At 38.4% G+C, this 144,179-nt stretch overlaps 9 protein-coding genes and 1 long non-coding RNA gene across 15 annotated transcripts in view; 4 read left to right on the top strand and 6 right to left on the bottom strand.

The window, feature by feature from the left end:
- The window catches only part of LOC133526847 (DENN domain-containing protein Crag), a 55,370-nt gene extending 27,453 nt beyond the window's left edge, over window positions 1-27,917 (top strand). Inside the window, exons 1-25 of one of the 5 annotated variants that reach the window (XM_061863656.1) lie at window positions 319-583; window positions 1,313-1,424; window positions 3,050-3,138; window positions 3,482-3,646; window positions 5,403-5,622; window positions 6,267-8,223; window positions 8,508-8,694; window positions 9,419-9,585; window positions 10,721-10,836; window positions 10,941-11,051; window positions 11,565-11,696; window positions 12,755-12,858; window positions 13,724-13,838; window positions 14,452-14,563; window positions 15,319-15,504; window positions 17,047-17,133; window positions 18,878-18,955; window positions 19,682-19,905; window positions 20,342-20,466; window positions 20,866-21,045; window positions 21,303-21,393; window positions 21,697-21,870; window positions 22,648-22,798; window positions 24,215-24,331; window positions 24,759-27,917. In XM_061863656.1, coding sequence (XP_061719640.1) covers window positions 446-583; window positions 1,313-1,424; window positions 3,050-3,138; window positions 3,482-3,646; window positions 5,403-5,622; window positions 6,267-8,223; window positions 8,508-8,694; window positions 9,419-9,585; window positions 10,721-10,836; window positions 10,941-11,051; window positions 11,565-11,696; window positions 12,755-12,858; window positions 13,724-13,838; window positions 14,452-14,563; window positions 15,319-15,504; window positions 17,047-17,133; window positions 18,878-18,955; window positions 19,682-19,905; window positions 20,342-20,466; window positions 20,866-21,045; window positions 21,303-21,393; window positions 21,697-21,870; window positions 22,648-22,798; window positions 24,215-24,331; window positions 24,759-24,948 — 5,328 coding nt within the window. In that variant the 5' untranslated portion in view covers window positions 319-445 and the 3' untranslated portion in view covers window positions 24,949-27,917. Of the gene's footprint in view, window positions 1-318; window positions 584-1,312; window positions 1,425-3,049; window positions 3,139-3,481; window positions 3,647-5,402; window positions 5,623-6,266; window positions 8,224-8,507; window positions 8,695-9,418; window positions 9,586-10,720; window positions 10,837-10,940; window positions 11,052-11,564; window positions 11,697-12,754; window positions 12,859-13,723; window positions 13,839-14,451; window positions 14,564-15,318; window positions 15,505-17,046; window positions 17,134-18,877; window positions 18,956-19,681; window positions 19,906-20,341; window positions 20,467-20,865; window positions 21,046-21,302; window positions 21,394-21,696; window positions 21,871-22,647; window positions 22,799-24,214; window positions 24,332-24,758 lie in introns of those variants that run through there. The other 4 variants (XM_061863658.1, XM_061863657.1, XM_061863660.1 and 1 more) reach the window with 4 other exon arrangements.
- Window positions 27,904-32,100, bottom strand: LOC133526852 (neugrin). 2 transcript variants are annotated; one of them, XM_061863672.1, is made up of 4 exons: window positions 32,039-32,100; window positions 31,729-31,947; window positions 31,111-31,329; window positions 27,904-28,631 (listed from the first exon to the last, which is right to left on the bottom strand). In XM_061863672.1, exons 2-4 carry the CDS (start codon window positions 31,924-31,926, stop codon window positions 27,945-27,947), a joined length of 1,104 nt encoding a protein of 367 aa, XP_061719656.1. In that variant the 5' UTR covers window positions 31,927-31,947; window positions 32,039-32,100; the 3' UTR covers window positions 27,904-27,944. The 2 variants fall into 2 exon arrangements, with proteins under 2 accessions (XP_061719656.1, XP_061719657.1); XM_061863673.1 differs by having other exon boundaries at window positions 31,729-32,085.
- A 14,865-nt stretch (window positions 32,101-46,965) lies between these two features.
- LOC133527006 (alpha-tocopherol transfer protein-like) lies at window positions 46,966-77,612 on the top strand. The gene is made up of 7 exons (XM_061863892.1): window positions 46,966-47,105; window positions 68,484-68,572; window positions 72,554-72,713; window positions 74,268-74,523; window positions 74,922-75,032; window positions 75,457-75,593; window positions 76,220-77,612. The coding sequence occupies exons 2-7, from the start codon at window positions 68,485-68,487 to the stop codon at window positions 76,344-76,346; spliced, it is 879 nt and encodes a 292-aa protein (XP_061719876.1). The 5' UTR covers window positions 46,966-47,105; window position 68,484; the 3' UTR covers window positions 76,347-77,612.
- Window positions 77,602-109,513, bottom strand: LOC133527008 (alpha-tocopherol transfer protein-like). The gene is made up of 7 exons (XM_061863893.1): window positions 109,355-109,513; window positions 107,160-107,247; window positions 104,091-104,250; window positions 87,355-87,601; window positions 85,586-85,696; window positions 83,055-83,188; window positions 77,602-81,786 (listed from the first exon to the last, which is right to left on the bottom strand). The coding sequence occupies exons 2-7, from the start codon at window positions 107,245-107,247 to the stop codon at window positions 81,681-81,683; spliced, it is 846 nt and encodes a 281-aa protein (XP_061719877.1). The 5' UTR covers window positions 109,355-109,513; the 3' UTR covers window positions 77,602-81,680.
- On the top strand, window positions 91,496-95,938 carry LOC133527005 (uncharacterized). Its single transcript, XM_061863891.1, has 2 exons — window positions 91,496-92,630; window positions 95,708-95,938. The coding sequence occupies exons 1-2, from the start codon at window positions 91,710-91,712 to the stop codon at window positions 95,726-95,728; spliced, it is 942 nt and encodes a 313-aa protein (XP_061719875.1). The 5' UTR covers window positions 91,496-91,709; the 3' UTR covers window positions 95,729-95,938.
- Window positions 109,514-114,508: 4,995 nt separating the features above from the next.
- LOC133527168 (cytochrome P450 4V2-like) lies at window positions 114,509-119,023 on the bottom strand. The gene is made up of 6 exons (XM_061864060.1): window positions 119,006-119,023; window positions 118,615-118,856; window positions 117,822-117,982; window positions 116,209-116,388; window positions 116,103-116,173; window positions 114,509-115,670 (listed from the first exon to the last, which is right to left on the bottom strand). The coding sequence occupies exons 1-6, from the start codon at window positions 119,021-119,023 to the stop codon at window positions 115,425-115,427; spliced, it is 918 nt and encodes a 305-aa protein (XP_061720044.1). The 3' UTR covers window positions 114,509-115,424.
- Window positions 119,024-119,211: 188 nt separating this feature from the next.
- On the bottom strand, window positions 119,212-121,332 carry LOC133527167 (cytochrome P450 4C1-like). Its single transcript, XM_061864059.1, has 3 exons — window positions 121,142-121,332; window positions 120,255-120,454; window positions 119,212-119,301 (listed from the first exon to the last, which is right to left on the bottom strand). The coding sequence occupies exons 1-3, from the start codon at window positions 121,296-121,298 to the stop codon at window positions 119,212-119,214; spliced, it is 447 nt and encodes a 148-aa protein (XP_061720043.1). The 5' UTR covers window positions 121,299-121,332.
- A 32-nt stretch (window positions 121,333-121,364) lies between these two features.
- LOC133527174 (uncharacterized) lies at window positions 121,365-122,753 on the bottom strand. Its single transcript, XM_061864065.1, has 3 exons — window positions 122,390-122,753; window positions 121,641-121,730; window positions 121,365-121,556 (listed from the first exon to the last, which is right to left on the bottom strand). Exons 1-3 carry the CDS (start codon window positions 122,544-122,546, stop codon window positions 121,417-121,419), a joined length of 387 nt encoding a protein of 128 aa, XP_061720049.1. The 5' UTR covers window positions 122,547-122,753; the 3' UTR covers window positions 121,365-121,416.
- Window positions 122,754-130,531: 7,778 nt separating this feature from the next.
- Window positions 130,532-136,756, bottom strand: LOC133526853 (large ribosomal subunit protein uL22). Its single transcript, XM_061863675.1, has 5 exons — window positions 136,699-136,756; window positions 136,411-136,498; window positions 136,058-136,330; window positions 132,260-132,346; window positions 130,532-130,675 (listed from the first exon to the last, which is right to left on the bottom strand). The coding sequence occupies exons 2-5, from the start codon at window positions 136,489-136,491 to the stop codon at window positions 130,553-130,555; spliced, it is 564 nt and encodes a 187-aa protein (XP_061719659.1). The 5' UTR covers window positions 136,492-136,498; window positions 136,699-136,756; the 3' UTR covers window positions 130,532-130,552.
- Window positions 136,757-137,124: 368 nt separating this feature from the next.
- Window positions 137,125-138,295, top strand: LOC133526856 (uncharacterized). Its single transcript, XR_009800783.1, has 2 exons — window positions 137,125-137,257; window positions 137,338-138,295. It is a non-coding gene; the product is annotated as an uncharacterized LOC133526856 (long non-coding RNA).
- The last annotated feature ends 5,884 nt before the right edge of the window (window positions 138,296-144,179 follow it).

Genomic DNA, 144,179 nt, shown 5'->3' with positions numbered 1-144,179 from the left:
GGTCGTTTATAGAAGTCAGGGACCCCTACCAGACAACGAAAACTATCATCAGAATGTCGATATACTATGTCATGAATTAGTCCAAAGAATTAGTATGTATTAAAACGCTCTGATATTTAATAATGAATAGAATCAAGCGTTACTTTGCGAAATCCATACTAATTAAAACAAAAATATTGCTTTGATCCGCGAAAAGATAACGTGAACAGTATCAGTTTCGGTTGTCGAACGTCAGACAGTCAACACCTCCTGTGGATGCCTCGTAGAGAGGTGAAACACGTGTCGAGTTTTGTACTTTTATTTGCGTATTTATTTTTGCGGTCGGAACATTAATTGTATGTAAAAATACGCAAGTAAGTATAACGGGTTGGCACTGATTGACTAGCACGTTATCTTCGCGGATTAGCAAAGTAATATTTTTATAATTGCTCTGATATTGACTTCAATGTGGTTACTTACAGGTTTAGCAGAAGTATTACACGCGCCGTTGCCATATTTGATCGGCGTTGACTCGAGATTTTTTGATCTCTACGAACCTCCGCCCGACGTGACGTGTGTCGATTTAGATACTAATAATATTACAGTGAGTACTTGTCTCATAATAATTCCCACCGTTACTTGTCCAGGTAGTATCCCCTTTTCGTTTATAACATCTGATATTTTAACACATTCACTGCCGGGAACCCACCTGGTGGGCGCTCGTGAACTTTGTTCAGATGTCGGACAACCCGCTGGGCGGGTTGTTTTGTACGCAGCTATAGACCACCGGTTTCTGGGGTAGTGCGCCGTTTTTTGTCTGGGAGTGAATGTGTTAAGGAAATTCAGCATAACACATCATACACTCGAGAGTTATAAATTGGGTCCCTTTGTATAGGATGTACTAAAGTACCTTTCGAGTGTAGTAATCCTATAGGTATTAACAACTGTGACGTTTTCAAGCAAAAGGTCGCTTACCATAAGGGCGAATTTTGCTGCATCTTTATACGAATAACCTGTCAGAGCGTCCTTATGGCAAGCGACGATGTAGTACCTTTTGCTTGAATACGATACAATTAATTACCTGGGAGTAATGTTTTGTTTCTTCGTGTAATAAATGATTTAGCTCTAAACCGCTTTTAACCTTTTGAACACCACGCCTATCATACGCGCATATCGTGAACCTTGTCGGTATGCATGAAGGTTGATATTGGGCTGTCGCCGCGCGCGTCATATGACGTCTTTGGCGGTCAAAAATCAAATTTGTGGATTATAATGGGTTACTGTCATGTACTTCGTATTCAGATTTTTTTACGTATTATTTCCTTTTTTTTAGATATGTGATTCGCAGCGCCACATATCAATCAAACTTTTACCCAGACGACAAGCGAAAGCTTTACGGCAAACGTTAGAAGTATTATACAGCAATATACGACCGGGTATGTTGGGTAAGATAGGATTTTCATTCATTCCCATTTTTAACAGTTTTAACCATTTCACCGCCATTCGTCATGTACCGTCAGTAAAACTTTTAGCACCTCTGCATACATATGTATTTGTATGCAGTGGTGCTAAGCCAATTGTTTTGCTAACTGTACATATAATTACACTATATAAGATGCGTAAGCCGTGCAAACTATGGTAATTGTATTATTGAGAGCTGAATTAGATTTGATATACTAGAAAAATGTTAATAATAGAAAATTCTTAACGCCGTACAGTTGTCAAATATGCGACTACGATGTATTTTACTACTACACCGATATAGTCGATACAAGATAGACAATATTAATCTTAAGACGAAGAGAGACAATATTAATCTTAAGACGAAGAGAGACAATATTAATCTTAAGACGAAGATAGACAATATTAATCTTAAGACGAAGATAGACAACATTAATCTTAAGACGAAGAGAGACAATATTAATCTTAAGACGAAGAGAGACAATATTCATCTTAAGACGAAGAGAGACAATATTAATCTTAAGACGAAGATAGACAATATTAATCTTAAGACGAAGATAGACAATATTAATATTAAGACGAAGAGAGACAATATTAATCTTAAGACGAAGAGAGACAATATTAATCTTAAGACGAAGATAGACAATATTAATCTTAAGACGAAGAGAGACAATATTAATCTTAAGACGAAGAGAGACAATATTAATCTTAAGACGAAGATAGACAATATTAATCTTAAGACGAAGATAGACAATATTAATCTTAAGACGAAGATAGACAATATTAATCTTAAGACGAAGATAGACAATATTAATCTTAAGACGAAGAGAGACAATATTAATCTTAAGACGAAGATAGACAATATTAATCTTAAGAAGTATACCACATGATCTTCCCCACAAAAAGAGAAAATGTTTTTCCACTTCTAAATATTTTCCATTCTCCATGATTTTTTTAAATGTTATTGACACAATGTAAAACTAGGTTTATAGGATTTCTTTTTTTTTCAAAATTTTCAAAACAATTTTCTTTTCCAAAAAAAGCGAAACCTATAAACATAGAATATATTGTGCTGAAGAGATCGACATGAATATTAAAGTGATTTTTTAAGAGTTAGCGGAAACAGTTTTCTCCCGAAATGGAATTTCATAGGTAAATTACCGTTATTTCGTTAGATTCAAAACTATTCTTCGCTCTTAAGCGCCAATTTACTTACCCCCTTATTCATAAACGTCTACTAAAGTTGACAAGCCGCTAATCGTTTGTCCCTTTCCGACGTATTGGTATGATGGAAAGGGACAAACGATTATTAGCGGCTTGTTGACTTTAGTAGACGTTTATGAATAAGGGGGTTAGAGTTTAATATGTGACTGTCCTCAACGTTGCTTCGAAACTAATAAGTTTCTCGTAACATTTGTGACGTTATCTATGAAAAGGGACCTTATTGTCCATGGCGCTTCCGCCGTTATAAACGATGCTCCGATACAAATACAACGCTGCGCGACGCAGTGCGGCGTAAGCGCCATGGTCAATAAGGTCCCTTTTCATAGATAATGCCACATTTGTCATAGTGGACGTTGAAAAATATATGTTTATTTTCACTTTCTAGCGTCACCTGTCCACCACTCCGGAAACAGTAAATACAACGGTGAACCCACAACGAGTTTAGACAGAGACTTCCAAAGAAGAAAGAAGGAGGTATTTAGAAGGTTTTATGCATATTTAATGGTTACCATGTTCTACAAATTGTTACTTTAGCAGCTACTGTCAAGTTATCTGAACATCTTAAAATACTTAGCGACCATTATATACTTTGTAATTTTGATGGTTGTAAGAGGGACCAAAAAGTTTCTTCAAGGTTTATTTTTATTTATTTTTAGCTTAATATCGTGCGCTTAAGTCACAATCAATCAATAATTCACATTGAATCATTCATTCAATATTGTTTTATTGTTAGCTTAATTTTATACTTGCGGTTCAAATGCATCATCAGCCAATCTGTCCCACTGTTTATTTCCACTAAAACTCGTTTAATTTTCAGTACGCCCTAGAACTGGAGATCCAAGAGGCGTTCCTCCGTTTTATGGCGGTGACGCTGCAGGGGTATCGCGCGTACCTCATACCCATCACGAAGGCGCCCACTGTTGGGACCACGGACCCTCATGCCCTATTCCATATGGATGCCTTCATACGGTCACGAGACAAGGTAAATCTAACCTCTCAGATTTCAGATTCGTAAATTTATGTTCGCCGGATAATGAAAAGCTCTGGTATGACTCGCAAAGCGAAATTTCGTCTTGATGGCGCGGTTATACGAGGCGCAGTAGAGTTGTAGGTACGTGTAGGAGGGCTTTGGGTAAGTCTTTCTCATATGCCTTCTAGCATCCAAGTCTTCTAGACGTGTTCGTGTTGGTCCACTTTTTTCCATGGCGGTGACACCCACGGACCTTCATGTCTTGTTTTATATGGGCGCCTTCATACGGTCACGGGACAAATAAATCTAACCTCTCTCATATAGGTGCCTTTACGGCGCCATGATCATTGTTATTCTTCGGATACTGAAAAGCTCTGGTATGACTCGCAAAGCGACATTTGTCTCGAAGGCGCGTTTATACGAGGCGCAGTGGAATTGTAGCTATTGTAGTAACTTTAGGTGTAGGAGGGCTTAGGGCGAGTCTTTCCGATATGCCGTCTTCTAAACGTGTTCGTGTTAGTCGACTTTTTCAATGGCGGTGACGCTGCAAGGTTACAGCGCATATCTCATACCCATCACGAAGGCGCCCACTGTTGGGACCATGGACCTTCATGCCTTGTTTCATATGCACGTCTTCATACGGTCTTGGGACAAGGTACTTAAATCAAACCTCTCACTCATTTAGGTGAATTTTAGGCGTCATTATCATTCTCTATACATTCTCCGACGATAGCGACTGTTATTCTCCGGAAAATGAAAAGTTCTGTTATGACTCGCAAAGCGAAATTTCGTCTCGAAGGCGCGGTTATACGAGGTATAACGGTAGTAGGAGGGCTTGCTTTAAGCAAGTCTTTCTAATACGTCGTCCAGCGTCCAGGTCTTTGCTGGTGTTCGTATAAGTCATAATATCCAATACGAAGGTACCCACTGCTGGGACCACAGACCCTCATGCCTTGTTTCGTATGGACGCCTTCATACGGTCACGAGACAAAGTAAACCTAACCTCTTATCCTGATGACACTTTTTGGAGTATGTTGTGGCTATAATCAAGTATACTACAGAGATGACAACGTAATGGCGGCAGGAGTACCGCGCGGAGGTACCTCATATTCATCACGAAGGCGCCCATTATCACCACCACGTTGGGACCGCGGACCCTCGGATAGTTACAAAAACGAGATTAACTGTACTTAGTAACTCAAAGCCAAAGACTGATTTCTTTGGCACAGTATCAATTTAGTTCTAGAACTCTATACTAGATGGTTTTGCGGGTATTTTAAAACGCGCTATCAGTGCGTCATTGTAGTTTGTACAAGTAGAACTTGGTTCAATATGCCTAATTCAAGAATGTAAACTCGCCTGGTCCTCTTATAATGTATGATTTTTTGATGTATTCTTACAAATTCCATTAAGAATGCTGGCTCGTAAATGGGTCATTCTACAGCAATCTTATTCCCCTGGCTATACCTATTCGCAAATTTCGAGAAGATTCCGTTCAGCAGTTATGGTTGTAGATGGAACTTGGCACGGGTTACACAGTTACCAAAAATGCGGTGCTCATAAAGCGGCATCTCCTAGGAATTTGTGAATATAGGTATGGCCAGGGGAATGAAATTTGTGTAGTATGACTAAATCTTGTACATTATGTTGTGCCTGTAGTGAGGAAATCAATCAATTTCTTCTATTCATTCATTCATTTTTTTTATAAACAGTAAAAAAAAAAATTACACCCACGTTATATCAATGATCCATTTTTTTTACATTCCAGACTCAACAACGCTTCTTCACACTAATGATGCGAACACAGATGTTCACGCGTTTCATCGAAGAACGTTCGTTCGTATGCGACGTGGACCAAGGGCTGCCGTTCTTCGACGAGTGCATCGAACGCGTCGCGTGCGGCGACAGCGGCTCGCTGCTGGGCACCGACACCAGCAACGCGTCCGAGCGGACCGTGTTCGTGCTGCCGCCGAACCCGTTAGAAGACGGTAACTATTTACAAATGTACACGCGTTTCATTGAAGAACGTGGAATAAGGGATGCTGTTGTTCGACGAGTTCATAGAACGTGTTGCGTGCGGCGACTGTAAAACTCGGTGGTATTTAGAAGAAATATTCGAGTTTGTGCAATGTGATTGACTGAGACGTAGTGAAAAGAGCTGTGCTATGTGTTAGCAAGAGTTGTAAGCGTCTATAGGTCACGATAATCGCGTATAACATTGCCAAGATCAGCAATCAGAATCACACGCTAATATTATTACGAGCGCGACAATAGTTGCTTAGTCACACTCGTTAGGCACATCCTGATTAACCGAGGATTTGCTTCGTGTGATTTCCTCGCAAAGCCGCTCGCTCAGTCAGTACGCGGCTGTTTGTGTGCGACGTGCAGCAAGGGCTGCCGTTCTTCGGCGAGTGTATATAAAGGGCCGCGTGCGGCGACTGCTGCCAGCTTCTGGTCGCCGACGCGAGCAACGCGTCCGGACTGACTGTGTTTGTACTGCCCCCTATTTTCGTATGTTGGGCAGGCACAGCGGTTTTTTTGCAGCTGCTAAAATTTGACTACAAGTCATAAATGTTTATGAGTAAGAAATCGAATGGGACCCAAATTCTTATAATATGTGACTTGTTCTCAGGCGAAACCTACACTTACTCCAAATTCGAGTTGGACCCGGTGCTGCTAGCAAAATGTGTGACGGGTCGAGCTCGGCACGGCGGGCTGCAGACGCTGTCGGCGGCGACGCGCTCGGCGCTCGCGTCGGCCGAGTCGCTCGGCGACGCCTCGCCCATGGCGCGCCGCACCAAGCAGGAGATCGCCGCGGCGCAGAGGTCAGCCCCTGTGTACTGTAGTGTAGGAGTGAGCCACCTGCAGACGCTGTCGGCGGCGACGCGCTCGGCGCTCGCGTCGGCCGAGTCGCTCGGCGACGCCTCGCCCATGGCGCGCCGCACCAAGCAGGAGATCGCCGCGGCGCAGAGGTCAGCCCCTGTGTACTGTAGTGTAGGAGTGAGCCACCTGCAGACGCTGTCGGCGGCGACGCGCTCGGCGCTCGCGTCGGCCGAGTCGCTCGGCGACGCCTCGCCCATGGCGCGCCGCACCAAGCAGGAGATCGCCGCGGCGCAGAGGTCAGCCCCTGTGTACTGTAGTGTAGGAGTGAGCCACCTGCAGACGCTGTCGGCGGCGACGCGCTCGGCGCTCGCGTCGGCCGAGTCGCTCGGCGACGCCTCGCCCATGGCGCGCCGCACCAAGCAGGAGATCGCCGCGGCGCAGAGGTCAGCCCCTGTGTACTGTAGTGTAGGAGTGAGCCACCTGCAGACGCTGTCGGCGGCGACGCGCTCGGCGCTCGCGTCGGCCGAGTCGCTCGGCGACGCCTCGCCCATGGCGCGCCGCACCAAGCAGGAGATCGCCGCGGCGCAGAGGTCAGCCCCTGTGTACTGTAGTGTAGGAGTGAGCCACCTGCAGACGCTGTCGGCGGCGACGCGCTCGGCGCTCGCGTCGGCCGAGTCGCTCGGCGACGCCTCGCCCATGGCGCGCCGCACCAAGCAGGAGATCGCCGCGGCGCAGAGGTCAGCCCCTGTGTACTGTAGTGTAGGAGTGAGCCACCTGCAGACGCTGTCGGCGGCGACGCGCTCGGCGCTCGCGTCGGCCGAGTCGCTCGGCGACGCCTCGCCCATGGCGCGCCGCACCAAGCAGGAGATCGCCGCGGCGCAGAGGTCAGCCCCTGTGTACTGTAGTGTAGGAGTGAGCCACCTGCAGACGCTGTCGGCGGCGACGCGCTCGGCGCTCGCGTCGGCCGAGTCGCTCGGCGACGCCTCGCCCATGGCGCGCCGCACCAAGCAGGAGATCGCCGCGGCGCAGAGGTCAGCCCCTGTGTACTGTAGTGTAGGAGTGAGCCACCTGCAGACGCTGTCGGCGGCGACGCGCTCGGCGCTCGCGTCGGCCGAGTCGCTCGGCGACGCCTCGCCCATGGCGCGCCGCACCAAGCAGGAGATCGCCGCGGCGCAGAGGTCAGCCCCTGTGTACTGTAGTGTAGGAGTGAGCCACCTGCAGACGCTGTCGGCGGCGACGCGCTCGGCGCTCGCGTCGGCCGAGTCGCTCGGCGACGCCTCGCCCATGGCGCGCCGCACCAAGCAGGAGATCGCCGCGGCGCAGAGGTCAGCCCCTGTGTACTGTAGTGTAGGAGTGAGCCACCTGCAGACGCTGTCGGCGGCGACGCGCTCGGCGCTCGCGTCGGCCGAGTCGCTCGGCGACGCCTCGCCCATGGCGCGCCGCACCAAGCAGGAGATCGCCGCGGCGCAGAGGTCAGCCCCTGTGTACTGTAGTGTAGGAGTGAGCCACCTGCAGACGCTGTCGGCGGCGACGCGCTCGGCGCTCGCGTCGGCCGAGTCGCTCGGCGACGCCTCGCCCATGGCGCGCCGCACCAAGCAGGAGATCGCCGCGGCGCAGAGGTCAGCCCCTGTGTACTGTAGTGTAGGAGTGAGCCACCTGCAGACGCTGTCGGCGGCGACGCGCTCGGCGCTCGCGTCGGCCGAGTCGCTCGGCGACGCCTCGCCCATGGCGCGCCGCACCAAGCAGGAGATCGCCGCGGCGCAGAGGTCAGCCCCTGTGTACTCTACAACAATAGAGACTAAGCACATAGTTCACGTTGTGACATTATGAATCATTTTCTCCCTCCTGAATGCATGCCACGTTTTCTTTTTCCTACAGGAATAGTACTCTGATCATTCCTAATTTGAGACTTGCAAACTAATTGACATACCACTAACCATAATTAATGTTGGCATTGTATACTTAGTTAAAGTTAATATGACTACAGTTTGATAACAAAACAAAAAGACATAATGTTAACTTGTAAGGTAACCTTATCCATATTCCCCAGATTGGCGCGCAAAGCCAGCTTGTCGCCCGAAGCGTGGGCGAAGTGTCTACTCGGCGCGTGCTATTCGCTTTATTTCCTGTCGCTGCCGAGCCGAATGATGCTGCTCCGAGGCAAAGAGCAAGCCACTCTTACTGCGGCTTACGAATTGCTGGAGAAGGCCACAAAGCTGCGAGTTCCTTGTGACGAGGTAAGGACAAATGGTTCTTCGTAAATTCTTGATTACCGTTAATACACAATATACTTACCCTTTTTAGGGTTCCGTAGTCAACTAGGAACCCTTATAATTTCGCTATGTCCGTCTGTCGGTCTGTCTGTCTGTCCGAGGCTGTGCTCCGTGGTCGTTAGTGCTAGTAAGCTGAAATTTAGCATGGATATATTAATCAATAAAGCCGACAAAGTCGTAGAATAAAATATAAAACTTTTATTTTTTTGTGTACCTCCCCTACACGTAAAGTGGGGGTGAATTTTTTTTTTGCTTCAACCCTACAGTGTGGGATATCGTTTGAAAGGTCTTTTAAAACTAATAGGGGTCTTCAACAAACTTTTTTTGATAAAGTGAATATATTCGGATATAATCGCTCTGAAAGAAAAAAAATGTGCCCCCCCCCCTCTAACTTTTGAACCATATGTCAGAAAAATATGAAAAAAATCGTAGAAGTAGAGCTTAAGAAAGACATTAAATGAAAACTATAGCGGACATGATCAGCTGTTTTTGAGTTATCGCAAAAAGTTTCCCCTTCATAGTAAAAAGACGTATTATCCACAGTTCATCCCTTGGCTAATAATCTACTATACTTTAAGCTCGAGTTTAGCTTATTTTGACGGAAGAGTAACTACGGAACCCTACTCTGAGCATGGCCCGATATGCTCTTGGCCGATTTATTGTTTATGCCTTTACATTTTGTCGCCAGGTATGCTACCGCGTGATGATGCAGCTGTGCGGCATCCACTCCCTGCCGGTGCTGGCGGTGCGCCTTCTGTTCCTCATGAAGCGCGCCGGGCTGCAGCCCAACGCGCTCACCTACGGCTACTACAACCGCTGCGTGCTCGAGGCGCCGTGGCCGCACGACATGCCCAGGTATCGACATTCGTTTAACCTACGGAAGGTAGAGGCAAGGAACAGAAACTCCTTAGGCAGAATTGTTGCAAGTGTCCAATAGTTCCAAATCTCTCCAGAGTAGCGCTAGAGTAGCTGAGAACCTAGGCGTTATTGACGGAGTGAATTGCGCTGTCTATGATTAGATTATTTTCTCAAGTATTCTAGGTATTGTAGCGCCACCTATTTATGGTTTTTTGTCGGACACTTTTTGGTATATATAGATAGATAGATAGAAATAATACTCTTTATTGGCACACCTCAGTAAAAATATACAAGAAAAATAAACAATTTATTAAATTTAGAGGCAGACAACAGGCGATCTTATCGCTAAAAAGCGATCTCTTCCAGACAACCTTTGGGTAGCGGAAATAGAGAAGTTAATCGAAAAAGTAGGTGTTGCTAAACCATTAACCGTTAGATTTTGTTCCTTCCATAGTTTAACCCTTTTGACACAAACAAACTTCTGTTGCCCTCTACCATTACGGCCCGGCCACGACTTCGCGCGGCGGCGGCAGCGGCGAGCGGCGACCATAAGTGGGAACGAAAGGTCGGATCGCTGTGTCTCGCTCCAACCTATGCTCGCCGCTGCCGCCGCCGCGCGATGTCGTGGCCGCGGCGTTAGGGTCCAGGGTGCGGTGTTCATAGTTCAGATCCTTTTCAGCAAGCCATGCCAGTCATGTCAACCTGGCAATGACTCCATGTTTTTACGGTACTTTTGTTTGCGAGTGACTTCCACTTCACCACTTTAGGTAGTCTAGTAGTATTCCTTTGTACGAGCGATGAGAAAAATTGGTCTCATGTAATGGGGTTTTCATAGAGGTGTATTTAATATATTGTAATTCACAGTATTTCATTGCTATATTCATTATATATGTATTTATATAAAATGACTAGTAAAATATGCAATCTACAAACTAACCTATATTGTTTACTCTATGCACGTTCATACAAAAACACACAAAGGTGATATATTATTGACCGATACTGTACGTAAATCATAGTAGCAACTATCAAGCATTATTTTGCCAGTTTGTATCTATATTTATGCAAGACGTGGGGACTAACCAGTTCGCAAGTAGTCTGTAATTTAATGCAAGTTTTTATTACATGACAGTGGTTCTCAACTGCTGTGGAACAAGCTTCGCATAGCGGTGATGGGCGCGGCTCTGTTCCGAAAAGCAGGCGCGCAGCGGGCCAGTCGCGCCGCCGGCTCGGGACTCTCGGCTGGAAGTAAGTTACTTACGCTTCTATCGATAAAAAAAAACATAACAAAATTATACTGTCATTCGAAGTTTAAAATGTGTGGACTGGCCTTACCACCATACTGTTTTCAGGTGTAGGCACGCTGCCGCGAGTGGTATCCGCGGCGGGCATGGACGGCGACTTGAGCGGGCTCGCCTTAGCCGCGTGTGAACCCGCACACAGCCGGACTAGTCTCGACGAAGGTACACGTAACGTAGCTTACAGTGATTGCACATGTATGGTTTTCGTGTGTCGATACAGACGCCGGCCGTCATATGGCGCTCGGCGTTAGTTTAGGACGTACACCCTCGGAGCGTTCGTTCCGCGGCCGTTAGGTGGGCATACTGGCCCCTATTTCACAACGCAATTTACACCTGATACTGATTTTGCTGTATTTAAGGATAGTAGTATTAATTGCTGGACAAGCAATGTACAGCAAATCGTCATTGTCAGGCTCACAATTACGAAATGGGAGCTAGCTATACTCTGTATCTTTAGGTATTTGAATAAAAGTAAACAAAATCGACCCTCAAATGGCTCCTTAAACCAGTTGAGGGTAGACGAAAACATTACATGATAAAATAACGTAGGTTAAAGTCAGGTCACTCCGTGACAGACTTACTTTTTTACTCCAACTAGGTAGACCGTTTAAACGCACTATTTCTTTCAAATATTTTGGTAATAAATTGAATACTAATGTACTTGTATGTCGACAGCGAATGCGCGTGAAAAGGAAGCTGCGTCTTCAGCCTTCGAGGCGCTGGTGCGGCGCGGCACCATCGTGCAGCCGCAGCCCGCCCGCCCGCACAGGCACGCGCTGTCCACCGCCGCCGGAATACTCATATCAGGTGATTCATCTCTAAGTACTATGTTGGTTTTTGCTCCAGCGACCATCGGTTCTACGAGCTTTGTCCCGTCCACTGCTTCTTTGATATGGTAACTCTTTGTTTTAATTTTAAGAGGAAAAGGGACCGCTGGTTCATAAAAACGTAGGACCAGTTTCGTCTCTGGATATGAGCGTTATTCAGCGTGTATTTTTAGCAAAGGGTAGTTAGTTTAGGCTTTAATTAACACACTTTCATAGGTTTTATAAAAAAAGCGGCCAAGTGCGAGTCGGACTCGCCCATGAAGGGTTCCGTACCATTTATGACGTATTAAAAAAAAATGCTTACTAGATCTCGTTTAAAACTATTTTCGGTGGAAGTTTGCATGGTAATGTACATCATATATATTTTTTTAGTTTTATCATTCTGTTATTTTTGAAGTTACAGGGGGGGGGGACACATTTTACCACTTTGGAAGTGACTCCCGCGCAAACTATTCAGTTTAGAAAAAAATGATATTAGAAACCTCAATATCATTTTTGAAGACCTATCCACACGCACACGTATGGGTTTGATGAAAAAAAAAAAATGGAGTTTCAGTTCTAAGTATGGGGAACCCCGAAAATGGATTGTTTTTTCTTTCTATTTTTGTGTGAAAATATTAATGCGGTTCACAGAATACATCTACTTACCAAGTTTCATTAGTATAGTTCTTATAGTTTCGGAAAAAAGTGGCTGTGACACGGACGGACAGACAAACATGACGAATCCATAAGGGTTCCCTTTTTTGCCATTTGGCTACGGAACCCTAAAAACAGACTACTTTTATTTTGTGTGATGGATTCGAACCCGGGACCATCGGCTTCATCGGTCACTATCCACTAGGCCAGACTGGTCGGTTTTAATTTCATTGAACTGAATTAGGGCCGTGAGCAAGGAGGATAATGTTACGTCAATGCGTTATGGTGAATAGCAATATGTATTTGTAAATTGTGTACTCTAACAATTAAGTATATAATTTTTTTGAAAAAGTTGCTTTTTTTTGGTTGTAGAGAACTCATTCAGTATTGTATATTTTCTAGGTTTACCTTCAAATCCAGATTTGTGCGAAGCGGCGCGGCCGAGAAGTAATTCATTAGGAAATGAAGATACAATGAGTAATGTTACGATAACTGAGAAAAGACAGGTAATTAACATGATCAAGCCATGACTTAACCGGCATAGACATGATTCACTAGTTAAGATTTTAGTTTTTGACATGACATGTATTAACATAACCACCGACTGAGGCAGAGTTTTATGTCACCCCAATTTTGTGGGTAATTTACTTCGTTTCATGGAAAAGTGGGATTATAAGGAATACCCGGGTAAGATCGGATGGAGGGTAAGATCGTATGATAGTAAATCATAGCATTTAAAATCATCATAGTTATTTTACATCACTAGCAATACAATGTGTGACGCCATTTCACCCCGCCCCTCTTGCCACACTGTAGTAACCGCTCAGTCATGTGTTATGAATATTTAAAAAAAAAAAAGGTAATTTTTAATTGAAAAGACCAGATTTGGTCAACGATCGCAACTTATTCTTCTTGTTTTAGAGCTGGTATTAGCTATTAGTCCAATATTACTCCAAGGTTTTTCGGTTTGGTGTCTTGAAAAAAAATGTAAGTCGGCTTTGAGCGCAGATTTCTCCTAAACTATTTTATTAAGGGGCATTCAGTGAATTTACAATAAAAGCTTGTGTTCTTCTTTATCATTTGCATTAAACATTCGGAGGTAGAAGTTAGTTAGAAATAAGTAAAAGATTTTTTGTGACGTCCGACTTGCCGCAAAAAATACTATCGGTGACCTATCTGGCATTATACACGTTGTCACGTTTAGGCTTTGTCTGAGATTTTGGAGGAATATAACACATACAAAATAGTGGGTACTTTATGTACAGTCAGCCAAGAAAGTGGTTTACCACTTTTCGACTCTATTACTTGACAAATAGAGTCGAAAAGTGGTAAACTACTTTTTTGGTTGACTATACTTATTGTTTATTTCAGACAATACACGTGAGCCCGGATAGTCCGTCGGACCTGCGGATATTGACGAGGTCTGAGAGCTTCGCCGGGGACGCTCAAATTGTACAGAACTTGCAAAGGCTATCGTTCTCTAGCAGTAAGTCTTTGTAGTTACTATCGACATCTAGAATAATAGTCTTCTTAGTATTGTAAATTGTCATAATTCTGGTGTAAGCCCGTGAATGTAAATAATATGAAAAGTAAGTAAGTAAAGCATGCGACTCCAGCGTGCAAATTTCTAAAATTATAACTTGTGTTAAAATGTTTGGGGATATGTGACGCCTCTTCTGGGAAATCATGTTTGCGTTTACTTGTACATGGGCTTGCGTAGTTTTTGTGTCATGTGGTGTGATAAAGAGACCATTTTCGGGAATAACCCGTCTAACTTTTAAACCTTAAACCCAAACATTTTTTTTAAATCATGAAACTATAACTTAATAAACACAATTCAATTAGCAGATGAGCGCAATTATTAATATTAACTGACCTGTATGTGTTTGTACGCGGCTGCCAGAATAGGCCCTGGGCCTGGGCTGTTTTTACTGGAAAAACTGATAAGCAACCTAACTAATGTATATTGTGTCTCCTTCAAGGAAGAGTTCAGGGATATTAGCGTGAGTCGTTAAGTTCTGTTTATGAACAGTCCAACGACCTTAAATCCTCAGTGCGAGAAAATAATGTGAAAAAGTAGTATTCATTTTAATTTAAAGGTACATCGAATGTAAAGTCTCGGTGTTCACGAACACTGAGTTTTCCCGAGGAGCCTGAAAAAGAAGACGCGGCGGCCGAGCCGTCTGAGGAACCCGAAGGGTCTCCACTAAAGTAAGTACCAAAGATAAGTTAATTCATAAAGAGTTATTATTCAATGACGCTATTCATTATGTTAGTAGTCTACCTTTGTTTTGAACTGATTTAGTTGATTAATCTGGCTGCTGTAGTACTAGCAAACTTGCAATAAAACGTTATAAACATTTTTAGCATGTGTATTATATTTTTAACAGATTCTTAGGGCCACTTGCACCAATCACTAATCGGGGTGTACCGGTAACAATGGTCACTCCAGGTTTAACCGGTTAACTCCGGGTTAGTGGGATGGTGCAAGTGGGTTTTAGTAACGCTATTTTCTCACTAGATCCATTTTGGATCTATAGACTGGATCTGGAATGAAGGAACGAAACCCTGTGCGATCTACGAATTACATAAAACTGGTCTACGTATTTATATTTTTTGCCTTGCCACGATCGACTGGACTAATAGTCGCGATCGACCTGTTGGCCACCCCTGCTATATTGGGTTAGCAAAGAGAATCAATTCAATTCTAAATTTATAACTTTAAGGTGATTTATTGGCTAGCAAATTTACACCCATTGAAAAGTTATATGGTACACTCTCTCAAAAACATCACTAGATAGCACGAAAATGTATCATAACGACATTTTCGTGCTATCTAGTGATGTTTTTGAGAAGTTGAAGTTTCTCGGGGTCCAGTACAAATTTAGAATTTTACTTTATTACGTCTGTGCGGCGCGTGAATTGACATCCGTAGGAGTCAAGGTTAATCGTCACGTACATGGCAGACTGTCCCCCCGCACGCCGGTGCTGGCCGACGACCCGCTGGGCGCGCTGCGCGGCCCCGCGCCGGAGTCCCCGCCCCCGCCGCCGCGCCGCGACCCCGCCCCGCCGCGCCGCGAGTACTCCGTCAGCCCCAAGCTGTTCCACCGCCGGACCAACTCCTTCCAGGACGACGCGCCGAACGACCACGGGTACACAGCTTCCTTTTACGCTTGACGCCTGAGCACCTGGGTATTTACTTTCGTGGAAATGTAAAATTTGTGTATGTGTGAAATATAAAAAAAGTGTTATTAATGGTGGAAGTAGTGTGTAGTGTAGTGTAAAAAAAGTCATGTTTAGAATTTGATAGTTGAACTAAATGACGACGCACGGTTCTGTCTGTACATTGTGCGATGGCTCTAGTTGTCAAACGTTAGCGATTGATAATTCAGTTACCACAAAATATGACCTGAGAACATAACTAAGGCCCAGTAGGCCCGGGCCTAGGGCGGCAAGACATTAGTGGCGACATTCTATATGATTGATGCTGAGACAGGGGCGGCTAGGAGTTACTACAGGGCCTGGGACCTAGGGCGGCCAACATTGCAAATCCGCCACTGCCTGAGAAGCGCCAACTGCTTTACCTGTCAAACTCAGGAAACCATTTTTTACTCACTCCTACAGTCAAAACGAGACAGACTTTTATTTGTATTTATATAAATAAAAAACTATTTTAAATAACTATCAGACTCATGTTTATGGTATAACTGTAGCCTATGCAGATAAGCTATAATGTTCTAACTTTTATTGTCGGTCCATCTAGCCGCCACGTTCTAACAACACGTCAATGCGAGACTGACGAATGACACGATACACAATAAGAGCCATAAATTTCATCAATGACTAACGGTTATTGGGATTTTCATTGTCATTATTAATCTGATTAAGCACAATTGCCCGTTTAGTACAAGTCTCATCACTAGCATTTCACGAAGCGATAATGTTTACATAGCTTAGCGCTTAGCACTCTTAGCAGCTGTTGCCTTCTTGAGAACTCTAAATATTTCGACTTATACCACTTTTAGACCCGCCTAAGGAACCTATAAGTCTAATCGAACACAGAAGATTCTGTTACGATCCAGGCTCTATACTCTGTATATTTAGGTATTTAAATAATAGTAAACAAATCTACCCTCAAACGAAAACATTACATGATCATATAATGTAGGATAAACTCAGGTAGGATAAACATTTTGTATTTGGTTGGTTAACCAATAAATGTTATGTTTATGGAAGGTAGAGGCAAGGAACAAAATCTCCATATACCAAAAAGTGTCCGACAAAAAACCATAAATAGGTGGCGCTACAATACCTAGAATACTTGAGAAAAAATCTAATCATTGACAGCGCACTTCACTACGTCAATAACGCCTAGCTTCTTAGCTACTCTAGCGCTACTCTGGAGAGATTTGGAACTATTATTTCTAGCTGACAGCTGGACACTTTCACAACAATTCTGCCTAAGGAGTTTCTGTTCCTTGCCTTTACCTTCCATAGTTATATTATAAGTACCCGAAAATTTACAAATTGTTTGTTTACTTTTATTTAAATACCTACAGATACATAGTATATGTATTGGAAGCCTTGGTCAGATGTTAGTACTAAACGGGGAACCATTGTCGCATCGCCCATCAGTAGCGCTAGTGCTGTCCTCCCCCCGAGCACGATAACCTCGATAGTTTCCTGTTCGGCAGGAAACTACACAGGAGCGAGACCGTTCCTGCCGGCACTGTGTCTTCCAGCCTCGCCAGTCTTGGAAACACGCTCAAGATCAGCTTCGGGTGAGAATGTTGTTTTTGATGTTTTATCTAATATTACAGACCTTGAGAAAAAAGTGAAATGACTAGTTCTTAGGCCGCGTACGGTACGCACTTACAGATGAAACCACACGTTGAATCCTACCAAATAGATTTTAGTGGACGAAGGGGTAAAAACAAATATCCCTCAGTATATTTAACTCAAAAATCTAAATGTAGACAACAGTCCATTTAGCATTACTAAATCTATTTATAAAGATGTTGAACCAAAAACTGACAGTTTTATTTTTTGATACTAAGAACTAGGCACATAACCCATAAATGGCCATTATTTAGAATGTTCATAGTTTTCTCAGCTATACACGGTGTAACATGAGGAAACCGAAAGACACACATAACATATACACACTAAAATTTCATATAAACTTTTCTGGATTTCGCCTAGTTTCAGAGTTTCAGAGCGACTAACTAAAAAGACATCTTATTGTAACTTAGTGGAAAACACCTTTTTGATGGTGATGAATGCCATTATGGGGCGTAGTCCTAATATCCTTATTGATAGATGTCAAAAGTGACTAGTAACCATTGTAAAAACTAGGTTTTACCAAAAAATGTAAAAAAGCATTTTCAGTGCCAGTTTTACCATAACATTTACTTTTAATGGAAAAATAAAATAAAAAAATTCTGGCTAAATTTACTTAATCTCATATAACATTTTTTCCTTCTTTTGGTCTCAGAAGTGCTTGGTTAAAATCTTTCGAGATCCTCGTGTTACAGCGTGTATAATATGGCAATTAGACACTAATTGTGTTTTAATCAATGATTTAATTTTTTGTTTTATTGTTGTAACACTATTTTGCAAGCATGTTTGTTTACTGTGTTTAGATGTGAATTTGTTACAACAAAATATAAAGCATATTTCCAATAACTTCAAACCGTCTATGTATAAGGGTGTTGCACACCACATTGGTTTTATAATGGCAGAGACTACATTAAGAGGCTGAGATGGAAAATTTTAACTTCGACGAAATGAGCAACATCCTATATAATCACTATATGCAATTTCAAACACATGTTTGACGACCGGTTTGGCCTAGTGGGTAGTGACCCTGCCTACGAAGCTGATGGTCCCGGGTTCAAATCCTGGTAAGGGCATTTATTCGTGTGATGAGCATGGATATTTGTTCCTGAGTCATGGGTGTTTTCTATGTATTTAAGTATTTATAAATATTTATATATTATATATATCGTTGTCTAAGTACCCTCAATACAAGCCTTATTGAGCTTACTGTGGGACTTAGTCAATTTGTGTAGTAATGTCCTATAATATTTATTTATTATATTTACATGTGTATTATCAAAGATAGATTGATTAAGGTGTAGGTGTAAAATCTTAAGGGAATTTCGTGCTTCGAATTTAACTCTGATTGTCAAAAGTTGACGTTTGGCAATTCAGTGATCGCAAAGCATATGTCGCAGTACAGCGCCACCTGTTTTGGATGTCAAACTAAGGGGCACGTTTTTTTCTTAGACTTTACCTCTCTATTACATCAATTATCTTTGGTATTATCAAGTTCTGTCGATTAAAATACACATTTTTCGATTGTGTCTCCGTTTAAATGGACTTCTTTCTTCCACTTGTATAAAAACTGACCTAACATGAAATAGTAACAATTTAAACATTGATATTTATTGGGAGTATGGTTTTCCGCTTGCTAAGCGTTATGTTTTAGTTGGTGCACTGTTTGCTAGTTGTTTTGTTTCTTAGACGCTATTCACCCGGCCGGTTGTCTTTACGCAAAGAGAACATGAACATCGGAAAGGCGATTGTCGAAAACTACTTCAGGTAAGGAGCTCATTGTTTGTGCCATTACACATATGTGTCGTTTCCAAGCAAGTATTGTCGCTTGCCATAAGGATGCTTTGACAGGTCAAGATACAAGCAAATCTCGTCCTTATGGTAAGCGACAAAGTGGGATCTTTGACTAGACTTCGACACATATAAAGCATGTTAATGTTAGCAAAATAGTTCATAAATAATGACACGACACTGGTCTAAAGTGGAGTTCAACTTTTTACTTTAATTTCTTCGTAATTTTGCACTTTTTGTGGACAACCATGATTTTATCAACAGTTTACATACGTAAATCTTTTATTTATATCAATTAGTCAATTACTAGTTAAAATATATGTTAATTATTAATATTTCAATGTAAACAACCATTGTTCAACTTTTCGGTTATACGTCAAATGCTAAATCTGTCATATTTGTTTACATTATTTGCCATTTCTATTGAACTCCACTTTAAGTACTTTCTAATTAAAAATATGTCCTAATGATAACTGAAAATGCTTCGGTTGTGTTCTTCTTTCAAACAGAAAGTTGGATCTGGTGGTAGGAATGTAATATATGAATAACTAGATTATTAGAATCAGTAGGTTTCTAATCACGCAAAATAAAGAAAGAGAGATATTGCGTTCTTTACAAATTTTTGATTTCCGCGGGATACAATCTGCAATTCTTCACTTACGTATTTTACCACAGGTTTTCTAACCGATTAAACATTTTCAGTCCCACAAGCATAGCGGGCAAGAAGTCCAACGAGCTCCTACAAAGCGGGCTCTCCAGCCTCAAGTCCGCCGCTACGAGCATGGCCAAGAAGTTCGACGAGATGAAAGAAGTTATATCCGCGAACTCGACGCCTGTGAAGGGGGCTATCGGAAACGCTACCAGCGCGTTAACGAGTTTCATGGAGGACGATTCTACGGATGGCTCGTCGGAAATTAATCCGGATGGTAATTTTATAGTTTATCCAAAAGTTAGGTGACAAGAAATTTAGCATTTTCACCTATATTTTAAATGTCCCCAATTCTACTTGAAGTAAATTATGCGTGATATACATGCGAGCAGTTAGTAAGCCATTATTTACGCGTTTACCAAATCTGACCTGCACCTGAAGCTTTCACTTAGAAATATTTAAGAGTCATTTCATCTGAAATGAAATGGCGGCTTTCGGATGATAGAAGCCCCTGGCCTCCGTTGGCTTGTTAGGTGTACGACATTCGGACCGGGACAAGTAGCGTACTGGAAGAGTGCCTGATATGATAATGAGGATGAAGAGTCATTTGGAATCTACCAAATGGAGTATATCGTCAAATATTAACACAAAATAGTTATTCCATCCGAGCCTCGTGGTATTTTGTCTTAATTTACATCCGAATTTCCTTCCAGAATGGACAGGCGGCATGCATTTCAGAAGAGCGTCGAGCGACGCTGAGCTAGCGTGTACCATGGAGCGCGGTTCATTAGCCACCCTGCTGTCGCATTTACCGGACAACCTGTATCCACAACAAGCGGTAAGTGTGAAATGAATTTGAATGAAACTTGATCGTACCGTGGTTCTGGTTAAATGTAGCTTTCCTTGTGTGCGTTTGAGGCACGATTAGGTAGACTGCCTAAGGATTTGGCTTGCAAAGTGGTATCTATGACTTCTGCGGTGCTGCGTCTGTGTGCCCAGTTTAAGCTGTATGGATGTACAGTTAGGGCATAAGACAGATTCCCATGCATAAAAACTAATTAATTCCTAAGGGCATCCGCTAGCTGGCGCGGTTGCACAAAGCGGATGAGTTGCACTAGCGCGGACGCGTGCGACGGATTTTACCTACGTGCGCCCGCTTCGTGCATCCGCGCCTGCTAGGGGACGTCCTAACTTCTGGGTAGTTCTTTTAGCATGAATAATGAACTGTTGTTCACAGGAGAACCTAAAGTCATCGCCTACAGTGTCAGCCCACATGTCCTCCTGCTCGCAATGCCACCAGTGCTACGCGCTGCTGTACGACGAGGACATCATGGCGGGCTGGGCGGCCGACGACTCCAACCTCAACACGCGCTGCACCGCCTGCGGCCGCCACTCCGTGCCGCTGCTGTCCGTGCAGGTGCCACACGAGCGTACACGCGAAGGAATATAGGCCATTATCAGATCATTTTAAAAGCAGTTTAATTTTTGCCATATTTTAATGTTTCATATGTATGTGATGGTCTGAAATCGTAAGATAAAACCTAGGTTGTGTCGTACATAAAATATAGTTCTCGAAATAAATGCAAAAATCTCAAACCGCACGGAAATCAATTCACCATCCCATTAAAACTCACATTCATAACGTACTTATATCAAATGTATATTCTTTTGCAGATAATGCGCGAGGGTCAGACGCAAACCGAAACTGTCAGCGTGCCTTATTTAAATCCATTGGTGCTAAGGAAAGAATTCGAATCAATATTAGGTAAGTGAAAGTGGAATTATAAATGTAGGCGTAATTATTAGTGTCAGCATACTATAATTAATATAATTATGTTACGGTTTATGAAACAAAGATGTAATAAAAAGGGTTTCATTATCTCAATAGGCTAGTGCACTATTAATCAGATATTAAAACCTTTGTTCGGATTAGATTAGAACTTGACTTTTATGCCTGCTACCGCTAAATGCAAGCCGGGTCATAGGATCTTAGTTTTAAGACCCTGTCCTAACTGAAAATCTCGCAAAGAAAAACCCGTCACCGGCTTAAACCTTACTTGTTAAACAGGTAGAGAAGGCGACTCGTGTCTCCTGGAGAAAGAGTTCGTGGAATCGCACCCGATCGTGTACTGGAACCTGGTGTGGTACCTAGAGCGCGCCAACATCGAGAGTCATCTACCGGACCTGCTGAGCGCCGACTATCCTGCCATGTACCAGGGCGATGTTCCTGATGAGAACAGCGGTGAGTTCTTTTTAAACAGGTAGAGAAGGCGAGTCGTGTTTTCTGGAGAAGTTCGTGGAGTCCCACCCGATCTTGTACTGGGGGTGTGGTACCTGGAGCACGCCAACATCGAAAGCCATCTACCGGACCTGCTGAGCGCCAACTACCCTGCCATGTACCAAGGCGATGTTCCTGATGAGAACAGCGGTGAGTTCTTTTTAAACAGGTAGAGAAGGCGAGTCGTGTTTTCTGGAGAAGTTCGTGGAGTCCCACCCGATCTTGTACTGGGGGTGTGGTACCTGGAGCACGCCAACATCGAAAGCCATCTACCGGACCTGCTGAGCGCCAACTACCCTGCCATGTACCAAGGCGATGTTCCTGATGAGAACAGCGGTGAGTTCTTTTTAAACAGGTAGAGAAGGCGAGTCGTGTTTTCTGGAGAAGTTCGTGGAGTCGCACCCGATCTTGTACTGGGGTGTGGTACCTGGAGCACGGCAACATCGAGAGCCATCTACTAGACCTGCTGAGTGCTAACTAACTGGCCATGTACCAGGACGATGTTCCTGATGAAAACAACGGTGAGTGGGGCGTTGTGAGGCTGTGCGATCGAAGTGAATTCAGCGATTGTGTGCGTTAGATGATCTGCCACCATGTGGCCTTAGATTTTATACTGGAACTTATAGTCCATTCCAAACTTGTTTGTTTTAAAATTTGAATGACTGTTAATTGGGAGAGTTGAATCTATGTAGCTAAGTGTATCAAATTACCGCTCAAGCTAATATAATTTTTGTCGTACAGGGTGCCAAGTAGTATGCAGCTGGGACTTGGTGCGGCTGCACGGCGAGGCGGGCACGGCGCTGTACCGCGCGTGGCGCCTGAAGCGCGCCCAGCAGCAGCGCTCGCGCGCGCTGCAGGCCCTGCTGCTCACCGACACCGCGCAGGCCAACGCGTGAGTACGGGGCTCTACATGCAGCCGGGACTACAGGAGCGCGCCCAGCAGCAGCGCTCGCGCGCGCTGCAGGCCCTGCTGCTCACCGACACCGCGCAGGCCAACGCGTGAGTACGGGGCTCTACATGCAGCCGGGACTACAGGAGCGCGCCCAGCAGCAGCGCTCGCGCGCGCTGCAGGCCCTGCTGCTCACCGACACCGCGCAGGCCAACGCGTGAGTACGGGGCTCTACATGCAGCCGGGACTACAGGAGCGCGCCCAGCAGCAGCGCTCGCGCGCGCTGCAGGCCCTGCTGCTCACCGACACCGCGCAGGCCAACGCGTGAGTACGGGGCTCTACATGCAGCCGGGACTACAGGAGCGCGCCCAGCAGCAGCGCTCGCGCGCGCTGCAGGCCCTGCTGCTCACCGACACCGCGCAGGCCAACGCGTGAGTACGGGGCTCTACATGCAGCCGGGACTACAGGAGCGCGCCCAGCAGCAGCGCTCGCGCGCGCTGCAGGCCCTGCTGCTCACCGACACCGCGCAGGCCAACGCGTGAGTACGGGGCTCTACATGCAGCCGGGACTACAGGAGCGCGCCCAGCAGCAGCGCTCGCGCGCGCTGCAGGCCCTGCTGCTCACCGACACCGCGCAGGCCAACGCGTGAGTACGGGGCTCTACATGCAGCCGGGACTACAGGAGCGCGCCCAGCAGCAGCGCTCGCGCGCGCTGCAGGCCCTGCTGCTCACCGACACCGCGCAGGCCAACGCGTGAGTACGGGGCTCTACATGCAGCCGGGACTACAGGAGCGCGCCCCAGCAGCAGCGCTCGCGCGCGCTGCAGGCCCTGCTGCTCACCGACACCGCGCAGGCCAACGCGTGAGTACGGGGCTCTACATGCAGCCGGGACTACAGGAGCGCGCCCAGCAGCAGCGCTCGCGCGCGCTGCAGGCCCTGCTGCTCACCGACACCGCGCAGGCCAACGCGTGAGTACGGGGCTCTACATGCAGCCGGGACTACAGGAGCGCGCCCAGCAGCAGCGCTCGCGCGCGCTGCAGGCCCTGCTGCTCACCGACACCGCGCAGGCCAACGCGTGAGTACGGGGCTCTACATGCAGCCGGGACTACAGGAGCGCGCCCAGCAGCAGCGCTCGCGCGCGCTGCAGGCCCTGCTGCTCACCGACACCGCGCAGGCCAACGCGTGAGTACGGGGCTCTACATGCAGCCGGGACTACAGGAGCGCGCCCAGCAGCAGCGCTCGCGCGCGCTGCAGGCCCTGCTGCTCACCGACACCGACAACAAGAGTACCTTATCACCGTGATAATAATGTGATAGTACTTTCATGTTGTTTGTCACTGTGACAAGGTACTCTAGTGGGTCACAAGTTAATTTTTTTGACTGTACATTGTATCAAGCTAAACAAAAATGTATTCGAACAGAGTGGTGTTGGCGGTTCTGGACGGGTTGCTGAGCAACGACTTGGTGGACGCGCTACGGCGGCTCGCTGCGTGGCGGGAGAACACCGCTGGCAACAAGCGATACCATTCATTTTTCAGGTAATGCAACTGCATCATATTTTTCATTCATTTCAGTGGTGTATTTTATAGTGAGGCTGTTAGTAACTTTGTGTTGGGAGTGCTTATGTCCACAAGTAGAGATAACACCGTGAGATAATTCCTTTACCGTACCTTGAGGGATCAATATACGGGTCACAATATACAACTTTTACTATAGATCCAACCTTGAAAACGCAAAAACTGCTTTATTCTTTCAGTATTTAAACTGGTTCAGTATGATCAACATATTTCATTCGTCAGAGTATGGTCAGACATAACAAAATCAGCCTACATAGTCCGTTGCTTGGGAAAATCAATTATGGCAGTCTGAAATTTACATATCGAAGCGTCGGACAAATATAGTTCAAATATAGGTGATAATAAGAACAGCCTGATAGTGTAAATTCTTAAATTGTTCTACCCACAGAGACATACTATTCCTCGCGATGGCCGCCCTCGGCGAGAACAACATCGACCTGATCGCGTTCCAGCGCGAATATTCGCGCGCGATCACACAGCTCGGCGGCGCGCTGCGCCCGCACGACTACCCGCCCGCGCCCACCGCCGTCTGCTGCCGGCACTACTTCCGGCGCCTGCGCCTCGCGCACGAGGACTGACCCAGGGCGCTGCGCGGCCGAGCCGAGCGAGGCCGGTTATAAACATGAGTCTGCTTACCGACAAAAATTCATTGATAGTAAACTCATAACAGGGGTCGTAAAACTTCTCATTCACACTAGCATGGTCATAGCAGAGTGAAAGAGACAATATGTGACTCTTATAGATGTGTAAAGTATTTGTGTTTGACAGCTAATATATATGGCGCTGTACGGCTCCATGAGTAAGTCTGATTGGCAAAAAATTACGTTTAAGAATTCAGTTGCCGCAAAACCTATTTTTCGACAGTCAACAGTACTATTCGCTTAACACCTTTGCATATTTATTTATTTGATTGCTCTGCAGCTGACCGTACGTAGGCGACGGCCTTACAGCGCCATCTGTGCTGTCATACTCCAGGTCACATGATCAAAATCAATGAATCTTTGCATTAGTCAACGTCAAAAATATGCATGCGCTCGCCTTATTATATATATAAACAAAGGTGTAATCATATTCTTGACGAAAGCTCCTCGTGTACGTCGACATCGAATAAGAGAGGTTGGTAAAACACGACATCCGTCCTTTTGTCTACTTTATTTGTATGAGGATGTTTCAGTGTTGAAGTTTGTCGTGTATTTTAATATAAAAATTACTTCAACTACATGTGATGTGTAAAGAAAATGGCAATACGTTTCAAGTTTGACGAAATAATGTAAGATAAGACAATAAGTCCTGTTTGTATGCACCTAAATGTATGAGGTGTTGTGACCAGATCTTAAAAATTGGTCATTAATGAAATGATCCGTTAGGCGCATCGTGGGAAATTCAGAACTAACTTAACCATATCATGAAAATATCACTTCTAAAATAGCATTTCATTAAATGATCAAAATCTATGATCTGGACACGACAGGTGGTATGACGATGATAGTTTGTAACATCTTCAGAATACTATTTAAAATTAAATATGACGACCGCGACATGTTATTAGTGCGCGCGATACATGTGGACATAATCCTGCTTCATATACCTAGTTTATGGGCATACTCATACTTTTTCCTATCAAAAAAGGCGCATCAATACAACGAATTTACAAACCAAGAATATAATTGCTGACATCTTAAATAAAAAAATAAAAACGTATTTCATATATCATACATGAGGAAATTGAGAATTCAATTAAAATGCATCTGAGCTATCTTCACCTTGTGTTTATATAAAGCAATTAAATATAGTTACCGTGAGAGATGTTTTCAAAGCAACTTTAAATCACTCAATTATCTTCCCTTCTACCCCGCTGCAGCTCCAGAGTAAAATGTTCATAACCACATCACGCAATCATCTTAATATTTGTTAATGTTAGAAATGTGGGTGCTACGGACAAGGTGATTTGGATAGCCATACTGAAATAAAATTGTACATATTTCAATTGTATATATTAATAAAACTTCGCATTCTTGATTGCTGACGACTGTATTAGTCATGAATTGAAGCGGATCAGTCAATATTTAATGATATTGGACAAAATATTTCTTAATGATAGGAGTATTGTTTCTTAAAAGGAACTCACTTGATTTTGTCTGCGCTTTTTATATATGTATAGTTCAAGTAGATATTTAGCTTTTGAGTGATTTCACTAAACAGTTAAATTCGTAAACGAATGGTACGTATTATTATATTCTAGTCGCATTATTTGTCACCAACTAGAAAGTTTTGGATGTTATCTTCAACCTTTTGGGCACCAGTGGCGGATCGTTCAAAGAACTCGATTCCCACCGGCTTGTCTAATTTCAGCCCGTTGAGTACTTTCACGATCGGTTCATGGAGAAAAGGAAAGCAAAATTAGCTCCGGGTTCCCTATGAATATTTGTGACGCGCCGCCACTGGTGGGCACTGTCGTTTTGTATGCATTGTTTTAATACACAGTGAATTAGAACTAGAGAATCTATTGTAATAATTTTGTAGGTAAAGAGCGTTTTCATATGACGTTCTCTCTCGCCTTAGTCGTTGGATAGTGTGACCTAGTGAAAACGTGCCCTAATAAACTTGCGTAAATACGTAATGCCATCTCACTGGGCATGACACTAATAAACATTAAGTTATTATACTATTTCTGCACGATTTGTATGTATTTTTTACAAATAATGCGACTGCCAAAATTCGAAAGTATTCATGAAGGTGTCAATATAGGTATACTAAACTTAACACTTTAAAGAAACTGCTTTTGACCGATGTATAATAAACTGAAATATCTATCTGTTAAACATATAACATACCGTAGGCCTATAATAATCATTTGGCCTACAACAAACTGGATATCTGATGTAACTGATAATGTCATTAAAAACTCTTTTTATTTTACCATATATATATATTTCTCACTGGCATTAAGTTTTTGTACTCAATACTCAATGATACTAATACACGAAGAGTAAATACATATACAATATTTTTACGGATATAATCCAGTGTTTAAAGGTTTTTCGTTGACAAATTTTATTCTTTAGGAACGTTTAAATCATGACTTGTTTTGATGTTGTAGATTTTAAAAGTCGTGAGGCAATTTTATGGCAATATTATAGTTTATAATATAACAGTTAAGTATGTTGCCAAGTGTGGAAATGGATGTATATTTTGGCATGTTGTGGAAAACTGTATATTCTATGGTCTTTCTTGGACTCGGTTTAAGCTTATATTTATTTGCCTCGAGTGATCATTTTGAGCCATATTTTATGTTCCAATCAATGTTGTACAATCATCATATAGTCATTCAAATATATTTTTACATTTAAATATGCTGTAATATTGTTTAGTCTGATCAAAGGTTTTGTAATTACAATCTTGTAGAAGTTTGTAAAAGACATGCAATTACACTATGTTAGTTGCAACATAAAAGTATTGGTGAAAAAGTAGTTATTTTATTTTGATTGAGGAGTATAATGAAAACATATAATTTTTATATAAAAATATATAAATAAGGCTTCACAAACATTGTTTTATTTTATATTTCAGAATATCAATTAGACATGCCCAAGACTCGGTATAGGAATTTCCCATCAGCATCATAATAACAATCATCCACTTTATAAGTAGCACCTTTTTTGTAAGCCTTCTTAGGAATCCTAATTCTTTCTGGATATTCCATAACGGATGTTTTTTCTTCACTTTGTTCATTAAATACTGATACTTCTTTTGGTTTTTCTTCTGCCAAATCAATTTCTTTACTTAATTCTGTAGCTGATATTTCAGTTTGAGTGGAATTTACTGCACTGAGCATTATTTGGTCTGGGAGGTCAATGGCTTTGCCACTGTCTAATCTTTTTTTAATTTTGGTTGTCATTTCTTCTAATGTTACCCTTTGGTTACCTTTTACTACTTTATTTTTACTCTTAGTGTCATTAGATGCATGTATGGCAACTTCTGTAGAATCACTTTCTTCAATATTATTGTTATTTGATTTTTCAGCACATCTCTGTACTATCTTTTCAAATTCGCCCATTTTTTCTACCATTACATCAGGTTTCACTGATTTGGCTTTCAGTGGAGGTATAGTTCTTTCGGAAAATTTGAGAAAGTGTTGGCGTAAATCTTGTGGTATGTCTAAAGTGTTTTCTTTAAGCTCCCTCCAGTTTCTCATAGCAGATGCGTCGTGGCGAGCTATGCGGGCTTCAGTTGCTGGCTTCCAAGGGTATTTCAATAATTTCTAAAAAACAAAATTGAATTACTTGAATAATTTCATTATAGTCCGTTTTTTTGGCATTAGAAAGAAGGTAAGTGGTTTTGATGTGTCTTTTTATTGAAAAACACTTGAAAAATAAGTCAAGGCAAATATGTAACAATTATTATAAATCATACATGGTCTTTTACATTTTCTGCTTTCATGAGTAATAATTACTGATAAAAAAAAAGTTTTTCAATAAAAAGACATGTCAAGTCATGCTTAAAAAAACAATCTATAATGTTTTTATTTGTCATTCCTTTTTAGTCATTCGATTTTGAACCATACTACTTATTGTAGACATTTGTTTTTGTGTTAAGTATGATGGCAAGTATATTGCCGCTATAGACTTTGGAGGGTAAGACCGAGCTAATTCTCCATGCCATTTTCCAAAGCAAAGTAGAGAAATGTTATATGTTTAACATCAAATATCTAAGAAACTATGTACATCAAAATTAATTTACAAAAACAATGAAATCCTTTCGGCCGTAGGTTGTCAGCAGGGAGACCCTCTCGGACCAGCAGTATTTAGTTTGGCTATAAATTCGATAATACACAATCTAAATTCAAAATTAAACGTGTGGTACCTCGATGATGGGACAATAGGTGGAGATTCGCAAACCGTCTTAGCAGATCTAGTCAATATTAAAAATCAGTTCCGGGATATTGGCCTTGAATTAAATTTTAATAAATGTGAACTATACATGTCAGAGAAGATGGACCCGCTCACCGTGACGCAAACCATCCAAAACTTCAATAACGTCGCCCCGAATATCAAAATTACCCCCAAAGACAGTCTGCATCTGCTGGGATCGCCTATCTTTGACGAAGCCATCCCACCTCTAATCAATAAGTCAATTACAAAATTCAAAAATAATTCGGACCGCCTATCAAAAATTAATAGTCACTGTGCTTTATTTATTTTAAAATTTTGTTTGGTTCTTCCAAAATTTACCTATCTGCTGCGATGTTGTCCCATTTGGAAATTCCCCAATATAATGAACTCTACAGACTCCATTATAAAATGCCAAATTGAGACCGTTCTTAACGTTCATTTTAGCGACCAGGCTTGGACCCAGGCCTGTTTACCGGTAAGGTTTGGCGGCTTGGGAACTCGAAATATTTCAGGTGTCGCTTTGCCGGCATTCCTATCCTCTATCCATAGCACGTCCGATCTCGCAGGTAAAATCCTGAAAGCCCCTACGGCTACAAACTGCGAGATCGCGTGTTTGGATGGGGCCATGAATGCTTGGCTGGCTGGACCGAGCCCAAGCTTGCCATCCAGACCCAAACAACAGAGGGCATGGGACACAATAGCCTCCGTTGCCACCCTGAACTCTCTCGTGGACACATCGTCAGGCAAAGACCTCGCGAGGCTCCTAGCCGTGTCCAAACCGGAATCAGGTCACTGGCTTCACGCCTATCCCTCGCCCAACACGGGTACTTTAATTGACCCAGTTACCCTACGTATAGCCGTCGGTCTCCGCCTTGGAATCGAGGTATGCACAGACCACGCCTGTGCTTCTTGTGGGGCCCAAGTGGACCGGCTTGGCCACCACGGCCTTTCCTGCTTCTCGGGCGCCGGCCGCCTGTCTCGCCACGCCTCCCTCAACGACATCCTTAGAAGGGCTCTCGTCAGTGCCAACGTCCCCGCAGCTCTGGAGCCCCAGATCGTGCGGGACGATGGCAAGCGCCCGGACGGGATGTCGTTGATCCCCTGGAGAATGGGCCGCGCGCTGGTGTGGGATGCTACCTGCGCCGATACGTTGGCAGCATCCTACATTCAAGCGACCAGCAGAAATGCCGGGGCAGCGGCTGACGCCCGAGAGCGGTTTAAGGCCTACAAATACAGCTGTCTCGGCGCCAACTACGAGTTCGTAGCATTTGGCGTCGAGACACTTGGGCCGTGGGGTAGGGGAGCGCGTGGGCTCCTTAAGGAGCTTGGGAAGCGGTTGAGGGAGGCAACAGGGGAATCTCGCGCCGGCAGCTTTCTCGCGCAGAGGATTGCTATCGCAATACAGCGCGGGAACGCTGCCTGCGTGATGGGCACCTTGCCGAGGGGCCTAGGTTTAGAAGGTAGTTTTTAGGGGTTTTTTTTTAGTTAGGTTTAGTTTTAGTTGTGTTATCATAATTTTATATTTATAATATATTGTTTCCTTGTATGTACATCATATCATAGTCAAAGTGGGGGTGAAAACCCCCATACTTTGTTTTGTCATAATTGGTCCAGAGTAAGCTTAAAATGGTTCTAATTATATTTTTGAACTCTTTCTCAAACATTGTCGGCCATAGACAAAAAATACATTTATCATATAAAGCTATATTTATGATACGGGCAGACAAGTAACAGAAATGACTAAATATTGAACCCTGTCATTTTGAAATGAAATTTAGAGTCATTGTTATAGGGTGGTAATTTTTGCCTTTTAAAATTAAAGTTTGCCCATTAAAGGGTTAAACATACCTTAACAACAGCAGCAGTGACTGGAAAGCTCTCTGCAATACGCTCCGGTGTCCATTCATCAGGCTGCTCGTTCACTAAATGGCGAATCTGCTCCTTTTCACTCCAAGTCAACAAATTGGGCATGTTCTCCTTGAAGTATTTATCTATGGCGATTCTGCGCCGTAACTCATGCTTGCCTGCCAAGCTCTCGGATAGATGTGCATTGTAAGTTTCATCCATCTGGGTAGAAAGAGCATAAAAAATATTAAAGTAATTTTAATTCATGTCTTATGTTACAAGAAAATTAAAGAGATCGTAACTTGAGTTGAGTTTCAAAATAAAGACTTGTAAAACTTTCAGTTGCCTTTCACATTCTCTCAAAGGTTAGCAGGAAGAGATCCCTAAAGATAAGTTCACCTTAATATTTGTTTCCTTTGTTTTGAGTTTTTTTGTTAAAACTTGCTCATGTGCAAGTGACATACATACATAACCTACAAAACTAATGAACACAGTTTCATTCATGTAAATAGTACAAAGCTTTTCAATGTTTAAGACAAAAATTAAATCAAAACGCAAACTGCCCAAGCTTCACTTGCAAAAAAAATATTTATTATCAAGAGTTTCATAATAAATACGTACATTATAGAATTCACTTTCAGATTGATCGAGAAATTCTTCCGGGTTTCCTGTGATTGCGACTCCTTCCTCGCGGAGCGCTGTTACTCGTCTGTCCATTCCAGGATTTGGTCCAGGAATTTCCAGCCTTCGATTCCGTAATGTTCTTACAATAATTTTATCGCATGCACAGTAGACTCGTCGTAGATTTATAGCAAACATTTTGACATTAAAGCACTGTAACTATTTAAAACAGTTATAGTATATAGTTATTGTTGTGTGTTTTTAATTATTCACAAGACTATTGAAACTTCATAAAAGCTGAAGAACTCACAAGTGAACTGATCAACTCAACTGACTCATATGATAATGCGTGAAAGAAAGAAAAAGCATGATACAAAATGTACAGGATTGATACAAAGAGCATATAATCACTACGTTTTAAGAGACGGGACTTCCATACTAGCGAGTGGAATCCCTTTGTTTCGCAAATCATTACCAAAATGTACGACAAAGAACTGTCAAAGAACCATAGTACCAACATAAGCAATTTAAATAGTGTAGTACGCTACACGCTTGCGTTTCTTATCGATATCGATAAAATGGGGAGGGTTGAAATATAAACTCTTGTCTACAAATTTTGTACTCGAAATCAAGTTAGGATCGAGTCCACATTTAAGTTGTATGTTGTATAGTGGATAGTTCTAGGAGTGGACTAATACGTGGTCAAGCTTAATGTGGACTCGATTTTTTTTTAGAACACCTTTTTGTTCTTCACCACTAGGAAGGATCAAAGTAGCACTTTTTTTCCCTACTAGGAGGGATCACTTACTTTCCTCTTTTTGCATACTTCTTAGGTTAAATTATTTAATTTAATTACCATTAATTAAATTTATTTATTTATTTATTTGTACCATAATAATTTCCTCATAGGTGATGTGAAAATCAGTATGTAAATTTATCACGTGGTAGCAAAAATATTTCCACCTTAAGGTGGTATTCCACCTATCCAATTTCTTGGTCCAATGTCATTGCGTCTCACTCTGTCATTAATCAAAATGTGAGACGCAATACATAGGCGTTAACACTTGAATCCCTCACTACGCTAGGATTCTATTTTAGAATACCTCATTACACTCAGAATGTAATTATAAAATCCTTCACTATTTTTTTTCTTTATTTTTTTTTATTAAAAGCACTATTTTCAAAATGATCTGCAGATACATGTTTCAATAAATGTAACTTTTCTATGGGAAGATGTATGAGGTCTTCGTTCCCAACAAATTTAACCCACTGCCTGCATCTGAAAACATACAGCCTTGGTTATGTACAGTTTATATTCCAAGTGTTTGCTAATGAGATGATCAACTGATTATTTAGCCCTAAGCTAATATGCATCTATAAATCATGTTTTTTTGGCATCCAATTATCAACAACCCTTTATCAATGCTCTAACTTTTTATGTATTTATATGTCTGTTAATCATAAGAACCGGTCATGGTCCTACTAGGCAGTAACCCTGCCTATGAAGCCGATGGTCCCAGGTTCAAATCCTGGTACGGGCATTTATTTATGTGATGGCCATGCATATTTGTTCCTGAGTCATGTGTGTTTTCTATGTATTTATATGTATATATCGTTGTCTAAGTACCCACAGCACATGTCTTATTGAGCTTCCTATGGGATTAAGTCAATTTGTGTAATAATGCCGTATAATATTTTTTATTAATAACAAAAAGAGAGATTAATTTACTTACATTTCAGATTAATATATTAAATAATTACTAGATTAAAAAAATATGTTAAATAATGACCATTAATGCAGAGATGATAGATATTTTTCCACTGAAAATCTTCGACGAATTAATTTAGTGTCATATTGCATGCAAGTTCTCAGGAAATTTCACATATTTTATTTAATTACTTACATTGATATACAAATAAACATACAATTATCGATAGTTTGAGTACATCCCTAGTTCACAACTAAAAATAATATAAAATATCAAATTTTCGATGTGTTTAAAGCCTGCTGCACCAAAATAAGGTCAAAAGTATCTAAAGCAATACGTACCGGTCTTTATCCAAGGGAAATTTCGCCATAAAATCCCTTTTTCGTGATTTTCTCGAGTGGCTCGCTTGCCACATATTTCACACTTAGTAAACCGTTTTCTCGGTGGCATTGTAACAAACTCGTTCTTTACTCCGATCACGGTTCACTATTTTCGATATTTTCACTAAATAATAAAGAAATTGCATGAAATACCCGAACAAAACATTGAAGCCTTCATAACAAACAAAACAATTAGGCTGACAGTTGACTTGATGTAAACTTGACAGAATAAATAGCACTGACGTTTTATTTTTCTTCGTTGGCAAAGATTTGCGAAACAAGTTCCATACAAAACTTATTTTGTTCCTAGTTGCGTCAGCCTGGATTGATACTGGCACTGACAGATGACCTGACATTGATTTTTTTGCTTATTAATTTTATGGTCTGGATACAAAATATTTAAGCCACGATATTCAATAGTGGCAAACAAAGAATACAATACTCACTAGCAGGTGGCAGCTGATTCAGTTGCGAAAATTTGATAGAAAATCAAATCAAATTTCGCTTGCACACTACTCTAGTAGCTAGTGCAAAATACGGCTATATGTTAAAGATTGTGTAATCTATGCCGTACATTAGGGGTAAAAAGATTTTGTATCTGTGGTTTCCTCTTTGTCGCTGCCCTCAGCCCAATGCGGTTGTAAGATTGTGTCGTCCCATTTATTTTAATTATTTTATGTTTTACTCAGCCTTTATAACTTTTACAAACCTCTTTTAATGTAATGTTTTCGATCATATAAAACTAGATATAGTTGTGTGTTAATTTACTACGATTAATACAGACTCATATCATAACTTGGTGTTGCTCATTCGTAATCTCGGTTAGTCCCTCGTCTGCTTCCCGTGTGCTCCTTATATTCCGAACAGGTTCAGGGCCTAGGCACAAAAGCTGCAGAAAAGCTAAAAGGCGTTGAGATATTCCCAGATTACCCGAGTTACGACAATGGCGCAACCAGGGACGAGCACATGCAACATAACCTCAATGTCCACCTTAGAGAAACTGAAAGGCTTGGACAATTGGATCAATTGGAAATTCGCTGTGAAGATGGTGCTTACTCTTGATGGTTTATGGGGCTGCGTCGATGGCACAGACACGGACACTACCAAAGATGGACGGGCTTTAGCAAAAATTTGCCTGTCATGTGAGCCACACCTTTACCAAATCGTGCGGAATGCGACGACCGCTAGGGATGCGTGGAAGTCATTATCCGATACTTTCGAAGACAAAGGACTGTACAGGCGAGTACTTTTATTACGCAAATTACATAGAGTAGAATACGGTCACTTTGCGGGCATGTCGGATTACATCGAAGGTGTCCTTAAGCTCGTCACGCAGCTAGCCGATATCGGGAAGGTTATCGACGATGCAGAGACAGCTGAAATCCTGCTGTCGGGCTTGCCAGAAGAATTCAACATACTAGTGTCCAGCCTTGAAGCGGCTAACCTCAGCGGCACCTTATCAAGTGAGGTGGTCCGGACTAGACTACTTCAAGAAGATCACAGACGAAGCCAAAGTAACACTACAGACAACCTAGCCTTCATGGCTAACAGGAAGAAGAAAAGCAACAATAACTTATGTACTTACTGTCAGAAAAAGGGCCACTCCACAAGCCGCTGTTTTAAGAAGAAACGAGAAGAAGCAAGGAAAACTGGACAGGAACACACCATGTTTGCTTCTGCATACTCGGCAACACATTCTAATGAATATGTGCTCGACAGTGGAGCGTCCAGTCACATGGCTGGTGACTTGTCTCTTCTTCATGAAACTAAAAGCAAGAAATGTGTGATCACAGTAGCCAATGGACAGCAACTTAATAGTGAAGTTATTGGTAAGACTTTTATATCACCTGAATTGACTCTAAATAATGTGCTATATGTGCCTAATTTAGCGAAAAATTTAATGTCTGTCAGTGAAATTACAAAAAATGGTTATGTTGTAGTGTTTTCTAATAATTATTGCAATATCTATAGCTCTTGTCAAATCACAGGCAATAAGGTTTTAACTATTAATAAACAAGATGGGCTCTATAAGTTGAAAGTGGATGAGCAAACTCGACCTGACCTCCAATTAGGCAACTCTATGTCCCTGCATGGGCAAGGATCCATGAGTGCCAATGCTGCTGACGCTGTGCCTTACTCTATTATGCATAAGCGTCTTGGTCATTTGAACAAGCAAGGTATGTCGGTATTAGGTGGAGGGAATAAGTGTAGTGTCGTATTTCAGGCTGAAGACGGCATTCCTGCACAGTGCATCGCCTGCCTTACCGGGAAGATGTGTGAAACATCGTTTCCGCGGTCAAGTGCGGGGCGTGCTGCTAACCTTCTGGACCTGGTGCATAGTGACATTGCCGGACCGGTTCATGTACCCAGCTGGGGCGGAGCTCGGTATTTGCTGACATTCACCGACGACAAGTCAAGACGCACCTTTGGCTATCTACTGAAGAACAAGTCTGAGGTGAGTTCTCATTTTGTTAATTTTAAAACCTTAGTAGAAAATCAAACTGGATTGCGTATTAAAGTATTACGTACTGACCAGGGTACTGAATATTGCAATAAAACTTTGTCCGATTACCTTAAAAAGGCAGGAATAATTCACCAAACTACTTGTCCTTATTCTCCTTCTCAAAATGGTGTCAGTGAGAGAGCAAATCGTACGATTTTTGAAAAAGCTCGAGCTATGTTACAGGATTCTCAGTTACCTGATCGCTACTGGGGCGAGGCTGTTATGACGGCCATTTATTTAAAAAATAGGTCGCCTACCAGTGCATTATCGGGTGGAATTCCTGAATGCGAATGGACCGGATCTGATAAGTTAGATCTTAGTCATTTACGTGTTTTTGGCTGTGTAGCATACTCTCATGTGCCTAATCAAAAGAGACGCAAGCTGGATGCTAAGGCAAAACAGCATATTTTTGTAGGATATGGCGAAACGTGTAAGGGATATCGCTTAATAGATCCAGTTAACCCTAGAAGGGTTATTTATTCTAGAAGTGTTGTGTTCCTTGAGGACAAATTTATAGGAAACAATCTATTACATGCAAATGCTGAGGCGAAAAGAGCAAATTTTATTATTTTTGATAATTTAATAAATGATAATTTAAAAAATGATAATAGAGGGAATAATACTTGCTGCAATAATATTTTAAACAATAACTGTGATATTAGTGTAGGTAATAATGATTGTGATAATAATCTTAACCCTCTAAACAGCCATGAGGATCATGTAAATTATAATTCACCTAATCGGGACTCTATAACTGTTTCAGAGAAGGCGGCAAGCACACCAGTGCAATCACCCCTGTCTGAGCTGTATCGCACAACTGAAGACGCCACTGAGGATAGCGGCGAGGCTGTGGTGCTGTCTAGCCCTGTCACCTCACCACTGCAACCCTCTGCATCTTCAGATTACGAGCCAATGTTGGCGGAAGTAGAAGAGTCTGCTGTTCCAACCAACTTTAGGCCAGTGCGGAGTACGCGAGGTATATTTCCTGAAAGGTATAATGATTTCCATATTGATTCTCTGATGGCTACAGCAAGTTCATCGCAAGAGCCACTTACTTTCCACGACGCCATGAATTCACCTGAAAAAGACGAGTGGTATGGTGCCATGGAGGTTGAGTTGGGCTCGATGGTCAAAAATAATGTGTGGGAGTTGGTAGATCGTCCAAAGAATGTTAATATTGTGAAGAACAAATGGGTTTTTAAGAAAAAATACGACTCCACAGGTAATTTAAATAGGTATAAAGCAAGACTTGTTGCATGTGGGTATAGTCAAAAAGAAGGAATAGATTACTCGGATACTTATTCGCCTGTGGTTAGGCATTCCACCCTAAGAATTTTATTTGCAATTGCAAATCAGTTGGATCTGTGCATGGACCATATTGACGTCACCACAGCTTTTCTAAATGGTGAGTTAACTGAAAAAATCTACATGGAGCAGCCAACTGGTTTCCAATCTAATAATAATAAAGTATGTTTGCTTAAAAAATGTATATATGGCTTGAAACAAGCAAGCCGGATGTGGAACATTAAAATACACACATTGCTTGCTAAAAACGGATTCTTGCAAAGTAAATGCGAACCATGTGTGTATGTTAAGAAAAATGAGACTGAGTACATAATTATAGCCTTATTTGTAGATGATTTTTATGTTTTTCACAATAATTGTATCGAGACAGTTACATCATTGCTAAAACAGCACTTTGAAATACGCCATCTTGGTACTTTAAAAAATTGTTTAGGCATGAATGTTACTAAGTACAATAATGTAACTGTTCTAGATCAGCATGATTATATTAAGAGGCTGCTTGAGCGCTACAACATGTCTGAGTGTAAACCAGTGTCAACTCCATTACCTGTAAATTATAAATTAGAAAAGTCCAACAAGCATTTAGATGACAATGTTTATCAGTATAGGCAACTACTAGGCTCGCTTATGTTTTTGTCCGTTTGTACTCGCCCAGACATTTCATACGCGTGTAGCCAGTTGAGTCAATTCAGTACATGTTTTGATGAAAGCCATTGGCGGACTGCAAAGCGGGTATTAAGGTACTTAGCCGGTACTATCAATTATGGCCTTTATTTCGAAAAAGATAAGAACTTTGAAATAAACGCTTTTGCGGACGCTGATTGGGCTAATGACATAACTGACCGCAAGTCGTATACTGGTTTTGTAGTTAAACTTGGTAATTGTGTCATCAACTGGGAAGCCAGAAAACAGCGATGTGTCGCTCTTTCTAGTACAGAAAGTGAGTTTCTTTGTATTTCTGATGTTTGCAAGGACATATGTTTTATTAAGAATTTCTTGTCGGAAATTATTGATAAACAATTTAATGTCAATGTATTCAATGACAATCAAAGTGCACAGAAATTGTTGTTAGTCAAGGAGTATTCCCATAGAAAAACTAAACATATAGACTTGCGGTACCATTTTGTTAAAGATTTGATACATGAAGGGAATATTAGTGTTAAATACTTGTGTACTGATGAAATGATAGCCGATGTGCTTACAAAACCATTGTGTGTGCAAAAGCATCTAAAATTTGTAAAAGGTTTGAAACTAAAATGCATAACTGAAAACTCGCATCCATAGCTGTTGTTACTTGTTATGTTTTAGAGTCACAGTACTAGTTAGATTTCATGTTGTTCAGTATACTTGTTCAATATTCTATCATGTTGTAAGATTATCCAATGTACAGCATAAGGAGGCGTGTTAAAGATTGTGTAATCTATGCCGTACATTAGGGGTAAAAAGATTTTGTATCTGTGGTTTCCTCTTTGTCGCTGCCCTCAGCCCAATGCGGTTGTAAGATTGTGTCGTCCCATTTATTTTAATTATTTTATGTTTTACTCAGCCTTTATAACTTTTACAAACCTCTTTTAATGTAATGTTTTCGATCATATAAAACTAGATATAGTTGTGTGTTAATTTACTACGATTAATACAGACTCATATCATAACTTGGTGTTGCTCATTCGTAATCTCGGTTAGTCCCTCGTCTGCTTCCCGTGTGCTCCTTATATTCCGAACACTATAACCGAGAAAATCGAAGTTCGTTAATTGCGGGCATTTTTCTCTGTCACTCTAATTACGTCTTAGTGAGAGTAAAAGAGGAAGATACCCCGCAATTTGCGAATTTCGGTTTTTGCGTTAGGCCTCTAGGGCTATAACCGCGAAAATCGAAGTTCGACAATTGCGGGCATTTTTCTCTGTCACTCTAATTACATGTTAGTGAGAGTAAAAGAGAAAAATCCCCGCAATTCGCGAATTTCGGTTTTCGCAGTAGCCCCCAGGTTACAACCTCTTCGTTCGTTCGTCTATTCCACAGCTTATTCTCTATTCGCAATCGCTCTTAGGCATTTGGGATAGGTATAGACTGATAACGAAATTTCAATTTTATCCAGGTGCATGATGCATCGTGTATTGGATCATACACGTGTTTATACACGCCTATACGCGCGAACAATAGGTATGTTTAAATTACACGCACAAGGTACTAGCGTGTGTTTGTACGTAAATAAGTTCCTACCACGATAAATTAAATTTCTTTATCTGCCTCGCTAGCGTCCGAATAAGCAAAAGCAATAGAGAGAAAGATTAATTCAATTCAATTCAAATATACTTTATTCATGTAGGCCTAGCAACAAGCACTTATGAATAGTAAGACAGTATTACATATAATTATCTTAATCTAATTATCAGAGCAATTTATTGATGTTGTAAATATTATTCCATATATAATACTAATGAATATAATTCATAGATCAAATTTAATACTAAAACTTTCACAAAATACAGTCATACAAAAAAAAATGTATAAAAAATACTAGTCTAGATTGTTTCTAGAATAAATTCTAAATGTCAAACAAATATAATAAAAACAACAAAGGAAATACATGCATTGGAATATACATTTCATCATCATTATTCAAATATAATAAATAATTAATCATTTCGAATCACAATTAATCCCACGTTGTTTTATCATTCATGTAGTCTTGTGTGGTATAATAAGCTTTAGAAATAAGTTTACGCTTTAAATAAGTTTACGCTTTAATGTTATGTTTTTCGATACTTCAATAGTGGTGGTAGGCCGTCTGTAACCGTCGTGCGGGCTAATTGCGCAAGCAGCTGTAACGAAGTAGTCTGCGCGTCGTCGTTGTTTACATAATTATACGATGCATATTCTTTAAGGAGGCAGCATTTGCAGCAGCAAATTAGTTTACGCAGGGCGGACAAATTGCAAATTAAACTCAAAGTAAAATCTTATTGCAAAATACCTACTAGGCAACTTTAGCAAGGGAACTTTTTTTTTAAATTGTTTTGAAGTTTGATAACATTGCAAATCATGACAAAACCCAAGCCAGAATAAATTTAAATTGCAAATTATGGCTTATAAGTTTTAAAGATATTTTAGAAGACTGCCTAATGATTAAACCGGTCGGTCCAGTAAGTGTATAATACAAATGTATTCTAATCTTAAAAATTGGCAATATATATCTCATAGATGGTAGGATCCTATAGATGTGTTATACGCATGCACCCGTGAGGGACAGAACATACGCAATGCGAGTAAATAAAAAACACGTTTTAACATTTCTGACAACATAACAAACCAAAAACTACCTATGTAATTTGGTCGTGTTATTTGTTGCCCATGTGGTTTATGGACCATACAAAAATTTACGGTGAGGAATGAAAATAAATGAGACTGTGACAAGGACAAACAATAATAGCGCTTTCTCTGCTACTAATACCGAAAGATACATAAGACTAAGACTATCCCGTTCGCATCTCATGCTTGATGCAGCATGTGCTATACTAGATTCATGTTTATATGGACTAGACAAGATTAGTAAGACCACTGCTATAATTATAATTGGTACATACAGGACGTTTATTTAGTCACCTTTAGATTAAATAAACATCCTGTATTCATTCAGTAAATACAAACGAGTAAAATAATAATTTTATTAATTATGTGGGGCCCGAAACAAGAATAGGTACTTAAAAGATAAACGGTTCACTACAGGTTCTTACTAAAATATTTTATCAAAACAACTTCATACCAATCTAACCACTTGTGTAATAACTAGGTACTAATTGCTTTAAAATCTATTTATCGTTTAATTTTTTGCATAACTATGTTGTATTGTAAATAATGGGTAAGGAAAGGTAGCGAATAGGTACTTTTCTAATTACCTATAATCAAAAATACATTTATTGAGTAAGATGTGTATAAATCTAAGACAATTAATTTCGTGCTTTGAATTTGACAGGTGAAGGAGATGGCGCTATACAGCTCCTTACATATTTTTTAACTCTGATTGTCAAAAGTTGACGTTTGACGATAGGGAATATTACGCAGAGTTTTGCGTAACATTCCGCGCAGAGGGGCGCCTCTACCACAATCCATCACAATCTGAGGGTCTACCCCGAAACAAGAAAATCGAAATTTCGTTATCTAAATTCTCTATCACTCTTGCATGTTCGAGTGATAAAGAGACTAACGGAAATTTCGATTTTCGCGTTTCCTGGTAGGCCCTTTGTAAAAAAACCGTTATGGAAGGTGGAGGTAAGGAATGGAATCTCCATGTACCAAAAAGTGTCATCAAAAAACCTTAAATAGGTGGCGCTACATTACCTAAATACTTGAAAAAAAAAAACAAATAATAAGACAGCGCACTTCACTCTGTTAGCAACGCCTAGGTTCTTAGCTACTCTAGCGCTAGTCTGGAGAGATTTGGAATTATTATTTATTGTTGACAGCTGGACACTTTTGCAACAGTTCTACTATGGAGTGTGGAATAAAAGGAGAAACATCTGTCCATCAAAAAACATTAAATAGGCGGCGCCACAATACACCGAAATAAAATGTCATAGACCTAGTATTTATATAGATGTGCTATACGCGTGCGCCCGAGAGGGACAGAACATACGCAATGCGACAAAATTAAAAACACATTTTAACATTCCTGACAACATACCCAAAACAACCTACGTAATTTGGTCGGGTTATTCGTTGCCCCTCCCCATTTCATCTCTATATTATTATACCTCTATGGTTCATGTAATCCATGAGCCTACCTAGCGCCACCGGAGATATTAGGAACTATTATTTAAACCTGAAAGCTGGTCACTTTTGTAATAGTTCTACCTGGTTCTACCATAAGAGATTTTCCTCCTTTTAATTCCACACTTCATAAGTTCTACCATAAGAGATTTCACTCCTTTTAATTCCACACACCATACATAGAGGTACAATAACATAGATGGTAGGATCAACTAGATGTGCTATATGCGTGCGCCCGTGACGGACAGAACATACGCAATGCGCCAAATTAAAAATACTGTGGAGCGTAGACTAGTAGTAGGGTTGCTGAAGAAAGAAGCCCGCCGATAACACGCGGGACGCTCGAAGACTGGAAACTGGAACGCGCTGGCTGAAGACTGGAAACCTTTACCGCATACCGCCAAGAACCATTACCGGGTACTGTTTGGGAGATTAAAAACACATACTTTGATTGTAAAAAGAACACTGGGTAGTGTTGAGGTATTACCTCTTACTGTGATGTCAAGTGATGGAAGTGGAATTGATGGTTGATGGAATGAATGCGGCCCGACCTAGGACTGGATGTCGTTCGATACCCCCCGTCAGGGGGGTATGAGAGGCCGCTTCCGCCTTTCGGCTGCGGCGGCTGTCGCGGGTCGCTCCCTACCGACCGGTGAGGAGGTCAGTTGGCCGTCATTTGGGGGACGGTGTGTGTAGCTGGTGTGGTCCAGCTCTTCGCTACCGATCGTTATCCAACCCTACGACCCCTAGCCTGGTGATACCGTTTGAGCGGGGCCAGACATTTTATTTTATTTCGGAGCGATTATTTTCGGTAGAAAAACTACCTAGGGTAACGGCACCAGTCATGGGACATTTAAGAGCAAAGGACCATGGGCAGAAATGTCCCCACCCACCAACAGAAACAAAACATGTCTCATTCAATAGATCTTGGCAATCTGATGATTTGTTACTATGACGAGGATCGCCCTATGTATGGGGTTTTCTTGGAAAACTGTATTTTGTTTTTATATATTTTTCACTCATTTCATTGAAAGTTGCAGGCAGAAGGTTATAGCAATAATGTTCCTACTATACATACATATATTTAGGCCAGACATCTTCGATTTTCCATAACAGAGCGAACAAAAAAAAACCGCCTAATGAAAAAAAAAAACCGCCAAATGCAAATGAATGTCAAACCTAACTTTTATTCCAAATAGTACCCGAACGACATCTATTTCTGAATTTTCCTTATCAGAGTATCATTATTAGGCATACTGATTTTATTCTGCCAGCAGAACTCTTAAGTAATGTAATATTAGATGAATTTTGAGTTAACAATGTGATAAGTGATAATATGTCTAATATGTAAAGTAGTATTAGATATTGTAGATATAAATAACCGGCCAAGAGCATGTCGGGCCACGCTCAGTGTAGGGTTCCGTAGTTACTCTTCCGTCACAATAAGCTAAACTGGAGCTTAAAGTGTAGTAAATGGTACCTTTCACCCGAGTTAAACAAATAGGCAAATTTGCATAATCAGTACCTAATTAAAGTAAGTCTTTTTACTATGAAGGGAAAACTTTTTGCGATAACTCAAAAACAGCTAAACTGATCATGTCCGCTATAGTTTTCATTTAATGTCTTTCTTAAGCTCTACTTCCACGATTTTTTTCATATTTTTGGGACCTATGGTTCAAAAGTTAGAGGGGGGGGGGACACATTTTTTTTTCTTTCGGAGCGATTATCTCCGAATATATTCACTTTATCAAGAAATGTTTCTTGAAAACCCCTATTAGTTTTGAAAGACCTTTCCAACGATACCCCACACTCTAGGGTTGAAGCGAAAAAAAAAATCACCCCCACTTTACGTGTAGGGGAGGTACCCTAAAAAAAATTAAATTTTTAGATTTTATTGTACGACTTTGTCGGCTTTATTGATTTATATATCCATGCCAAATTTCAGCTTTTTAGCACTAACGACCACGGAGCAAAGCCTCGGACAGACAGACAGACAGACAGACAGACAGACGGACATGGCGAAACTATAAGGGTTCCGTTTTATGCCATTTGGCTACGGAACCCTAAAAATATACAGCTCTAAGCGAATTTTTGTTTTTCTTTTTTTAAGACACATAGTTTGTTTATTATTGCCAGTAACATAATGTTTCTATAACCCTGCCTGCAACTTTCAATGAAATGAGCGAAAAATATATAAAAAGAAAAACAGTTTTCCAAGAAAACCCCATGCATATTTAGGGCGATCCTCGTCATAGTAACAAGTCATCCGGTTGCCAAGACCTATTGAATGAGACATGTTTCGTTTCTGTTGGTGTGTGGGGACAGTGCCCATACAAATTTGCCCATGGTCCTTTGTAGCATTTGTGAAATTTACCTGATACATAATAAAAATTCTACTCCTTAGCGTGTTAAGTTGAATGTCCTATCGGCAGTGGCGTAGCGTGCCTTGGCGGGGCCCCGTATAAAAATTTGTTTGGGGGCCCTTAGGAAGGGTAAAGATTTCTCACAAAAACGCACGTTGGGGGCCCCCGTGGCCCGGGGGCCCCGTATAATTGATACGGCAGATACGGCGGTAGCTACGCCCCTGCCTATCGGTCTTTTCGGCGTATTGTACAAAAGATACTGCAAATCGTTTCCACATAATCAACAAATTAAAACTATGTTTTCTATCTCCAGTCATGGACCACAAAGCTCCAGTGATGGAACCCCGGTAATGGAAAGGAACCAGTGATGGGTTCCCTGTCATGGGATATGAATACATGACCCTAGCGATCTGAAATATTAGAATGAGAATAGGGAACATCGATATTAATTTAAAATAAATGTATTTAATTCAACAATTCAATATATTAGGGCTCCTTTAGACTATGAGAGAAATCGAATACGAGATTCATTCATTACATTGTGGTATTTGATCGGTCGGCAGAATTCAATATACTATATCCTCAATCTTCCGCAATGTAGCTAAAATCGCATACGGGTTTGCGCGCCGTTTAAACAAGACCTTAAGGTACCGTTCGTATTTAAACTGCACCAGCATTACTGCAGCAGCATTGCAGCGTGACATTGCTGCCTCAGAAATGCGGCCAGCAGTAATGTCGCGTTGCAGTAATGCTGCTGACTATCATACCATACTGCCACAAACGTGAAATTTTAAAATAATTAGTTGACAATGTTAGTTAACTACATTATATTAATGTATTCTTAAACAAAATTACGGCATGGCAAGCATCATTGTATAAGATTGTCCAATCATAGGAGGTATGCAGTTTTACAGCTGCTATAATGGGATTGGGCAAAATATAATTTATTTATATATTTCTGGATTAACGACGTAATGTGTTGTATACCTAATCTCATGGTAAATGCAATCAACAAAACTCATTCTAATTTACACGAAGTATATAAATATTATTATCATTTAAAATACGTACTCACCTCTGTTAGCGGAGTTGTTAAGAATTCTTACTGATTATTTTTTCAGTCCCACGACTTTTGGCGTGGCGTTGGCGCCAATTTCTTAAGAAAAAAACAAATTTAATGAAACATCAACCACTGACATAAATGTAATACCTCAATGATACCAACACGTTCTTCAAGAAAGACTGGGCGTTTTTGCTGATTTTCCATTGAATAAAAGTTTCATATGCCGCCAATTATTTTTCATCCGATTTTGATGGTAAAAGGATATCTTTCTGTGGTTTTTGCCTCTATTAGTATTACTGGCAGCGTCAAATTTATGTGTTTGCATTTTCGTCAATATATAAACTAAAAACATGCAAAACTATTCCAATTTTATAACAAATACGGAAAATGGCTGGCGACTTATTTTTTTACGCACGATTCTAATGCGCGCGCAAGGCAAAGGCGCGAACGAAATCGACAAACAGCCAAATAAAAAAAATGTAAAAAAGCTAATATTTTCGTATTTCTATTCGACGGATGGAGATCAAAACGATAAAATGTTATGTTTATTCATTAATGCAATTTACGAGATAATTTGATCTATAAATTATGTTGGGTGCAATAAAACCTCTTTGAACTAACATTTGAAACTTAAGCCAAATTAAGAAGGGTCCGTTACCTTCTTAACTCAGTCGGATAATATAAAGAAAAAGCACGAGTGTTATAATATACTGAAAAAGCACGCGTGTTTAATATCTAGGATTATGAGCCAAAAATCGGTGGAATAAAAACTTCGTTTTGAGCAGGTGTGTTGGAAACATATGTACAGTAAATATGGTGCTACTTTACCGCACTAGTGCGAAAATGAGCATATTACGTTACTACGTCGAACATTTAAAGGGTCATATGTACTGTAAACTCGTGTCGATTTAAAACACTCCCTTCGGTCGTGTTTTAATTTATCGCCACTCGTTTCGAATTTCCTATTTTTCGCACTTGTATCGTAATGTACTATTAAATCTCAGCTCCCGTATCCTCCTAAGTATATAAGTAAAAATGTAATACATAAACTAGTTTTAGCCCCAAAACTAGCATCCGTCTTATAGAAAATCACCTCCGCAACTCCTTTTACGACCGCCTAAAATTAAGTCGTAGACTTATAGTTATTTTGTCCAGTTAACTCGTTGGTCGCATTAGATATACGCGCCGAGCCTGCGCGCGATCAGTGCGACGCGACAGACCGGCGCAGACGCGCGTACCTTTACCATTAAAATAGTAGTTTAGTGAGTGCGATCGAGTTTAATTGAAAAGTAAGTATTGTTTTGGTATCTCATGGTGTTGAAAATAAGCAGCTATAGGTATATTCCCCAAATACTATATTGTTATAGGCACATAGTGCGTGGAAAATTGTAATTTGGGTATACAAGTTTTAATTTATTTCAAAATTACTTGTTGTGTTTCTATCAACAATAGAAACACTTAATAATAAATATTCATCAGTTTTGAGTTAGCAATATGTCACCAAAATAGACAATTCTACAGCTAGGTACTTAAGCTATATATAACCAGAAGTTTCTACTTTTCAATCGCCTAGTTTGGATAAACTTACATATACTATACATAAGTAAACATCAGCCAACAGGCTTGTTACGATACCGTTAATAAATTGTTGTGAAAGGTTTGTTTTACTAAACATAAATATAATCAGTAAATTTTATAGAGCGTAGCTTACTCGTAGATTATTATCAACATTGGTAATATAGGTAGTCAAACCAAGTTGGCAGCGGTTTAAATAGCCCAGAGGGTGCAGGTGTTATTTGAAACGTTAAACTTCTATGAAATTAAGACGTTTACTTGACACTGGCACCGTCTGGGCTACACTCTAAGCCGGGGGACTCGAAGTCAAAAGGCATTTCATAGCTATTATGTTTTATTATCAAGATTTTGGGTGCGTAACGAGTTCATACGGGGCAGTTTTAAGGTTGCGCCTATCACTGACAAAATGTCAGAGTTTCGCCTTAGATGGTATGACCATGTAATGAGGCGCAGTGAAGACCATGTGGCACAAATCGCTCTAAACTTACCAGAACACAAGCGGGGTAGCGGCCGCCCGCCATTAACCTGGTGGTCCAACATCGAGAGAGACCTTAAGAAAGCCCAATTTCCAAAACCGACAATCCGGGACCGACAGGCCTGGCGCAGAAGTATGAGGAGACCCGACCCCAGATAACGGGAGCAGGGACGGACAAAGAAGAAGAAGATTTTTCATTTGTTTTTTGAAAAAGGATACCCTTGATATATTGGGGTCACTTGCACGTTCCAAAGTTAGCCAACTCACGCATAGTTAACCGTTTAAACTCGGAGTTAACACAACATTTTAACCCTGTATAAACAGTTTACTCCGAAGTGAATTAAGCTAACCCTGGAACGCGCAAGCGCTTAATCTAAGAAATGGTATCGATGCAGGTTATCGATTTATTAACAAAAATGCAAAGGAATTTCATGTACCTACTTCTAATTATAACGTCATTTGCAGCGTTAAAGTACAAAAACGGAGTGCTGGCTCTTTTAGTAGTTTTAATGTTCCATTTTATTGAACTTGAAAGAAAAGAACTCTTAAATAAACATGAAATGGGCTACTATACTCAGATATTTTGGGAGACGAAGTATCATACTGGGAAGGTATGCTAAGCGACAAGCTTAGAATTAGAACCGACCAATTGTTAGGCCCCTCGGTGACCTGACTAATCCAAATAAGGCCTAGTTTACCCTCTGGGTTGGAAGGTCGGATGGCAGACGCTTTCGTAAAAACTAGCGCCTTTGCCAATTCTTGGGATAAGTTGCCAAGTGGATCCCGGGCAACCATGCGCCGTGGCAAAATGCAGGGACAACGGGATGAAAACGAAGACGACAACTGTTAGCACCCTGAGTCTACAACTTTGATAAACATAACTTTTGGCACATCTGTTTTTAAGCAAGACAGAATGTAAATTAGTTGATTGTGTCTTAGTGTTTTTAAGTTTGCCAAACAAACGGCACCCAAAGATGCATGGCCACTGACTCATAATAAGATTTAACAGTTTTTGACTTGCATGTTGGGAAATAACTGGAAGGAAAGAGGCCACGGACGCTGGGCAGAGTTTTGCAAGGAATTTTACGAGCCGTTTCGAAATTTTGGATCTTTTGACATGTGTTTTTTATATTGCTAAAAACCCATACAAAAAGGCAAACAAAGATGAACAAGTTAACTTCTATTTAATTATCAGGCCAATTTGAGTTTTAGTTATTAGATCTCATTCCAATATGATACTGATCTGATAGGATATCATGATGGTGATAGTGTCAATAGTGACGGTTTTGGTTGAAGGTTGACATAATGCGAGATTCACCAGGTCCTCTAAAGGAGAGAGGAACCATCTCATATTGGAATGATGTTAAAATTGTCAAATCCATAAGATCAGTATTACATTATATTGTTAGAGTTGGCCTGTATGTTATATTAAAACTCTTTACTCCTTCGCCAAGTAATTTCTTTAATGTTTGAATAAATACTTCGTCAAACAAACTACGATCGTTTTCTTTTCTCATCGGAATTCTCTTTTTAATTATTATGAGTTCATTATACAACAATCTAGGGAACTATAATACATTCGCCCAATCATGACACTTCACCAAGGGCATAAGTCAAAACAAAACAATACATAGGTAGAATAAAAGACTTCAACGAGCGCTTGGCTAATGATATCACAAGAATAAATAATAGTACGATCGTACAGAAAAGAAACTTCCTACAAAACCGAAGTTTCAGAGCGGTTCAGGGACGAACAATGCTGCCACTTTCTAATGTATGATACTATGCCTATCGGCTATTTAATTCAAGTCATTATCTTATGTGTGGTTGTGCACGCAAAGGGACGTCAAGTTGTGCCAACCCTAATAATTGCTCGGAGCAATGCTGAGCCGAACGGTTTAACCGGTTAACCACGGGTTAGTGGGATTGTGCAAGTGGCCAATCTGTTCGTGGTTTTTTTATATATTATTACTATAGTTTTTTTTGTAATTCGACATTAAGATACATCTCTAAGTAATAATAAATAATACTTTAGTTTGAATTAATATTTTCAGTCAGTTGTATTTTATAATTGTTGATGTATTTTTTTGCTTTTATGTACTTAAATTTCATATTGACGTGTAAAAGTGCCTATTTGCTGAATAAATGTTTAAGTTTGAAGTTTGACAACGTGATTCTTGACCTTTCGCTGGCAAACATTGGTTTTATAAAATTTAAATTGAAGGTAAAAATGAAAAATTTCCCCGCTTCAGGGAAGATCCGAACTCACGACCTTTTGGAACACCGCTTCGCTCGCAGACGTATGTGTTTGGTACAAAATTAATTTGAACATTAGTTGCGTTGGACAGTCAGAATTGGATACGTATAGCTAATACAATCTATTATGTATAAGTACTTTAGGGCCAATTACATCCATACTTCCCGATATCGGGCCCGAAGTCAATCCCGATATTGGGCCTGATAATCCTTTTCCGATTCACGGAATATCAGCACATCGTTAACAAAATGGTTCACATGCACAAAAAAAACAAACATTGTAAAAAAAAAATCTTGCTCGGGCCCGACGTTGGGCCCGTCGGGCCTGACATCACATCAAGCCTGATACGGCCCTTAAGGCTCAAAAGCCCTACACATCGTTTCGATGGGACATTATTTAAGTAAGAGCAGTGAGCTATCAGATGAATCGACACATGAAAATGATACTAATATTCGATCCCTCAAAGCAGCTTAATAGAAAAATAATTAATTACACGACCTGTCTACCATTGCCCGTACGATATATTGATATGGCTCAGTATCAGAAGTTGTCAAGTGTCAAGGCAAATGAGAAATGAAGCAACCGCGCTGCGGTGGTGTGGTACAGATACGCTGCGTATGTCGGCGCGATTAGAGCTGTGATCCTTGTGCCAATTAACTAGAGTTCTAATAATTATACATATTTATACTGGATGGCTTTTTAATATTTACTTATAACTTTTTTCATTTCTCATGCTCTGAAAGTATGTCGTTGTTGGTCTAAAAAATGTGCAGAAAATAATACGTTTCAACATTAGAGCATTTTACTTTTCTAGTACTTTTTTTTAAATTTATAATACGATAAACAATTAAAATTCGATATTAAATGGATTTGTTGTACAATTTCTATTCTGAAATTAAACTCCCCATTCCATAAATCACGATACTATTACTTAAATTGTTAATTGAACCCTTAAGAAATACTATAAATACTACTACTATGTTATACTTAGTCATGTTTTTTTTTTAAATACACATGTATTTTACATTCCTCGAAATGAAAATTAGAGTGTTTAACTCGGGTGAAAGGTACAATTTCATCCCTTACATTTATACAATCTACTATTGTTTCGACAACAAACTGTTCTGCGAAATATCAAAGCTAAAATTTATGTATTGTGTATGTTTGAAAATAAAAAAATAACCTGCATTATTTTACGATGTTAATATATTTATAGTTCATACCTTTAGAAAATATCAACTTCAGACCAGTTAAAAAGTGAGAAACATGCAATTTTTTTTCGTGATTTCGGGATTTGGTCTATAGTAAAAGTTGCTGAGTATAGTTATTCAGATCGTAAAATATTGCAGCAAAATATCCTTTATGTAATAAGCTTGAACATTCAAATAAATATTCTGCAAGTAGGTCTGATAGCTCTTTTACAAGTCAATACAACATTATAGTAACAACATATAGTGACATGAAAAATACATACCAATATTTATAAATATAACAACCAATTACCTGGCTAATACTAATACTTAAGATTTGTGAAATGATGAGCGATAAAAACTATCCTATGTCCAGCGTGACGAGGTAACAGAACAGGGTGTATTCGCATTTGTCCCTGCCGAACACAGATGGGAATAACTTTTTTCATATGAATCATTCCCATTTGTCCGTCTCATATATGGCGGTCATGTGGGGCGGTGACAAATAGCAATACACCGGTAACAAACAGATGGACAGACAGATAGAGTTACTTTCGAATTGATAAAATCCATAGATGGTAGGATCCGATAGATGTGCTATACGCGTGCGCCCGTGAGGTATAGAACATACGCAAAGCGACAAAATTAAACACGCGTTTTAACATTCCTGACAACATACCAAACACAACCTACGTAATTTGGTTGGGTTATTTGTTGCCCACTATGGTGCAACTAACTATGGTTGGTTTATGAACCATACAAAAATTTACGGTGGGGGATAAAACAAAATGAGACTGTGACTAGGACGAACAATAAACGCGCTTTCTCTGCCACTTCTACTGAAAGTTTCATAAGTGCATCTCGTTCGGTCATCTGGCCCCTCCCCCATTTCTATATTATTGTAACTCTAAGATAAAATCAGTATAGATTCCATGACAACCGGTAGGTAGCAGGTACCATAAAGGTACTAAGTTCAGGTATTTTTAATAACAAGACACAGCGATATAAATAAATACGCTGACGTAAATGGGATTTTGACGTGCAATTAACTTCGATGAAAATGACAAGATCCAGTTCTTTATGAATGTTTACTAATATGTTTATATTAGTTCCCAGAAATCGTGTTCTGAGATACCTATAGGTAGATATAGAATCAATAGGCAGGTATATAAGAAGGAAATTACCCGATCGAGTTTGCGGTCTGATTAATTGGTACCTACTATGATATTATTGCACCTGACTACCTCGACATACAAATCCGTAATTTGCGATTTAATTTTACTCAATTTCTATGGACATGGAGGCTGAAGTTGCTTCAATCTTCAAACCCTGCAGGGTTTAAAAACAATAAAGCAACCTACTGTTGGTGTTCTTAGATGGTATCCTGAGACCACCGAATATTAGTTGAATGTAGATTTACTTAGGTACTGATTATAAGTATACATATGTCCCTAAAGATTTTCTAATAAAGGTACGTGTGGTCTCTGCGAAATATTTTTTATTGACATTAAATTTAAAGCCTATTTACAGCGCAAACTGTATTACATATGTCTGACATTGAAGAAAGGTTCCCCTGGTCCGTGGAAAAAATGCTTTGATAGAAAATCTTAACTATTAGACGACGCATACAAATCCAACGAAACTTTAGTAATGAAATATAATTTACACTTCCTTTGCGTGATTTTAGCAGAAAACATTTCATATTTCATACACTATTTGCAGTTTACTAAGCCACATTGTCTAACTATACTTAATATTACTATTCGCGGAGCCATACAATGCCCGCTAATGAAATGTATGGTCACGGCGGCGGCCATTATTGCCGATATGTGAGTTGGGTACCGGACGTCGCATTTGTCTCGGAAAATAACTGGCTGAACAGACGGGCAGTAAAAACCCATCTACTGACGAGAACTTTAGGTTAAGTACCTACTTAAAGTTTATTTACGCAAAACACTTTCCTTTTTTATGCACGACAAACGTAAATGGGATTGTTTGGTCTGGGTGACGACGTGTCTACATATAGTCGGAATCTACTGTTATTATATAATTACTTAGAACCTTTGGTAGGGTATATTTTTTCAGTGTGTACAAATATGTAATTTTTATGTTTTAGTAGACTTGTTAAAATTGCTGTGATTATGTGTGCATTAAACTTTTTTTGGGGCCGTTGCAGAAATAGTACCTACCTACCAGTTAATTTTATTCTTCCGAGGTAGTTAACGGGTTAAATATTACACGGATAATTGGTTAAATTCAATTCCTCATGGATAATATCAATATAACTCTAATATTATTATATCTTATTAGTGTGTTTTAAATAGCCATTACCTATGTATAACCCTCTTATTTATTTATTTAAACTTTATTGCACAAAAAGAACTTAAGGTAAAGAAGGCAAACTTAATGTCATGAGGCACATTCTCTACCAGTCAACCTTAAGGCAATGCAAAAATTGGTGCATTTGAAAACCAAAAGAAAACATCACAAAATATCAAATAATACTTAAATAAGACCTCTCTCTCTTGTATTTCATAATAGTATTTTATGCATCAGTTGTATAAGAAGGGTCAAAAAAGGCGAGTGGCGTGAGTTATAATGTGAGCCGGAGCCGAAGGCGTAGGCGAACATTGTAAAGGAATACGCCACGAGAATTTATATTTTTCCTACGAGTCAACAAAAATAAATCTTAATTTAGGTAAACAAATTACAGCAAAAGTATATAGCCAAGACGCGCGAGCATACCTTGTTACGCGCCCGGCCCGCCCCGGGCCGCGGCTGGCCGGTCGGCGACACCTCCTCGTAACTCATGAGGCCCTGGTACTCGCTACTTGCTAAATTAATTTTTTGGACAGTTTTTTCTCAATTTTGGCCACCGTAGCCTACGGAGACTAACAAGCAACGCTAAGCGGTCTTCGTAGTCTATGGGTGATGCTATATTACGGGTGTCACATGCGTGTTTCTGACTTATGACGTAATTATTTTTACTATGCAACCAAATGAATATTTTGTAAGTTGGCATCAATGCACTTAGTTTAAAACTGTATTCGTTTTGGTTTTGTTAGGTTGGTAGCCATTAATCGCAGTAACATTATAGCTTATAAAAGCACAAGAGCTTTTATGAGGAATAGACAATATAGACTTTTCTTGAAATCTTTTATGTATGTTCTTATATTCGTGTTAATGAATGCATAAATGACAGATAACAGTAGAGGAGTAGGAAAAAACGTTAAAAGACTTTTATATCATAAAATAGAATAAGGATATTTTTTAAAGGACACTTAGTCACGCACACAGGAAGAAGGAAGATTAACATCAAGAGGCGGTTAAATACAGTGCACGGTCATTATTACTCTGACCTAGTCACAAATCCATACATTAATTGTAATAGACTCTAAAACAAATCCATACATTAATTGTAGTAGACTCTAAAACAAAACCATACCTTAACTGTAGTAGACTCTAAAACAAATCCACACATTAATTGTAGTAGACTCTAAAAGAAATCCATACATTAACTGTAGTAGACTCTAAAACAAGTGTGGAAGTACATAAACGTCATATTTTAATAGAAAACCACACTTTGTCTAACGGTGGTATTCTACTTGTCCAATATCTTGGTCGAATGTGCATTGCGCCTCACACTCTCAATAAGCAAAATGTGAAACGCAAACACACATTGGACGAAGATATAGGACAGATGGAATACCACTCCCTTAGCAAACGCCATGCATCTACCAAAATCTAAGAAACGTGTGGATTTTACTTTTAACGGGCATTCTAAGAATATAAATCTGCACTTGTAATAATTTCCTTACGCACATTGACTAAATATTTAATTCATTTATATTTAAATGTATACAATTGCATTTAATTTAACATCAGTTCGCGATTAGAATGAGATTGAACACATCGTGAACATGAATAGACATTAACAATTATAGAAAATGCAAATAAATTAAATCACTTATATCTGTGTTCTCTAATTACATTATTTAAGTAAAATATAAATACATATTATAGGTAATTTAAGATTAGAAATATAACCAAAAATTAATCACTTATAAGTCTCAGCTGTCTCCATAAGAGTCAGAGGTACAAGACGACACATTAAAACTTTTGAGTGCGAAGATGGTGCAGGAATCATATACTGAAAGTCCCCCAAGACCTTCTCTTCTACTACCTCTGATGTGATGTGATCACTACTGAAGGCAGCAGCTTTTTATAAACTCTACCATCTCCATGTTTATGTATATTGTATCTTACGTTATATAATAAAGGTTTTTATAATCACTCACAATGTAGAACTGTCTATTGGTAGGTACAAACAAAATAAATCAAATCAAATCAAAAAAATATTATATTTGGCAAGATACAGTCAGACCAAGCTAAGTTGGCAACGATTTTGATAGTCCAGCCTGTGCAAGTGTTTAGTAAACGACATATTTTCATAGAAATTTAACGGTTATGATAATACTTGCACTGTCTCAAAACCGCTGCCAACTTATCTCGGTCTGACTTTATTACTAATTAAATAAATAAATATTATAGGACATTATTACACAAATTGACTAAGTCCCACAGTAAGCTCAATAAGGCTTGTGTTGAGGGTACTTAGACAACGATATATATAATATATAAATATTTATACCTAAATACTTAAATACATAGAAAACACCCATGACTCAGGAACAAAAATCCATGCTCATCACACGAATAAATGCCCTTACCAGGATTTGAACCCGGGACCAGACCCACCAGAACCGGTCGTCAAAAATAAAATAAATTGACTATTGAATATTAGGTATTATCTTAAAGAAAATGTCATGGATATTAAATCTATAAGTACTGTTGAGCTAGCGGTACTTTCGAATCCCATTCTCATCTCGGTCGAATAATACTCGTATCGTGGACGGTCATAGTGTATTGAGGACGGTGGACGTTCTCGGTAATTTAACAATGTACAATTCTGTTCACTGAGTAGAAGTTGATAACACGAAATATAAAATTGAACAAATTTTTTATCTTAAAATAACAAACAAACAAACAAACAATAATTTATTTGCAGAAAAAGGGTAAAGATTACATGTGTTAGTGTAAAAGAAATACGTTTCACCTTTTCCAACTGTTTTAAACAGTATGCAAATACAGAGGGTATTCATTAGAATTTAAATACTCAGGATAACATTAGAGTAACATAACATCAGTAAAAAAAAAAAGAGGCAGTAATATAGAGAGTAAGAATCAGTTGGAATCAGAATACAATTAGAAGACAGTAAATAGTTTAAGAAATTGTTGTAATATCATCACTCCGTATGGTTCATAAAATCATTTACATTATAAAAACAGCGATCAGTGAGCCAATATCTCAGATTTTTAGTAAATTCCTTGCCATCAAGTGCTTTTATTTGTACTGGTAATTTATTGTATATTACAATACTCGCATTGTAAGCGTTCCTTCTGTAAATGTCAGTCATGCAGCGCGGTTGATTTAGAATATTTTTGTATTGTGGTCTAGGGTTACTTGAACAATATATATCAGAACGTTTAACATAGTATTTTGGAAACCTTTTAACAAAATTACAAATTTTTTGAATGTAAATACATGCTAAAGGTAAGATATTGAGCTTTTTAAACAATGGTCTACAGCTACTGCCCATTTTAGCGTTACATATTGCACGAACACATTTTTTTTTGTAATTTGAATGCTCTTTCCACATCCACAGAGTTACCCCATAGGATGACACCATAGTTGAGAATAGATGAGACGTAACCGTGGTAAGCTGTAAGGGCCGCTTCATAGGACACAGATTGACGTAGTTTTCTTAGGGCGAAAATGAAACGGTCTAGTTTTTTACACACTGAACTAATATGTTCTCTCCAGTTTAGTGAGGAGTCAATATTTAAAATTTAAATAGAATAACATAAGATTCAAATTTCTAAAATTTTATATTTCGAGTTATCAACTTCTTCCCGCCGTGTACGGAATTAGATACATTATACTCTATACTATTTCTTTTATACTATGAAGCTCTGCCAATAGGTATTAGTATGGAATGCTCATTTGCTTCTTGCATAGAAAATGTATGGCACGTATTGTCAGAGATGTGAAAAATAGTTTATAAAAAGTATTTAAATACAAAATACAAATACTTCCTTGATATACTATTTCAAATGCAAAATACAAAATAGTTTTCAAATTTGTATTTAAAATACTAAATACAAAATAGGTATTTTCAAAATGCTTTTTTAAAATACAAATACTTTGCGATAAAAGGTACTCTTAAATAGTGAATACCTAGTCTGAATTAAAAAGTTAGTATTGCTCGGAATTTAGAAGTTGGAAAGGTTTTCTTTATTCTTTAAAAATAGTGTGTATATCAGTCCTCTAGAGTGCAAATTTTGTGTCTCCTCATGTTTACCGGTTGAATGGAGTTTTAAGTGATGGTTTTTAACGGTCAATTATTAAAAGCATTAATTTAGATTTGTAATGTTTTACAGCTATTATATCTCTCGTTGGTTGGTGAAAACGTCTCGTTTATGTTTCACCAGGGCAGAAAAGTTTGTTTACCTCTCGTGCCTTGAAACCCTTGCAATGCTTAAGATTCCACATTTTTAATCTCTCGCTACGCTTGTGGTCATTTGCGGCGTTACTAAACAGATTCACCAGTTCCATGTTAAAATAATAAATAAATATTATAGGACATTATTACACAAATTGACTAAGTCCCACAGTAATAAGCTCATTACGGCTTGTGTTGTGGGTACTAGACAATGATATATATAAATATTTATAAATACTTAAATACATATACATAAGGTCGATATTTAAACGATAGATACAATAACAGCTTCGACAGGAAAACATAACTAAATATGTAATAAATAATAGTATTAAGCAAACGCGGATCGGTCCGCGCGATCTCGCCAACGATTACATAAACCCTAGAGGTTTTCAATAGTGGCTTATTGTGTTAAACCCTGTTTCAAAAAATTCATAGTGAATAAATAAACTAAAAAAAAAAACAGAAAACACCCATGACTCAGGAACAAATATCTGTGTTCATCGCACAAATAAATGCCCTTCCCAGGATTTGAACCTGGGACCATCGGCTTCATAGGCAGGGTCACTACTCACTAGGCCAGACCGGTCGCCATAAAAGAATGAGAGAGTTGCAAGGATTGTAACGTCAGAAGAGATTGTAACTCCTACTTTACCTAATAAAAAGTATTTTGTATTTTGAAAATAGAAAATAGGTCCCAAAAACTATTTGAAATAAAATACAAAATAGATTTTTTTAAAGGTATTTAAATACAAAATACAAAATAGGTATTTTGCATTTTGTATTTGAATTTTAAATACAAGTATTTCAAATAAGTCACATCTCTGCGTATTGTACCTATCTATTATATAGCTTAAATAAAAAACAGACTATAATGTCCCATGATTTATTTTATCGAGACAGTAAAACGTGTCATATTGCCATGGATGCCCACTACATGCCCAAGGTGTAATTTCAAAGATTCAAAGATTTTATTTGTACGACATATGTAGGTAGATTACAAGATGTTACATAAATATTTTGTTACATTCATGACATGTGTCTTGACTCGTAATGTCATGTTATTAAAGGTTAGATTTGACAAATCTGCGCGTCATCGTGCATGACACGAACCATAAAGTATAAAAAGGAGCAACTACCACCTTTTTCATACTTTTTATACGGAATAGACTTCACGTTGTCTGAGAATAAAAACCGCATCAAATAATAGTAACTTTTTTCTGGTTAAGGTAAATAAATTGAAAATAAGTCGAATCATCGGTACTAGCTAATATTCTCTTGAGTTTTGGAACAACCTGTTTTTTCCGCTAATAGTGATGCAAACATCCTGTATTGTGGTTGAGTTAATAACGTTCTACGAACGTGAATTAATTATACAGATAAGCTGTAATTACTCTTGATAACGTCAATTTTGTTGCAACTAGAGGCAGCGATGTGTGTCATTGTACTGGTAATATAATAACATTGTAATATTGGTACGAGTATTAGTATTAGGTATGTACAAAATAACAACTATTAAGTGACTGGTAGTGAGTAGCTTTTTGGTAAAGTAAAACATCGTGAGGAAACAGCAAAAACTTTATTGCAAACCGAATAGTAAATGCCTGGAACAAATTACCCTCTGAAGTTGTGAACTCTTGTAGTGTGAATCAATTTATAAACAATCTTGACAGACTATCTAAGCAGTGAAATCGTGTAGTGAACTCTGATTTAGACGTACCAGCATCAGCTGCCTGTCTTAAACCAAATAATAATAATAATAAACATGAAAAAAATTCAAAGGTGTATGTGAAGTTACCAACCCGCATCGGGCCAGCGTGGGGTATATAGCCCAAACCCTCTCGCGCATGAAAGGAGGCCTGTGCGTCGTCAAGCATCCCTTTAGTCCTTTCAATGGGAGCGCGGCGGCAGGTAATTGTTTTTTTTTTATAGTTGACTACAGCGTATCGAAATAAATATTATTGTTGAGTTGGGAACCCATACATGAAAAGTACGCAATTATAGTTTGGTATACGAAATCTTAATTCAACCATTATCGACGAGTAGAAAAATGTAAAATTACGAATTTTACTGTTTTTAACATAATAAAATAATGTAAATTAAATTCTCTACTAAGTAGCTAATAATAATAGTAGGTGCACCTTGTCTTATTTTGAATTTCCACCAACGTCACTCATGTATTCTGTTTATTCATAACTACGAGTATTTGTTCATAAGTAGGCAAGATAATATTTCGTTGAACAAAACATTACAAGTCACTTTACTATCACGCGTGGGAAGAGACGTCAAGCACCATAAAAACGGAGGATTCTTTTATACCTATCTGAAACAGGTATTTTTTTTTCAATATATTTATAGATGTTTCGTTTTTTCGTGAGTGTATTGACGTCAGATATAAGGAAAACAGCAGTATTTTGGTACCAAATTAGTACCTACCTACTACGTAGTAAGTGTAAAAATCAAGGATTTAACTAAATATTTATAGATTATCAGCTAAAATACTAAATATCTTATTTAGATACTTACCTACTTCAAGTATTTTAGATTGTTAAACAACTAGCGAGATCATAATTATACCTAATTATTTGAAAAACAGTATAATATATGACGTGTATAATACAGGCGCGCTTTAAAGCCATATGACCCTTTTCGAACTTTAAGATACATCCAATATTAGGTCTATCTACTCTAGATACGATATGCGTCGGATACGTCCGTGTCAAAAGTGACGTCTTTGTTTGAAGAAACGTCACGTTTCACAGTGACATATCTGATCTATATCGTATCTAGACCTAATGTTTGACGTATAAAGTTCGAATCGGACCGTCAAGTATTATAAACTTTGAGGTTGCCGTTAGATTGATCTATAGATACGAGTTCAGCTCACTGACATAGAGTGGCATTGAAATTTGAAAAAACGTTTACATTAATGTTCTATTCAGTTACCATAATTTACAAAAATGGAGGTATACAAATGGTTTCCGTATTTTTCTTCTTTATTGTTATAGCGGTAAGCCAAACACACCTACCTAGTGAGAAAATTTCAACTACCTATTTCCTACCCATTATATACCCATATATACATTATAATCCTACACATTATTACAGCCCACTTACAGACAGACAGGCGGAGAGATAGATGGATAGGTTCAGTTTGTCACTCTTCGGTACTTATAAAAAAAAAACTGTGTGTTCGTGTCTACTCATCAGTTTAGTATCGCTTAAACTTTCCGTATAAAAATGCAACCATCTTTCACCAGGGGCCCATTTCTCGATGGGTATTTAGTCTAATATTATTAGTGTGTTGCCATGGTAACCCGTACGACTTGACAGTTCGTGGGCTAATAATATTAGTCTAATACCGTTCGAGAAACGGGCCTCAGTTTGTTGACTGATAACATTCTTCCACCTCACGGTTGGTTCGTAACTTTTCGCGTTACGGAGTATAACAAGGCTAGATAGGGCAGGTACTTACTTCATCAAAAAAAAACCTAATTCAGCAACATTCAATGAATTAATTAATATCATCACTGTTGCTTATGGCCGAAACTTGTTGAACCTGACCGGATAATTATTTGACCGGTTATCTTAGCCTTGACTAGAAGCGAGTTTTTGATGGTTTTTAAAACAAATGGCGGTGACAAAGGTTACAGGCAATACTGGTTTAATTGAAATGGTATAATATTCATATCCGCGTTGCTAACATTTTTTTACATCAATATAGGACTCTCGTGGCTATCTTGTAATTTTAGACTTGCTTATTATAAAAAGTGTTTATATCCCAAAATACAGATAACACAATATGTATTCGTCATATATCTCGGGGAACCAAGTTACTTAAATATACATTGTCCCTAGATATCATTAGTGTGTTTTTTTTACTATTGTATTGGTGTTTTCTGTCTGTATCAATTTCTGGGTAGGCCCCTAGAAGCCACAATTTATCGTTTTGAAGTATTAATTTTACTACTCGTTGACTGTAATGGTCGAATTAAGATTTCGTACAACAAACAATAATTGCATACTTTTCATTTATATGCTCCCAACTCAACTATAATTCATTTCGATACGCTGTAGTAAACTATAAAAAAAATTACCAGTCACGTGCAGCTGCGCCCGCGCTCCCATAGAAAATACACGGGGAACTTCATGAGCATATTCATTCTACGCGCGTTTATGTCTTTTGTACTACATTTTTATTTTGTCTACTTTTATAGTATTATTATAGATGACTCGTATAAAAAGTATTGAATACAATAGTGATACAATCAAGCTTTTCAATCACGAGATTGAGTTGTCTAAGTAAGGTACGAACCTTACTTATGCAACTCAGCAAGCTTCGTTGCCTAAACACGGTACTCGGACTGAAAAGCTCTCTATTATATCACAATTTTTCATATTTAAGAATATTTCATATATAACAGTGTACGGTAATTGTTTTAAAATTGTTTGTACAACGTATTTGTCTATCGGATCTAAACGTCATTGGTGAAATCATCTACAATATCGATGGAGCCATATCACTCAAAGGTTGATTAAATACCTATCTATATACCTACACATGGCACCTATGTACGTACTACAAGAACATTAAAAGTGGATTACTTTCTATTTTATGGAAATTTCCATGCACGCTCATAGTGACCAGTCATGGTTCTTGAGTGCAAGTATACGAAGCGCGATTAACCGCGTTACTAATACTAATACATTTCTCATCAATATACCATTGCACCATTGCATTTAGCATTGAAATGAAACTTTCTATGGAAACTTCCATTCAGTGCAGTAGGTACATACAATCTTATGGAATTTAGAACTCGATTTGATTTACATGTAATTTAATCGATTGGTCACGACATACTTAGTGGCGCGCCTTACAGACCATACATTGAGATAAACGCTGTAAATGCATGACATTTCTATGAGCCCAATTTTTTCTGTCTGATATTTTTTGCTATGATTCTGTTGGATTAGTTTGTCCAGAAGTGTTACCTAATGAGCTAATGACTGCAAATGGTCATATGCTTCGCATTGTCCCGGCATTTGTCCACGCCTCATGGGAACCTGGGGTCCGCTTGGCAACAAATTCCAAGAATTGGCGTAAGCACTAGTTTTTACGAAAGCGACTGCCAACTACCTTTCCAACCCAGAGGGTAAACTAAGCGTTATTGGGAATAGTCCGGTTTCCTCACAATGTTTTCCTTCACCGAAAAGCGACTATTAAATATCAATTGATATCTCGTACATTAGTTCCGAAATACTCATTGGTACGAATCGGGGTTTGAAACTTTGAACCTGCAACCTCCGGATTGCACGCTCTTACCACTAGACCACCAGCGCTTTAAAATATTTGCACCTAATTTAATTTAGAGTTAAATATTTGCACCTAATTTTGCCTCAGAATATAGTTTATCCGCTGAAGTTTGTTTTTTATTTCATGTCTTCTTTGTATATAAATTGTAATTCGTTAATTTACTTTGGAACAATACGTTATAATATTTATTTATAGAGTTGGTCCAAGCCAACTTGCTAATAAAAGCTAGCTTGTATAATATACTTGACTTGGTACATACTGGTTATGTATTCTGTAGCATTAGTTTATAAGGATGCTAGCTTAACAGTCCAGACGCGATTTATTTATTTAGTATACATTTTATTTGGACACTTGGAGAGCTTTTACACCTCCAAATCTTATTAGTATTAGTACTCTGACATTTGGGACCTTTTACATCTCCAGATTTAATGTATTTATTTTAAAATTATTATAATGTAATGTTTGTATTGTAATGTAATGTTTTGTTATGTGTTGTTTGTTGTTATGTTGTTGGCTGTTGTATTGACTAAAAGGGCCCTTGAGGCCTGCTTGCAGAATACATTTAAGAATTTTTTGAATTTTTATTTTTAACTCTTATTCTTGTCATGTCAAAATGTAGGTATCATATTATCCGCAAACGTCAAATGTATATGAAAATCACAGATCTAGAATGACGCTTACGAATAACGATTACTCGTAAACATAATTGAAGTGTGCAAAAGGTAAGCCATCACGTAAGTGTCGCTATAAATAAAAAGAGTGACCGCTTTCAAGAGCTTCATAGCGGCCGCGTAAATGTACCTAAATGTAAGGTTAGCGGACTGGAAACACGAAAAGCTGTTAAATACTGTTGCAAAAGCAAATAATTCACACAATCACATACGAGTATTAATTCTAAATTTGTTTGGACCCGGGTATGCCTGTTGTTACCTGGTTCTATTTTCCTTTAAAATGTATTTTTCGTTTTACATGTATGTAAAATGTATAATTGTTGGTGCAATAAAGAATATTTACTTACTTACTTACTATGTCATTATACAGGATGATTCAGGAGACGTGAGCAGGATCAAGCCTGCATATTCGGTAAATTATCAGCAACTGTTTCGTACCAGTATTTGTGAGATTAACGTTAATTTAATTTTTACTGTTCAAAAAAAAAAGTTTTATTTTATTTACGATATTTATGGTCACCCTCTTTGTTTTATCCATAATAAGTGACAAATTGAATGTCATCGGAGTCTGGTTACTTTTATAAAATCGTATCTCACTCAAGTGACATTTTATTTTCTTCATAATCAAAGTGCTGTCATAACGGTTAAAGAGGTTTTATCTTTGTTAATTAAGTGTTGTAGGGTGTCCATGATTGTAGATAATCAAATTTGTCCTTAAGAAAAAGTTAAATAACAGATAAAAAGCGTGATTGTTTTACTTAAATATGACGGTGAACGATTCATTAACATTTACTGATTGTGTAGGCTTAGCCTAGCTCACGTCTCATGAATCACCCTGTATATGTCATACTACTTACGTTTAAAAGAGAGGAATGGGCACTGTGAATGTCATCTCGCTTTGTGTGATAGGGCACCGGACGTCATTTCAGATTTAGAGCAGAGCGTAACTGGGGAAGAACCCTTACAGAAAACTGCAGCCAAGTAGCGCTAGACCCTACCCATAATGTTGTGTTCCTGTAGCTGAGTAACGTTTCCCGAGCTCAACGAGGAGGGTGCGGGGTGTTAGGGAGTTGCAAGCGTTCATAGGTTATGGTGTCTGCTTACCATCAGGCGAGCCGTAAGTTTGTTTGCTGCCGATGCAGTTATAAAAAAAAACGATACTTCCAATGACACTTGACACTATTTCTAATTTCGTTGCACTTTAGATATTTGACAGGCCATCCTGACATCTAGATGAAAATATAACGTTTACACTTTGCCACGTCAAAATCGGTGCAAAGTTAGGTCGGTCTGAATACAGCACTTATGTGAGCTGTTTAATTGTTAATATACTTGTCGCATTGTTATACAGAGTGCATTTACATTCGGGTCAGGTACAAGGTCTCATGTCTGATGACGCACCACACTCCTTGAACTCGAGTTGCGATACTTGCGATGTTAAATTACGCTCGTGGACTTTAATTGATGAGGCATTTATATCTTGAGACATTTAAGAGAAAATTTGGAGTATTTTTGGTATTTGTACCGCTTTGCGCGTTAAACGTTGAATGTCTTATTTGTCTTTTATGTTTTCGACGTGTTTAAGTATGTATGTTTATTATGTTTATGTTTATTTCTTTTAAAACAGACAGAAATTAATGAAACGTCAGGCTTAAGTAGCTCTATGAATCTTGTTTATGATAGAATGTTGCAAGGGCTTAAAACTGATGTTAAATACTTATTTTACAGGATTTGTGGTTTTCGTCTCATGGTGCCCCGTCTATTATAGGGGTGTTTACTAGGCATAGAGTTTTTAAAATGGAAATACCATAGCGAAAATAGATACGGAACAACCAAATTAGCCGGAAACAAAAATGGCTTAACATTCATAGTGGCCATAGTTAGTGAGGAGACATCCTCAGGCCTGAAGGCCTACCGCGAACCACGTTCGACGTGTTGCCTCTCTGTCGCACTTGTAAATTCGTACGTAAGTGTGACAGGGAGGCAATACGTCGAACGTGGTTCGCGTTAGGCCTTCAGAGGTCCTCACTTCTGATAGACCGATGAGGATATGCTTGTGTAATATCGAGACATGAGTGTCAGGACAGGTCGTTATTCCTCTTTCAATCTAACACACATAGCACGGCTACGTACGGTTATGTACCTGTATGTATTATGCAGTGAAAATCTTATATGAACTTCATATTGTCTTATCATTATTACTATTAAACTGCTGGAACGGCCCGATTCGAAGAATTATTAAGTCACGTTTAAGATCTTGGAAAGATCGATAACTAAACGCCATGTCAAAATTGTCGTTTATTTCGATTCCGTTGTGATCCCAGTACGATCTATCTTCGATATTTCTAACGTCAAAGTGACATTGGTTGCCCGTCGAGCGGCTTTTGTCAATTATACGACGTACAAACGATATCTAAATGAGAACTTATCTAAACCGTAGGGCTAAGATGGTCGGCTCTTTATCATTTGTCACCATATCTGTCCCGTTCTAACAAGTATGTAAGTGCAAAAGTGACGGGCATAGTGACAAGTGATAAAAATGGAACCACGATGACGCCGCTGTAGGGCTAAGATGGTCGGCTCTTTATCATTTTTCACCATGCCTGTCACGTTCTAACAAATATGTAAGCGCGAAAGTGACGGGCATAGTGACAAGTGATAAAAATGAAACCATGCTGCCACCGCAGAACTTATCGTTATCGTATCTCATTATTCTAATCTGGCCGGAAGCTTATTGTTGTAGGTAATCTAATTATTACATCACCTGTTTATCGTTTGTTTTATTGTTCTGTTATACTTAAATATATTCTATTCTATATTTGTACAAATTTTGTCGTATGTATGTTCAATTACCTGCAATAAGCTCCTTGTCGGTATTTGATGTGCAAGATATTATTATAATTATAGGCGACTGCTTATGTACTTAATTCTTTTGCGACTAAGTTCTAAACTTATAGAGATAGATTGATATCTATTGATCGCTAATTTTATGCACTTTTTCACCTGATCGCTATTTATTTATTTTTATTACTTAGCATACGTATTCTAGTTAAAGTCAGTGTATTGTTTCTATTGTCTTAGTCAATGTTCTTTGTAGGTTATGTTAATAAAGGAATGAACAAGATAAAATAATAGGTACACGTTTAACATAACTACATACCTACGTCCTTTAAACATACGAGTATAAATATATAACTGTAATACCTACTGGCTCCTCTACACGTTGGCCCAGCGTAGGCCAGTCCAAGGGACGCATTTATGCGTTAGAGGGAGCAAGTCATATTGCTACCTCATATCACCGCATAGCTGCGTCCCTTAGGCTGGCTACCATAGGCCATCATGTAGAGGAGCCCTAATGTCTTCCGAATCGTGACGTGCGAGTGCTAACAATCTAAGTTTATTTAATTTGATTTCGACCGGATAAAATATTAGTTTAGTCAACCTTTAAGTTTCCTTAACTGGAATATTTGTCTTGGTCATCGTGTACTTAACTTAGAGCCAATATTTGAGCCAGCGAAATAACCTTGCATCCTTACATCTGCATAGAGTAACAATTAGGGCTCCAATGTTATATAAAGAAGTCTAGGCCGAAGCCAACATGATAATAGTTTATCGGCAAACACCAAACGAAAAGTACACTTACATCGACCGGTATATGAACCGTGATTACCTTTTGTATTGTTTTCGATATTTCGACGCAGATACATGCATTTTGTTGACGGGTACCATATCCCGGTCGATTTTTAGATTGGCTTATTATTTTCTATAAACGATTACGGACGAACCTTGGCTTGGCTCCCGGGCCCATTTCTCGAACCATATCAGGGGCCCATTTCTCGAACGGTATTAGGCTTATATCATAAGTTCACAAACTGTCAAGTCGTATGGGTTACCATGGCAACTAATAATATTAGACTAAGTAATACCGTTTGAGAAATGGGCCCCTGGTGAAAGATGGTTGCATTTATATACAGAAAGTTTAATGATACTAAACTGATGAGTAGACACGAAAAACACGGAAAAGAGTTTTTTTATAAGTACTGAAGAGTGACAAACTGAACCTGCCTCCGCTATCCATCTGTCTCTCCGCCTGTCTGTCTGTAAGTAGGCTGTAAATCATGAACGGTATATAATGGGTAGGAAATCGGTATATAGTTGAAATTTGCTCACTAGAGGTGTTTCGCTTACCGCTATAACAATAAATAATAACATTTAAATTAGATAAAAAACGGAAACAATTTTTATACCAACTTTTTTGTAAATTATGGTAACAGGTTAGAACATTAATGTAAATTTATTTTTCAAATTTCAATACCACTGAGCTGAACTCGTATCTATATGATAAATCTAACGGCAACCTCAAAGTTTATAAAACCTTACGGCCTGATTCCAACTTTAAGATACGTCAATTATTACAGGTCTAGATACGGTATAGATTAGGATATGTCAGTATCAAAAGTGATGTTTTTTCAAACGAAAACGTCACTTTTGGCACTGACGTATCCGATTCATATCGTATCTAGACCTAATGTTTGACATATCTGACGTAAGTTCGAATCGGGCCGCAGATTGCTTTCTCTAGACACAAAAAATATATCTGTCCTTATTAATATATTTTTCAGAATGCCGGACCAAGATTTTGACCATGAGAGGGATCTCCTCGCGTTTAAAGACTGGCTTGTAAAGCAGCCACATCTACCTCATGAAGTCGGTAAGAATATTTCATAAGATGAATTTATAAACTTACCCCAGCATCAGCATTAAAGGTATATTTGGATTCAGCCTGCTTCAGCATTACTTCCGAAATTACAAAACCTAATGTACAGGTAATGTCAATTATCAAATCCAGGATATCAACTTTGATTTTGACATTTCGATTTTGGCAGTCGGCAGCCAGTAGGTATCTAATTCCTAATTCTTCGGCAGTCGTCAAAAATGTAAAGTTGTGAGGCTTCTTGGACCAGTCTTAGCCTAGTCAGTAATCACCCTGACTACTGTTACGTAATCGACATTTGCTCTTTTTTAGGGTTCCGTAGTTTACGTTCTAAGTTTGTTACCCTTTTGGCTTCTCTTTTATCGTGTATTATTAGCAGCATCTTAAGCCGCTTGTGTTCTTAAAAAACTTTATAACCTACTTTTACTTTAATACGTAAGTTAACAAAGAAATTTGGCATTAAATCAGACGTTACGTAAGCGACTCGCACTCATAATTATGCCAATACTTTTGGATACAATTAGGCATTGCTTAAATAATTGACTTTGTTAAAAAAAGATGAACAGCTTACCGTTTTCAAGGAATGCATCTGCTGTGGGACTATAGATCGATCTATGTACATTTTAATAGCCTCCTAAGGACCAGCCATTTAAATTGTACATGAAAACTAGGTTCTTATAGTAAAACAATATAATAGTATAAATATGTACAATAAAATAAACTAATATCCGCCAGTATGCGAGTCTAAACCAATAATATATCGTCACTGATGGCCTTAACGTTCTCGAATTCCAATCCTCCTCCATCCGAAGGATTCTAGCAGCGGGTGCTACTGCGGGCTATTACGCGGGCTCACCAGGCGCAAGAAGATAAAACACTTCAGCAGCGAATATCAAGAAAATAAGTTAAAAAAAAAACAGAACAAATGGCTGCAACAATCATGCATTCAGATTTCGGGTCGGAATCTATTCCAATTCCAAGCCTCATTTCTTGAGATAAACCAGTGACGAACAGATAAGACTTGGATTAGAAATTTTACCTGCGTTAGAGGCAACCCACATATGCAAAAGTTAATACTTTTATCACAAATAAACCATGAGAATTGAATAACATTAATTAAATACAATTAAGGCTTATGTTCAGATTTGCAGCCATTCAGAGAGAAAGAATATGAGAATAAGGTCTTGGCAAAAATTTCATTTTTGGTACAAGCTTTTATCGCTAACTGTACTTTTTTTCTACAGGCAACTAATACTCATCGAGACAATTCTAAAAACCCCAAACAACTAGGTTGCGTTGTTTTATCACAGAGTTCCTATGGCTACCTCCTGTCTCCATCATCAGATCAGCTTGATGGTACCATAATATTGCATTGCCACCCGACTTACATAATATATGTAAGCAAATTTTCAGCTTAATCGGAAACCGGGAAGTGGGTCAAATTTAACTAGCAAAATTTATCCCATACATATTAACGGGCAAGTTAAGCTTGTAAAAACAAATGACGCACGGAAAGGCTTAGTATTTTTTTACCACCGGCCATTGCGCGCAGCGGCTGCACTATACAGGTTTGCCATGTTACAAAATGTAAAAACCATAATTTGCCACTGATTTTTGTACCTATAGAGTAGGAAATAGAGTTCATTTTGCTTTGTTTGAAAACCGAAAGAGACAAAGCAAATTCAAGTCTGTTCCAGTTGAATATGATTTTTTCATCAAATTGATTAAGTCCTATAGGTAGGATCTTGGGCCTTAGGTGGCTATAATATTTCTTAATAATTTATACCGACTCACTTAGCAACTGGTTGCCGCCTGTATCACGTGCATTGCGCACAACGTGCACTAATGACTAACATAAGCAACATATATATAATATAACCTAGCAGTTGACGTAAGATTAGGAAAGACAAGCTTAAGTGCGTTCACCTGTAAGACCGCGAGTGTTGAGTAAATGTCAGAATAAATTTCGCATTTATTTTATTGATACTTTCAATTTCCAAATCTTGAGGAATTGAGTCAATCTCGATTATGCTTGGCGACGGCAAAGCCAAAAGAAAGGGTATAGTTAGAGCAAGAAGTTGGCAGCGATTTTGACAGCCTAGACAGTGCAAGTGGTTTTTAAATGACAAAAATGTATGAATTCATCACGTTTACTTAACACTTGCACAGGCTGGGCTATCAGAATCGTTGCAAACTTAGGTCCGCTATATTAATTGACCCCAGACAATAACTCCAAGTTTATAACCTACGTCATTAGGGACGGCATTTAATTCCTTTCGATAATGTGTTAATTGCATGACTCAATCAACAATGATGACATGTTGTCATCGAAAATATAATTCACCAACCAACTTTATTGTAACTACAGAAGGTCTCTTATGATCAGTAATTAGGTGTTTTTGAATTTCGAAGATGTTTCTATCGATACTTAAGTGTTTATTACTTTGTCAATTAAGGAAGATACGGAAAGAATAATAATGTTTTGATGTTATGTGTTAATAGTTTATAGATGTAACGTTAATTATCAGATTTTATGGTTTGTACATGCAATTTGCGAATTATTACGATTTCTAGCATCGGTAAGCTGCCATTAGTAGGTAAAAAACAATGTATAAATAAATGCACAGTATATCTCCCTCCATGGATCTTCAAATGCAGCGCTCGGTTCTACTCGCTAAATCGAGCTACTTTTACTATGGGACTCACGGGCGTATTTACCAAAGCCAAGGGGGCCATGGCCCGGGGCGGCAGGCTGCGAAGGGCGGCGCAGGCACCACGTTTCCAAAAGGCGCCAAATAAAAATGCATTTGTGCTTATTATATGGGGCGGCCCAGGCCCACTGGCCCAGGGCGCCGAGTGTTAAAATACACCTCTGCTGGGGCTAATCTTGGAATTGGGAAAAAATGGTTGGCTTTTCGATAGAAAAGTTTTTTGGACCCGGGTACGTCCTTAAACTTTGTCCAAAAGAGAGGTATGGGCATTGTGAATGTGATCTCGCTTTGTGTGGTAGGGCACAGCACAACGGATGTCATTCCAGATCTAGAGCAGAACCTAAGTGGGGAAGTACCTCCACCTTACAGAAAACCGCAGCCAAATAACACTAGACCCTACTCATAGTGTTGTGTTTCTGCCGGTGAGTAAGGTTGCCAGAGCTCAAGGAGGGTGCGGAGTATTAGGGTCGGCAACGCGCATGTAACTCCTTTGGAGTTGCCTATGTAGGCTACGGAGACTGCTTACCATCAGGCGGGCCGTATGCTTGTTTGCCACCGACGTGGTATAAAAAAAAAATTATCAGCCAAAATGTACGAAAAATTATAATATTATATTTTCGTGATTTCGAGGTAGGTTCCATAATAAAGTAGTTCAGTGTAGCGAGTAGAATCGAATCCTGCATTTAAATCGCCATGATGGGAGACACCCTGTATAATAACGTATAAACAAAACACTAAAAGTATACATACACCTACACCTTAAACCGTTAATTTATGAAATAAATACCTATATGTAAGACAAAACAAACAAAACATATACCTATTTTGTCATTCACCTTTAGCCTTGTTACTCGTACTTTGTAAACAAATGGGTTAAGAAGTTTTCCATTTTCGACGGCTTACAGAGTCACCTTTATTGGCATATCCATAAATGTAATACCTACTTAGTAAAATTCTAAACTAGGCATGTTATAGGTATGTAAGAATATGTTTAGATTTTCATCTTTATTCACCTAGTACGGTGACTGCTATAGTAATTGGCTTATCAATAAGACTTCTATTGCCTTGTTTCTTTTTGCCTGAAAGATTAAGATTAAGTGGCTCATTACTATGGAGGGGCCAATAACTATAGCAGTCACTCTAGCGAACATACCCTCCCTTACAAATCCCTCCTCTTCCAAAATATCCCCCTATGACATTGCCATTGCCCAAGGCTTGAATAGTTGAGGCCCTTGAGTATAAAATTAATGTCTAGTCTACCTTGCAGACGAGATCCTGCTCCGGCGTTTCCTACACAGCTGCCGCTACAGCATCGAGCGGGCGAAGCGCACCCTCGACCTGTTCTTCACGATCCGCTCCAATGCCCCTGAGCTGTTCTGTAAAAGGGACCCCTGGGCACCAGAGATACGACGCGTCTTTGAAATCACGTAAGTTTCGGCATTAGAGCATTTAGTAAGTTTCTATATATGTGACCGCGGCAGGCAAAACGTCCCACTTTGACGCTTGCTATAAGGACCAGATTTGCTTGTATATTTATACGAATAACAACTCTATATGTCAAGGCATCCTTATGGCAAGCGACAAAGTGGGACGTTTTGCTGGCCGCGGTTGGCGGCCAGTAGATATGGCCGATGGCTAAGAGGAGGGGAAGGGGCGTATATTTAGTTACACACATTTTATTCTCTAGGCGGCGGCTGCTGATTCCCCCTGCCACCCCCTGGCGACGCCCTTGTCACCCCCCACTTTGTTTTGTTCAAGTCAGTGCAAAGTTAACTTAGACGGACTCTATACGGCACTAATCAAAACTTATTTCCCTGTGATCTTGACGCTTTTCACATTGCGAAACTTGTATCTTATTAATATTTTCTGTGACATGTATTGTGAGCTGCAAAATGTCGTGGATATGTACTTATGAATAAACTTATATTCATATGCAAATTTTGCGGCTGGGTGTACCCTAAGAAAACGTCAGATAATATTACAGGCAATTCGCATGCCTGAATAGGACCGACACAATGAATAGAACGATATTATTTACGTTTTTATGCCTGCATGGCCTTGATGATTCCGCCAATGTCGAGGTTGGATAAACACAGCCAGTATGATGACTTCACTGAGATGCGCCGAAGCCATAGTACCTACTCGTAATTATTTGATGATTGTTGTATGTACATACAAATAAGTTCACACAGAAAAATCACATTTTCGTTACGCTAAGCGATTTCTTTTTTAGCTCTTCTTTTACTATGCATTCGCACTTAAACACAAACTTGTACGTACCCCCGTCAATCAAATTTTATTTAAGTACAAACTGATAAATAACACCGTGGGCTGGTAAAACCCGACAGAATTTAACCACGCATGTCTGAGGTCATAAGGAGCAAAAAGTGTTATTTGAGTTTTGGTCTAATTATTTTTTCGTTTTCTGCACACGACAAGTTATTTCTATTTACATCTTAACAAAAAAAACATTACAACTAATAAATAAAGTTTTTTTATTATTTACAGATAAAAGTTGCGAGTTTCGTTTAAAACTTTACAATGTCTGTCAGTAGATATGTCTAAACCAAGTCACATAGTGGCAGCGTTGCAGCCTACAAGTCGTTTGCCACTAAGTTATTACAGAAACAAATTTTCACAAGAATTATCACTAAAACAAGACCGATTTTAGAAAACTTTGTATGACATTTTAGTCTCTAACTGCAGTCAATAATACACCTTTAAAACCTGTCAGGTTTTACCAGCCCACGGTGTATAAGTAGCTTATAAAAATAATTCGCTAGGTTTTGCTTCTGAATTCTTCTTATCCTGGAATATTTATTGTCAATATGTGTCTTAACCTAACCCAACTTACCCTCCCCAACCCAACTTAGACCCAACTGAGTACAGCGGATAGAAAATCAGTTGAACATCAACTAACATAGGGAGTTATTGTAACAATAGTAACTATTGTAACAATAGTTTTATTTCTATCTTCACAGAGACCTGTTGCCGCTTCCCAACAAAACAAAAGAAAACCACCGGATTTTCATCTACCGCCTCAACAACCCCGACCTAGACCTGTTCAACTTCGTAGATGCCGTGAAGACCTTCTTCATGCTGGCTGACACCAGGCTGACGGAAGACGATGATATCCCGTCTGGAGAAATACCCATATTCGACGCCGCTAACGTGTCCTTGAAGTTCATCGGCAAAGTGAACTTATCTGTGCTACGGAAATATATGATGTACACACAGGTGAGATTAAACTGCTACTGTTTGTGTACGATGAGGGTTAAATATATTTACTCGTAATCTGAAAAACCCGTACAGTACTTAACAAAACATTTTCGTTGTTCACCGTTGTTAGATGAACAGACCGAATGAGAATGGTGATGTTACTTCCAATTTGTGTACATCGTAACTGTCTAAGTTTACACTATAAATTTCGAAGTTTTTACTTTTACATTTGACATGACAAATTCTACGAAACGACACGTGACTGTTTCTATAAATGTATGTGATTGCGGTTTTATCTCAACGATTGCCATTTTGGCTTTGCGTACCCTAGGTTTGCGTATTTGTTTTTTAATCGAGTAATGAGATGTCTTGAAAATACTTTTATCTAGTAACACATAATTTCTGTTGATTTTCAGGAAGCAATGCCTATCAGACTGAAGCAGGTCCACGTGATCAACGCTCCGTCCTACATCAACAAGATTCACGCCATCTGCAAACCCTTCCTCAAGGCGGAGGTCGCTAAATTGGTGAGTTTTCAACGTGCCATGGTCAAGTGTTAACAAAACCTATACTCCAAAATAGTGGTGGGTAATTAAATAGATAGTCCGTTCAAGACTTGAGTGAATATACTTGGCAACAGCACAGTAAAGTCAAACTTTTAAAACAAACTTGGGGGTGTTTAACAGTGACATTATAATATATATTGACATCATATTGTTAAGTAGGTAGATTTCGTATAATCTACCTATTATATAACTAAAGGTCAAATAAAAGAATATGACCGTAACGTCCCGGGCACAACATACATAACTCGGCTCTAAAGCAATCTTGTAATATGTGTAAAAAATGTTGTTTGTTTGTTACAGCCAAACAAGTCAAATGAAGTTCTATTTAAATGCAATACGATGAAAAAGAGTGAAATGTAATTTTTTTTACATTGTGTCTTTTCAGATAAAATTCCACGAGCCTAAGTCAGAGACCCTCTACAAGGACGTGCCACAGGAGCTCCTGCCCGAGGAGTTCGGGGGCAACGCGGGCACAATTGAGCAGATCAAGAGACACTGGATCAAGAAGATTGAAGCCAAGAGGTAAACATCATTGTCTCTTTAGATAAAGTTTCAAACAAAGCCGAAGAACCTCTATAAAGATATGCTATGGGTGCTGCTGCCAGCGGAGTTCAGTGGTAGCGCGAGACATCACATCAAGAGACACTGGAAAAAAAGAGGCCTAGAAGTAAATACCATTTGTTTTTTCATCTATAGATTCAAAAACAGAAGACAGAGACCCTAGTCTAATAAGACGTGCTACGGGCGTTGCCATATCAAGAATGATAATTTATGATCAAGCAACATTGGATGGGTACGTTAGTTTTCGGTTTTCGAATTGGGGCCATAATATCTCCTCTGAGGGCCTACCGTGAATACGGAAGTTCACTTATTTCATTTATTTAAAGTTATTGGTATTAAGGACAACAACCGCCGTAAATATACAACTTATGTAATGTCTCATGGCACAGTCTGAGGGCCTACCGCGGACACCGAAGTTCTCAAAATGCGGGCATCTTTCTCTGTCACTCTAATGACGCTTTGGAGTATGAGAAGCCAGAAAATGCCTGTTATTGGCCTACTAGTATGTAAAAATACTTATGTAAGTATACTTAACTGACTAACCTAAGATTTAAGAGCCTAAAAATGATATGACCTTCTTGTTTCAGAGATTGGTTCCTGACCAACGACCAGCGGTGGGCGGTGGACGAAGCCTCGAGGCCCTCCGCCTGCAAGGAGACCGCAGACAAAGTCAAGGACCTGCCGGGCTCCTTTAGGACATTAGCTTTAGATTGATTTACCATCACGAATACCGGATGGTAGTTACTACAATTGCAGTACAAGTACAACCTAAATTAAATACGCAGTTTCATGGTATTCAGATTTAGATAGAGCAAAAAGGGAGAGAAGAAAGATTGGATTGGAGGTTGGATTGCGGGCGTGAGATTAACTCCTTACTACTCATACTTGTCATTTATATTTTAAGTAAAAATGCCTGAAGGATAAAATAAAATTTTAAATACTCTTTGTCTATACTCTGTATCTTTGGGTATTTAAACAAATGTAAACAAAATCTACCCTCAAATAGCTCATTAAGCCAGTTGAGGATAGATGGAAACGAAAATTACATGACCAAATAATATAGGTTAAAGTCAGGTCGTTCAGTGACAGATCTAGGTGGTTTTGTATTTGGTTGGTTAACCAATAAATGTTGTAACTACCCGAAAATGTACAAATTGCTTGTTTACTTTTATTTAAATACCTAAAGATACAGAGTATAATTCTGAATATAACTAAGAATTTTACTATACAGAAATAAGTAAGCATAGAGTTCACTCCATACATCTGTTTTCTTAACAAAACGTTTATTATTTTCGTAGTCGACATCTAGCGTCAAGTAGCAATACTAATAAATCCGCTACTTGACGCTGTGAGCACTCTATGCTTACCTTATTTCTTTATGCTTTAAACAAATTATACATCTTTTAGTTCCCGCAGGATTGTGTCAGCTTACTTATGTCTAAAAAAATTTGTGTAAACCGAAGGTGTCATGTCACAAGTGATACGCTTCTTACGTCGGTACTGACTGTTCATGCTGTGTCTGAAGGGCAGCATGTTTTGTTTTTCTCTATACCTTTGTACGTAAACAGAAGACCATATGCATGTTTACACATTTATTAGTAAAGTAACGTTAGTTAGTGTCTTTTGCGGTCAAACGGTTAAAAACAATTTATGTAGGTAATTATCTAGTTCAGTTAGCCTCGTCAAAATAACTTGGTACAGTAAGAACAAAACCTTTCCTACTATACTTGCCGCAAAACTAAGTGGCGAGTCAGGTCATAATGCCATCTCTTTCACTCTTGGTTGGTCTTAACAAGGGCAAAGGAGATAGCATTATGATCTCAGTCGCCAGTTAGTTTTGCGGCAAGTTTACGTAGAATGTTGGTTGTACGTAATAATGTAAGTTTTTTTTTAGTATTATATTGCTAAATGTGATTGTTTAAGCTTAATTGTTACATTATTTTATTAGGTATAGGGTGAAAATAAAAAATTGTGAATTTATGGTGTCTTTTTATTAAGAAGGTGTAAAAGTCTACACTGCATATACACACATTTATTACCATTGGATCCGTCTATTTGGTGAAAGATGCTTAAAAAATAGATCCTCCTTTATTTTTAGTTGATTATTGGTAGGTACGGTCACGTCTGAAAATATTGATAAGGACGATATAGTGCCAAAAATATGTATACACCTTAATATGGTCGATAAGGTCGTGTATACATATTTTGAGACTATGTAGCGATATTTTCAGATGTGACTATACTCGTTCGCACCCGAAGGATTTTAATCGTTTATTCCATCTATCCTACATTTATGATAAGATCATAACTACGAAATAATAATGTCTTTTGAAGTTAGATATTTTCCAGAGATTATGCATTATTTTACATGTTTTTATCATGACTCAGCGGAAAATGCCTTATTGATTTTATAAAGTTTAAAAATTAAAAAGATCTTGTCGATCGATGTTAAAAAATTTCCCTTTTGACCCCAACAATGCGTGGTTCAAATCTGTCAGGTTTCCTCTCAAGCAGCCATGATACTCGGTTGGTCATTCTCAAATTATATGACTGCTGTCAGACTCAACTCAGTCAAACTTTTCATACATTTAGTATGGTTTGACGGAGTTTAGACGCAGGCACAAATCTGGAGAATGACATTTGAAGTCTTATTTTATTTATAAAATGTATAATATAATGGACACAGTCTGAGGCTAGAATTGATAAGTCGCGACGGCGCCAGGTCACCTGATTGAGGCCAAAAAACTCGTTTGGCCATTCGTTCGGTGTGGCTGACCTCCTATTTACGAAAATACTGTTATGTTTATTTTTAACAGTGGATGTTAGAGCAACAAAGAATAAAATAGCTTTGCTTTTTAATAGGTTTCACCAATAATACTAAGTAAACGGATTATATTAAGTATAATGAATTTAATATGTATTTTTTCCTCAGTCTCTTATTGACACGAACACTGCAGGTTTCGAAACATCGGGATGTATTTTAAATTTAGTAAGCACGATATTATCCGTCGACATAGTTTTATTTCATGAGGACGATTTTGAGAAGGAGGATGATTTGACCAATGATCCCATCGGATTGACCATTTTATTTAGAGATGCCATGAATATTCGGCAACTATTCGGCATTCGACCTATTCGGCCACTTTGCCGAAATTCGGGATTTAGCCGAACGTTGCCTACTATTCGGCCGAATTCCGAATATCTGTTGCACCTACCTAAAAAGAAAAATTATAAAGTAAAAATACCTAACCAAAAACTAGGTACATTTAATATTTAGGATGAATTCTTGGAAATTAATTAAATACGAAGACCCTCTTTTATTACAAAATATTTTATTTTTAAAATGGGTCTGATTTGATTGACTCTAACTACATTAATATCAATAGCAAACGTTGGGCTTTGTTGGCGAGCAGTTTTCATAATAATTATATTATGACTTAAAATATTCGCAAGTCAAGCGCCGGATATTTGGCGCCTCGGCCGATATTCAGTATTCGGCCAAGACTAATATTCGGGGCATCTTTTATAATTTCAATAGTCCCATGAAATATCGTAGTGAAAAAGCACAGGATAGAATATAGACATAGGAAAGCGCACGTATCTTTATTCTATCCTTCACAACAGTTGAAACAACTAAGTAACTACGGTAGTTAATCTAAGTATCTAGTAATTTGCAATACAGATAATTGACCTTTGTTTGCTAAGCGCTGCAATTTTTTTTTCTGAAACAGAAAATTGAATTGCTAGATCTAAATTATGGTAACAATGACGTTTTCCCATAATCATTTTTTTTTATTCTATCTCGGTGGCAAACAAGTCTCCGTAGCCCATGTACGCCTGCAACTCCAGAGGAGTTACATGCGCGTTGCCGACCCTTACCCCCCCCCCCCCCCTCGTTGAGCTCTGGCAACCTTACTCAGCGGCAAGAACACAACACTATGAGTAGGGTCTAGTGTTATTTGGCTGCTGTTTCAAATCAATCAATCAATCAATGTTCTTGTTGGCCCATATATAAGTAGGAATCATATAGTATTAAGAAGTTTGCTCGGTTCTCCATACAAACTTAGTTACGCTACTCTCATTTTAAAACGACTAGCTATCTAGATAGCTCTGAAACTTTGTACTTACAACAAGATAAGGTATATCAATGCCTGTAATTAGTTTATGTAGTTTCAGATACCATAGTTAAAAAAAATACAGCGAAGTTTTCCTTCATTCTCGATAGATCCAACCAGTAGATCCAAGATAGGTCTAGTTTTTTACTGAACTTGTTTATGCTCTATTTCGTTTGTTTTATAAGCTGAAGCTATATAAATGAATAACAGGCATAGATATACCTTATGTCATTGTATGTGCAAAGTTTCATTACAATCCAACACGTAGTTTTTAAATGAGAACGTAACTCCGTTTGTACGAACTACTGCAAAATAAAATAAAGAGATACTTCACTATGAATTAACGAGGCATCTTAATGATTCAGATGATATATTCAGGCACATGGTTTACTGCTGATATTTCCTTAAACTAAATTAAAAATAAATTCACAACCAGTTGAAGAAACCTCAACCTCATCTTTATACGTCAGTTTCATGCATTCGAAACTACGTACCTACATAGGTAATATTTTTAATTAATCTAATACCGTTTAACTAATATATCGGGTGGTCGGTAAGAAGTTATGATAGTCAGCTGGGGCTGGTTGAAGGCTTGGCTGAATGAAACTGATTTTTTGTGTGTTTGAGCCAAAGATACATTGATTGAGTAATATGCGTAAAATCGAAGAGAATTTGAAATAGAGGTGGATTGTCAAAAAAAAAAACTTTATAGCCACAGTCAATTTACTGCCATCTTTCGACACATGATTCTTATTCTTTTACTGATGTGTTTAAAAAAAATATCAAAAAGTGGCGCCATTTAATGATCAAAGGCCAAAAGCAGCATCGTTTCGAGCGATGGCGCCATAACCTTTAGGTTGTGTCTGTGCCCGGTAAGATGGCGCCACTTTTTGATATTTAACAAATTAAACACACTTTATCTCTCTGTTACAATCAATTCTCCTTGGTTTGAACTACCTTCAGTGTACAATTATTGTGCAACTTCTATACCAACTACCTAGTTACCTGAAATTACTTATTTTCAAAAGTCAGATTGTCGATTATTCATCAAAATCTAAAAAAAGCCGAATTTACAACACTGGTGTGAAACAATATGTTAAATTTTGGTTTGATACAGTCAACTTAATAGTACATACCAAGTATGCCTATGTACCTAACGGCCAGAGGCCTGACCATGAAACTCACAAAAACAACAAAACTAACTTTTTTTCAAGGAAGCTCAAAATAAGTAATAATTACAAGTACTACAACACCGAAACACAACTACGAGTAAGTACCAGTTGTTTTTTTATTACATCCTAATAATGATTACAAACCAGACTAATGTAATTAAAAATTTTAAGTAAAAAAATTACTTACATATTCTAACGCGTATCGCATTAACAGTCATAGTTTAAGGACAAGTGAACTAAATCTAGAGTTCATAAATCACTCTATATAACAATAACATTTAAATTTAAATCCCAGGACGCAAAACAGTGTAAGTAATTGTACTTTGACATTGGTATTTTCTCAAAATGTTAACTTTTGGGACGTTATACAATATATTTTTGTCAGTGTTGGCCGAACGTTAATCGCAATTGAGCAATAACCATTACAAATTGAACCGCAAACCGTAACGTACGGTTACAGTTTGCGGTTCAATTTGTAATGGACTTTTGCATTAACATTTCGGCTAACACTGCTTTTTGTCCGTTTTATGTAGGTAATTTGAGTCACTTAACTTCAAACTAGGACAAATCTGTGAGATTTTAGGATTTTGGTGTTAAGAAAAAGTAAGGTAATTTCCTATGCGGATAGATTGGATTTATCCGAGTATGAAGTTAAGCGACTCGTTTAACTTTTCACTGCAGTTGGCCTTTGGACATTATGATGGTATTTCATAATCATGGGAATCTTATGTATCTATATGTAGCTGAGAAACGTCTGAAGCCTAGTCAATAGACAGTGTCTTGAATGATCCAGTCATGGCGCTCTCAATTCCTTTCGGTTTCTTCTTCAGGTCAGCCTTCCAGAGGTTGTCATTCTTGTAATAATCTCTGAAAAAAAAATGTGTTTACTAACTTCATAACATGAATACAGAGAAATATTGGACTTGTCGTAGATATAGGCAGCATCAAAAGTAGTATATGAAACAACGCACCTGGGCTATAACTGCGAAAATCAATGTTCGCAAATTGCGGGCATTTTTTTTGTCATTCTAATTACGCCTTCATTGGAGTAAAAGAGAAAGATCCCCGCAATTTGTGAATTTGCGTTTTCGCGGTAGGCCCTCAGAATTAGAGAATGAAATACTTAAGTACGCTGACCGTATACAAGTATACAAGTTTACATTCTGGGGCCCAATTCGACCATCGAAAACTAACGTATCACTTGGATCTAAAATGGAGATCCATAGATAACCTATTACTCCATACTTGGAGTGCTGGAGTAAGTAAAGACGTAATAACAGGATCAGGTCAGGTTTCTATGACCTAGGTTATTAAAGTTCTAGTTATAAAAAATCGAGTCTATAATCTATATAACTATAGCCAATACGCGTAGAATTTAGTTGTACTACGAGACAATAATGGGAAGTTGTTACGTAACAATTGGTAACAATGACGAGTCTGATTACTATGTATCTTAAGGAAGAAAACGACAACCCACCTTTCACAGTAACTACTGTCGCTTGTCTATGAGTATAGCTCTGTCTATAGGGTTAAAACGGGGTGGGGTGGCTTTTAAATGCAGGGGTGACTTTGAGATTTCAGTTTAAACGCTTCACACAACTTAATTAAGTCGTCCTACCTCCTAGCAACCTACCTAGGAACCTAAGTAGGATACACAAAAGTCATACTACAGTGAATTAATTCATCATCGTAATCATCGTTTCAGCCTCCAGTCCCCACTGCTGAGCATAGGCCTCTCTACGTGTAGGTACGCCACTTATCCTGGCCCTGGGCTAGTCTCACCCGGAAGTGTCCCGTGATTTTCCGAATGTCATCCACATCATTTTAATATTTTGCCTTTTTACCAAGTCTCAAGTTCCTAGCTTAAAAGAAAACTTGTGCCAGATACAAACATTCAAGTCCTTTTTTAACCCCTAAGGGTTGAATTTTAATAACTTTGAAATCACTTTCTTGAATTTTTATATCATGTAGACAGTCATGTTTAATAGTATTTGTATTGGATTCAACCTTGCAACCCCTTTAAACCCTCTTGGGGGATGAATTTTTAAAAACGCTGAATTGTCTTTTCATGTATTCGAATCATCTTGTACAGGTTTTGAGGTTAAAATGATATTCCGTACATAAGTAGTAGGTACCTTTTGTCTTGTATATTCTTGACGAAATCGCAGTGCTGCGCCCGCATGCTGCCCGCCTCGCCGCCGTACTCCGACGGCAGGTATTGCTTGCTGATGCTCTTGTGCAAGCTGCTCTGGTCTGGGTGGAACTTGATCTGAGCATGGAAATAAGTTTTTTTGCAAAAAAATCATTGCTGATACAAGATTTTATCGCTGACTGTACATTTTATTTCAACAGGTAACTAATACAAATTGAGACAATTCTATCAACCCCAAACACAATTAGGTTGCGTTGTTTTATTACAGAGTTTCTATGGTCACCTGTGTTTATCATCAGATCATCAGCTCGTCGGTACCATAATATTGCATTTTCACCTACCTACATATGCATGTATGTTAATTTTTTTCATTTAGCTTGCAAGATTTTACCCGGACATTTGTACCTATACAAATATTGCAGGTTAAATAATAGCTTGTAAAATACAGATACATAAAGAAACTCCATACCATCGGTTTTTCGGTTACTGATAAAGGGACCTGGCTGCGTAGCCAACGTTACAATTGTTAACGCACCGTATTGTAGCGTAGTCATCTCTCTCTATCACTATTCCATATTAGTGCAACTGTGATCGTTGCGTTTCGTTCGCCACGGAGCGTGAACGATAGGCACGTTGGCTACGCGGGCTGGCTACTTAGTACTTAATCCCAAGAATTCTTAGGCACGCCCTTAGCGCCTTAGAGCCCTTGATAATTTTTCTATATATCGGGTAAAATTATTTTACGAAAGAAGAGAAAACTTAGTTACGTTGTTGTTCTTTATAATACCTACTGTCTCTAGTGATAAGTCTCGCGCACTAGGGTGAAAAAGAGTATTAGTTCCATATTATATAACACTTGTGCCCTTTTTGACCTGAGCTGCGCAAGACTTGTACAGTACCCCTATTCACTAGAGCGACAGTATTCTATATTTACGCAGAAAAGCAACTGGCAAACTCCATGTAATATTATGACATTCCGCACGTCATCTTGCTAGGCCACCAGAGGGCCTACCGGAAAAAATCGAAATTCGTCAATTGCGGGCATTTTTCTCTATCACTCTAATTACGTCTTAGTAAGAGTAAAAGAGAAAGATCCCCGCAATTTGCGAATTTCGGTTTTCGCGGTAGGCCATCAGATGGCTTACTGCGAACCACGTTCGACGTTTTGCCCTTCTGTCGTACGTGTAAATTCGAACGTAAGTGTGACAGGGAGGCAACACGTCGAACGTGGTTCGCGGTAGGGCCTCAGAGCCTAAAGCCTAATGCTCTAAACAGATGGATTAGGAATGCAATTGTAAAAAAAAATATTTAAGGTAATGAGAAGAGAAAGGCGTCCAAACAACTTAAAGTAAAACAAAAGACTGCCAAAACATAGCCGAAAATAGAAATATTGATAGGTACCTAAAAATGAATTAAATATGTAGAGGTTATATTGAGTGAGTGCTTTTTCACAAATGCTGAAGTAGAAAAAAACAACTTGTAGTTCTTTAGGCATGAGGTAATTAATTAAATTATTGAATAAGCGCTCCAAATTACGTTAAAGTTTAAGTTAGATGACTTTGAAAGGCAATCCAGGCAATAGCTGGATGACCTAGATGGTTTTGATATGTCCTAACAGTTGTGATTGTGACCTCTAATGTGTACGTGCATTGTTAAAAAAGCAGCAACTGCATTTACACAAGGTCACACTTGCCGACCATGTTTGTTTCCTGTAGTAAATGTCGTGGATTTTGGCTATTGCAATTATTGAATTTCATGAATTTGAAATGATGACGGAACAAAGTATGGGAGTGTCATAGTTTCATAGAGATTTGATTTTTATGATAACAGTTCCACAATTTGTTATTGCAAAGTCCGTGTGCCTGCTGCATTTAAATAGCTTGGTTCGACTTTAATGATCAGAGGGCCAACGCGAAAACCGAAATTCGTAAATTGCGGGGATCTTTCCCTTTTACTCCAATGAAGGCGTAATTAGAGTGACAGAGCAAGAAGCCCGCCATTTGCGAACTTCGATTTTCGCGGTTATAGCCCAGGGGCCACGAAAGTAGAGTCCCTTTCGTTCGAGGTTAAGGCCCGTTTAAGTTAATAAATAATAATTATTTTAAAATATTACTTATCATAAATTGCCGATTTTAATTCAGCTTGCTTGAAAATTTGTTCCAATATGGAGCATTCCACGGGCTGTCCCGAACGGACGCATGTTATTTCCTGTGTTGCGACTTTTTTTCGGCGTTTAAAGCAAAAGATTATTTTTCAATGCACATTTTTTACCATAAGTCCCAGAAAAGGAAACTCTTGTACCTGCAAATCTTTAGAAAATTCACGTTTTCATGGGACAACGGTAGACAATTTCATGGAATGCTCCATGCATATGTTTTTAGCAATCAATTAACCTTTAGGCATGATGTTATGAAGAGGCAACTGTCAAATTTCATAAGAAACAAAGTACCACATAGTCGAGAGTTTAGTATTTACCGGTTTTCGCCATTAAACGAGAACTTCACAATAACTTACAACATCAATGATGTATGCCGGCAGTACGGGCTTGACTAGCGCGAACAGTTTTTCGTAGTACGACGGGTAGTTGATCACGTTCACGGACTTCACTCGGACTGGCATGGCTTCCTGTAATGCAAAATATCAAATACTTCAGCTGACAGTATACATCATTTTGAGTTATTGGAATTTCAACTCTCTGCATAAACAGAGAGTTACAATTTCAATTTCGCATTCACACCTGGATATGGGTTTGATATTACTCTGAGACCAATAAAGAACACAGATGATGACTCTTTCTAAATTCATGGACTCCAACACGATAACTGAAACGTTACCGATAACGGAAGCGTTGGTGGCCTAGTGATAAAAGCGTACAACTTTAAATCCAGAGAGTTTAAAACCCGGCTCATACCAATGAGTTTTTTGGAACTTTGTATGATATATCATTTGATATCTACCAATCGCTATTCGGTGACTTTTAATTAATCGTAAGGAAACCGGACTAATCTTAATAAGGCATAGTTTCCACTCTGGGTTGATATGTCAGATCGCAGTCACTTTAGTAAAAACTAGTTCCTACGAAACCTCAAGAGTTTAGTAGATCCCAAGGGGTTAGTTGCTCAGCGGACCACAGGCTCAGACACGATAAGTTTGCACTTACTCTGCAGGGTAATGCGTACCCACTTACATAGCCTATAGAAGAAGTAAGATAAGGAGGAGTTTTGGCCGAAGGGGGTCAAGTTTCGGCAAGACTCTCTGATACAGCGGGGTTGCGAAATGTATCGTAGCCATACATCATTGTGTTTTTTTATTTATTTAAAGATATATCTATAGGTCAATAGTTGACTGAAAATAAATATTTTAATTTTCATTTCATTTCTTAGGAGAGTCATTCCTGACGGCATGGCATGTAAACTTGTTCCGACTTTATATGTAACATAAAAACACTAACGTTACAAGCTACTCGTATTTGTTTAACAAATAAATAAGTCAACAGAAGAGATGTACATAGATTGTTCATTCAAGGATCTTGTAATGTGGCTTGTGTAATGTGCGCTGAGAATTAAAATTTCATTTTGTAGTCAAAGGATGCGTCCGTGGTTATTTGTATGCACAAGACAAAACTTTGCAACACGCAGAACTGACTATAGTTCTACAATCTAACAGAATACCGCTATGTTTGATAGAACCTAACCTTCACATTTTAATTTCTTCAGAACTAAGTTAGAAATCTAAATATATACACAGATTTTAATACAATAAGGACCTCCATTGGCAATCATTTTGCCAAGGCTTGCTTAACAGGTTACTACGGTCCTCCTAAGAATTGTTTTTTTACGAAACGAAACTAGTTTTTATGAAAGCGACAGCTGTTTAACATTCTAACCCAGAGTAAAAACTAGGACTCACTATAATGAGTCCAGTTTCCTCACCTAAAAACGACTGGTATGGTTTGAAAGTTGTGATAACATTTATCAACGCTCATAAAGCCAATAATAACCACATCAAAGTAAGGGTTTCGCACCGAACGAAGAGATAATATGCTGAAAACTTGATTCCAGTTTTTTACGCGTCCTAAAAATGCCTTAAAAGGCACAGAAAATCTCGCTACGCATCGTAAGTTATTCAAGGTCTGGTCAAAGAAATTGGTTTCATTCCCTTATGCTTGGTCTAATATGCACTTGGCCGGTCTTTTGTCTTAAGATGTCTGAGCTATAAAGACCAACTATTTATACCTAAAATTATTAAACTATAAGTAGTTACGTGTAGATATACGAACTTACCAGTAAAAAAAGTAGAAAATCCCTAAAGAACATTATATTACATTTGGGCAGCATTCTCAGACTATAGTCCTTAATGTCCATGATGATGATGTGTCCCTCGGGATAGTTCTCCAGGTCATTGATCCAGAAGTCGGCCTGCAGTGAGAACGCCTTGATGAGGTCGTAAAACACGAACCGCTCCAGCGTCGGGTCGTCCAACTGGTGGATGAGGATCTCCTGGTCGCCCGCCATGAATGTTGCCACGGTCCTAGAAAGGTTATGTAGCATGTATAGTTGATATTCAAGTATTTACGGGATCAGATCGACAATCGTTAACTAATCTTATCCTATGGAATCAATAGATCCATAGGACCATTGTGAGGAGCGGACTTCTGGCTGAACGGTGTGGTATTTCGGCGATTCCGTGAGAATCTACCGAATCCTACATGTGACGGTACAAAAACTGTTGTCTTGCCAAAACTATTTTTAGTTATAATTATTGTAAGAATGTATTTTTATAAGGTACGTATTTGGTCAGTGTTGCCTGACAATTTTTTTGATAGGACATTATCCTTGCAGTTTCGTCTGAGACAGTTTGTCTCACTAGCGAATCATACTTATAGATTCACAATCTCAGAGAATTCATAAAGCCTTCGTACTCGTTATTTTAATATTATAATTTCTAACAAGCTTATTCGTTTGACAGGCAGTTGAAACCCGTAATGTGTGTACCGTGGCATATGAACCACGTGATTACCGTGATTATTTTGTCTATATATAAATAAGTTAGGAACAGACAGAACACCGGAAAAGCGAGGTTTAAATCCTACGTACACGTGTCAGAGATAATGAGGCTAGGTTATAAACAGTAACTTTTCATAATAACACCACGGTTGAAAGGCCATGTAAACTCATCACTGTAGGGCACGTAATGACTCAAATTACATTAAGTATGCGATCCATTACACTGTTGTTAAAATAAGACGATTGTTTTTTACGCGCACTTGGTTGCAAATAAGTTTCCTTTCCATAATCGTGTTTGGAAATGTGACGTGATTGTGTATTCAGTCATTATATACTTACATCATCATATACTTAACTACTTGATGGTCTGGGAAATAGTCTTAATAAGGGAACAAACTAAATCCTTATAGGATCACTTTGTTGCCGTCTGTCTGTCCGTTCGTCTGTCAAGACTCTTTATCTCAGGAACTTGTGGAGGAAAATATACTACTTAGGTCTACAGTCCCTTGAACCTGTAAAAAATTCAAACTTCTAAGTTAACGTAAAAAAACCGGACAAGTGCGAGTCGGACTCGCCTACCGAGGGTTCCGTACTTTTTAGTATTTGTTGCAATAGCGGCAACAGAAATACATCATCTGTGAAAATTTCAACTGTCTAACTATCACGGTTTATGAGATACAGCCTGGTGACAGACGGACAGACAGACAGACGGACGGACAGCGGAATCTTAGTAATAGGGTCCCGTTTTTCCCTTTGGGTATAGAACCCTAAAAAAGATATGGTTATTTATGCCGCCAAAAACGTTTATTAAACGTATACATCTCTAAGTAATTATAATATTTCATTAAATTAGGTAATATTGGCAATTGTATTTTATTATTGGCGCTGATTTATTTTCATTGCTTGTATGTACAGTTGCAGTCTACTGCAGAAAAAACGTCCCCCTCCCCCCCCTTGGATACAAAATTGTATGAAAATGTGCTAAGCTAATAGTGTAATAGTATTGCTGGCTGTACAATGCAACTTGACATGTAAACATGTTTAAATTTCAACAGGTTTCCAAAAAGGGTGGAGGTTCTTATGAATATTAATTCTTAAGAATATCAAAAATTTGTTTATTTAACTTACTTATGGTTATACTGTAGGTACTTACTTCAAGGTTTGGATACGATAACGGACTTGAACTTTATTTAGGCATTGATTATTTGAAGTTTTGGAACCTCTTTATTGTTTCCGTCAAGGAGGCCAATTAGAACGTACATTTTGATGTGGTTTATGAGTATATGAGTTTCATAAAGTATAATGTTTGGTTTGGTTGTAATCAGTGTTGGCCGAACGTAAATTAGAATTGAAAATATTGAAAATTAACCATTACAAATTGAACCGTAACCTTCAATCGTACATTACGCTTTAAATTGTAATGGATTTTAATTATTTTCAATTCTTATTAACGTTCGGCCAACAATTGTTGTAAGTGATTTCTATGTATACTTATTCTGATTATTTGCGAAGTTCACTTCCAATTCGCACATCTCTCCGACGTGCGCGCGGGATGTCGCATAACGTTGTCTCGCTCAAACTTCGGAGCAACATGCGAATCGGCTCATGATCCTGGGGTCCGCTGGGCAACTAATCCCGAGAATTGGCGTAGGCACAAGTACTGTCATCTGACCTTCCAAGCCAGAGGGTAAACTAAGCTTTATTGGGATTAGTCCGGTTTCCTCACAATGTTTTCCTTCACCGAAAAGCGACTGGTAAATATCAAATGATATTTCGTACATAAGTTCCGAAAAACTCATTGGTACGAGCCGTATATAGACGAGAGTGTATATTTGCCATAACGAATGCCTTCTTGAGCTTACTATGGGGCTTAGTCAATTTGTGTAAGAATGTCCAATATTTTTATTTTATATTTAGACCATGATATCTGATCTTAGATAAACAATCTCAACACAGGCAACGCACACGGCACTGTTTGTAAAAGAAACATTGTGTACATGTTAACAATTATCGTATACTTGCGATAAATACTTTTTATTACATACAACCTGCTAATACTGACATTGCAGGCATTTGACATGGTGTTGTTTAACCTATTTCTTAACGGTGACATGTTCAGATGGCAACTGCAGCGGCATTACTGTAGCGGCATTATCGCTACGGCCTTACGCGAGCACCGTTATTCGGCCGGATTCGGAATTTAAGATACGTCAATCATTTGTTAAAGATACACTATGGATAGAGTGTCAAAAGAGACGATAGTTCAAACAATAACGTATATTTAGGAAGTTTTGACGTGTCTTAGAGTTCGAATCGGACCGACTATCATGCATTTTCTTAGCTGCATTACTGCTGATTACTTGATTAGAACATTATGCTTATTAGAATGATAATAAAGGAAATCACCAGGACAGTTAAATAAAAAAAGGTAGGTACCATGAATGCCGTATTGCAAGTATTGCGACAAATTTTGCAGTTCGGCAGCCACGCCACTTGACCGAGGATCTACTGAGAATTTCATTACCTATGGCTCTAGTCTCTACCGCTCGAATATGCAAGAGTGATAGAGAGGTAGATAACGATTTTTTTTTCGGTGCGCGAGTAAAACGAACTCGCACTTGATCGGTTTTTCTATTCAAATGAGGACAAACGCGATAATGTAAGCTCAGATGGCGCTGCAATTGTTATTTGTGCCTGAGTCTAAACTCCGTAAAACCAAACTAAAAGCATGCATGTTTGACGGAGTTGAGTGTGACCGCACCCGCAGTCATATTTTTAGAGAATCACCCGCAAATAACTGGACGTAAGTGGGAAAGAGCAGCTCTAACCTAGTACGAATAAAGAATAAACCTATCGTGGTGCGTAGGATAATTATCTAAGTACATGATGTGACAATCGTAACAAGATTCCGACGTTTTTCATCCTATTTGCATACATTTAACCTGGCTTTATGCAAATGTTTCCATAGCACGCTGTCGTCATTAAAGCAAAGAATTAAAAAAATGAACTAGGAAACTCATTATTCTTATCTATTGCATGATCTCATGGTGATTAAATATTGGATTAACGATCATTATACAAATCCTATTGCTTACTTATAAAAAATACATAAAAAATATATTGTAAATTATAACATTGATAATATCTTCTCATTATTATCTTCTTAGTCTTAGGAAGACAACCTAAAGTAATTAACATAAATAAAACTTTATAATTCATGTAAAATAAGTATTAATACAATTTATAAATCTGTTCCTAGAATAAACAACGACTACGAGGAAAGAACACGTTTTCCATACTTGCTTAATAAGTTTGACTTAAGTCATCTGAAGTGAAAATAAAAAATTAAATTCAAAACTTTGTAAAAAAAAACCGGCCAAGAGCATGTCGGGCCACGCTCAGTGTAGGGCTCTGTCATATTATGTATGTGGGTATGCAGCGGATTTGCATTTGTGAGGTCTACCTGTCTCTAAAAATATACAGTCAGTCATTGCTCGATCTCGTTGTTTTATTGAAGTGTTCCCTATACTTTTACATGGCGCAGCCGGTTAAAGTGATAAAAAGTGCATAATTTAAAAAGCAGAAGACAAGAAAGTGAAGATAGTAAGAAAATTCGGAAAGAAAAAAACAAGATGGAATCGGTTCTTACTCCCCCTTTGCCGTTTAAGTTTGAGGAAAATGTAACCAATATGGCGTTTGGCAGTTTGTGTGAATCTTGGGAGAAGTGGAAGAATGGTTTTCAAATATACGTTAAGGCATGCGAACTTAATAAGAAAACAGAAGAAATACAAATGAACATTTTTTTACACGTCGTAGGGGAACAGTGCCGTGAGATAATAGAACAAAGTACGACGAAATGTACAACATTAGCGGCTTTAATAGGTCAAGTCGATAATCATTTTAAAGCGAAAAAAAATGTAACGGTCGAGCGTCATCGGTTTTTTACTCGTCAACAAGGTGAACACGAGTCCATAGACCAATACGTCTTTGAGTTGAGAAAGTTGGCTCAGTCGTGCGAGTTTGGTAACTTAAACGACGGATTAATAAAGGATAGACTCGTATGTGGAATCGTGAGCGCAGCGATTAGAGAGCGACTGTTACGCGAAGACGACCTAACGCTAAATAAAGCGTTAGAAATATGTCGGGCTGCTATAGTGTCGAAAATGTATTCGGAGGACATTAAACGCGAGTGTACTAGTGAGACAAAAGGTAACGAAGTGTGTGCGGTAGCTAACAAAGAAGTGTACGAGTTGAATCGGTCAGGTGCGAAAGTCGAAGCAAAATCGAGTCGTGGTATGAGTTCCGGACGAGGATGGCGCGGGCGCGGATGGGCGCATGGCGCGGGGCGCAGTGGCGCGCCGGGCGCGGCAGGCCCGGCCGGCGCTCAGCACCGCGCGCCGTACGCATATCGCGGAGGGCGGTGCGGTCAGTGCGGCGGCGTGCACAAAAAGTACGATTGTCCGGCGTATGGCAGGAGCTGCATGAAATGTTCCAGACCAAATCATTTTGCCAGGATGTGCAGGGTGTACATGGTGGAAGAGTCTGAGGACCAGGTAAATAATATTAAAAACCGATGTTGTGACTGTTGTGAGGAGTGGAACACGGAATTAAAAATAAATAATGTACCTGTGTGTTTTAAATTAGATACGGGAGCAGAGGTTAACATACTCCCTAAACGTTATCTGACAAAATTAGGTATTTCGAGTAAGGATTTGTCAAAAACAAATACAAGACTTACTGAATACTCTGGTGCTGGTCTTAATGTCATAGGAAAGATTTTCTTGCGAGTCAGATACAAAAATAATTTATATGTATTAGAGTTTAAAATTGTTGATTTAAATTCCGCGCCGATACTGGGACGGTATGCGTGTAAAGAGTTAAATTTGGTCAGGCGAGTTATGTCTGTGGAGCAGTCTAATGATAATGATCCGGATTTTATAAAGAAATTCAGTGATGTTTTTCATGGCATAGGTTGTCTTCCTGGCGAGTATAAAATTCAATTAAAATCAGATGCGGTACCGGTAATTCATGCACCGAGGAAATTACCATTTGCGATAAAGGATGCGGTCAAAAATAAGTTGTTAGAGATGGAAGCTCAGGGTATAATTGCTAAAGTTGAGGGTCCTTCGGACTGGGTTAGTAGTATAACGGTAGTTAAAAAATCTAACGGAGATTTGCGTATTTGTTTGGATCCTAAAGAGCTAAATAATGCTATAAAGCGAGAACACTTTCGGCTTCCCACCATCGATGAGATTGTGTCAAATTTGTCAGGCGCGCGGTACTTTAGTACCCTTGACGCGAGCTCAGGTTTCTGGCAGGTGCGGCTAGACGAGACTAGTAGGTATTGTACATTTAATACGCCGTTTGGAAGGTATAAGTTTTTAAGAATGCCATATGGAATCTGTTCTGCGTCTGAAGTGTTTCACAAAAAGATATATGAAAATTTTGATGATATTGAAGGGGTATGTATGTACATAGATGATTTATTGGTGTATGGCCGTACCAAGGAGGAGCATGATCAGCGGTTGAAAAATGTGTTGGAGAGGTGTGTGAAAGTGAACCTTAAACTTAATAGAAATAAATGTCGGTTTGGTTTGGAAGAGATAAAGTACTTAGGACATCGCATAACAAAGGACGGTCTGAGCCCGGATGACTCGCACATAACAGCAATAAAAAATATGCCTACACCTACAAATAGGAAGGATATTGAACGATTTTTAGGGCTTATTACGTACGTAGGAACGTTCATACCAAATTTATCAGATAAGACTCAACCATTAAGAGAGTTATTAAAAAAGGAAGTTGAATGGCATTGGGATGAGTCGCAGAGTAAATGTTTTAGTGATCTAAAAGAATGCTTGATGAAGAGACCAGTGTTACAGTATTATAGCATGAATCAGCCTATAACTATCTCAGTAGATGCGAGTAAAAGTGGCCTTGGCTGTTGTCTGATGCAAAATAACCTACCCGTATGCTATGCTTCCAAGTCGTTAACTAAAACGGAGCAACGTTACGCACAGATTGAAAAGGAGTTGTATGCTTGTTTGTTTGCATGTGAGCGATTTTATCCGTACATATATGGAAGATCGGATATTACGATCGAGACCGATCACAAACCATTAATTAGTATAATAAAAAAGCCTATAGTAGACTCGCCATCTCGCCTACAAAGAATGTTATTACGGTTGCAGCGTTATACTTTTAAATTGGTATATAAGCCGGGTAAACATCTGTATATAGCGGATACGCTGTCGCGCGCATACGAGCCGAGCGCGAGCGTCGAGCATGCTGGCCGCGAGGCGCTGCACGACGAGGTGTGTGCTGTGGAGCGAGCGCTGGCCGGGGTCGCCAACGACCACTTCACCGACCACCAGTTTGTCGCGCTACAAAAACAAACTGACACCGACGACGAACTGGTGCAGTTAAGAAAATGTATTTTAAAAGGGTGGCCCGATGATAGGAAAGATTTAGTAGACGTATTAAGGCCTTATTGGACTTATAGGGATGAGATAACTGTGGCACAAGGGTTAGTTTGGAAAGGTGATAGGATAGTTATACCCAGGTCCCTAAGAAAGGATATGTTAACAAAACTACATATAGGGCACATGGGCAAGGAAAAATGTAAATTACGAGCGAGAGAAATAATGTTTTGGCCGTGCATCACTAATGACATAGATAATTTAATAAATAATTGTAATATCTGTCTGTCGCATAGGAAACATAATCAAAAGGAAGAATTGATTCCACATGAAATTCCAGATGAACCGTGGGTGAAGATAGGTGTGGATTTGTTTCAGATACATGGGGTCGACTATTTACTGTTAGTCGACTATTATAGCAAGTTTATAGAAATTACAAAGTTATTGTCAACAACGTCAGATTACGTAATATCATCTCTTAAGGATATCTTTTGTCGCCAAGGGATACCTAGTGTAGTGATGTCAGATGGGGGACCACAGTTCACGTCTTTGAGTTTCAAAAAGTTTGCTGATGAATGGCAATTCACACATAAAATGTCGTCTCCAAGATATGCACAGTCTAACGGTCAGATAGAACGGACAGTTCAAACTGTGAAAAATATTATAATTAAAACAAGTGAAAATCGCACTGATTACAGGTTAGGCCTTCTAGAATATTTAAATACGCCTTTATCTTATGATTTAGCATCGCCAGCTCAACTACTTCAAAGTAGAAAGATGAGAAGTATAATTCCAATGTGTCCAGAGCTTCTAAAACCAAAAATTCAAAATTATGTAAAAGACAAGTTACTTAATAAAAAGCACATACAGAAAAAATATTACGATCGTAACGCGAAAAACTTGCCTACTTTATCAGTAGCGGATAAAGTTAAAGTATTATTGGATCCAAATAAAAAAGGTTGGTCATCTGGAACAATATCAAAAGTTATAGGCCCACGCAGCTATAAAATTAAGTTACTTAATGGTAATGAAATAATAAGAAATCGTAGGCATATTATAAGAGACTCGCCGCACAGAAATGACGCGCCTGATTTGGACCTACTCTTTGATTTAGATGACGTAATGCCGTCCCCGTCATCAAGCGCCACCCCGCGCTTTGTAAACAACACTGTACCAAATAATGGTAATAATATTGTTACTCGTTCCGGCAGGATAGTGAGGGCTCCAGATAGATGGGGTGACTGGATCTAACAACACATGTCAGTGCTCCACAGAGGATGGAAACGCATCCTACATATCTTATATGTACTAAAATAATCAAAATAGAATACCTATACTATGTTATTATTATAAATACAACAAATTATGCATGAACGACATTTTAGTCATATGTGATAGTCTATAACTTATAACTAAAACTTAATTACCATGTAGTACACAAAACCTGCAATTGTATTTTATATGTACATATTAATAATTTATTATGAAGTACGCAAGTCAAATTTGAGGTCATAGCAATGTAAACCTTGTTTATTGCCAACTTGGTCGAGTTTTGAATAATCTGTTGTGTAAAAACAAAAATTAATCCTTAATATGCGAAGTTCATTATTGTATATTTTAAATACCTAGTGACACACTTATTGTGTTATCAATGCAGTTAATATTGAATGAGATTTATTGTATTTTGTCGCTATACACCTGTCAGTCTATTGGAAGTGAGGTAGTACTTACTAGGGAAAATGTATTCTTTATTATAATATCATTAAAATAAAATCAAGTTTGTAACCCAATGTGCCATTATTGTTGTGCAATTACCTACTATTATTATTAGTTATAGACACTGTAAAATAATTAAATTTATTTCAGAAGTCTTTAATGTATTGAATTGAAATTTAAAATGTAAAAAAAAAATATATATATATATATATGCATGCTGAATGCGACTAAATTTTTTTTTGTTTTGTTTTGAAAAGGGAAGATGTCATATTATGTATGTGGGTATGCAGCGGATTTGCATTTGTGAGGTCTACCTGTCTCTAAAAATATACAGTCAGTCATTGCTCGATCTCGTTGTTTTATTGAAGTGTTCCCTATACTTTTACAGGCTCCGTAGTTACTTCCGTCACAATAAGCTAAACTGGAGCTTAAAGTATAGTAAATTGTTAACCAAGGGATGAAACGGTACCTTTCATAGGCAAATTTGCATAATCAGTACCTCATTACAGTAAGTAAGTCTTTTTACTATGAAGGGGAAACTTTTTGCGATAACTCAAAATAGCTAAACTGATCATGCCCGCTATAGTTTTCATTTAATGTATTTCTTAAGCTCTACTTCCACGATTTTTTTTCATATTTTTTGGACCTATGGTTCAATAGTTAGAGGGGGGACACATTTTTTTTTTCTTTCGGAGCGATTATCTCCGAATATATTCACTTTATCAAAAAATGTTTGGTGAAGACCCCTATTAGTTTTGAAAGACCTTTCCAACGATACCCCACACTGTAGGTTGGAAGCAAAAATAATAAATTCGCCCCTAATTTACGTGTAGGGGAGGTACCTTAAAAAAAAATATATTTTAGATTTTATTGTACGACTTTGTCGGCTTTATTGATTTATATATCCATGCCAAATTTCAGCTTTCTAGCACTAACGACCACGGAGCAAAGCCTCGGACAGACAGACAGACAGACAGACGGACATGGCGAAACTATAAGGGTTCCTAGTTGACTACGGAACCCTAAAAATACTTCCATAAGTATATTGCAGTAACTACTATAAATTATATACTTACTAATGGCCCCTGTTCGAGCCAGCCGACCGACGGGTAGCTACGGAACTGTACATTGAGCATGGCCCGACATTCTCTTGGTTTACTTGATTTTCAAAGTATAATTTAACTTTGGGTATTTTTGTGATTTTACGTAAGAAAGATCAAAACTAGCTCCCATTCCCTTGTAAGAAAAATATAATATTGTTTATTGTTAGAATGACTTGAGTTAATGTCAGATGTCGGATATTTACAGTTGCAATAAGATAAATGCAAGAGGTTTACAAATATAGTTACGAGAATAATGAAAGCACTGCTCTAAATCAATCTGATCTGACGACTTTCTTTACTACACGAACTATTGTATGAGAAAAATAATGAATAGTGAATAAATTGTTCACTTTACGCCCATGTGACTGTAGCGAAACGGCCAAGCCATATATTTTGAGTAAGGGGTAGAGTTTGTGAAGGTAGGGCTTGTAGAGTTAGACTTGGAAGCTTGGCTCTACAAGAGATCTGATAACTCTTTGACAGTTCGAGCTTTATGGTTTCGTCCTGGCAACATTTTACATGGAAATGTTTTTGGTAGGATAATGTTTACTTCAAAAATGAGTCACATTTTTTATTAAGATTACACACTATTAGAATAACACTTGAGTCAATATTTAGTTAATTACTAGTACTGACTGCCCAGTACGTTTTTGTCTCCGAAAACCGGACTATGATTATAACGCAAAACAATGTACAATGTAATAAACACGTGACGTTTTCGATTTTAGGTATTCAAGACCCTCACTAGGTACTTCAAAATCTTGGGAGTACATTGACTGTCATCGTCGTGTTTAAGAGACATCGCAAAGTTTCAATGTCCCATCCCATCCCATGACTGGTGCCCCATCTACATTTGTGTAAAGTATTAATAAATTATTGTATAATCTAATATTATTTTCGTGACGAAATTAGTGTTATAGGTACAATAATTTGTTGTAAAATAAAAATATAGCTGGGTTAACTTTCATCATAAACACTCGGAAGTCTGCTGGGATCCCAAAATCATATAAATGTAAAATCATATTTATATAGCGATGTTTGCCACGGCCGCGACCGTGTTAATGCCAAGGCCGGCGTGCAAAGTGGCCGTGTATTGCCATCGCTCATCAAATGCAGGCGAGATGACCGCTCTTGTGAACTAAAGTACCTGTGACATGGACATCTATCCCTCTCTCTCTCTCTCTTAGATATTTGAGCAACATGACGAAATTATGAGTTCTTCAGCGCGTCTTCCATGTTAGAAAACTGTCTCGCTGCTTTACAGGGTGCTCGGGAGTGGAAACAGCATTTTTAAGCATGATAGAAATAAGTTTGATTGCCCTTTTCTTGATTGATTCATTTTGATTGACTAGGTAGGCTCTCAGAGGTGCAGTGTCCTTCAGGTTTACACTTTTTTAACAAACCATAGAAATAACGTAATGTTTTCATTACTTTTGCTTCCATGATATTTTAGACAAATCAGAATATGACATTTTAATTTTATAAATTTCATGCTTTATGTAAACTAAAGTAAATACGCTGAAATTTGGATTTAGTTTTATCGAGGAAAATTCACCAATCTTGTTTCAGCTTTCCCAAAGAAATGAACTGGTTCTTAAACTTAAACTGGTTTTGCTTAAAATATCCGTTCCATAAAAATTCTCTAATTCTAATTAAACAAATTGTTATTGTTTTGAACTGGATTTGATATGACCTTGACGATCGTCTTGGCGATTGAAGCGCATCTCACGTGCGACTTCCACGCGTTAAATAGGGCGAGCGATCTTCAAGGTCGTATCAAAAAATATCAAAACTGGAACAAGTTCTCAAATATTAACCGGACTCTTAGTTCCTTAAACCGAACAATTCACCCTCGAAGCGCAACGCACTCACGCGCAAGTAATTATACCACAAGTTTGCTATTGACAACGCTTCGCGATATAAACCAGTAAAGCGTGAACTTTTATTATGTATTACAGACAGAGTTATTACTGACTTTACAATCAACTTATACCAAACTTAAACTTGTGAATATGAATAAAATGTGCGACGTGGATCACTTGGCTAATATTTAAGGATCTATTTATAAGCTGAATTATGATGTAATATTTAGTAAATACTTCGTGCGTTTACTTCTTCGTAGTAATTTTTAGCTTTATGTTAAGTGTTATTACTTATTTAGTATCCGTATGAAATTGGATTTCTTGGGCTCAGTTTCAGCCGAAACCATAACCGTAACTTTAACAGGTGTGTAAATAATTAAAAAAGTCGGTGGTTTTTTTGTAGGCATTTTACACGCATATAATTCGTGTAAATGGTATAAAAACCACCAAGTGCGTTTAATTTAATTTTTTTGTACATTATAATAAAAAAGCGTTGGTGGCCTGGAGCGTACGACTTTCAATCCGGAGGTCGCGGGTTCAAACCCCGGCTGGTATCAGTTGTACTAATGAGTTTTTCGGAACTAAGGTATGTATTCGTAATACCTATATCATTTGATATTTACCAGTCGCTTTTCAATGAAGGAAAACATCATAAAGAAAGCGGACTTATCCCAATAAAGTCTAATTACCCTCCGGGTTAAAAAGGTCAGATGGCAGTTGCTTTTGTAAAAACTATTGCCTACACGAATTCTTGGGATTAGTTGCCAAGCGGACCCTAGGCTCATTAGAGCCGTGGCAAAAAGCCGGGATAACGCGAGGAAGATGAATCGTTCCCTCAAGCATGATATTGCCGATATTTTTAAGCAATTTTTCATATTAAAAAAAAATTTAAGTGCATTTTAGATCTTTGTTCGTGCTTTTTTTTTCTATCGATAAAAAGTCATAACCTACTCAGCTAAGCTATGCTAAGATTGCTAATTAAATTTATGGCAGCCGTATTGTGATCCATAAAACCGCTACGACTTTCGCCGTTTTCTGAACGAACGTTCTGTAGTTTTATAAATACATTGTTTTACATATATAAACATATCTCTTTTGAAAAAACTATTAGAGAAGGACTGAATATACTTTTGACGCGTTGTTTCATCTGCTAGCGATTATCACGCAAAATACGCGCCTGTGTCGCCGAGTTGCGGAAAATCACCCGAACTACAATTCATCCGCTAACGTACCTACTTACCTGACATCTTTGCTAATTGTCGTTATCACGCCTATATGTACTATATATCATACACCAACTGTTCGTCAGAGGCCTGCCGCTAATTATGTATTTTCATATTTGAATACCAATTATAGCTTATAGCTTCTGTTTGTCCCAGCGGATGATGACTGGTAGCTAGAAAATATCTCAAAGCATTATTAAGTCCGCCATTTATAGATTCTCGTATTGGATAAATTAGAATGTTCTGCGTTAAGAGATATTAAAATAACTTTTAACGATAAAATATGTAAGCAGACTTCACAAAACAATATGTAATTGTAGGTAATTCTTTTTACCTCACCAGCTGGTAAAGGCCTTCTTGATTGTTCAAAATTGTGAGAAAGTTGCATTTTATCCACATATGTGGCAAAGTTATCAAATGCAGATTTTGAATGATAAATATTTAATAACATCCATTTTAAATTTATTTGGTTTGATTTTGTTTGATATTTTACGGTAAGTATTTTCCTTGCGTTAGTATGGTGAACTTTTTTGTGTTTCTTTTGGTGGCAAAATTTGTTTAATCCTCATGCCTTGAAACCCTCGCAACGCTCAGGAATCTTTCGCTTTTGGATATCAATAGGCACGAGAGGTTAAACAACAATTTTGCGCCCTTGTAAAATAAATCACTATTATGGTCTTCATCAGTAGTTCCATTTCGCCAAATGTTACTTGCCGAGAAAATGAGGGAACAAAAATTGCGACGTCATGAAATACGAGTATAGTCGATCGGATTCAATGCATGGCCAAGGTCAGAATAAGATTAAGGTAAGGGTGGCCTTAAAGTGGCAGTTTAACCTCTTCCGATGAGACGGTCCGCCCCTTCCGGCTGTGCCGAAGGTTGCATCGATGTGAGGTCAACTACAAGTTAATGTCAAAAAACATCCGTCTGCGAAATTATTTTTACTATAATACATTATAATTATAAACGCTATATACAGTATGTTACAGTTAAAACTAGTTTCACTTAACGTCATGGCCAAAATTTGTTTTCCCTATGGATACCTACTCCTAATTGCTTTTTCTTTGTCAAAACTAGTTTTTAAAAGATTCTTGCATGCAGTACGTATGTTCAAAATCTTAAAATATTTACGTTTATAGATATTTTTATTTATTCGACACTTTTGAATAATTAGTTGAGATATCGATAAAAGTATTATATAATTAGTTGAGATATCGATAAAAATATTATTAACGATAACTGTTTAGCATAATCGATCGTCCATGACATCTTTCTATAAACTCGCTTTGAGAGCAAAGACTACCGGTTAAGTTAGAATCTCTAACCGATATTCAGGATATTCTGAATGAATTGTTGTTAGGTATGACGTTGTTCACTTTTTTATTTAAACAAAATAAACGTGACACATGATTGATATGATTGTCATAAAATACTATTTAGACATTGAAGGTAATGCAGTTGGTATTTTGTCATGGTGTCAGGTCAAAAGTTCAATTTACACAAAAAGCTTATACCTGTTAGCTGCAAACAAATATAATTTTATATAAATTTAATCACATCGTTAGATTAACCTAACGTAAGTTATTTCCAACAATTCTAACTAGGTAGTTAGGCAACTAGATATATTTATCTACCAAATAAATGTTGCCATAAGTTTGTAACGAAATAATACGTAAAAAAAAAACCTCGTTCTTTTCAACATTGACGTATATTTATGTTTTCGTTTTTTTCGGAGCCTCATTTTTTCCTTATCTCCTGTAGAGCCAAACCACGCTAAATCAGCACAGGCTTTGCAGTGATTGAATTAGGAGATATTCTATGTAGATATTAATTATTATTCCAATGATTATTCCTAAAATATGTCATTATAATGGCACACTTTGGTGAAAAATATGAAGAAATACGGAAGCTGAGAATTAAATATTTTAGGTGAATATATCCGTTTCGCTAACAGTACCCCTAGTGTAAATAAATTCGATTTTGAAACGTGACGTACGCGTTTGCGTTTAGTCTCATTTTGTATTGGATTTAGAAAGAGCGCGCCAAGCGGGACGTTTTGGAAACTCAAAATCCTATACAAAATGAGACTTAACGCAAACGCGTTCGTCACGTTATGATATCGATCAAATTTACACTAGGGGTACTGAAGTGGCTCCTAAAACTAGTGCGATAAGAACAACGCCAGATTAGGTGAAAAATTCGGCGTAAAAATCTCAAAAAACGATTTCGTGTTCGACAGTTTCCTCCTTCAAAACTTAACCAAATGTAACGAAGTTTTGATATCTAAATGGTAACGAAATTATCTGTCGGACTCTTTTGCTTTTTAGGTTAATTGATTTCTGTTTTGAATACCATGCTTCTCTTTGCGGCCTAGTAAATTAGGCCGCTTTTGCAAATATTTGACGTGCACTAGCGCCATAAGAAATAAAAATATCAAAAAAAGTCCGACACAGATATTAATAATTATAATCTGTCTTGAAAAATCATTGCTAGCTTCAAAAACCACGGAGGAAACAGTCGAGTACCTTTGCATGGAGAAATAGCCACTCCTGTTGCCTCGTAAGGCGGGAATTCACCAGTGTGCGGCACTGTGCGACACAAGCATTTTTGTACTTTACTTTTGTAGTGAATAGGCTTGTGCAGCACTATGTCTGACACTGGAGGAATACCGCCTTTAGGTTTTCAAAAATGAATATTTCGCAACTCACATAACGCTTATTAAGACAAACGTCGGTCATCAAGTAATAAAAGTCAGTTATAGTGCCAAAGTATTGTATTGTCTTTATTGAAATGTAAGCCATATTTGTACATACATTATTTGCTTACGTATTCGATTTGATACATTAATAATAATCGTCCATTGTTAAATATTAGGACATACTCGTATAATAAAGTGAATAGGTAATTCGAAACGAGTTTCGGTCGAAAACTAAGCGTCCGGATAGGTAGTCCGCGACTTTTGTAGACTCGCGTAAAAATTAAATTAATCTTCTTCTAGATTTTATTTTTATTGCTAATTGTAGTTTGAAACACTTTATCCGTCAGATTAAGAAAATACGTACAAATAACTATCAGATTAAGTATTAGCACAATTAAGGCCATTTGCGCCATCCAGGGTTAGCCACTAACTCGTGGTTAACCGGTTAAACCCGGCGTTACCGATACAATTTAACCCTGTGTTAACGGTTAACTCCGAATTAGTAGCTAACCCTGGATGGTGCATGTAGTTGCTCTAATAGCATCAACGTGGACCAAACTAACCAAATAACTACCCACCAACCAACGGAACAACTTAGACGTCTAAAAGTGGTAGACTCCATTCAAGGGTAGCTAAGAATCACTCATATTTTATTTCGATTCGCTCGAGTAACTACAAAAATCCCTCCTTCCCTACTAATCTCTTGGGCCTACCATGACATGTGCTGCGATGGTAGAGTGTGAATAAATAATTAAATATGTTTTATTAGTAGGTCGTACATCAGCTTCCCTCATATCATTATCACGCGTGTGTAACCACGACATTACGATATGGATTTATGTTTTGGGGAAATTCTAAATATCGTGAGACGTTTTTGGAAAGTTTGAATAATTACTCATGACTTCTCTAGTACTGCAGGAGTGGTCAATGTCATCTTAATACATTCCTGGTTGTGCAGGAACTTTCTCAGATCTTCTATACTAGTTGCTTACGTGATATCGAAGGCGGACTTCAGCTTGTTGGAGCAGGGGTCCCTGTCGGTATAGATCTCGCTCATGACTCCCCGTGTGGTGCAGAAGCGGTCGATGCATTTCTTGGTCCGCTCCAGGCTGCCGTAGCAGCTGTGCAGGAATTTTCTAATCATCAGGTCACCTGTAATGGTTGTTTTATTTAAGGTTTTTAAAATCTTCATTGTAAATGAAATAGCGACCCGGAAGTTCATTATGCACAAGGGTAGAGGTTAAAGCCTTTTCACTGATAAAGATAGATAGTTATGGTTCCTACGGTCTTAATTTTCATTTAATATTAAGTTTAACGAATGTACATTTAGGCAAATTTTTTAACACGTAAATCCCCAGCGATCCTTTGTTTCTCGCGGGGCACCTTAAAAGTATATGTATTATTTTAACACATTCATTGCTAGGAACCCACCTGGTGGACGCTCGTGAACTTTGTTCAGATACAAAACAACCCGCTGGGCGGGTTGTTTTGTACGCAGCTATAGACCACCGGTTTCTGGGGTAGTGCGCCGTTTTTTGTCTGGCAGTGAATGTGTTAACGTCCGTACCGCCTTGTAACATTTCCTGTCGCCGATCGCTACTCGTACTATATTTATTTATAGTTATATATATACCTTTTAAGTGTTATTTTGTTTGTTATCAAATATATACTTCCGTATCAAATATACCTAACGGATAAATTAACTCAACATTATGATAATGAGATACTTTTTGTCTCATACTTAACTATAACTAAATACAAAAACCTGTTTTGAGATATATGTTTATCTCGGAAGTCAGTCCACACACATTCCGTAAAATAATGGAATGATTGTGAGTGATATTTCTTTTACTGTAGGTAACTAATATGATATTATGCTTAATGTAATGAAATAGGTAAAACACTTAAGCAGTGCTTGTAATTATTTTGACAAACAGCAGATATGGAAACGTGAAACGTATTGATGTATGTAGCTACACGCCCTACTTCTACGTAGGTAAATAATTAATTTAAAAAATCAGCAAATATAAGCTAACTACGTATGTAAGAAATTACCGCCCCTCGTTCCCTAATTAGTCGGTTTTTAAGCCTCTATAAAAAGAACCTACTAGTTCGATTTCACAGATATTTTATTTAACAGAGCCCCTAGTGTAAATTTATTCGATTTCGTGGCGTGACGTACGTTTGCGTTAAGTCTCATTTAGAAACAGCGTGCCAAGCGTTTTGGAAACTTAAAACCCCATACAAAATGAGACTTAACCCTTTTGCAGGCATAGTACGATTTATCGACCACATACGCGCCAATAGAATTTCAACGTTAGTATTCCGATTTAAGGTTCAAATTTGATTGCACTTTCGGAAAATGAGACTTGCCTTCAAATGAATCGTCAAACCTGGATTAATTAAAATATATTTGTTTTTTTGGGAAATCCTTGTAGATTAGTGCGGCCTGGAAAAGGGTACGTCAAGTTACGCCATCGAATAATTTACACTAGGGGTACAGATGTGATATGAATAAACTTCAACATGTAGATATATATTACTTAGTTGTTCATCTTGTTCGCTTATTCGCTTTGGTAAAAAAAAAACAGAATCAAATTAAATATTTATCTTTTGCCACAAAGCTTTTATTTTTTATTAGGTACGCAGGTACTGCAGTAGGTAGTGCAGTTTTTCTTATATATATGTACCTACATCCCTTCAATTAAAGCCTTGTTTATTTTATTTTGAACTTATGACGAAAGAGCTACTTTTCTTATTTAATCTTCTCGACAAAAATGCAAGAACAGGTTAGTGCGAATTGAGAAGTCGACGACCTTTTATTGTTGTATTCGGAACGTAAGCTTTGTCATGTGAATGTCAAGCCACATAACCTTCATAAAACACTTAGATTGTCAAAAGTTATACGCAATGTCAGTTTCCAAAATGAGTGGCTAGGGTGGGGTGGGTGGTTAGGTTAGGTTAGGTTAGCAATCAAACAATTCTATAGCTTACAAGAGGCGGGAAAAGTCCGTTTACTGTAGTTTGAAATGTGACAAATTGACAGTCGAAAACACGTTCAATGATTTCCAAACTTTGAAATCATACTCATATACTTACGTAGGTTATATATTGTTTCGATTGAACAGTAAATGACATTGGAGATTCAGTTTGAACTTGGAATTTATTGCACGAGATCACCGTAAATCATTGAACGTGTTTTCGACTGTCAATTTGTCACATTTCAAACTACAGTAAACGGACTTTTCCCGCCTCTTGTAAGCTATAGAATTGGTTGATTGTGTGTAGAGTTCTAAATTATAAATAGTTTGCATATATTATAGCCAGTCTTCGTCGTGCTAGCCAGCTACTTATAGTGACTAAATTCAAGCTATTGCTCACTTCATTAGACTTCGATAACTTTACAGAAAGCGCAAATATTTTCTAAGAATGAAACCTATTAGGAACCGAAGTAGATCGATGTATCGAATTTGCATATTCTGGATTCCATTAAAATCTCAGCAAGTGTTGTAAAGCGGTTTATACATGTATCATGTACGGTGTAGAGAAATAAAAACAACAAAAGGCGAATTTATCTCTTTCATTTTTTTCTCTTAGTTGACCTTAAGGAAATGAGTGCAAACAATATGTAGGTACATACTACTTTTGTAAAAATGAGTACAAATAATGTGTAGATGTATACTACTTTTGTAAATACCTGTATGTATACAAATAAGTAACTATCAATTACTTGTTTTTAGTAGATAGGTACAGTAAGCAAGGGCGTAGCTAGCCAGTGAATTAGAGTGGGGGGGGGGGGGAAGTTGATATCACCGGAGGCCCAGGGGGGAGGGGGGCAGACGCCGCAGAGGGGCATACATTGTATGTAAAATTTGAGCTCTAGGGGGGGCAGCTGCCCCTCTCTGCATGTACCTGCCTACGCCCATGACAGTAAGTATTTACTTATTATGCAACGAAAAGGTACGAATAGGTATTCATATTCGCCGAATATTATTATTAGCAGGTACGTACTACCTACCTATTATTGTTAGGTACCTATAGTTACTGCCATATTTACTTACTGAAATCTTGGGGCAGATGGGGCTCCTTGGTCAGCCATTCCCTGATGGAGGTCACGTCGTGGCCAAAATCAGGAGTCTGCTGCGGCATCTGACAAAAGAAACTTTTTGAGAGAAAGTCGCTAGAAAGTATTATAGTTATTAGCATGACCATCCATCCGTGTCGGAAGTGAAAACATTTTGTTATTAGATTAGATTTTTCACTCATTTTCATTTTGAATGTTTAACTTTTATTTTGAACATGAAAAAAGCGCTGGTGGCCTAGCTGTAAGAGCGTGCGACTTGCAATCCGGAGGTCTCGGGTTCCAACCCTGGCTCGTACCAATGAGTTTTTACGAACATTAGTACGAAATATCATTTGATATTTACCAGTCACTTTTCGGTGAAGGAAAACATCGTGAGGAAACCGGACTAATCTCAATAAGGCCTAGTTTACCCTCTGGGTTGGAAGGTCAGTAAAAACCAGTGCCAACGCTAATTCTGGGGTTAGTTGTCAAGCGGACCCCAGGCTCCCATGAGCCGTGGCAAAAATGCCGGGACAACGCAAGGAAGAAGAGAACTTTTATTTTGAACATGATTTTGCTTTAAGAACTTTTTTATTCTCTCCCGGTGCCCTTTTCAACCCCAAGAGATCGCACTAAAAAATAAACCAGTAAAAATTATTTCACCATCTTCTTAATTAGGATGCCGAACAGGATGTTCAGGTTTAGGTGAGGTCATACACTATACTAGAGGTAGAAGTATACAGCAACAAATACCTAGGCCCTAGGTATTAGAGGTAGAATTATACAGCAACAAGTAGGTACCTTGGAGCCCCTAGGTCCTAGGGGCTCCAAGCACACTAAAGGAGGCAGTCAGCAAGCTGAAGACACTGCTAGGTTTCGTGGAGGAGCTGGGTTGGGTAGAGTAGTGCTACCTCGTTTTCACGCAAAATAGGCACAATGGTTGTCGATTTGCGGAAAATGCCCAGCATAACTAACTAACACTAGACTAGAGTGAGACCAAAATAAATTGGCTGCGATTTTGACTGTACAAGTGTACAGTCAGTGCAAGTAAAACGTCAAACTTCTATGGAATTATGACGCTTACTTGACACTTGAACGGGCTGGGCTATCAAAATCGCTGCTACCTTAGTTTGGTCTGGCTCTAGGTACTTATGTATACCTTGCTATAAAAGTGCATAACCACATATATGGTTGTGGATATGCACTTTTGCAGCTCGCTGTATCTACATATAAATCCAGTGAAATTGAACTTAGATCAAAAAGCTGAATGTATGTGTGGCAAAAAACCAAATCTCACAAAATATTAGAAATGTCAGAATCATTACGAGATTTCATCACTGTAAATCCGTAGATGTGAAAGCGAAAATAATACTGACCATAATTTGGCATGTTACCTCACTCGTATAGGTAATTTGTATTCGACATTGGTTTAGATTTCATAACACGTGATTCTGACTAAATAATCGAACTCCCTTTTTTATAATCGGTCAGAAATATTTATTATTTATTTAAACTTTATTGCACAAAAGAAAACTTATCGTACAAAAGGCGGACTTAATGCCAAAAGGCATTCTCTACCAGTCAACCTATTAAAAAATTGAGGTCAAATATTGAGGTTCAACAAGTTGTAGAGTCAGACCAAGATATCTCTGCATGGCATTCTCAATGACAAAGTATGGTAATGTCATAATCAATGAAAATGAATGAAAAAATATTTATTTAGGTATCAAAATTGCAGCTTATTACTTAGTAGAAGAGAAGATAGCCTAGGAATAGTGTCCTGAGCCCTAAACTAGGTAAACCTGTCTTATTAGGGATCAGGGAATGTCAAATTTCTTAGACAATATAACGTTTATAATGACACTTTCTCACTTTGTTCAAATTAAGTCGGCACGTAGTTGTTTAAAGGTTCGGCTCAATTTTCGGATTGTTTATATTTTGTGATTTTATATAAGTATTTTTGTTTATTTTAATATACGCGTATAAACCTAGGACTATATATTGATTCGGAGCACCAAAAACTGCAAAATAATATATTTGCATCAAAACACTGTGTGCAAAAAATACCTTAGTATATTCTACTTATAATACTATCAAGTTGCGAAATTTATCGAGACAATCGAAACGTGATTGAGAATCAAAAATTTTAACGCTTCAATAAAGTCCCAAGATTAAAAATTAAAAAATACTTACTTTATTTAAAAATCACTTTTACTCAACAACAAAGAAATCAAAATGAGACAGTGTAAAAACGCGATGGTTTAAGTTTCCGATAAGTGTCAATTGAAGTAACTGTGTCAACCGTCTCACCGCGTATCACCGCACTGACTGACCGGGCAGACGATCTCGGCTTACATACAAGTGCTATAAAACACTGCTTTTCCCATAGCTTGAACCAGACTTGCTGTAACCTCTACGTTGTAACATTTATACTTTAAACTATCGTCTTTTTACTGCTTTAGAACAACAATTCGCTTTTGTCCGGTTAGCTACTAGAATAATATCACTGCAAAAAAGTTTTTTTTTTTTAAGTGGACCTTTACATACGTGGTACTTCAAAACTTTCCGACCATACTTCCGTGTAGGGTACTAATTTATTTTTACAGTGCATATGATGCTTTACTCCGTACTAGTGCGGTAATTAGCACTTTACGTGCCTAAATCGAAAAATTAAGGTCCATATGTAGGTAGGTACTGTATAACGTACGATATATGTGCGAATAGGTAATTCGCAACTCGTGTCGATTTAAAATACTCCCTTTGTTCGTGTTTTAATTTATCGCTACTCGTTTCGAATTTCCTATTTTTCGTACTTGTATCTTTATGTACCTACTGTTTACAATGCATATGGTGCTGCCTTCCCGCTCTTATGCCGTAATTTATTAGCACTTTACGTGCCTATGTCGAAAAGTTAAAGGGCCATAATATATGTACTGTAAAACGATTTACAATTCACGCGCGAATAGGTAATTGGCAACTCGTGTCGATTTAAAAAACTTACCCTTTGGTCACCACTTGTTGCGAATTTCCTACTTTTGGTACTTGTATCGTAATTAGGGTGACCAGATCTGATTTCCGGTTTTACGGGAAAACTGCATTGAAAATACGGGATTCGAGGTTAAAATACGGGACAGGCCGATTTTTTGTTAAAAATCAACATCAATCAACTTTGTTTTATTACAAAAATTTAGCATAACCAGTTAAAACTAAATAACCTATACAAATGCATAATTTCCTAATGAAAGACTTTAGAAAATATTGTTAAATATTTAAAAACAACAACTTGTGTATTATCTGGTAAGGAAAATATGCTAACTAAATATTAAATTATTTTTGTTTAAGATTTATCTTATTTTACTGAGGTGTGCCAATAAAGAGTAATCTATATTTATATATTTATCTAAACTTTACCTACAGAAACTTTGATTTTATATATGTATTAAATTAAAAATTAAAACAATCATAAATCAACAATTTGTAATACGTATTTGGATAAAGAAAAGAGAATTTATCAACTAAAAAACATATTTTGATATCTCAGTGAAATACTCTTAAAATATAATAAATATTAATAAACACAAGTGTTCACCGCTGTGTGCAAGAAAATAAATATTGTACAAAAAGGTATTTTTATAATTAAATGCCATTGAATCATAAATTTACGGGACAATGTACTCTCCCGTATTGGTTTCGCCAAATTACGGGAACATGGAAATTCTTGCCTGAAATACGGGACATCCCGTAAAATACTGGACTTCTGGTCACCCTAATCACACTATTTATCATGTCATTGCGTGTGAATTGTATAATAAATGGTTAGGAATGATAAGACAGCCTATTATTGCCATAATTTTATTTGTTTCTTTGATTGTTTCCTATTGTTCTCATACAAAGAATAGTTTTTCATTTGGGGAACAATAATTTCTCCGAAACTATTATTTTTTTCCGAACCTACATACATTAGGGTTTTGGTAACCTATCGGTAACTAGTTACTATCATTGGCCTTCGTGTGATCCTTATCCTTACCGTACTGAACTCGACATACACTAAGTAAACTCAAAAAATATGACCCTCAGTTCTTTGTAGGTGGTGTAAAAACTTTCGGTGGTACTGGCAATGTCTTAGAGTCAGACCAAGATAAGTTGGCACTTGGCACCGATTTTGACAACCTAGAAGTGCAAGTGTTGCTTTAAATGTCAAATCTTCTATGAAATTATGATGTTTACATAACACTTGCTTAGACTGGGCTATCAAAATCGCTGCCAACTCATGTTGGTTTGACTCTAAGTGTATGGAGAACAAAAAACATGTGGCAAAAATATGCATTTGGGCCCAACTTTTCAATCAAGCTAATGTGTCTCTGTGACAAAAATATGCACTTGGGCCCAACTCTTCAATCAAGCTAATGTCTCTCTGTGACAAAAATATGCACTTGGGCCCAACTTTTCAGTCAAGCTAATGTCTCTCTGTGACAAAAATATGCACTTGGGCCCAACTTTTTAATCAAGCTAATGTCTCTCTGTGACAAAAATATGCACTTGGGCCCAACTTTTCAATCAAGCTAATGTCTCTCTGTGGAAAAAATATGCACTTGGGCCCAACTTTTCAATCAAGCTAATGTATCTCTGCCACACTTAGATGAAGAGTGATAAAGAGACATTACCGGTTTTCGCTGCGACGCAATCAATTGGCTAAGCCCTCAGCAGTACTCACGGAAAGGGGCAGTATATTAGGTGTAAAATTAATGGATCGTATTTGGAACACCACGCTCCGATCCAGAACTAAAGTTGTCGACGTTGCTCGAAAAGTAGCCAAGCTAAAAGCTGGTCATGTCTGCCGTATGTCGAGTCGCGAAACGCATCTTCTACTGCGAACTGCAAGATGGAAAGCGCAAACAAGGCGGCCAATTCTTGTGGTTCAAAGATGTGTTGAAACGGCATATGAAGAGAGCTTATATAGAGCCAACGAAGTGGGAGAGTCTAGCCAGTGACGTCCACGTTGGAGGCATATTGTGCAGACTCAGGTGCGTCAGTTTGAAGCCAGGCGGCTCACAGAACTCGACGCTAAGCGCGACGAGCTGAAGGCCAGACCACCTGCGGCCATACTTTACAATTATGTCGGAGGGGTGCTGACTTGCAACGAGTGTGGTGGTACATTTGCTGCAAAAATTGGCTATATCAGTCACCTGAGAGCGCACCAGCGACGCTCTCAGCGGTAGAACGCAGTCGCTGTGGTCGACAACGGCTAGGAGATGATGATGTCGAGTGAGCTGTGGGCTGATGAGTGGCAGCCCAGCTCAAAACCGCGATTGATGAACTACGTCGGCGATGTCAAAACGAGTTAGACCTTTTTAAAGGAATAGCCAGATACTGCACAGGATCGGGAATACTGGAAAAAGTGGGGGGGAGGCCTTTGCCTAGTAGTGGGACAACAGGGTTGTCCTTTATTTTTCTATTTTTCAAATTAACAACGCTTAAAATAACGATACTACCCCGGAACACCCTAAAAAAAATCAGGACATTCCTGTAACAGGAACCCGTCCCGACTTGCAAGTGAAATCTCCATAAAAATTACTATGGCGAAATTTGGTCAGATAGTTATTTGATAATTTTTCATTGGTTTTGTATTCGCACCGAGGATTTTGTTGTTACATAATGTTTATATGGCAGGATTATACAAGGTCCTTTTTTCTTTTAATTATTTGTTTCATATCACAAATAAATAAATAAAAGAAATGTTGGTAATCTTCATACATTGCATGAAAGTCGGCACGGGTTACAGTTAAAGGAATAACCTGAAATTTCAATTTAGAGTGTTTTGACTGCGCTGCTTTAGCGGTTTCCATGCGGACGTCAGAGAAAGGTTATTTCAGAAGAACTTCCGGTAAAACAGGTCTTAGCCAATGTACCTTATCATATGCTGCCGTCCCAAATTTGGGCCTTAAAAATATATGTGACCGCGGCCGGCAATACGTCCCACTTTGTCGCTTGCCATAAGGTCGCCTTGTCAGTTTATTCGTATAAATAAATATTATAGGACATTATTACACAAATATTTATTTATTTTATCCTTATTGCACAAAACATAGATCAGTATTTATACAACATATTAAGACATACAAAAACGATTACATTCTTAATTACTCTAAAAAAAACATTAAAATGGACTATAAACTAAATAGAAGTAAAAGTAAACAAAAAGAAAGACACAAATGCAAAAACTAATCAAACAAACCGTCCCGAGCCCTCCCAGACGCAAAGGCGCCCATCACGCTCGCCGCGTTGCCACGCTGAATCGCGATATGAATCGTACAACGTTTTACAGTACATATGGCCCTTTAAATGTTTGACACAGTAACGTAATATGCTAATTTGCGCATGCACTAGTGCGGTAAAGTAGCACCATATGTACTGTAAAGATACAAATAAGTAAATCTCGTAGATCGCAGACCCACAATAAGCTCAATGAGACTTGTATTGTAGGACTCGTAGGTATCGCCGCCAGTAGAAAGAAGGGCCCAACTTTTTTTTATAAAAAAATGAATTACTTAGGTATTTTACATTGTCGTTGTTAGAAAAAAATGTGCATATAATTTTGCATATCTATGCAATTAGATAAATATGGACTCAATCGGACATTAAGAACTGGTTTGAATCTTACTTGTAACTTGAAAAACTAGATAACAAATATTGAGAGTCAAAGCTAAGGCAATTTAAAAAAGCGGCCAAGTGCGAGTCGGACTCGCGCATGAAGGGTTCCGTACCATTTAAGACGTATTAAAAAAAAATCTACTTGCTAGATCTTGTTCAACATTTTACCACTTTGGACACACATTTTACCACTTTGGAACTGTCTCTCGCGCAAACTATTCAGTTTAGAAAAAAATGATGTTAGGAACCTAAATATCATTTTTGAAGACCTATCCATAGATACCCCACACGTATGGGTTTGATGAAAAAAATTTTTTTTAAATTTATTGACGTATTAAAAAAAAAACTACTCACTAGATCTCGTTCAAACCAATTTTCGGTGGAAGTTTGCATGGTAATGTATATCATATATTTTTTTTAGATTTTTCATTCTGTTATTTTAGAAGTTACAGGGGGGGGGACACACATTTTTTCACTTTGGAAGTGTCTCTCGCGCAAACTATTCAGTTTAGAAAAAAATGATGTTAGAAATCTAAATAGCATTTTTGAAGACCTCTCCCTAGATACCCCACACGTATGGGTTTGATGAAAAAAAAAATTTTTTTTTAATTTTTATGACGTTTTAAAAAAAAACTACTTACTAGATCTCGTTCGAACCAATTTTCGGTGAAAGTTTGCATGGCAATGTATATCATATATTTTTTTCAGATTTTTCATTCTGTTATTTTAGAAGTTACGGGGGGGGGGGACACACTTTTTACCACTTTGGAAGTGTCTCTCGCGCAAACTTTTCAGTTTAGAAAAAAATGATATTAGAAACCTCAATATCATTTTAAAGACCTATCCATAGATACCCCACACGTATGGGTTTGATGAAAAAAGATTTTTTGAGTTTCAGTTCTAAGTATGGGGAACCCCCAAAATTTATTGTTTTTTTTCTATTTTTGTGTAAACATCATAATGCGGTTCATAGAATACATCTACTTACCAAGTTTGAACAGTATAGCTTTTATAGTTTCGGAAAAAAGTGGCTGTGACAGAATCGGACAGACAGACGGACATGACGAATCTATAAGGGTTCCGTTTTTTGCCATTTGGCTACGGAACCCTAAAAATGACGGGTTGTTTCGTTGCTTGCCGATACAATAAACAAATTAACGTTGGACCCACCAAAACTACCGTTTAAGGTATACAGTTTACGACACATTACTATAACTTAAATAAAAGCTTACTTATAAGTATAAAAAGGACAGAGTTGAACTTGAAAGAGAATGGAAGAGGCGCTAAGACTCGATTTCCTCGTGTTTACGTCGCAGCGAGCTAACACCGAAACCTGTCTAGTTTGTTTGCTCTTGAAATCGTTGGCCATTTTCCGGGGCCATGAGCGGTACAGTGTACAGTCCAGTTCATAAACATCTTTGCAAGCCAACGTTCCAAAAATATATTTTCATGACCTTATTGTTAGTGTCTTCGAGGCCTGTAATGTAATATATACGAGTATATTAGTAATATTGGCTACCTACTACATGGCTCGAATCCGATAAATGACTAAGACACTGTGCTGTCACTGTGAAATCGGCTCGTCATGAATAGTATAAAGTACAAGTTCTCTCTATTTTTTCCTCTCCTCGACTCTGACAAGGAAGTCATCCGAAGCCTTCATCATGATGTTGTACTTGACGGGCAGCGGGCGCGTCAGGTCCTCGGCGAGCGCGCCGGCCGGCGGCAGAAGCCGGTAGCGGCGGAGAAGGTTGGCCAGCGCCGTCTTTGCGGACAGCATCGCGTAAGTGGCACCTGAAACAGTGCTTGTATCAGGCCTTGGTCTCTGGTGGAAGCCGCCTGAGTCTAGCATCATATTCTACTTATTCGGTTTCGCGTATGACGGTGCACGGTGGGCCTAACTGCTATGGGGCACATTAATAATCGGACAGTTGACATTTGTGTAATAATAATTTTGTAAGCAGGGTTCCCCTTAGGCCCGCGACCGTACAAATTTGGCCCGCAAAAAGAAGCAAATTTCAAAAACGACTGGTGGCTGTTATTACAACAGTCCCTGGACATTCTTTAAAATATCTTCTGATGCATCCTCTGGCAGAGTAGCTGAAGGGTATGACGGGGTGCTGTTGCGAGCCCTGCAGGAAGCGCAGTCCACACTTGTCAAACAAATAATCTCATCAGAGGGCCTAGTCAAGGTGACAATCGCTTACGCTCCGTAACGAACGAAACGCCAATGTCTCTGTCGCTTACTAATATGGGAGAGTGGTAGAAGTGAACACCTCCACGTACGCGCCCCAGTAGACGGGTCGCGGTGCGTGCCCAAGATGTGGATCGAGACAGACGTCTCATCCACCAAAGTTGTACCTGATGCTACATATTTTTTATTTATAATAAGTTACCAATGCATCCCCTGATAGAGTAGCTAAAGGGTATGAACATGGCGGGGTGCTGCAGCGGGCCCTCCAAGAAACGCTCCGGACGGAACACTTCGGCGTCCGCACCCCAGTACGACGGATCACGGTGCGTGCCCCAGATGTGGATCAGGACGGATGTCCCGTCCACCAAAGTTGTGCCGGATGCTATAAAATTATATAGTGATATTACTAGGCTCAGTTGTTGTTTGTGGTTTTTGTATACGTGTATTTAAATGTGGTAATGTGGATAAATAAATAAATATTATAGGACATTATTACACAAATTGAAGTCCCACAGTAAGCTCAATAAGGCTTGTGTTGAAGGTACTTAGACAACGATATATATAATATATAAATATTTATAAATACTTAAATACATAGGAAACACCCATGACTCAGGAACAAATATCCATGCTCATCACACAAATACATGCCCTTACCAGGATTTGAACCCGGGACCATCAGCTTCATAGGCAGGGTCACTGGGCTACTAGGCCAAACCGGTCGTCAAACATATTCTTTCGTCATGTGTCTTTAAACAGGTATCTGAAAACAGTCTACCTGATACTACATGTCACATTTTTTTTCATATCATCGAAAGCATAAGGCCTGAGTGGACGCTGAAGTTTGGCGCGCAGCGGGGCGAGGCGTGCGGCGTGCATGTTGAACAAATGCAAACGTACAGGAGCGGCCGCAGTGCACGCTGCTCACAGCACTTGTGAGCCCGACGCCACGCTGCACGCCCCGCCGAACGCTCCGCTTCGAGCGTCCACTCAGACCTTACACTAAGTGGTTTTATCTTATACCTTTAAACGAGCAATTCTTGTATATATATTTATATATATATTTCTGTGATCTCGGAAACGGCTCTAACGATTTCGCTGAAATTTGGTATATGGGGGTTTTTGGGGGTATACAATCTATCTAAATTAGTCTTATGTTTGGGAAAACGCGTGTTTTTGATTTTTCATGCGTTTTTCTTTCGACGCAGAATATGGTCGCTAATTTCGTGTTGCCCGCCACTGTCCGTCTGGTCCAGCGGGTTAAGCGCGGACTGCTCAACGAGTGTTACGGGTTCGAATCTCGCCCGGTGACTAACTTTTGTTTTTTTTTATATGTTCAAGTTTATATATTTTTTTTATTGTTTTAGACAAGTTTAATTTAGTAAAAAAATGTAGTTAAGATTATCACCTATACACCACCATATTACAATAAATAGTTATAATTGAGGTACTCTTATTTTATGTGATACTTCTTATTCCCCCCCCCCCCCCCCCCCCCTTCGATGAGCTCCGGCAACCTTACTCAACGGCAGGAACACAACACTATGAGTAGGGTCTAGTGTTATTTGGCTGCTGTTTTCTGTAAGTTTTCCCCAGTTGGGCTCTGCTCTACATCTAGAATGACATCCACTGGCTGTGCCCTACCACACAAAGCGAGATGACATTCCCAATGCCCATACCTCTCTTGTGGACGTAGTTTAAGGACCTATCCGGGTCCGAAAAACCTTAACCTCAGGTCAGTAATATACTTAGACTATTGATCCGATAAGTATGGCCCGAGCTTTGGTCGGTAATCCAAAAGTACAAGAAGTTAAAAGATCTTACGTAGCACAACATCGCTGCGGACTTCCCTCGCGACTATCGGAACCGGCGGGTACAGACGCAAGCTCTCCTTGATGACAGCTTCCAGGTATTTGAGCTGGGGTAAGTCTTCTGGCGTGACTGGCCGGTCAGAGTCTCCGAAAACCTCTTGTAGTCTGGAATTAAATCATAATTAGGGTAGGAGACTCGGATGAGGACTAAAAATCGGTTGATATTTAAAATATTCTAACCTACCTATTGTCACCAAAACTGGCTGTCCTGACCTATACTACTATGACTGTACGACATGCTACGGAGAGCCCTGGACCCTTTTAAAGCACTACTTAACAGTATACAACGGCTCACTGACAACGCGAATCGGTATTCATCTAGTCGTAGGTCTTTTAGCTTAATCACAATCCTCAGCAACGAGGAAGAACAGAGAAGTCGTTGTTCCAAAATAAAATAGCTAACGGACTTAACGGACTTAGGATAGAAGTTGGTCGGCTAAGGCTCGCGAGATGCCCTCTGTGAATGCGGCATCCTCCTAACAACTCAACATATGATGCAGTGTTAAGTAATTAAGTTTGCATGCTTTTATTTTGTATTTTTTTTTATCTGATGTCAATGTGTGCTTGTGATGTTGTGGATATGCATAAAGATGTATCTATCTCTTTGTGTTCGACTAAGTGCACTGAAGAAGATCTTCTGAAAGCTGCGCCCCGAAGGATAGAATTGACAAGGAAAAACTTAGTTTTAAGTCATTTGATCCCTTCACACGAGAAAAAATAAGAATACAATTGCTTACTCTTGATGCACTTTGGCTTGCACGTTAGGGTAACGGGAAAGCAAGACAGCAGTGAAAGATGCGCCCACGGCAGACGTGTCATTCCCAGCTACGGTCATGACGATGATCTCTTCGCGTATTTCTATGTCAGAGTAGCCTTTCTCCAAGCCACCGGAAGTTTGTATTATCGTCTCAAGAAAATTGATTAAACCATTGCTGTTGTTGTTTTCTAAAATAAATGAAGGTATCGTTGAAGGAGAGAACTGTTAAGTATGTATACTGTACCGATATAACTCCAGTAAGAACTGTGTGTATTTACGAGTATTAGGATATACATAATTATATCTGTTGATCAGTACGTTCTGGTGTAAAATATCTTGGCTCAGAATCCCCGAGAATGGTCATGGATTACTTGCTGATAAGGCTGCATCCGTTGATGTAAAGCAAATTGTAATAATTATTAATTTTTGTAGTTTTTTAAAAGCAACCTCCGGTGACACTAACCTCCGGTTGGATCAAAGGTGTCGGCAAGAGAGTTGAGCCTATTACAGCTACATAAAGTACTCATCATAATCTTGCAATTGGCTAATGCACTTCCTAACGGTAAAAAAAGGGACGCTAATTTAATAATGGTATGTACAATGCCTTGCTGGACTTACTGTCTTTTAACCCGCCAGTTGCAAATTGCTTGCGTTTCTCTTGTATAACCTGAAAATAAATAAAGATGGCTTGAGTAATTTAGAGCGTCTTCAAGAATATGGAAATAACGAAAGGGGCAAAAAATCGAAAAATCGCTATATAATTAGTATGTCCGTACTTTCCAACATTTAATCTGCCCTATTTAGTTATTTTGTGCATTAATGAATCTAAGTGGAAGGTCAGGAGAAATGAAGGTCAGGTGCAAATGAACTGGAACACATACATGAAATTTCTATAAGTAGTAGTAGTATTAGCCTCCAAAAAGCTCGGTGTGCTCAACAGATCGAAACAGTATATTTCATACCGGCATTCATAAGGCGCAGATTTATAAGGCGCAGGTGCGCCCACATATGGAATACTGTTCTCATCTATGGGCAGGGGCACCCCAGTACCAGCTTCTCCCTCTGGACCGCATCCAACGAAGAGCGACTCGAATTGTCGACTGAAGGCATATTTCGGATCGGCTTGACTCCTTGGCGCTGCGTAGAGATGTGGCCTCGCTCTGCATTTTCTATCGCATGTATAACGGGGAGTGCTCCGAGGAATTGTTTGGATTAATCCCTGCCGCTTCTTTTACGCGACAATATTTCCATCCTCACCACTTAGATGGTTGGCAGTCCTCAACAGTGCGTTTCTCCAGGAACTTTCTGCCTCGCACAGCTAAACTGTGGATTTGTGGAATGAACTGTCGCCTGCGGTATTTCCGGACCGATACGACCTTCAAACCTTCAAGAAAAGAGCGTACTCCCATCTTAAAGGCCGGCAACGCACTAACAACCCCTCTGGTGTTGCAGGTGTCCATGGGCGGCGGTAATCGCTTACCATCAGGTGATCCGTCTGGTCGTTTGCCTCCTCTATCATAAAAAAAGTACATCTTATTTTCCTGTACTCACAAAATGTGCTTCTTTAATATTATATTTATCAACAGACTGCGACACGCGACACCTGCAGGCCACACTTACCTCGTCTATATAATCATAAGCCCGACGCTTATGAAACAAAAACTTCTTGTACTCGGGCAGTTTCTTGTAGATGATGTCCGGGTGGAGCCACGGTAGCAGCACGCGCTTCGTTACCATTTCCGCCACTTCGTTTATGGACTCAAGAAAAATGCGGTCGGCTGGGTTCTCTTGAGAATTCATTTTATGTCCCCCTGCGGTTTCTAAAATGTTGTTTGAATAAGTTTTTCTCAAACTTGTAATGAAATGTTGACTTGACTTACTTCAAATTAGGTTCAGAAAATACTACGTAGGTGGATACCTGCACCGGATGGTGCGATGAGTGAAAATTATATGCAAAGGAATTTCATACAGCCTTACACACCTAGGTCTGTAAAGCAACCTTGTTTTTAGACGTAAAATGGACACAACGTCATGGCATTCAACCATAAAAAAACTCATTTTTTATTTCATTGCAAGTTTGAGAAAAGCACTATACAAATCCCGGCCGTGTATCCCTACCGACCAAGCGTAACTCGGCCTGCAACCTTTCGTTTTCCGGGCTCCATAGTAATCTGGGTTTTACGTTCTTTATAAAATGCGATTGCGAAATTATTTGCCGGCCGACTGCATAATTGTGTTAAATTTGAAACCCTTTTCAGGTACCTACAACAACTTTTTTGCCTATTGAACTTTTTGTTTAGACGGGACGGGATAATAGAGACTGAAAGACAGAGGTAAGTAGGTTCGTGTTCTTCTCTCGCTCTCGTGAGCGAGTTGCATGTGCGTGCTCAGGACCGCAGATATTATGTTTTTGAATTTTAATTTGTTGCACAAGTCCTTGAAGAGCCTACGGCGGCGTACATATCTTTCAATTCTGTGAGATTCTATTATTTATGTAAGTATATTACCGCAAACAGTATCAAAAGAGTACGTCGTCATATATTTCCAGATGGGAAAGTCTCCGGCTCCGACTTCGGCGCGCATTAGATCGACCATGATGGAACTCTTTTCGTTGAACAACGGCACTATGTGGTGCAGATTCTTTAGATTAAAGAAAGGCGCCATGATTTTGCGACGACGGTGCCAAATATTTACTGCAAAAAAATTGTTTAACTTAAACAAATATGGCCCAAAAGCTAGGAAAAATGTAATTAGGTAGATAAAATAGTTGATCTTATTCTAATTAGAAGCTATAATGGCTATTTTTACCTGGAGCAAAAATTGATCCGTTGCCTATGACCATTCTCGTGCACCTTAGTGTGCTCTCGTCTTTATCTAAGCAAGCTTTAGTCACTACTTCAATAGCTGTAGGGTCTGTCATGCCTGGAAAAGGATAAAAGTCAGGTAAGCATGTAATTTACAAAACCAAATACCTAAAAAACACTCATCAATGAAATAAATACTTACTAATGAACAGTCTATTGGCAAGCCATAAACTTGCAAGACCACCTTGTTGGTTAGTTACGCAACCTATCTTTTGCAAAGAAAGCATTAGATCTGAAAAATAACAATATAACTTTAGGTGATGAGGGGATAATTAGGTTCCCTTATCAATCTCAACTAACGTTGCCATTATACTGTGCTGTTTTTAGAAAATACTCCCTGTTCTGATTTTGCACGACGAGAACCTGGAATTCCCGCTTCGTCAATTTCCAATTTGTAATGGAAAACCAGTCCCAGAAGCACACCCTATAGCCATGTTAGTCATTAATTTCAATCAATTTTCAATTTATTTATTTCAAAAGACACCGTAGCCAAGATGGGGTTGGAGCTGGCCCGCACTCTGCAGAGCAACGAGGCAATCCCCTTTCGTATTATGGCATAGTAGTCATCTGTGCGAGCTTTGTGTTGGGCAGCCCCAACAACATCCTAAAACATTATTATATTGGACGCGCATGGAACTGATGGTCTTCTGCGTAAAACTAGTCCAGAGGCTGCACGTCTAGAAAACTTGACAATAGGCTTTAAATAAAGTTATTTTTACCTGTTGGCTACACCGTGCAAACCTCCTTATTAGCATTACCTCCTACCTACCTCCTTATTAAGATTATTACCTAAGTACCAAGGCGTTTAGAATACATACCTTCCCTTGTTGAAAATTTTAATCATAGGGTTTCACCAGTCGATAATTGTACACGGGACTGACTTTAATTTACCTTCATAGCTTCCAGTGAACATATAAGCATGTCCAATAATCGGATAGGCCTTCAGGCCGGAAGGTGCCTGTGCAGCGAGTCGGTAGAGCCTACGCCGCGACAGGTGGTAATACGCGGCACCCACCGCTGCCGCCACCAGCAGAAGCTGCCAAAACATAGCCCCTATAACTATAACCAAAGGGTTTAAAAATAGATCTGCATATAAGCAGTGACTGCCTGGATAAATACGTAGTTCAAAATTTTACACTTTCTTCCCCTGTTGCTCAAAATTTAATAGGTATATGGTTAATGTTTAACTTCCGCACTTCGCGCTAAGCAATAGCAAAATGATTTCACATCCCAATTGGCTTTCGTCTGAGGGCCCTTTGACCTTGTTCAGACATGACGCCGTAGGAATTATACATAAAACGCTTCTATATTTACTCGACTTCTTCGTCATAAATAAATCCAATATAAACTGACCTGTGACGTTGTGCCTATCTGGCTGTGCTGATGCGATGAAGGTTGGCAATATAAATCCATATATCGGGGGGCACGGTAGTGCCCCCACTATGACGAGCATAGCGAAGCGCAAGGGCATTACATACCTTTTCTCGAAGCGCTTCGTCGTTTTTTGAACCCTCGACATAACTTGAGTTTGGATAATAAGTACCAGTTAAACAAAATTCTCGGGATATAATGTCAATAGTAGACTTACTAAGTATAAAAAATTATAATTGCATAGCTCTCATACTTTTAATACTCTTGATTTTATTCATATCTAAATAGTTCTAATTTCGTCACTAACCCACTCACTCACTCACAGATGATCATTAAAACCCTTAGGGTACTTCCTGAAGACCTTGGAAGCTAAAATTTGGTATGTTGTTAGGTGTGTTTGTTGTTTTTTTGTTGTTTGTATTAGTACACAAACAACAAAAAATAATCAAAAACTTGAAATTTTTAGTCCCTAAGGGGGTGAAAAGAGGGTGGAATTTTGTATGGGGAATCAATAACCGCTGAACAGATATAGTTGAAATTTGAGTTGTAAATAGTTTTTGTTAAGGGAAGGATATAGTTTTCAAGCCCAAAATTACCCCGTAGGGATAAAAAGGGGGAGTAATCGGGCGTTGAAGTTTGTATGGGGAAACAGTAACAAGCAGATTGTACAAAAGATACCTCCAGATACATGTTTCAGGATTTTTAAGAGTAAATCACCTCCAACCCTTTAAATTAGGGGATGAAAGATTATCATAAACAACTTACAAAGTGAAATCCCATCAAAAACATTTTCATGTATAAAATGTTGCCAAGATGAAACTTATAGGCTCGCACTGTCAAAAAGTTATCAAATTTCTTGTACTACAAGCTCTAACTTCACAAACTCTAAACTTTAGTCAAAATATGTGGCTTGCTTGGCCGTTTTTTTACTACAAGAAGTATTGTACCTATATTAAAAAAAAAACGTATTTAACCGATTTGCAAGACCGAAGTGATTTCATAAGAACTCCGTCAATAAAGTTTTGTACGGAGCTCTAAAAAATGAATTCTGAATAATTTTTTTACCTCACGCCCATGTGACGGTAGCGAAACAGACAACCCATATATTTTGACTAAGGTGTAGAGTATGTGAAGTTAGGGCTTGTAGAGTTAGAAGCTTGGTTCTTCAAGAGATCTGATAACTTTTTGATAGTGCGAGCCTTATAGTTTCGTCTTGGCAACATTTTACATGAAAATGTTTTTGATGGGATCTAGAATGTACCTCTTCAGGTACCTCCAGGTTCAGGTACCTTCAGGTACCAGGTACCTCTTCAGGCCTTCGCTTTTGCAAAAGATCTGTAGGTATAATGACTGGTCGTACTGCCCTTACTCATCGGATGTTTTGCAATCTTGGCAATTCATTTTATAGGCAATTCTGCTCACTTTTTTCGACGCAATGGCTGCGCTATTTTCGGGTAGCTTAGGAAAGCCAAACTATACTGGAGATTAACTGGACGGTGGAACACGTTTGTGAATCGTGTTTGTGACCTACGTGTGAAATAAGTTCAAGGTGTACATGAACAAAACATTTATTTTTGGCTAGCTATTAATTGTTAATGACGTATATATTAACTAAATTTGTACGTATCTGTTTCCGCGTAGACACATTAAAGTGGATATAAAAATTTTCAACCCTAGGCTGGACCAAAGGCGCGCTGTACCTACGAATCGTCAACGATCCCGAACTCACAATAAAAATACGTATAAAGCACTGCGAAGGTACTCCCTTATGTTATAACAAAAATAATAAAATTAAAATTGTTTATTTCGGATCATAAACCACAGAAATTGGTTAGTAATTTAGCTTCTTAAAAAATCTATGTTAGTCTTATGAATTATATATCTACAGGAAACTTAACCCAGTAGGTATTGGGAGCGATAAATAGTTTTACCCTATTTGTACCTCCCAATAATCACATAGACATAGACATAGACATAGAAAATTTTTATTCAACATCACATGAAATGGCAGAGTTAACAGACACTGACATTTAATACAAATAAGCCTTAAATTCAGACTTAAAAACTAAGAAATTGAGTTGTGTATATGAGGGAGAAATATTCATGAGTGTTAAAAAGGAGCTTGCCTCAGCATAGTGTTGCAGTGTATTTACTACAACGCTGGTTTTCAGGCAGACCCTTGATATATTATTCCTTACTCGCTGTTAGTCGGAAACTAAATGGCTTAGAGTTATGTTATTATGTTTGAGTGTACACTATATGTATTATAATTTGGACAAAACAAGTGCTAATGTGGTGTGAGCTAAAATGAAAAGTAAAGTATATTAACTTATAAGATTGATACGAGAAAGATAACATAATGTAAGATATACATGCGTGCAAATATACTTAAAAAGGTAAAAAATAAATAAATAAAGACATAAGGTGCATAAATATTATCATTATAAATATGACGGCGTGGCTCTAGTACCAGGAGGTAGCGTGATTTGTATTGCTATAAGATGTTGCTTAATTCGCAATTTAAAACTACTTACAGTATTTAAGTTTTTGAGGGGTGGAGGTATATTATTCCAGCATTTCGTTGCTGTATATTTGAAGCTACCTCGAAATGCAGCAGTATGTTGACGTGGTAATACCAATTCGCTACAAACAGATCTGATGCCATACAAGCTCGACCTGCTAGCGCGCCATGTGAACTTATCATACAGATACTCTGGCTCGGAGGTTTTAAAAACTCCAAACAATAAAGATGACAGGTGTAGTTCTCTACGAAGTGCCATTTTGAGAATACCCGCTGAGTTTAAATAAGGTGTCACATGCTCTCGCGGTGGAATTCCGAAACAATAACGAGCACATGCATTCATTCACATCAACCCAGTATTTCGTGAGCGGGCAGTCGAGGCGATCAGCCTGCTATGATCTATGCTTGTAATGTACCATCAGCAGTAAAAGTGCATGGCAACTTTATCAATGAATTCATCATTTCTCCATGCAATTTCGCAGGTACATGATAGGTACTCACTAATAGCCTCCGTTTTGCCTATTCTAACAGAATAGTAACTATGGAACCCTACACTGAGCATGGCCCGACATGCTCTTGGCCGATTATTATCTTTAAAAGCAGCAAACTTTTTGGTTGGTACGAGCCTACCTATTTAGAAACATAGTTGACGCGTTCACATTGTTGACACTGACATGACATGACCCGTAAAACTGATTTACATATAACGTAACAGTTATGATTGTTTTGAAATTTTAAGTAAGTTGTGACCTAAATAATGAAAAAACAAAAACCAATAAGCACGAGCGCAGACCAACAACTGCGTAATTACAATAAACTTTTGGCGGAAAACTTGAAGCTACGGAAACAGCTGTGGGAGGACACTGAGAAACAACATCTTGATATGACCCGAGCCATTGAATTGAAGCAGAAAAATATATCACTTCGCAAACAACTCCATGAAATACGGGCCAACGCGTGTAAATTGAGAAATTCGATTAAAACCTGAATCCAACAAATTATTAGAACGTTACGTTATAACTGTTAATAAAAACAAGAAAATTCTTGTAAACATTTTATCACGATGAACAGAATGACAAATAAAAACACCGTTAACGAACTAAAATCTGAAAATGAATTATTAAAACAACTTATTATTTTATCGAGAAAGAAAAGGGAAGAAGCAAGAAGGAATGCGAAGAGACAAGCGGAGTCGAATTATAACTTGGAAAAAAGCCTCGCTGTAGCATGCCGCCAGTTGGAAGCGTTGACTAAACTTCGAGAAACCGATTCTGAGACATCACGGTTTATCTAATTGGATCTCGATAAAATGGACATGGGTTTTGAGAACGCAACAGTGTTTAAAGTTAAACAGATCAGTTGCTCGATTTTAAATAAATATTTGACTAATATATTTCTTTACACGTATTACTTAGTGACATCAATAAAAAATCCATAGCTCCCTAGATAATAAAATGGGATATTCGCTATGTGCACGATTGTCACGCAACCTAGCATCCGTAAATCTAGGGGAAAACGTTACATCTTATAAAACTACTCCAAAACTAAAAGTAAAAACTACTGAACGCATTTTCATACGACGTTCATCTATCAAGAGTGATTCTTGAGGAAGGTAAGTATATAACTTATTAAGGTTTTGTGTAAATTGGTTGAAATATAACGATGTTGTCCGAAAAATCACGCTGGCTACACAAAAATAGAAAAATAATAATAAATTTTGGGGGTTCCCCATACTTAGAACTGAAACTCAAAAAATCTTTTTTCATCAAACCCATACGTGTGGGGTATAGATACCCGGATAGGTCTTCAAAAATGAGATTGAGGTTTCTAATATCATTTTTTTCTAAACTGAATAATAGTTTGCGCGAGAGACTTCCAAATTGGTAAAATGTGTCCCCCCCCCTGTAACTTCTAAAATAACAGAATGAAAAATCTAAAAAACATATATGATATACATTACCATGCTAACTTCCACCGAAAATTAGTTTGAACGAGATCTAGTAAGTAGTTTTATTTAATACGTCATAAATGGTACGGAACCCTTCATGGGCGAGTCCGACTCGCACTTGGCCGCTTTTAATTTCTAGAAAAAGATCAAATAATATGTGGCATTTGTAAAGCTATTTATAGTATTAATAATTATTAAATTAAATACGTTAGTTATATTAAGCATTTCATACAGGTTACAATGGTCCCTTACATCATATTATTTAAATGAATATTTCAAACCTACTTAATCGTAAATTCAAGTTTCATTTCGAGCCATATAACTTGTACGAAATGTAAAGACGCTATCCGCAGTTAGTTCTAATTTTTACCACCTTATGCGCTGGAATCGCTTTACTTACTCCCACCATGCACTTCGTACGAAGACAATAACTCCCACCAAAGAACAGTTAGCATAGGTATTGACAGGTGCCTAGAACTGACTGACCGTACCTATCAAAAGCACCGAACTGTGTGTCTCTGTGTGTGTGTGTGTATGTGGGTCATGGTCATGAAAGCCGTCAAGCTAAAGTGGGACTGGGCAGGGCACTAGTGTCGAATTGTCGCTGGGTCCACCTATCCACAGTTTGGATACCACTGCCCCGGGGTAAATTACTACTACTAGATAAATATTGTGAAGAGTGGCAGGAATGTGCATTGAATAGGACCAACATGGTGGGAAAAAAGCAGGCCTTAGCCCAACAGTGGGACACACTCGCAGGCTTAATAAAAAGAACTCCCGCTAAACCTGCGTGAAATACACGCTTTATGAACAAGTGTATTAAATTAATGCCACCGTCAATTTAGGTGATTTTCCTTCCATAGGAAAATAAACCGATTATAAAGATTAAATAGTCTAAAAGTTCAAAATGGTGAAAAATACAAAGGTACTCCTAAACATACGTGTGATTCCTCATTGGATTTTGAATGATGTACGCTTCAAATACATTTTTCTAGACATTACGAATCTAATGAGGTATCACACGTATTTTTATAAGTAGTTTCTCTATTTTTAACCGTATTCTGCAGTTTGTCGAGTAGACTTAAAAGTCAGCAAGTACCTACCTATGCACTTCTTTTTGATATTTAACCATCGTTTGCCACTTTTTCTATTAGAAACCATACATGATGGAAGTAAGCAGAATACTATAAAAATTCCCGAACAATGTTAGCTGACGGGTTTGCAAATAAACTATACGCTAGACGCACTTAATCCATGGATTTTGACTGGAGCAACCATCTTTTCTTGGCACGGAGCAACGGCAAATTGACTAACGGCCCAATTCCAACTTTAAGATAGATTAAAAATCTCCTAAATATACGATAGGGAGCGTGCATGAACTGTAGGAGGCAGCACAGGAGCAGTCAGATTTTTGGCGCGAGGCGTAAATGTGATGTTTTTTGTTCCGATGTAGCCCACAAGATGGCATAACCTACTATGCACAAGAAAACACGTGACGTGTACATGTGCATGTTTATGGTTCCGATTCAGGCCACAAGGTGGCAGACGCTCCAACGCGCACGGTCCCCATATGGATTGGATGTCAGTGTCCAGTGACGTTTTTGTTTGAAGAAACGTCACTTTTGACACTGACATATCTAATAGAATTTGAAATAGAGGCGGCATTTCACACCAAGCGGGCCGAGAAAAAATGTCAGGCCATAGAATTTGCTGTTACTACTCGATGTCCTGGTGAATGGTTTAGTTAGAAGCATTTAATAAATGGACAAAATCGGAGTGCATTTTTCAAAAGCTGATGTTGCCATTATTTAATAATTGGAAAAATAAGTTTAATATTGATTTTTATACAATTGCCATTATTTAATAATTGGAAAAATAAGTTTAATATTGATTTTTATACAATATTAATTGCTCTTTATCGCAGTTTTAATAATTTTGGAACTTTTTTAACTTTGTATATAAAACCGGAAATAAAAATTTCAAGTCTAATTTATACACCGTGTTTTTATTGATTTCCGTTAATTTCAAGGGTGCATTCTTGAACTTAAATTAAGTAACTTTCTCAAAGACACCGGTATTCTAATTAACTCCATTTCTGAGATAATCAATAATTTATTTTATCTTATAAGGCCCTAACGAGCGTATACACTTGCCTTAGGTCCTGTTTACATATTGATTTGTGTTTAGTACGAGTGTGTACATTTGATACTAAAAGTAAATACTATCTCGGACGATTGATGTTCCAAATGACATTGATGTCATAGTTATCAATTGTTTTGTTGAATTAAATGTAATGCCCGTGTTACAACAACGCTATATGCAACATTTATTTACTTTTTATAAAAAGATCTCGAAATTTTTTTTTTTGCAAATTAAATATGCCATTTAGTTTCCTTAAACGTACTTACCCATACCCCGGAGTTAACGGAATTCAATAAAAACATGGTGTAAAAAGGTCAACATTTAAAAACAAATATTTTTACTTCAAAATGTGGCTTGTAGTTCATATATAATGCCTGGAAATTATGAGAATGGGATCTGCAATAGTTTTGGAGATACATGAACTAAAGTGCAAACGTGCCGGTCTGAGCGTCGTACTGGCGATTCCTTAGTAACCCAGTCAAATAAAGGTTTTTCAACTATAGCAAAATAATAAGCTGGAAGCTCTTATAATTACACCTTCGTTACGGCGGTCTATTAGTTACGTTAAAAGTCACAGAAAATCTTAAGTTATTAAAGGTCAAGTCACAAAAATTGGTTTATCAGTTATCACAAATTGATATTTAACAAATTAAACACATATCAGTGAAAGAATAGGGATCAAAGTCAAATGGCGTTCTAAAAGTTTTAATTGTGTCTAAAGATGGCAGTAAATTTACGTCGCTACAAAGTTTTCTTTGACAATACACCTCTATTTCAAGTTCTCTTAGAAAATTATCACACACGATGCAAAATTGAAAAACAATTTTCGCTAAGGTATGGCCAAGTTGCATATTTGACAACTGGGTGATACACTTTTATTTGTACGCGTAACTAGTTTGCGTCTTTCCTGTAGACATCGCAAAGTCAAGAGAATCGAAAGCTAATTTTAGAAACAGCATCCTTACAGATCCCTTACAGGCGGGAATACTCTGTTACAGACTCCAATCTCTGGACTCCCCAGAGCAAGTGAGAGATGAATAAAACCGCCGTGTACTGTTTAGAGTAGTTTATTCTATTCCCTCATCATCTTCTCCTTCTGGCGAGCCAGCTTCTTCTTGGAGAGCTTCTTCTTGGCCGGCGCGTCGTCCGCCGGCGCGGCGCGCGCCACCGCGGCCTCGCGCTCCGACAGGCACACCTGCACACAGCACATGTTTACTTGTCAAGGGGGAAGATGCAATCATGCCAGTTATGTATATGTCATCAATGAACTGTTAACGATGATAATTACACCTACAGCTCAATAATGCACGACCCGATAATTCATCTATCTGTATCATGGATGCTGATTATTTATTTGTATATTGTTGGGTCAAACTCTATCAGGCTGTGCATTAGGGCTCAGTTGCACAGAAGCATTCACTCTTAAGCAGAGTTTTAGCAATTCATGAAATTAATATGCAGTAATCAGTATACAGGTAAATTTGTTCTAGTGGTATCTGTCGCCGCCGCGTAATGACGTAATTTCATTTGGGCCGAGCTGGGGTGGTGCGAGGTCTGTATGAAATACTATTCCTGTTCTGTGGCTGAGGTGTTTAATCGGCCGCATATAATTTACGGATAAGCTTTCAGAACTTTAGTGTATTCCCATTTGTCTTCGCCCCACGTGACTGCCGCATATGGCGGACCTTTATGCTATAAACGGCAACGTCGACCAATTCGGCAGTCGACTTTTAACACATTCACTGCCGGGAACCCACCTGGTGGGCGCTCGTGAACTTTGTTCAGATGCCGGACAACCTGCTGGGCGGGTTGTTTTGTATGCAGCTATAGACCACCGGTTTCTGGGGTAGTGCGCCGTTTTTTGTCTGGCAGTGAATGTGTTAAATGGATCTAAACCACCTAACCAGCCAAAGATTTCCTCTCTGAAGATATACAGCCAGATTTAAGCAACCAATTGTCACTTACCACCTAAGACACTTTTGTACCTACTTATTCTTTGCAAATAAATAAATACAATACAATACAGCCTAATCAGTAGATCATATACTTTAATAGTACATTACGATACAAGTGCGAAAAATAGGAAATTCGAAACGAGTGGTGATAAATTAAAACACGACCGAAGGGAGTGTTTTAAATCGACACGAGTTGCGAATTACCTATTCGCACATGTATCGTACAACGTTTTACAGTACATATGGCCCTTTAAATGTTCGACACAGTAACGTAATATGCTACTTCTCGCACTAGTGCTATAAAGTAGCCCCATATGTACTGTAAAGATAGTTTATGCTTGACAAATGGTTAAAACCATGATTTTCTACCACAATATGGATAATACAGTCTCTTTTTTAAGCACTTTAACCAACAACTTTAAAAAACTTTTCTTGTTATTTGTTATTGTTTTTTAAGTCATTAAAATTCCTTTTACCAAAAAATAATAATTATAACAAAAAAAAACTAAATAATAAAAGGTACAAAAAATTGTCAGATGAGCTCTCATGAAGTGGCTTCGGAAATGCCCTATTTGGTTTATACCCTGGTTGTTAAATTTGACATTAAGTTACCACAAAACAAATAGCAGCATCTTCTTCAGTTGTCAAGCTCAGGGGTATGATTTTGACTCTAGACTACACATGTTAAACCATTAGCACCTACATCCACTTTTGGTCTTTGGTAGAGTTACAAAACAAAATCAAAAACCGTAACCCAGGTGTACCCAAGTGATACAATGGGCGCTAATGGGTTAATAATCACTTCAGTGAAGGTGCATGCTTACCTCAATGTGGCAGGGAGAGGACATGTAGGGGTTGATGCGGCCGTGCGCGCGGTACGTGCGCCGGCGCAGGCAGGGCGCGCGATTCACCTGTAACATATTCATTAAGAGTACTGCCATACTGTCAATATTCATTACAATTAAGTCAATTGTCAACACAGATGTATAGCCCTCCAACCCATACACCTAAAATCAATGAACAAAAAGCTAAACCAGTAATCCAATATCTAGTATATGTGCCTTTTGCTAGGCTATCATCAACATTACAGCCCCATCAAGCATAACAGTCATAACAGCCACTGCAAAACACATTCAATTGTTTTGTTTGCCATATTCTCACACACACAGTAGTCCAAAGGGTGTAGCAGGATAGCCTAGGAAAAATTGCCCCCAGCGATTTTGGGCCGAAACTGTAATCAAACGATGCCTTTTGGGGAGGTTATACTCTGCACAAAGTTTCATCCCTCTGTTACCCCCTGGGGGTGAAAAACACCCGATTAACCCCAAAACTGTTTTAATTATTTTTTCCTAAACTATGAAAGTGACGAATTTCAAATTTCGTACAAATATTAATAAGACAAAGCTATGTGCTAAAAAAATATTAACCCCCTAACCATTGAAATTCTTGTAAAAAAAACAAAAATAAAAAAAGAATCAACCTGTATATCAAGTTTGGCTCATGGTACCACACCATTTTTTTTTTCAAAAATGAACCAGTTTATATTCTACATGATACAAAAGTTTCATGGACCTACTCCAGAAGGAACATTGCGAAATTAATATGTATTGGCTCTTTGGTGCGTACTATTCATTGAACTCCCACTAAGAGCCTTGCATTATTAATAAACAATGGCTTGCGATCGGACCGCTGGCGCTGCTCGTGCCCGATTTGAAAAAGGTGGGGATAAAGAAGTATGAATCAAACTCATTTGTACATGGATCTCAAGTTTGGCTCATGGTACACACACCATTTTTTTTTTCAAAAATGTACCAATTTATATTCTATATTATATAAAAGTTTTTGCGATAACTCAAAAACAGCTAAACTGATCATGTCCGCTATAGTTTTCATTTAATGTCTTTCTTAAGCTCTACTTCCACGATTTTTTGAATTTTTTTTGAACCTATGGTTCAAAAGTTAGAGGGGGGGGACACATTTTTTTTTCTTTCGGAGCGATTATCTCCGAATATATTCACTTAATCAAAAAATGTTTGTTGAAGACCCCTATTAGTTTTGAAATACCTTTCCAACGATACCCCACACTGTAGGATTGAAGCAAAAAACAAAAATTCACCCCCACTTTACGTGTAGGGGAGGTACCCTCAAAAAAATTAAATTTTTAGATTTTATTGTACGACTTTGTCGGCTTTATTGGTTTATATATCCATGCCAAATTTCAGCATTCTAGCACTAACGATCACGGAGCAAAGCCTCGGACAGACAGACAGACAGACAGGCAGGCGGACATGGCGAAACTATAAGGGTTCCTAGTTGACTACGGAACCCTAAAAATGTTTTTATAAATACAAATGAGTTTGATTCATACTTCTTTATCCCCACCTTTTTCAAATCGGGCACGAGCAGCGCCAGCGGTCCGATCGCAAGCCATTGTTTATTAATAATGCAAGGCTCTTAGTGGGAGTTCAATGAATAGTACGCACCAAAGAGCCAATACATATTAATTTCGCAATGTTCCTTCTGGAGTAGGTCCATGAAACTTTTGTATCATGTAGAATATAAACTGGTTCATTTTTGAAAAAAAAAATGGTGTGGTACCATGAGCCAAACTTGATATACAGGTCGATTCTTTTTTTATTTTTGTTTTTTTTTACAAGAATTTCAATGGTTAGGGGGTTAATATTTTTTTAGCACATAGCTTTTAGTCTTATTAATATTTGTACGAAATTTGAAATTCGTCACTTTCATAGTTTAGGAAAAAATAATTAAAACAGTTTTGGGGTTAATCGGGTTTTTTTCACCCCCAGGGGGTAACAGAGGGATGAAACTTTGTGCAGAGTATAACCTCCCCAAAAGGCATCGTTTGATTACAGTTTCGGCCCAAAATCGCTGGGGGCAATTTTTCCTAGGCTATCCTGCTACACCCTTTGACTGTGTGTACAGTGGAACAGATTACCAAATATAACTCTACTGCAGTTCAATTTTGACAATAAAAGAACGGACCAAACATGGGGGATAATGATGAGGATTGCTTAACTTAGCTAATCTAAAATGTTGGTGACAGGTATCAAAAAATAAAATAATATATTTATTTTTTGTAAATTACCTGACATGGTTTACTTTTTGCCTTTAGAAAACAGGTTGTGCAATAAATACACATTGTCAAGCAAAAAAGGCAAAAGTTACACCAGAAATAACTTGATTAAATTAGTAAAACTGACAAAAAAACTACTATCCATTACAATCTAAACCTCTTGGGGTTCAGTCATAATACTACTACAAAATATCTGCAATGAAATTTGTACCAAAATTAAATGGAACAGAGTTGCTTTTGTTTTGTTGGATTTTTAAACAATACAAAATCAACTCTATTATTCTTGTATGGTGGACCGCTAGAGGTTAAATAAATTGATTATTGCATTTTAATGACAAATCACTATTTTATTTTCAAGTTATCAACATTCAGAGCTGGGCAGAAATTACCACACTGGCCAGGTAATGAACAGTGATCGGTTATTTGGATTCTCCCTCGCGGGATATCAAGTAGAAAAGTTAATATAGATACGACAGTTTCCCGCGATACCAAACAAACCGTACAAAAATAAAACAATTTAAATTATCTCTAAGGAATTTTTTACTCTTACATGGCAACCAGTTGAGACAAAAACTTTTATTCTTTTCCTAATCTCAACATTTTATTTAAAGCAAAATATATTAAGACCTCCACAAAGTATTAGCTTATATATCTGTCATGATGGAAAAAATACTTCAAAATCTTGACATTGACATTTCATTATTTTCTCTGGATTTCAGTTCTAATTATTTTTGGTGAGCAATAAAACCATTTGACATTGTGGACATTGTTTTTCTCAAACTACCTCTCAGTTGAAAGAAGTGTAATTGACTTTTTGATAACGAATTCATTTATTGAAACAATTAACCCGTAGTAACCATATATTATCTGATAGACACGCATACTTACTCGCCGAACTTTTATCCAAACGGTACAAAATGTGCCGCTTTGGAGGCAGCAAATGAGCTGTCAGTGTAAACACCTGTGCTCATTTGTTCGATTTAGACAAAAGAACGGTGAGTAAGTACTCGTCTATCAGCTACTTAGATGTTTTAAAGTGTAATAAAATAAACACATTGTATTTTTTTGCCTTTACTAACAACATAAAGCCCGGATTCCCGGGGCATATCCATACTAACATAATGATTGAAGTCGTTCACCCTATGTTGAATCCAAAAAACTGATCACTGGTAATGAATCCTCAAGAAAAAATATAGAGGGAAATGCTTGGAATACAATTTTTGGCTTTGTAACTTTGTTTGGACTAGTTAGGAGGTGAAGCTTTATTACATTCTGATGCAAGTAACTCTCAATGTTACATGGCACTACATCTGTCACTTTTAACATTACCACAATGTCATGTTTTTACAAATATTTACACATTGACAGACTAATATTGACACATACTTAATGAATCTTTACAAGTACCTAACACTTACATGGCATTTTAATCAAATATCAGTTGTCACTCACCTAAAAATACACTTAAAAAACTTTTTACTAAATTAGTTTAACAAAAGCACTCACAGTACACAATAATGGTACATACCTGAATGTGATCAATGACCAGCCTGTCAACATCTAGGCCTTTGTAGTCTGCGTTGGACTCGGCGTTCCTGAGCAGCTGCAGCAAGAACTCCGCGGACTTCTTGGGCCAACGGCCCTGCGTGGTGCCGAACTGCTTCGCCTGCGCGCAGCGACCCACACCACCGTTGAAGCGACGGAAGGGAATGCACTCCTTCTTCTCAGTCACGTTCTTCAGATAACGCACAGCACGGCGCAGAGGCATTTTTCTTATAGCCATCGCCGTTTCATAAGTGTTCTGCAACATAAACACTAGGTAACCTCTATAACCAGTCATATTTTAAGCACGTAAACATTACGATCTAAACTCGAAATTACCTTGAAATGAACACGGAGGTTTGAGCCACGTGCCTTGCATGACTTGGCTGGGTTATCCGGCTCCCGAGAGTAACGTCCCATTTTGCTTCTGAAACAGGCGGCTTTAAGTTACAAACGCAAGACACCAAAGGAGGTTATCAACTGAAACACTGCGGATTTTCACAATTTTAACGAAATCAGCTTTCGAATAACCGGTAAACACTGTTCTTTTAAGCATATTAGCGAGATTCCATTCAATGGTCATTATTATTTCTGATAAAAACGGATTTTGTTAAACACGAAACCAACCTCTCACGGGAATAACTTAACAGGAAAAGGCATAGACAAAATGTTTTGACATTGACACTTGCGTCAGTGCTGTCAGTGGCAAAATTGTAGTCTATGGCTGATATGGTAGTATTTTTCTTATTATTTTGGTATTTTTCATGTAACAAATAAATAATGTCACATAGCGCCATCTAGTGGTGTTAGCGTAACTTCGTTGTTTTTTTATTTCTCTTAGTGTTATATTTTTTTAGAAATATGAAACATGATTTAATTTAATTAGTTTAGTTACAAATATAAATAGTTGTATTTCAGCATTTCTTTCTGGATATTGTGTCGTTAGGTAATGAAACCTACATGTTTTAAAAGGTAGCACAATTGGACTGACAACACACAGTTCTGGCTGAAAAGAGCACTAAATTTGAAATGTAGGGAAAAAAAGAAGGAGAAGACGGCATGGGTTAGTGTCAGAATACTGATTTGTTACAAAATTAAAATAGATATTTATAAAACTCAGCGTGGAAATTTATTTTCGCCATACGAGTATATTATATAGTTCCGGAGATTCAGATATGGTTTCTGGGTAAGCAATTCTCACAAAGTGTTTTCATTGCAAACCAGCTTAATCCAAATTCGGAAGACTAAGTTATTTATTCTTTCCAGATTTTAATAGGTCGAGGCAAATGTTGCTTTCCTTTGCCAAGTTGCTGAGGAAAGAGGAGCGTGCCCTTGAGCGTGGCAGGCTGATGTAAGAGACGGGTCTTCTCTTCGTCCAGTTCGGGACGCTTTCACGGCCATTGTTACGAGTTCCAACCCAAATGCTAATTTTGACTGCAGCAGACTTTTTCTGTCGTCTGTCTTGTTCGTCAGGCGGAATGCAGAGGAGTTAATTCGGAGGAATAAACATCGTCTGTGGCAGCAGGTATGTGTTGGCCCTTTGAAAACCTTTGAAAACCTTTGAAAACCTTAGGAAATCCTTTGGAAACCCTTAGAAAACCCTTAGGTAGCCCTTAAGAAGCTCATAGTTTACTTGTAGAACAAGTTTTGTCATTGTCATAGATCGGTAACCTTTTGCTTTTGTCACATTTATAATGAATAATTTTAATATCATAATCAAGGTTTACTAAGGTCTGATGGACAGTGTTGCTCGCCAAATTTAATGCTTAGGTGTAACTTTTCATATAATATTTACCAGAATAAAATTTAATTAAACAACTAGTTTGTTGGTGATTTATCCTATAGTGTAAGAATACAGATATTAATGAACCAACAGCTCTACCGTTAGCAGTCTGAGCTAGAAGTTGAATTTTTAGGGTATGTAGGAGTTTTGAAAGAAGAAATAAAACGACTATCAAGTGAACTCTTGTGTTTTCTTTCCTTTAGTACATCCCTAGGTATTATGTAACCAGCCGGGTACATTTCATAGGTTTACAGGTTACATAATTGGCGCCCACAAGGAATCTGTATTTTAAAAATCAATTTATAAGGATAAACCATCAATTTTAAGTATTAAAGTGGCAAACAAGACATTTTTCAAAGTATCTACTATATTCTATAGTTGTAGACAGGGCCAACACAGTAGTATTTGAGTATATTTATAAATAGAACCAATTGTTGCCAATCAATGTTTTTATTTATGTGTAATTGTTGGTGATTCTATAATATTCTAATAAAAAAAACGGTTCACCTTGTATGGTAGGCAATATATAATTCTAAACATAATTTGTGTGTGTATGTGCAAAATATGAATTTAATCTGTGTGTAAAAAAAATACTGTGAAATTTAATTGAAATTAAGTGATACATTCAATTAATATATTTTGTGAAGTTTAAACCACCAATTTTACAAATAATTCAAATTGATAATTTTCTCCATTGAAAATAGTAGGGTTGTTTGAAGCAAAATAATTCAGTAGGTAAATATTGACATTTGGAATTATTGTTTTTTTAACATTTGATAATATACACATTTAGCAGTGTACAGTTTGTTGGTTAACTTTTCATAATGGAGAAGAGAGAGATTTCAGTTAATCCTTTGTGCAAGGAGGATCTTATTTATGAAGTTGAAATTAGGTCAGAATCTCCGGCTTCTACAGTAGACTTGCTTAAAAAACAACTTAAAAGTTTATTAAAAGACTGTCCATCTGATTCTATAGTGGAAACAGAACTTGACCCGGCCACTGAATCTAAAATAATAGCGGCTAAATTATTAGATTTGGATAATTTATGGAAAAAGTATGAACAAACAAGAGAAAATTACACTTTTATTAAGGCAAAAGCATTGGCTTATCACTTATTTCACAGAATTTCTAGGGTTCGACCAGAGGACACAGGTACACAAACACAAATAAAGGCAAGTAAACAAACACTTGACGGTTTTTTGAATAAGTTTGATAACATCGGTAAGGTGACTTCTTTGTTAACGACAGGTGAAGGTTCTTCTGGTAATTTTGTGGAAGAACAAGTTGTGTCAGAGTCGGATCGTGGTCATAAAAGTATTTTGAAATGGAATCTCAAGTTCAATGGACACACAGATCCGAAGACTTTTTGGAAAATGTTCAAGATCTTCAGCAGGCTGATGGAGTTACAGATTCCAAACTTTTGTACTCTGCAGCCAGGTTGTTCTCGGATCAGGCTCTTATATGGTTCCGTGCAAACAGGAATAAGGTATCATCTTGGCAAGAACTTGCAGTATTGTTGTTAAGTGATTTCCAGGATCCAGAGTATGATTATAAGTTAGCAAATGAGATTCGTGTTCGTACGCAAGGAGAAGATGAGCCACTTCATCTTTATTTTGCATTAATGTCAGGAATGTTTAATAGGCTGAGTACGCCTTTATCTGAAAAAGAAAAATTGGATATTTTACAAAGGAATATACGTCCGTTTTACACTCAACAGTTAGCCTTGGTGGATATCAGTTCAATAAAGGAATTGCAGGAAAAATGTAGGATTATTGAAGTTACTAGGCAGCGTTGTTTAAACTTTAAAGAACCACAGAAGAATAATTATGCAGTTATCTCACCTGAATTCTTGTATAAACCACAAAAGAAAACACAGCCAGGAGTTTCGGCTGTTTCTTCTTTTAATCAATCAGATCCATCTAATTGCATTAGTCATTCTTTCGGTAATAATAAGTACAAATTTGAAGGAAAACAAATGTCAAATAACGCATCCAATGATGTACCACAGAGTTCACAGACGTCTACGTCAGATATGTCAAAGTCAAACGGAGGCGAGGTACGTTCGAATACTAGGAAGGTTTGTTTTAAGTGCGGGAAATCAAATCATAATTTTAAAAAATGTATTCAACGTGGTTGTTTTACGTGCGGTAAAGACGATCATTTTAAAGCGGATTGTCCTCAAATGAAGAACAAGGACCAAAAAAACTAGTGGACGACTGTGACAATAGCACGCAAAACATGCAGGTTTTGGCGGCGATTGAAAAATATTACAGCTACGGATCAATTGCCACAGTCTTATTTGCTACTAATGAGGACGATATTAGGCCTTATCTTCAAGTAAGTGTAGGGAAACAACAGGTTATAGGATTGTTAGTTTCTGGAGCTTGCGTTTCTTTGTTAGGAAATTCATCTCACACTTATTTTGAAAAGCTCGGATTTAATTTGGTTAAAAAAAATCAAGTTTCTTGCACAGTTGCTGACGGATTTAAAGTAGAGTCGTTAGGGGTAATTTATTTACCGGTCACTTTTAATAATGTAACTCATATAATTAAGTTTCATGTCGTACCATCAATAGTTTCAGATGTAATTTTCGGTTGTGATTTTTGGAAAGCGTTTAGGCTAGCGCCTGAAATTTTTAGTAATATTGATTACAGGAAAGCTCCAAAAACATTTTATAGTTATCAAATTGATGAAAAACAAATTCACACGCTAACATCATTTGATAATTTAATGCCGTTTCAAAGGGAATTAGCATTGTCAGTAATTAAGAGATTTGAAGACATTTCAGCGGAAAACAAAGGTTTGGGTAGGACGACTTTAATTGAACACGTGATAGACACAGGCGATGCCTTACCAATCAAGGCTAAGCAGTATCCTCTTTCGCCAGAAAAAAGAGTTGCTTTAAATAAAGAATTGGATAGAATGCTTGAGCTTGATGTGGTAACTACTACTGAAAGTCCTTGGAATAATCCGGTCATTTTAGTTAAGAAATCAAACGGTGACTGGCGGTTTTGTTTGGATTGTCGGAGATTAAACTCTGTTACTAAGGCTGATTCATATGCTATTCCATATATACCACAAATTTTAGATAGCCTTAAGGAGGCAAGATTTTTATCATCTTTGGATTTATCATCAAGTTTTTGGCAAATACCATTGAATAAAGATTCTCAAGATAAAACCACCTTCAATGTTGTTGGCAGGGGGGCCTTTAAATTTAAGGTTATGCCTTTTGGCATTTGCGGGGCACCTGCGAGGCAACAACGGTTAATGGATATGCTTTTTCATCAAAATTTTTGTTCAGATGTGGAGAATGGTAAGGTATTTTGTTATATTGATGATATTGTTATTTGTTCATCAGATTTCGATACACATTTGTTACTTTTGAATCGAGTTCTTGAAAAATTAAAGTTAGCAAATTTAACTATAAATCGTAAAAAATGTAATTTTTTTCCGAAGCTCATTGAAGTATTTAGGTTATGTGGTCGACGAAAATGGGTTGCGGACCGATCCTGATAAGGTGTCTTCTATCTTGAACTTTCGTACTCCGTCATCAGCTCGTGATGTTAAAGTATTTCTCGGCACTTGCTCGTGGTACAGACGGTTTATTCGTAATTTTTCGACAATTGCTGCCCCATTGAACAGATTAACAGTTAAAAGGGGAAAACATGAGCTTAAATTTAGTTGGTCGGATGAAGCGGAGCAATCGTTCATTAAGTTGAAGGAAGCACTTGTGTCAGCACCAATATTAGCTGTGCCGGACTTTGAGAAGCCTTTTGCTGTTCACTGTGACGCATCTGCTTATGGCCTTGGTGGTATGCTATCACAAGAAATAGAGGGTAAAGATCACCCTATAGCTTATGTCAGCAGGTCGCTAAACAAAGCTGAGATGAACTATAGCGCTACAGAAAGAGAGGCGTTAGCAGTGATATTTGCAGTGGAAAAATTTCAGGCTTATTTAGGCACAAGCAAATTTAAGGTTATCACGGATCATGCATCATTAAAGTGGTTTTTAAAATTAGAAAATCCGTCAGGCAGGTTAGCACGTTGGGGGTGTAGATTGTCTCAGTTTAACTTCGAGATAGAACATAGGAAGGGCATTGACAATGTGGTTCCTGATGCATTGTCAAGACTCTTGACGGTTAATGTTATCAACACGACTCAACAAGATACAGTAGAAGATGTATGGTATGATAAAATTTTCAAAACATGTCAAGAACATCCTGCGAATGTACCAAATTTTCAAATCATAGATCAAAAACTGTACCGCTACAGTAAAGGTAAATATAGTTTAACATCAGAGTTTGATTGGAAGGAAGTGGTAAGGAAAGAACACAGACGGAAAATAGTCGAGGAATATCATTCGATGCCAACTGCAGGACACTTAGGCGTATTTAAGACGCATAGGAGAATATGTTTACGGTTTTATTGGCCAGGAATGTTCGATGAGATTAAAAATTACATCAAGGTCTGTAATACTTGTTCTGCTTATAAACACTCCACCAAGCGAACTATGGGGTTAATGGGAAAACCTAAAGTTTGTGGTAGACCTTTTCAGGCGGTTTCGGTTGATTTAGTTGGACCTTTGCCACGTTCTCAATCTGGATTTACGTTTTTACTGGTAGTAACTTGTTGTTTTTCAAAGTTCACACTCTTGTTTCCTTTGAGACGTGCTACGAGTGCAATTGTCGCTAAGAACTTTGAAAATTTCGTTATTTTGGCACATGGAGTCCCAGAGACCGTAATTGTTGATAATGGTACACAATTTACGGGAACTGAGTTCCGGAAGCTGCTAGAACGTTACAATATTCCAAAACATCATTATACTCCTAGGTATACACCACAAGTTAACCTAGTTGAGAGATACAATAAAACGATAATGACAGCAGTGGCTTCTTATGTTCAAGATAATCATCGGTCTTGGGATAAGCACTTGTTTGAAATACAATTTGCCATAAACAGTGCAGTGAATGAGTCAACTGGATTTTCACCATTTTTTCTGGTCCACGCTAGAGAACCTGTCATTAACGGTAATTTTTACAAGGATACTCAAGCCAATTATTCTCTTGATATACCAAGAGAGGAGTATGCTGGTGAATTTGGGTGTTTAAAAGATATATTTGAGGAGGTTAGAAAGCATTTATTAAATGCTCATGCAAAGAATGCTTCACATTATAACTTAAGACGTAGACATGCTAGTTTTAAGGTGGGTGATATTGTTTGGAAAACGAATTATACACAAAGTGACGCACAAAAGTTTAAAATGGCGAAGTTAGCTCCAAAGTTTGTGCAGTGTAAGATCACCAAAGTTTTATCACCATTGGTTTACGAGCTGGAGGCCATGGATGGTCATCCACTTGGCTCTTGGCATGTCAAAGATTTTAAAGCTTGAACTGTCACAAACAATTTAATTCTCTCGTTGCGTTTTCATAGTTTTAATATGCAAACACAAAAGTGAAAGTTGCAACAGTAATATTTAAAAGGAAATATTACTGGTAGTAAGTATGATGATTATATGAAGTGGGTATTGTATGAAAGGATTTATGTATTGGCAGAATTTATATAGAAGTTGTGTTGAGACAGTCTGGTTTGGGGTTAATCTAACATTTTTTTTTTATCAGGTTGTTGGTTAGATATTTTGTTCTGATTGGAGAATTGATAAAACTGCCAAGTTTTACAACAATGTACTTTTATGTCAATTATTTATCTTACTTTGGGTAAGAGACAGAGATTTGGTTATCGTCAACCGTTGGTTGCATTTAAGTTTAGGTTTATATAAAATTTCATTTGGTAGTTGGTAGTAGTTTTGTTAATGGTTAGGTTTGCATTAACAACTGTCAAGTTGTACAGTTTGGTAAGTCGTTTATTTCATATTTACTTTGATGAAGAGTTTCGCGCGGCAGGTTGTTTTGGAATCAAGTAGGGTTGACTTTGTTGACTTTGTTGGTTGATGGTTTTGCTTGATTTTGTCGTTGCAAGTTTTGAATTTATTTCAAGGTAGTCATTTGTGAATATACATGGTTAGTTTGGTAGATTTATTGTTAGTTTAAGGTTAATCGTGCCTGAGGACAGGCAAGTTCACTATTATATGGTGTTTGAAACTAGTGAACCTTCTTGTTGGAAGGGGGGTATTGTCACATAGCGCCATCTAGTGGTGTTAGCGTAACTTCGTTGTTTTTTTATTTCTCTTAGTGTTATATTTTTTTAGAAATATGAAACATGATTTAATTTAATTAGTTTAGTTACAAATATAAATAGTTGTATTTCAGCATTTCTTTCTGGATATTGTGTCGTTAGGTAATGAAACCTACATGTTTTAAAAGGTAGC

The sequence above is a fragment of the Cydia pomonella genome, chromosome 17 (genome assembly GCF_033807575.1).
Source record: "Cydia pomonella isolate Wapato2018A chromosome 17, ilCydPomo1, whole genome shotgun sequence".
NCBI classification, from domain to species: Eukaryota; Metazoa; Arthropoda; class Insecta; order Lepidoptera; family Tortricidae; genus Cydia; species Cydia pomonella.
The sequence above is the reverse complement of the archived record's forward strand: the minus strand, read 5'-3'. Positions and strand labels throughout refer to the sequence as shown.

Bases quoted from the DNA above. Each gene is read 5' to 3' on its own strand.
- LOC133527005 (XM_061863891.1), top strand. From the start codon at position 91,710: ATGGAATCGGTTCTTACTCCCCCTTTGCCGTTTAAGTTTGAGGAAAAT. The intron at 92,631-95,707 runs GTAAATAATATT...TCGTTCCGGCAG, and splicing joins TGGAAGAGTCTGAGGACCAG to GATAGTGAGGGCTCCAGATA.
- LOC133527168 (XM_061864060.1), bottom strand. The intron at 116,174-116,208 runs GTAACTTATTAT...ATGTAGCATCAG, and splicing joins CTCTATCAGGGGATGCATTG to GTACAACTTTGGTGGATGAG. The intron at 115,671-116,102 runs GCGCGTACGTGG...CCGAATAAGTAG, and splicing joins ACCGCGACCCGTCTACTGGG to AATATGATGCTAGACTCAGG.
- LOC133527008 (XM_061863893.1), bottom strand. From the start codon at position 107,247: ATGCCGCAGCAGACTCCTGATTTTGGCCACGACGTGACCTCCATCAGG. The intron at 87,602-104,090 runs GTAAGCAACTAG...TAACCTTTCTAG, and splicing joins AAGTCCGCCTTCGATATCAC to GACCGTGGCAACATTCATGG. The intron at 83,189-85,585 runs GTAAGTTATTGT...TTCCATGCTCAG, and splicing joins CGGCATACATCATTGATGTT to ATCAAGTTCCACCCAGACCA.
- LOC133527006 (XM_061863892.1), top strand. From the start codon at position 68,485: ATGCCGGACCAAGATTTTGACCATGAGAGGGATCTCCTCGCGTTTAAA. The intron at 74,524-74,921 runs GTGAGATTAAAC...GTTGATTTTCAG, and splicing joins AATATATGATGTACACACAG to GAAGCAATGCCTATCAGACT. The intron at 75,033-75,456 runs GTGAGTTTTCAA...GTGTCTTTTCAG, and splicing joins AGGCGGAGGTCGCTAAATTG to ATAAAATTCCACGAGCCTAA.
- LOC133526852 (XM_061863672.1), bottom strand. From the start codon at position 31,926: ATGTTTGCTATAAATCTACGACGAGTCTACTGTGCATGCGATAAAATT. The intron at 31,330-31,728 runs GTACGTATTTAT...CTTTCTACCCAG, and splicing joins CTGAAAGTGAATTCTATAAT to ATGGATGAAACTTACAATGC. The intron at 28,632-31,110 runs GTATGTTTAACC...TTTGTTTTTTAG, and splicing joins TCACTGCTGCTGTTGTTAAG to AAATTATTGAAATACCCTTG.
- LOC133527167 (XM_061864059.1), bottom strand. From the start codon at position 121,298: ATGGCGCCTTTCTTTAATCTAAAGAATCTGCACCACATAGTGCCGTTG. The intron at 120,455-121,141 runs GTAATATACTTA...ACAACATTTTAG, and splicing joins CTCTTTTGATACTGTTTGCG to AAACCGCAGGGGGACATAAA. The intron at 119,302-120,254 runs GTAAGTGTGGCC...ATTTATTTTCAG, and splicing joins CTTATGATTATATAGACGAG to GTTATACAAGAGAAACGCAA.
- LOC133527174 (XM_061864065.1), bottom strand. From the start codon at position 122,546: ATGTTTTGGCAGCTTCTGCTGGTGGCGGCAGCGGTGGGTGCCGCGTAT. The intron at 121,731-122,389 runs GTAAATTAAAGT...GTTATTTTTCAG, and splicing joins GTTCACTGGAAGCTATGAAG to ATCTAATGCTTTCTTTGCAA. The intron at 121,557-121,640 runs GTAAGTATTTAT...ATCCTTTTCCAG, and splicing joins TGCCAATAGACTGTTCATTA to GCATGACAGACCCTACAGCT.
- LOC133526853 (XM_061863675.1), bottom strand. From the start codon at position 136,491: ATGGGACGTTACTCTCGGGAGCCGGATAACCCAGCCAAGTCATGCAAG. The intron at 136,331-136,410 runs GTAATTTCGAGT...TTTATGTTGCAG, and splicing joins ACCTCCGTGTTCATTTCAAG to AACACTTATGAAACGGCGAT. The intron at 132,347-136,057 runs GTATGTACCATT...AATATGTTACAG, and splicing joins TGGTCATTGATCACATTCAG to GTGAATCGCGCGCCCTGCCT.